Genomic DNA, 144,179 nt, shown 5'->3' with positions numbered 1-144,179 from the left:
AAAGCCAGGGTAAAGCGAAGGTGTGGTCTGTCTCAGAAGGCGATAATGCTGGATTATCTCCCTGGACGTGACAAGCGGGTGACTGTTCTCGTGCAGCTCCATACCACGGGAGGTAAAAGCGCAGGCTTGTTGGGTGGGCGTATTTGTTGCCCTCCATTGAAGCGTGAGGCGGTGTCCAGATGAGCTGAATGGGACCGTTTGGGGAGTGGTTTTTTATCACGCACAGTGCAGGTCAGGACACCTAACCCGACTGGTAATTCCAGTAGGCTTGCTGGGAATCGGTGACTACCCTCCGAACCCCCGGTTGAGTGAGAGCCAAGGTGATGGCTGCCTCTTCTGCTGCCGTCATTTGTTGGGTCCTAAGCGAGGTACACGCAAGGAGGTTGGTTCTGGAGGTAGCCACGATGATGGCGTGTTGCTGCCCTCGATGTTTGGAGAAGTCTGTGTAGATAACTGCATGAGCCCCACCGAGGTTGGTGTTTAGCGCTTGAGCCCGTGCTTTTCGTTGACCCTCGTCATGTGAGGGGTTCATATTTCTAGCAAAGGGAGCATCTTTAGTTTTAGTCGCCAAGAGTCTGGGAGTACGTCAAGCGGAGTGACATTCTGGGCTGCCCAGCCAATTTGGTGAAGCATGCGGTTACCCACCGCAGTTCTGAGTCGGACCTTCTGGTTAGAAAGATGGCCTTCTATCAGCTCTTCCACCGTGTTGTGGAGCCCGTGCTAAGCAGCCTCAGTGTGGACGTACTCATGAGAAGACCAATGGCCTGCTCAACCGCCTTTCTAATCATTATATAAAGCATCTCTATGTCTTCCTCGTCGAGAAGAAGATACGGGTTTGTCGTAAGTAACTCTCGAGAGGACAAAAGCTTGAATTAATCGAAAGGTACGGGATTATGTTAGGCCTCGCTTCTTGGTGGCAACTCGCCTGATCATGCGTATGATTAGATTAATGCTGTTTTTGAGGCGCTGCAAGGAGACGTCACTCTTGGTGTTGGCCTGAAAATGTTTGCCCAGGATCTTGATTCTGGGGTTTGGAGTGATGGCCTGGTCATCAAGGAGTATTTGAATGTATTCCTTGATTTGGGGTGAGGGCGGATGACAAGGAGCTGTGATTTTTACGTGAACACTGGAGGCCACAGACTTTAGCACATTGGCGTACTAAAAGTGAAATTTCATGGATTGGTGTGAGCTTCCTTTAATTTTTGTAACGCTTAGCACATGAGCAAGGTGCGCACAGGGCCGCTAGACGGGTGTGAGTGGTCGTGTGACGCTTGCACGTGGCATTCAGCGAGAAGGCAGGGGGTAAACCCGTAGATTTGATTGGCCAGTACACCATTTGTCTTCCCGTGTTCGCGTGGACTCGTAGCTAAATCGGTAAGACAACGGGCTCTCGCTTTGTTAGTCTATTAAATCCAGGTTCGATTCCCGGCGGCGCTAGTAAATTATTTTATTTGTTCGGTGGAGTTTTCTGGTGACACCAACGGTCGCGAAAGAACCCTTGGGGGGTAGAGGTAGAAAGCTTTGCTTTAAAAAGTGCGGTCAAATTCAAGCCACACGGACTCTACTTTAATAACGTTAAATTTTATGTCAGAGCGGCGCCTCTATGAGAGCTGATTAGTGATGAATATGGCTGAACCACCGTGGCGATCACTTGTTCGGTGGGCGTATTCTGCTTCACAATCCTGTATGGCAAACAGCTTATCGTCATCGTATGACAAGCATGTCTCCGAGAGACAGGTAATCAAAAAATTATGATCAAGAAGTGTTAAAAAGTGTATTACGTCATCCTTTTGTTTGGGTAAACTACGTGCGTTAAAATGAAATACAGACTTCTGTGACGAAGGCGAATTTCTGAGAAGTTCTGTTAGTTGATCTACACTGTAGTACATGCTAAGCTGCCTATCTGATAGGTGATTGTTCATGTGCAGACGGAAAGATCTTTGACCACCGAAATGAGGCGCAGACGTCTGTCTTTGCACTTGCGATTTAGAATCCTTCCGTTTGCGGTCAAAAGAAATTCCCACAGTTTCTTCCGCTTCAGTGCAAGTGCTTGCGCAAAGAGCCACTCGTTTTCGGGGGTCAGGTGATCGTTGATGTAGATGGGCTTTAGGTTGTCGTTTACCGATGTGAAAACAATAGTTCCGGCAGCCAGTCGCGCCTTTTTTGCTTTTGCAGCGAACTCCGTTTTCTTCGCGCGTGAACAAAATCGTGCAATAATGTGCGGCCCCTCCTTTGCCGGAACTCGGTGCACAACATCGATGTCAGCATTACTAACAGCACAACCAACTTCCTCTCCTATCTGCTTGAGGATTGCTGTGCAGCACTCTCCCTGTGTCGAAGGAACGACTTTTATTTCCAGGTTGTTGTTGCGGGAATATTGCTCAAGTTGAGTCACGTGCATGGTTAACTCGTGGTTTGCCCAGGTCGACTGCTTGTTATTTTTGTCAAAAGTAGCTTGGTCTTTCATCTTCTCGTACAGCTCATTAAACATGTTGAGGGTTTTCCGCATTTCTTCAACCTCTTTTGTCAATGTGTCAACAGACTTTGCGAGTTCCGCGTTCATTACCATCACAGACTATCTACATACAAGGGAAATAGCAAATGGCAGCGCAGGTGCGGCAAGAAAATACCCAAACAGGAAGGCTTCGGCGAGCAACGCCGATTACCGCCAATAACTGCGTGGATAGGAATTCGGTGAGCTTGCTTAATCACTGCCGCAACCCTGCTGCCGAGTGCTGCGTGCCAAGAGGTGCGGGTCTTTATAGCCAGCAGGTGGGACCGAAGCAGGTGGCCCTTGGTCGTCCTGGATTGGCTGCGCAGATGGTTGTTCCAAGGCCTCGAATGCGCGCTGCGTCAGGCCGGGCTGTCGCACGCCGATTACCGCGAATAACTGAGAAGACCGGGTTGCGGTGAGCTTGCTGGATCACTGCCGGAACCCTGCTGCCGTGTTAGCCATTTTATTTTTCCCCCTCTTTCACTTCTCTCATTCTTAGGCTGCCCAACAACCATATTCCCATTGTACAAACTCTCCCTTTTCTTGCCCTGCCCTCACCCTTGCTACATTTCTTGCATATATATAACCCTGAAACCAACTTATTTTCCACTCTGAAGAAAGGAAGTCCTCTTCCCTGCAACGTCAGGAAACTTTTATTTGTTATTGTTTTTCTCGTGTGTCTCTGTCTCTTACCTTATTTTTTCGCGCTCTGTGTGAGTTTTTACGTTTCCAGAATATATATTGTGGGAACACGACCTTAGCGCGTTCCCTTTGGTTCAGCTTCGGCACGCCGCTTGCTCCTTGCGGGAACTTGCTCGGCGAGACGTCGGCGAGGGGGATCTACCTCCTCACCGAACGATTGTCTTGGGGGCCGGCGAGCACCCGCGGGAAGCAAGCTGCGCGGGGGAGTCGGAGCTCGGGAAGAGAGGCGTCAGGACGCGCCTGGCGACCTCCTTCCTTCGAGGATCGGGCACAAAGGAGGGCGACAATGGCTGCCATCGGTGTCCCAGCGAGGCAAACGCGAGCGCGCTGAGGCGGCGCCCCGGCGATGATTGTTGTCGCGGTGAGTCGAACCTCTCGATTCCCTCAAATCGCCCGGGCGAGGAACTAGATCCTCGCCGTCAACCAGCTAGCCTGCATGATCTTTGTACGTTTATTATTCAGTAATAAATGTCAATGAGCGTTGTCGCTTTCTTTCTTTCGTCGAGAAACGGCCCGCCACGGCTGGCGCGGTACAACGCGCAGCGGCGGGGTGGGGGCTGATAGCTTGCTAGCTGGGCGAAACGAGAAGACGAAGACGGATTAGTCTCTCTCGTCACCGGTTTTGGTATTGCAGGGAACAGTAACTAACCTACTTTTACCCAAATATAACCCCACATTATATATATATATATATATATATATATATATATATATATATATATATATATATATATATATATATATATATATATATATATATATATAAAGACAGAATTAAAGGTTGGCAGTCAAGAATACCTCGGAAATCAAAGCGGAAGATGCGGTAGGTATTGAAAGAGATAAAGAATTTGGAAAGAAAGAAAATAGAGAAAAAAATTGCCCTCCGGTCGTGGGATCGGATGCCACCCGGCGGCCGTTTTTCTCCACTTTCTTTCTTCATTCTTTATCTCTTTCAATGACCTACCACAGCCTCCCGCTTGCTTTCCGAGGTTTTCTTGACTGGAATCCCTTATTCCTCTCCTATTTCAACGAGCCCCTCGTTTCCTATTCGAATTCGCTATATATATATGTATATAAATATTTATATATATATATATACATATATATATATATATATATATATATAAATATATATTTATATATATATATATATATATATATATATATATATATATATATATATATATATATATAACAAGGAAATATTACTTGGTCACAGGCCATAGGTGTGAGTAAACAAGAGACACATAAAAAAATGGCGAAACCTTAAACGTTTTGTTTTTTCGTTGTGATTTTTACTCATACATATACACAAAACCACACACACACACTCACCCACACACACACACACACACCCACACACACACACACACACACACACATATATATATATATATATATGCAGACAAGGCAATAATCTAATATTTGGCTATACTCACACGCAATTCATTTTTTGTATGACCCAAGGCAAACATCAAGTATCAGCCTGCTTAGCCAGGATCATTCCGCTACCATCACTGTCGCAACTCCGAATTAGTATAGTGCGTAAAAAGGTTTTTCTATTGTAACACGCAAAAGGTACCCAAAATGGTTTAGGAAAAGCCGATTGTTAAATTTCGCTTTTCTAGCAGCGCTGCGGTATAAAATGAACATGGAAGTTTTAGTTCAATGTCCTAAAGCAAAGATACAGCATTGCGATCACCTGCGTCTCTAACGTTTGCAAACCTGTTGGTTTTCTGACAAAGGTGAATTTTGCATGCCTTCAACTGAGCCTATCGCGCTTCATTGTTTGGCGCTTCCCCAATAAATTCCTGTGTCGACGCAGTGTCTGACGTATGTACTACTACACAGTAACGCGAGTGCATGGGCGGTTTGTTCTTGTGAAAATCAGCCAGATACGCCATCAGCTTCAACTACCGCATGTTGCGCACCCCAGGTTCCACACCAGGCGGCAGTACAGGTTCTAGCGGAGATTTGACTGGTACACAGGTTGTCAAGACGTCGAACACCGCATCGCCACCATCGCCTACTTGGGGGGGTGAGTGCAAATGAACTTCTGCTGTGCTTTCAGCCTTCCTCCTTTAGCCTTGGTGCTGTATCTGCAAAAGCGCTTTGTTCACTTTGTCATACTTGCAACAACCATGAATGCGCGAATGTAAGTAGTGTACTCTTTCGACAAGCGATAGACCTCAAACCGTGCCACAAACTCATGTACTCATTGCAAAAACTGATTGCTGCACAGGATTTACAATAAGACCCGCAAACGGAGCCCAACAAGAAATTATTATAGCACGTTCAAGTACCCAGTGACCTCTTCCACCCGTTATGTCGTTTGGACACGTTTACTGTATGTTGATTAAGCAAAATATACATCATTTTGTTTAAGTGACACAGTTTACGGTAAGTCTTTATAATTACTTGTTAAAAGTACCAGTAATTTTCCTTAATAATCTCCATGTCGCATCTTTCGTTCATAAACAGGCGTGAGTGATAGAAGTAAGACGTTACGGTTGGAAAGCCGTGTTGGTACCCTGAACATGAAAAAACGCGAAAGTACTGAAACGCTGCAACATGGGCAACCTGTTTTCTAGCCTGTGTATGTCTGAAGTGGTGATAACGTACTTGACCCCAAATGTTTCTGATATGTCTTACGCAAGAATATTTGGTGGTTACAAATTTCCGTCATTTATAACAACAAATTTAATTTGAAATACCCATATTTTTTGTGCCTTTTGTACCCCTGAGGGGAGGAGTGCATCGTATTTTGGTGAACATATTCCTTCAACTTGACGTCTTCATTGTTGTAAATCTAGGCTCCAAATTTAACTACCTGGCTGGCTGAACTAGTATATGTAATTCAATGATTTTAGTCACCGTATGTAACTGCCAGAGCATTTTGGGCTGTGGCGAATACGCCGACCAATACTTTCAGGATTAACTAATGAACATCCTAGAAAATAAGACGAGAACGCCAAAATATAGCAGATGAGACAGCTCCGTCCGGTGAGCATTCGTACTGTGTCTTGTGTTTTTTCACTAGGAATTATATCATCCCTGTAGCAAATGTCCCAGCTTTATGATTTAATGCGCATCCTTAAGAAAGGATGTTGAATACAAGGTGTCACTACCGAGCTGTAAATAAAATAAAATCAACACATGGACGGACCTATGGTTAGCGCCGCATGATATCCTGGACGGTTTGTCCCTCGTGCCAAGTTAAAATTCCAAGGTAACCACCAACAGTAAGAATCTCAGCTCTTTGCTCTCCAACTACTTGAAAAGGGCAGGGTGGCGAGGAGGACGCCGCACTGCTAAAGTTGTTTAACGCGCGTACAGAGTGCTTCTTACCACGTTAGGTGTGCAGACGCTTTACTGTGGCATGCTTTACCAACGAAACAACGCACCCGGCATCATTTTCGGTAACATGTGCACCCGGAAGGAGGTTTTGCATTTTAAGGCAAAGCTTTATTACATTTGTCCCGAGCAATCGTGGAGGATCCGGAAGGTAACCTTTTCACCGGAAACACACCCCTGGTACACTCCCCTGTAAGCGTATCTCGTAATTCGCGGGCCTGCTATCGCCGCTGCGCCTAAGGCAGCGTTTTCGGTGGTTCTGCTAACGTAGCGGGGGGGGGGGGGGGCAGCGACCGAAGCGGCCGCTCAGCTCTCACGCATGCGTCGCTGGGTCGGCTGGGGCTATGTGACTCATCTTGCGTCACCTTCGCCGAGAATGAAAGCGAAGAAGCGCCTCCTTCTGTGAGCGTTGCACGAGACCGAACGGCTTTTAGCCGTGGTAGGCAATACAGCTACACAAAAGGTCAACCAAGCGAAGCCGAGACTCAACCATACTTCGACAAGCTTTCGTCGTGGGAAGCATAGTCAAGCATAGATCTTTAACGTGTTCAGGTACATTTTTCAGTCTCGTACAGGTTAGTTTTGCCGGGGAAGTTACGAAAACATGAAAAGCCCATAACAACTTTTTTTAACATATCGCTTCTATACGGTGGTACCTCAGCGCCACAAATACATCATAAAGTGCTTTCAATGTAGTCAAGAACAAAGCCTGTGCAGCGGTACTGCTAGTATCAGCGCCAGCAGAAGGTGGAAGCACCGCATCCATCATCCTAGAAAGGCGCATCCTAACATCAGCAGTCACGTGATGCACGCCAACAGTCGTCATTACTCCCAATGACCATGCCCCACCGAAGGGCACTTTTTCAGCGATGGCATGCCGTTGTGCTGTCGCGTTGAAGGCGCGCTGAGCTGAAGGAAAACCCGTGTTTCTGCCGCATCGTCTGGGCTAAGCATGCCCGACCCAACTTTCAGCGTCGTTCACCTCTGACCCTTCGCAGATTTTTTCCTGCGTGGAGGCAGATCTCGGTTTTCCAGACTGAGAATTATATCAGCCTCTTTGATCAGCCCTACTCCGCACATTACATGGAGTACGTATATGCAACTTACACTAACACATCATCCACCTGTTGCGTGAGTGGCTTCTTCTCAGCCGACATATTCCACAACGTCTACTTCATTGTGCCGTTGCTTAACTGGTTTGCAATATTCCCGCACGCACTCTCTGTGAGGTCGTCCACCGACCAGAAGTGCCAGAAGTACCAGAAGGACAATAGGCTGAGGAAGCATAGGTATAGGCTGCATGGGCTTGTGAGGCGCTGCTCACAAGTTGCAGCTTACATATTTACGCAAGTGTCTCTACAGTGATGGTGCTTAGACACCGAGGACGCACTTGTGTTCGTCGTCCAGATTGATTTAGTTCTTGCAAAAACAGGGAGTATGTGTATTATAACGGGGGTTGTTCGAGATTAAAAAAGTGCGACCGCTGACAAGGCGATTGCTCAGAACTGCCGTCGCTCACGAGGCCCTCGTGTTCTACCTGGTCTTCTATATTATATCACGTGCAACGTGGCACCTTGTTAATATGCCAGGGTTGGGCGTGGGTGATTTTGGGATCAGTATGGTACATTGTACTGGCATTCAGAAAGTGTCGTGACTTTTTCTTTAAAAGTCCCCACCCTACTTAAACAAAACTCCACTGTAGCGTCTCACGGCGCACACGAGACAAGGCATCACGGGGCACACGGAGCTAAGTGACCATTGTACAGTCCTTAAGCTGCATGTGAACAGCGTCCCGGCTTCAGCAGAGGAGATACGGCAAGAGTTACAGGCTTGATGAAACAGCTTGCCGGTGACATGCACCCAGGAACTCGATAAGGGCCACAATACCTGAAGAGGAGGTGCGTAGACAATACAGACGTAGTGGAGGTAATCCAAACCACACCAAACACTTTTACTGTTAACTATGCGTTGCAGCTTCGTAATCATGGGTAAACAGTAACTCTCTCTCGTTTGCAACTGTGAAGTCCCTTGTGAGTTCGCGACATTCTTCTGAGTGTTAGCAGCATCCGATGGTTGCATAGATGCCCGTGATTCCAGCAGATAACAAACCAGTGCCCAGAGCACTAGATGGCTCGTTGAGTACAGTGGAAAAAAAGGAAGACCGTTGTGGCTTGAATGGCGTATTAAACCCATTAGTTACGTAGGCTAGAAAAATACCCGGAGCATCATGATCCGCAGGAACCTGCATCGACGCCATATTTCCAATGATGCAGGTAAAGCACCCAGCTGTCCTGTTGTTCTGTGGGTGGCGCTGAGTATTTTTTGCTGTAGAAGTTAGAGAACAGTGAGGAGCTTAGTTACAAGTTGAGACAAAATGCGGGTCGCGCTGAGTGTTTTTTTGCTGTAGAAGATAGAGAGCAGTGAGGAGCTTAGTTACAAGTTGAGACAAAATGCGGGCCCTTGTCATTGTCTCCGGCGTTGTCTGTCTGTATCCGGCGTGTGTGTCTATGAACTACCCGTAAATGGGATTCCGCACCTGGTCGAAACGTTTAGCGTGGTTAAGAATGTGCTCCAGCGGACAGGCTTACAATGACTGCAGCATCTTGCAGCGTATACAGGTGGCACACTAGCGAATGAACTCTCAAAGAAAGGTTGCTTCCCTCGCCAAATATTCCTGAGGAAAATATTATAGTATAATTTCTGCACTGCAGCGTCGTATCGGCCTTACACAATGTCACACGTCGGTACGCAGATGATGTGGAATGACAAGCAACTATTTTAACAATTCGGTTGCCGTAGTTTTGTCGGTACCAAAACTCGCAACGAAGCCTGAAATGTGAAGCGTGCCTCCGCGAATTTCAATCAATATAAATGTTTTTATTTTCACTAGTTATTATTTATTCACCACTTTCTATTTTCGCCACCAAGTTCCGACGTACGAGTACTGGATCTCCCAACCACAGCACACGGACGCAGCCCGAGTCCTGCGTTCTCTCTGATACTTCGCACGCGAGGCTGACATTCTGAGCCGTACTTAATTTTACCCCTTCATTTCCGCCCTACCATTCCTAAAGACCTCTGAGCCAGGCCTTTCCTAAAATAAAGTTACAACTATCTATCTATTTTCACCAGTTCAGCATTCAGTGAAAAAATGGCGGCGGCGTAGCTCAGCTCAGGTTATGAAAAGCAAAAGCTTGGTTTGTGTGGTGGAGTCTTGGATTCGCTTGGTTAACCGTTGATGTCGCCGTATTCCCAAGCACGGCTCAAAGCCGTTCAGTCCCGTGCAAGGCCCCAACAGAGAGGGCCGGCGAACGCGCGTTCCTCTTCGCTAGGCGGGACACTAGTCACATAGCCTGGGACGACCGAGCGCCGCATGCGTGGGAGGTGGCGGGGTTGGTCCGCTGCCAATCAGTTGACCACCCGTAACCGTGCAGCGCTCAGTAGATCAGTAGAGCAGAACGACTGAACGGGGCCTTGTGTGCAGTGCCGAAAGCGGACCCGTACAATCAAGCAATGCACTTTGAGGGGTGTCACCGGGGTGTGTCCCCGGTCAAATGGTTAACTTGCGGATCTGCTGCAAGACCATTATATCTAAGTAGTGAAGCTTTGCTTTAAAATGGGTGTACCCAGTGAAAAAGTCTCTTGTTTATGGCTTGACAAAGTTCCTGTCTCCCACACCGTCGTGACAGATCGACGCTCAAAGCAAGTAAATTAACAATAAATTAAACAATGACAAACGCATGATTATCATAACGGGTTGACGAAATGAAAACATTATGGAAAACATTGCATGAGAACAAGCAAAAAGAATCTAAAATGACACTGCCACGCATTACCTCAATAAAAGAATAGAGTCCGTACACAAAAGGATGAAGTTGAGATGCAGGTTTTAGGTAGGTAAAAGTATTGCGAGGGTAAGAAAAAAATACAAGTCTTGTAAATACACTACAGAGAGAAAACCCCAAATGGTTTTTAGTTCTTAAACTACAACATTGTTCTCATGCTATAGCTATTGGTCCTTATAGTTTCTCAAAGGCCTACCGCGCTTTTTGTTGCTGCGTTGGACCAGACCGTTGCTGCAGTCGAGTGTCAGTTGTCGCTAAGGTGGCTCCCTGAGCGCAGCACCGTGAAAATGGTGACGGGGCCAGTGAAACGAAGGCTCTGGTGCGTGTGTACCCGTGCAAGCGGGGGCTGAAACCAGGCGAGTGGAGCCGCTGTTGCCCAAGAGCACCCACGTCGACTGCTTGAGGAGGCCAACGCGGCAGTGCAGCTGGGCGCTTGCGGGTTCTCAGACCTCGGGTCCCACCTCCTTTGGTAGCCTCGAACCGCGATCAGCTCTTCCACCTCCTCTTCGTCTTCCTTCCCTTTTTTCCTCTTCTTTGTTCCAGAAATTTCCCGCTGTTGTTGTTGTTGTTGTTGTTGAACCTGATAATTAATGATGCATACCCAATCAGGGAATCGGCCAATCAACAGAATATGGTAAAAATGAATGGAATTCTTATCAAATCACGAGACGCCTAGGAAAGATAATTTAGATCATTTGGTTTAAAAAAAAAGACTGCAAAGTCAAAGCGAGGATGACCAATCTCAATCATAAAGAGAATCGTTTGGAATTTTCAATGTAGCGCAGGAGAGCAGAGCATACATCTCTGCGGCAGAACCCCGTTTCGGATGCCCCGAACGATAGTATAGCCGGCCCTGTTAGGAATATCCCCAAACTGTGAAGCGGCACCTCCAGGGACTGACGTCTCAGTCGGGAAAAACGTCGGCATGGCAACAGGTAGCGTTCGACAGACTCGTCTTCGTTGCAATAGCTGCACAGAGCTGTTGGCGCCAGACGAGACCTGTGCAAGTACCTATTTAACTGCGGTACTCGACAACGTGAGGCTGTAATAACCACCTCTAAGTTGCGTGAAGGGCCCCATTCAGGTTTCCATGAGAATTTAAGATGATTAAAATCACTTAATGACAGTAAAACCGATTCTTGCTGTTCTTGGAGTTTCAGCATCCTACGGTACCTAGCTGCTGTTATTAAAGGTGTCGGCTCTACGATGTCTATTACAGGACCAGAAAGTGCTATCCTTGCTTGAGAGTCGGCTGTCTCGTTGAATGTGATCCCCGCATGACCAGGAACCCCAAAAAGGTTAATTTCTGTGAAGTGAGGTAGCAGGAGTGACCGAAACATCCGCAGAAGAGGAGTGTCTTTAGGGGAAGAAAGGGCTAAGCATACAGAAAAAGAATCAGAAATTAGGAAGCAAAATGGAGAGACGAGCTAGTTGGTTCGCAATTTCCATGAGTGAAACTTAAGCGCAAAACTTTTCACAGGGACGAGAAAGGCAACGACACAGGCGCTTACTATCAACTGCAAGTTTTAATGAAAACGACTACACATTGATAGCACCCCGAGCCCGAACAACTCAGCACGTGTGCCCTTCACACATGCGTACGGCCGTACGCATCCCTCTCTTTTCCTTTCCCTCCTTTCCCTCATCCGTACGGATGAGGGAAAGGAGAAGAGAAACGACAAGGAAATGGGGCGGTTCTCTTGTACGCCCGTACGCATGTGTGAAGGGCTCACGTGCTGAGGTGTTCGGTCTGGGGGTGGTATAAATGTGTAGTCCTTTTCATTAAAACTTGCAGTTGATAGTAAGCGCCTGTGTCGTTCCCTTTCTCGTCCCTGTGAAAAGTTTTGCGCTTAAGTTTTACTCACAGAAATTATGATTGGAGATGTAATTGATACATCCAGCTTTCGTAGCGCCAGGACAATTGCCTGGCGACAGGACAGGACAATTGCCCAGGACAATTGCGAAGAATATCGGGATAAAATCAACCAGACGAACCGAAAAGGTCCAGTTTAGGTAAAGGGAAAATATTCCTATACCGGATTTTTCTTCTCGTTGAGAGGCATCTGTATATGTTATAGCACCTGGCGGCATGGAGGCAAAATAACCTTCGAGAAGACGATTGAGCAGTCGGGCTGGTAAAAGATGAGCATTTTTGCGGAAAATGTTCTGGAAATTGATAGAAAGAGGAGAACTCCTGTCAGTATATGGAATAACCTGATTTATTGCTACAGCCAATGGAGAAAGGAGGCTCTGTAGCAAAGTACTTTGTGGACATAAGAACCTGGGCCATTGGTGCACCATAAACGCACCTGGTTCTGCAATAAAGATTAACTGCTTCCTGTTTACCTCAGAGCTATAAGCTATCAGAAAAGTTTCCACAGACAGTATCCGGAACCTATTAAGCAGAGGAGGAACGCGCGCTTGCAAGTAAACTACTGCATTTGCTGCATTCTGCAGCAAATGCTGCAGCATGCTGCAGCAAATGCAGCATGACCACTGTGCGGGACACGCACTCGATTATGCTGGAATTTAACTGGGTGATTACTGAGGAGACACCCTTCTCAACGGCTGCTGCAACCACGGAAGCCAAAGCTGAATCAGCGAGGGAAGGCTGTTGGATCTTGGCAACCGCTTTTTCCACCGCCGCAACACTGGTACTGACTACGGCTGCGTCAGTGAGTGACGGAGTTTGTGTAGCAGTAACTCCAGCGTAACCATATGTCCTTTCTTTGACAATGGCAACAGCATCCTCGCGCGAGCAGCGACGCTTACCCATGACCTCAACAACGTGGACTTTCTTGAGCTCTAGCAGGGCAATTAGAATAGTCAGCTGGGTGTGCCGCTCCACACAAACAACATTTGGCATCTTGGGCAGTGCATAGCTCGACAGAATGGCTCTCACCGCATTTTGCACGCCCTGGATGTGTGGCACTGAAGAGGCCGAGGAGAGAGAGGTTCCACATGGTAAATGAGTGGCCGTACTTTAATTTCCGATGGACATGCAGTCCCTACAAATGTAGCGATGACAGATTCTGTTGGCACCCTGTTTTTCTCTACACCGCGGTTGCAACGGTAAACTGATGTGACTCCCGCCACCGAAAACTGCTCTAGCACCTCCTGAGGTGTCATCTGAACATCAACACCTCGAACGATGCCCTTCACCCAAGCAAGGTGAGGGGGGATAAATGCACTCACCTGAACAGAGGCAAACATTGTGCATTTCAAGAGGTTAGCGACACAGGTCTCGTCTGATGATCGGCACAAGACACCACCTTTGCCAAACAGGCGAACCTCCGTAATGCGCTCGAACTTCTCAGTAGACGCTCGAAGTGCCGCCTGTACAGCGCGCGGGTTTTTCAGCCGGATGAATCCGCCACTTACTGGCACCAGAACCACGGGGATGCTGCCCTCTCCACTGCGCTTTAGCGCTTCCAATTGCACGTCCTGCGGACGAATAGAGGCCGCCCAGGGCGAACTCCCCCGGCCAGGTGACTCAAAAGACATCCCGGCGCGGAAACCAGCAACCTGGAAGAAAACAAAAGACCAAAAGAATGACGGGAAACAACCACTAATCTGCCTGAAGGTTGGCCGATCCCTTGAACCAGGAAAGCGAAAAACCAAGCGGCTTAGAAGCAAGCGACCACACGGAATTTCCCGCTTCTTAGTCTCTTCTTTGTCGTCTCAGCCGTCTTCGCACCTTGACTGCTGACATTCGTCCCAGTCTTCAAGAGTTTTTTATAAAAAAACTGCTTCCCGTTTGAGGGTGATCACCCGCACTCATACTACAAACCACATTTAGTCACTTTCTCACAGCACAGTTCAGTTCAGTGCTAAACCACACTAAGTCAGTCCTCTCACCCTAAAGTATAGTCACTGAAAATCTCGCCAAAGTTTCACTTTCTGTGCACGTTAGTGTAAGTTCACAAAAATATTCTTTCTCTAACGTATTACGCCAGCAATTCTAAGCCTATAGACTGCACATTGGGTAATCACGGCAATCTACTCACAAAATCTGCTGGAGCAATATATTGTGGTTTATCTAGTGTACTGCTCGCGTGCTAATTACCTGATCTTCCTCATTTTGAACGTTGCACAAAATAGGCTGCTACTTAACTAATCTACCATGTCACCTTACTCTGTTCACCTAACAGTTCCTTCTGCTATTCTGACATTCTTGGCAAACTTCATCTCTACGATCTAGACCACCCTGTTTCGAATTGCCACAGCCTTTGTGTCCATAAGCATGTCCGGCATAATGTTTTTCGTCAATGTAAATCTTCGAGTTGCACCAACCTGTTCCTCGAACCTTTTTCTGTCCTAGCAGTTCTTTAATCCGTTGACCAGCGTCTACACTTCCCCAGCAAGCTCGGTAACGCTCTGTAGTTGCGCAAAGAATGTTGAGTCGACCGTCTTCTCGCCTGTGTTCAACCATTCTCCGCCATCTCTTTCGTTGTTCTTCTAGGCTTTACGACTTTTGTGGTCCACTGTAGATTTTGCCCACTTTCTGGTCACGATGACTTTCAGTTACGACTTCATTCTGACGAAAGCTTGTGACTCGGTTATAGGTTTCGCCACCGGCACTGTTTCTGCCGCATGTTCAGCAACCACTTTGTCGTCTGGTGTTTTGAAAATGTCGCCGGGGATCTTCGAAATAAGCTTGTCGCCACCAATTTTTCCACGGCGGACCCTTCTTTTGTTGTCCGCGGATTCTCTCGGATGACCTACTCAACGCTAGTGCACTGGATCACCCAGTTCATGTAGCGATTTTGTTTTCTTATTGCAGGCGCTGTCATAGACATTATCGGTGTTGAAATGATTGCTTTTGTTGTTTCTTTATCGTTTTTCGTTTCTTTCTTCGGGCGTCTTCGGGCGTCTTCATTCACTTCCTTTACTTGGCGTTTCCATTTGGTATCAGGGTCGTTCACTTCTCTAATGCCTGGCACATTACCCAGAATCAAGTCATACGGTGGTTCATCGACACATTTGGCTATTAACTCTGCCGTGTAGTAAGTGGTCGAAACTTGAATGGTAGCTTCCGGCCAGCACATTAACGTTCCATCTGCAAGAACCACTTGCGCCTCCTGCACAGTAAACTCGTTCTCCCTGACCAGACTCCTCCTCAGCAATGCCGTGTTCGTTCCGATATCCCGGAGAACTTGGATTCACTCTCCCCGCAGCTACCATCTACAACAGGCATTTGCCATTTTTGTGTCGCCCGATCCTCTTCTTCTCTCAGTGTTGTATCTTTTTCTTTGATGCTTGAGTTTGGCTTTGGTGGGGCTTGTCTGAACTTGTTCGCGTTTATTGCAGAGGCTGATTTCTCCCGGTTTTAAAAAAGACATCCTTCTGTCGTTTTTCCCCTTCCCTTACACACCTGGCAAGTCGTAGGTGCTTGATTCGAGTTAGCAACAGCTCGGCAATCATCGGCACGGTGCCCTACGTGAGTGCAAAGAAAACAACAAAATGGTACCCTCGAAGCGAACTGTTGTGTCATATTTTTCTGAGCTCCTATACTCGTCACCATGCCCTATTCCCTCACTTTGCCCAAGTCCTTAAGGCTCTGAGCTTCGGAGTATAGATCTGTGGCAGTAATCATGTCTTCAAGAGTCTTTAGGCTGCGCTCCTTCAGAAATACTGCCGACTTTGGAAGGGCAACACGCGAGAAACTGTTTCGTAACATTTCGAAATCTAAGTTTTTCGTACGTCTTTTTCGTGTTGTACATCTCCAACCACCGGTCAAAGTAGCTCATGATACCTGAAGCAAACTGTTTTTCGGTCTCCGCATCGTCTGGCTTTGCGTTGCAAAATTTCTCGCGGAAACCGTCAGCTGTAAGTTTATATCTTTGAAGCAATTCTGTCTTTACCGTGTCATAGTTCATAGACTTCAATGCCGGCATTCTTCCGAAGACACTAAGTGCTTCCCCGACCAGACAGCGACTCAATGCTGTTGCCCACTGACTCTTCTGCCAACCTTGTCCTAGTGCTATTCGTTCGAAGCGATGGGGATAAGCATCGATGTCATCTCTTTTGTCATCGAAAGGAGCCATGAGTTTTCTTTCGCAAACTTCCGGACTTCTAGACGTCTGTGGTACTGGATATGCAGGGGATTGTTCACCACTTTGGTTCGATGGGCTTGCAATTGATAAACGTAGCTTTAACTCCACCGACTCTTTCCCTTGGCCTAGTTTTTGTTTTTCTACATCCGCCATGCACTTGGCTCCCTATTCCTCTTCTCGATTCGCCTCTCTCACTGCTGCTCTTTTCTCCGTCTGTCTCTCATTTTCCCTCTCATAGAGGTCCGAAATCTCTTCCTTAGTCAACCCCAAGCTACTCGACAATATCACTGCCTTTGAAGATCCATCTCTCCTACCGCGGTAAACAGGTGACAATGGGAAAAAAGACCCTGGAATCGTCTGATCCTGGCAGTTACTGCACCAGAATCCTGGCAGGCTCGCCTATGTTTTTGTCATGCGTCACCTCCGTAAAAGAATGGAGTTCGTACACAAAATGGTGAAGTTGAGAAAAGACTTTTAGGTAGGCAAAGGTATTGCGATGGTAAGAAAAAACAATACAATTCTTGGAAATACACTACATACAGAAAACCCCAAATGGCTTTCAGTTCTTAAACTGCAACATTTATCTCATACAATAGCTATTGGTCCCTATAGCTTCTGAAAACCCTACCGCACTTTTTGTTGCTGCGTTAGACCAGAATGTTGCGGCAGTCGAGTGTGAGTTCTTGCTGAGGTGGCTCCCTGAGCGCAGCGCCGTAAAGATGATGACGGGGCCAGTGGAACGAAGCCACTGGTGCACGTGTACCCGTGCAAGCCGGTGCTAAAGCCAGAGGAGCGGAGCCGCTGTTGCCGAGGAGCACCCACGTCGACTGCTTAAGCCGGCCAACGGGGCAGTGCCGCTCGTCCCTTGCGGATTCCCAGACCTCGGTTCTCGCATCTTCGGTTTGCTCGAACCACGATTTTCTCTTCCCCTCCTCTTCGTGATCCTCTTTTTTTTCTTCTTTGCATAAGCTTCCGGACATTTTTTGCTTCTTAGTCTCTTCTTCTTCATCATCTCTGCCGTCTTCGTACCTTGATTCCTGACAGAGACCATTAGAGGCTCCTTTCTGACACACCCATGTTATTTAAAACAACACGTATATTTGCAGGTATCTTATTTTCCCTTTCCTGAATTTACACATATCTGTCACAAAATGCTCCGCATAGAAGCTCAGAATGATTAATTATGAGGTTTAACGCGCCCCCGCTACACAGGCCATGATGCGCAGCCGTACTGTAATGCTCCGGACTACTTTTGACCAACTGGGGATCTTTCACGCGCCCTGAAATCTTAAAAACACGGGCGTTTTCGCTTTTTGCCTCCATCACAGCTCTGCTTAAGGCTATCAGTTTTCTGTAGTGACGGTGTAAAGGATTTAGTATGGGAGGTAATATTGCCTTGGTCGTCGTTGATCGTAGTTTCTTCGTGAAAATGTTTTTGCCATAATTGTTGGTATCTGTAAGAATACACAGATGTAGTCTCGTTTAGGTTTATAAAGATAGAAATAAGTCCGTATTTCCTTGCACTGCCTTTTTGTAGCTTTCGGTTGCCGTATATTTGTATCTATAGAGAGTTTTTTTTTTCATTTTATTTTTAATGAACTCTCGCGTGTGTTCAAGGCAGGAAACGTATTCTCACTGCTCCAACTGCTCTCCTCTGTAATATTGTTATTGTTTGCAGATTCTGGGCAGCGGTAGGTGCCAGCAGTAACGAGCAATTATTTAGTTGCGAAGTAAACAATGAGTGGTAAACAGCAACAGACATGTAACAATACCTGCTAACGATACCGGCAATATTTTATATCTTTTTATCTTCGAGATCGAACGTGTGATACTGCAACGTTTACTTTTTTATGTAGTCCTTTGTTTTCGTTGAGTGTCTGTTCAAGCATTAGGTTGGCGTCATCGAATCTCTGGTCAATGAAACCCAAGTTTCTTTTTATGTCATCTGCATCGGTGCAGGCGCCTCCTTCTTCCCAGCAAATATTACTTTCAATAATTTGTTTTTTGCTTTTTCATTCCTGTCTACTTTCTTCTTTTGCCTTGAAGGAGCTTCACAACGCCCTTCCTCATTATACAAAAATGATGGTACAGTATGGTGTAGCACCGCTAGATAGCAACACAAAAGTCACCCAGCGGCAGGAGTGGCAGCGGTGCTACGAGGCAACGGAAATGGCGGTAAATTGCAATAACTAACCTGTAAGTCCCGACGAAATTTCAGTTTGCACGCTGAGCGCTGTCACGGCTGCCATGTCCAGTGCGCGCAGAAGGTGGAGGCGCTAGAATACTTTGACAATTCACTTTACCTGGCACACAGTCAAGCGTTAACGTCTGCGGTGTCCTTGGCCTCTTCTCACTTGCTCCGTCCGCGTAAGCCGACGGCGAAGGCAGGCGGGTGAGGCCTTACTCCTTCTCCAGTGATGCAATAAGTACCGAGGAAATGTTAGCCTGCGTGCACAGCGCTCTCACTGCTGGCGTGGTGGTTTTGCCAGTGAGAGAAAGCAAGTGGATGGTTTCTTGTGCTGTTGCGTGTGGCTGTCAGAAAGCGAGGGTGGCAAAATAATAGCATTGTCAGTAAGGACTCACATGGTTTGAGTCAGTCCCTGAATTCAATTGCCATGTAGCTCACTTTACTTGAAAAAAGAGAATGTCACAAAATCGTATGGTCACTTAGGAGGAGTAGTGTTCGGAGTACTATTTGCGAAAGCATATGCTTCGCTAGATATTTTCTTGATGTGCAGTGCGTGGGCATGTTAAGTAGCCGTTAGCGGCGAGGCATCTTACATCGCCAGTCCCCGATATGCATAAATTGTTACGGGCGACTTTGTGGAGGCTACGTACGCACACCAGCAAAGAGCGAATTGGGGAATCAGGCTTCAGCTCCTCGACGCAGCTGTCACTTTCAATAGTCAATCATCTGCGCGTACGTAAAAATGGGGTGTATATACCGCCATAACGGTGATAAGCTGTCACATGGACATGTCAAACAATTTCAATCTCAGTGTAAGTCAAGCAGCGAAGGTCGGTTGAACCCGTGCGGCCCCAATTCCAACAACTTTGCGAAAAAAATTACGCCCACCTCCCCTCGCAGGAACCCTGGTGTGATGCGACGCTGAAGGGGGTTCCATTGTGCGTTTCCGTTGGGTCGATTACTCGACTTGCGTGAGCAATCGTCGGGTAGTGCGAGAGAGAGAGAGAGAGAGAGAGAGAGAGAGAGAGAGAGAGAGAGAGAGAGAGAGAGAGAGAGAGAGAGAGAGAGAGAGAGAGAGGAAGCATAGCGCGGACGACCGTCGACTGAGAGACCTGCCGAAGCGCGGCACTCCGGCAGCCCACACGGGCGCGCAGCGGAGTGCAGCGCGCCCGAAGGAGAGGAGACCGCGCAGAGAGAGGGAGCTGCATATGTGCACAGCGCGCTTGCGGCGCGCGCACCGCCGCGCGCAGTTGTTGGGAGAGAGTGTTCGCTATCGGCGCTATCGGAGAGAGCAGAGGAGGCCAGCGGAGGAGAGACGCAGCTCTGCGGACGCGGACGACAACGACGCAAGAAGGACAGGGCCGCCGGCAAGAGATGCTCCTCTCAGCGTCGCATGTAATAACATTCTATGGACAGCACAGCCCTGTGATCGCGAGCAAAAATACGACGTGTTCGCCTAAAATGGGGAAGCCGTAAGCACAAACAACTGCGTCCTCCCCAATAAAATTTTGCATACAACAGGGGCGTTATACAGCTTTGTATCTCCGTCCGCCGCCGGTGTCGGATTGTGGTTCCATGAGCTTAGGGTGTCATGTCATAGTCACACTACCGATTCTAGTCATGTCGTAGCCACGCTACCTATTATGTCCTAGTCACAGTTTTTCAAAATTGGAGAGATAATGCGTTCAAAAAGGTTTTCTTTGTCCGCACTTATCTCGGCTAATCTATTTCGCACGCCTTCGGGAATTGTGGCTTGCAGCTGCCTGTCTTATAATAGCTGCAATGAGTCCCAAATCATATACGCTTAAACATCAGTTAAAGATGAATGAAAACATGTGAGGCGAGCAAAAGCACCGAAATCTTCCCTCAAGGTGTGCTGATGTTATCGTCTTTGCTTGGCATGGTGTCTTGTTGAGATCTGCTGCTGGAGAGATTTATGGTAACGCAGTGCTAGCAAACGGGACGATGTCCGTTTCGATGGTGATCATGAAGACGCTGTAGCAGCCTGAAATCGGTGTTTGTGGTTGTTGAAAGATACACCAAGAGTGAATGAGTATTTCTATCATTCTCTTTGTGTAATGCTGCGCACGGCGCCCGTTCTCCCGCCTCTCCCGGCAGACATGTCTTTCAATTCACGTGAGACACAGGAGTGTTGGTCTACCACACCGAAGGTTTGGACAAATACATCGGCAGCAATTTAAGGAAATGTGGCTGCCTCATTGCCATATTTCATCCTGAAACATTCATCACCGTTATGGTTTAGCGCTATAAACCTTACGATTGAAATTATATTAGGGCAACGGTGAATGCATTTCTGTCGAAGCCAACATTGAGATGCATAGATAACCATCCTGTTGTAAAAGAATGCAATATTTGAATAAACCCGTCGGATTATGGTTTTAACAGAAACTGTAACTTTTGATGTCTGAACTGTGTTTGTCGCAACTCTAAGAAAAAATAACAAGTAAAACCTCCTGAAACAGAAGATTGGGCGAGTTAGTACGTCAATGAAAGACTAAACAATGCAAAACCATGACGCACAAAAGGCGCGTAGGCACAGCCACGGCGCTCTTTTGAGACCCTTCCGGGTTTACCTGCCAGACCTACAAAGAATACAATATTAGTGCTCCGGGAGAGAATATTTCCTTCCAAAATGTCTTTTCAAGGGATGAAATGACTTGCGTGTAGTGAGGGTGATGTTGCAAGCAAAAATTACATTTCCGCGGAGCTTTTTTATGGGGTCCTTTTCCTTTAGGTCAGTCATAGCATGAATAATGTGGGCAAGTATACCTATAGCAGAACGCGGAACCATAAAGGTTGGTTGCTCAGAGAGCCATGCGGAAATAGAAGGTTGTTGATATTACATTTTTGGAAAATCAAGGAGTCCGGCCGACGACAAGGGGATGAAAGCACAAAGCGATTTCCACTCTGCCTTTAATTTTACACAGCCGGGTTAGGTAGCAACTGATTTTCCAAAAAAATTGTCATAGCTTGAGGAAGACTTGTGACATTTTACTCGTTATTTAAATCAGCGGTAAATGTATTACTTCTTATCTGAAATGAAGTCTTTTATATGGTGGTTGTATCAGAATAGTTTTTCTTCTCTCTTTACAAATACGGCGGTGCTCAACAAGCCTCATGCCAAGTGCTAGCAAGAGCAGTGGCTCATGGCCGCATTACTTATGGGTTGCGTATTTACGACCTCAGTCCTCGACATCTGCAGGACCTAGAAATCCTCAACAGATCCTTGATTCGCACTATTGCAGGTCTCCCACGCCACACTCGGATTGACCTTCTTGAACAGGCCGTACCTCTTCCTCCGCTTGAAACATTATATGACGAAATGGTCTCACGTTTTCAGAAACATCTAGAATGCTCTCCGCAATGGAGAGAAGTTGCAAAATGGTACGGGCTAAATAGCGTCTTCGATCCAGAGCCCGTCTCCGGAGGCATTTCTACATGGGAACGTCCTCCTCTAGGAGTAATGAGACAACGCCCCCGTCTACGTGTAAATCGTAACGGCAGGGAACTTCTGGTTAAAAAGATATGCCAAGACAAGGCAGAAGACGAATTAGACATCTACACTGACGCAGCCGTCTATGAAAGCGCAGCGGCCATCGCCTGGAGATGCCCCGATGTGCCTCTGCTTAGCGGATCACGACAGAATACCAATGTCTACGGTCTTGTTGAAGAAGCTGAACTCTTCGGCATCCTCGGAGCTTTACAACACCTACAAAATTGTGTTTCTAATCTTCGGTCTCGAAAATACCGCATTATCACCGACTCACATGTTCCGCTTCGGGAACTAAACCATCCCTTTTCATTAAATTCAACGGCCACTACAATATTTCGAACTATTCAAGAGTTACGCTGTGAAAATGTTCAAATCCGCATGGTCTGGACCCCGGCTCACACCTTAGAAACCACCGGTAACCATATGGCACACAATGCTGCCCGGGAGTGTATCTTCAACCCTCCCATGGCTCCCTCTTCGGTGTCACCACATAACGAGCCTGCTTCTCCACAACCGGATGCATCCCTTCCTATTTGGCCCCAGCAATACCGACAGTACAGGGTGATGAGTAGGAAACGGCTGTTTGACGCATCGCCACCAGGATTCGTTTCTACTCTCGATTGCCCGAATAGGCAAGGAGAAATCTTTGCTAATAAGGTCTACGCGAACTCTGCCTATACTCCGGATATCATCCGTACATGGACTCATCCACATAGGGACTCTCCCTCAAAATGTCCATTTTGTGAATCACACACTGACTAACCCTTTTCATTTAATATGGATATGCCCTCACTTTGTTCCGGGTCGAGAACAACTCCTCGCCCCCCACGCCCCCCCCCCCCCTCCCTCAAAGGATGTGCAAGAACATTTACTAAGAGTTCGGAGTGACACCACCCTACTTGAAGGAATTGTGCGGTTTTCACTACACAGTGGTCTCTATAAGGTTGTCTGATACGTGAACGACGATCCCTTCTTCAATGTGCCCTTTGGAAGAATTTTTGTCCAGTTGGTGCACATTCACAGTAGTGCCCTTCAGTGTGTTTTTTTTATCTTACAAACTCAATAGTCTGCGTGAACGCCGGTCCCTTCTTCAGTGCACCCTCTGGAAAATCTGCAACTTGTTGCCCAGTTTTTGCCGATTCACTGTACTGCCCTTCAATGTGTTTTTTTACTCAAGAGCACTACACAAGAACTGAATACTATCACCTTTCGATAATATGTAAGCCCTCTCCCAACCCCCATCCCTTATTCCGTTTTCCCCCTAGGGCTTCTTACCTCTTTTTCATTAAAGCCTATCAATCAATCAATCTCTCTTTTTTCCTTTTTGGTACCAGCACTGCTGTTTTCTGCTATCGCTTCATATAAATGCGCACCTCAAGGTATTTAAGTAATATTAGTCTAGAAATGCAAATAGTTGGCGCGCCTGCGACAGTTTCGAATGCTGTTTATTGCATTTCGCGAAATTCGCGAAAATAAGTGGTTAAAGTTTCTGTGCCTGAAATTGCTTACTGCAGCATCAAAATAGTACGTACTTGACTACACTAGAAACGTCGCAACACATAATTTACGCGGATATTTTTTTCGTTCGCGCAACATAATTTAACAATATCTTTTTCGCTGATGGTGTTTAAAGTCACTTGCACTTCCCAATCATGTAACTTGCATTCGTTTGTTGTTACGTTGTGTCCCCAACATAAGCGTTGTACCTTCTGTTAAGCATCATTCTCCTCGGGGCTACTGTATAATAAAATATATTAGGTGACCTATGAGACTAGTTAGTCCGTAGCACGTCCGCGTGCTGCAATTAGTAAATAACAACACTGAAGACAACGATAACGAAGCACAAATTTCCAACACCCCATAAAATATTGTGTAGTGTCTATTTCCTCGCATGCTCTAGTCACACCACTGAGCCGTACATCCGCGTAACATACGCACTAATGTGATATAATTATTCAATAGGCCAGGCAAACGTTTTTGTCTGCACGCTATTGTGGTGCAGATAAACATCATTGTAGTGTTTGTTGGCATGCGGATGTGCAGAAAAGCCTACACCCGTCTACGACCCTGTTCAATACGGCGTTATTAAGCGTAGCGAGTGCATGTTAGCGAGTAGATAATCAAATTACGCTTGCTTCGCATAAATGTCGGTTTTCAGGTGTTGATAACGAGTCACATTGAAAAATAAACTGCATCCTTAGCCTATATGCGTGTCATGGCTTAGATTTTCAATAAAGTATTCTGGTTCAACTTCACCTGCAACGGAAATTCAGTAACTCAAAAATTTCAACTGCGTTTCGTTTAGAACTGTCACTTGGAAAAAGTGTTTTTTTTTTCATTCCAATTGTTGAAATCATCTCGCTCCAAGAGGAGGTCGATATAAACTAAACGCGCTTGCAATTCGCAAGATCGAATTAAGGATATTGGGCACGTTTCAGTGCAAAATGTTTTGCTCCTTATTACCGTTTCTCACAGAAACAGAAAGCTCGAAGTGTTAATATTTATTTTCTCTTCGACATCAATTAGCTGCTGCTGTGAATATATGTTCAACATACATACCTGCGTGTACCGGATTCATTTATGGACAAAGGTGTAAGGCGTGTGAATGTGCTGTATTTTCCTCAACCCCGTAACCAGCAATTACGACAAGCTCGACCATGACAACGACTACGACAACAACTACGACAACGACTGCTAGGCCAGTATACTGCGTAATTGGAGAAGGGCTTGTCCAAGACGTGATTATCTCTTCTGGTTCTTGCGACTACGTCATCTATCCTGACCTCGCATTCGTCAAAGACAAATTCCAAGCGATTTACGGACAATTGTCTTGGGACGTGTTTGATAAGGTGAGTACCCACCATGAAACCCCGAGAAATGGCGTGGAAAACTTCTTTTAAGTGGAGAACATTTCAGATGACCTGCAATCGTTTGTTGTGTCCCCATCCAGCGTATTTGACCATCACTTAGGTCGTGGGAAAGCACATCCTTGAACAAAGCAATAATGCAGAAAAGGACGCACGAAGTGGTTAAACAAAACCCTGCAGGTCCTTACACAAGAAATCATATATTTCGATAGCTTTTAACTCAGATTGGTTGATTGAATGCGGTGTTTAACGCGCCGACGCAACGCAGGCGGTGAGGCAGGCCGTAGTGGAGGGCTCCGGATTGATTTTGACCACCTGGGGATATTTAACGTGGGCCGACATCTTGTGCACACGAGCATTTTTGCTTTTCGCCTCCATCAGAAAAGCGGCCCCCACGGCTAGGAATCGAACCCGCGACATCGTGCTCAGCAGCGCAACGCCTTAGCCACTGAGCCACAGCTTTTAAATCAGATTAGTTTTTACTACATTGCTGCTAATTCTAGTTTGCGCTAGCGCATGGGGCCGCACGTCACTCTGTCAATCTTTGCGCTTACCTGTACGCTTCACTGAAGACCACTGTCATAGATCTATGAGAAAGGAACCATGCAAGCCTGGCGACTTCAGTCCGAAATCTTACCCGGGGGTCATAAGGAATCAGGCTGGAAATTTTATGGTCAATCTATTATCCTAGAAATAGCTTCCTTGCGCTTGCCGTCGACAGAAATAAAACAATCTGGGAATGACCCCCAAGCACGATCTACTGAAACTGAAAAGCTCTGTAGGTGAGCAGTCTAAAGCCTAGGAAGGATTCGCACTTGCAGCCGAGTCGTTCATTCAGTGTCGGTGCCTGTCAAGAGGCAGTTGGTTCGTGAAAACACAAAACCACTCCCATTTGTTTAGAAACGCTGATTATAAGAAAAGCGGTGGGCGTATAAAATAATTGGTGATGTCTCCTAAAACATATGCGCAGAACATTCCATTCTGCCCTGGAATTGCCTTGTTGCCGTGGTGTCAACCCTGTTTTAAAACATCTGCGTGATACTCAAAAATGCAAGGTAGCTGGTGGAGAGGAGGGATAGCTCGGCCACCGAGATCATGTGCTGTAAACCTGTATTATGTTGTGCAGTTTTCGACAAGCAGCCAAAAGGGCGATCGTCCAAACAAAAAATGTCTCTGTACGACGAAAGCACTCGATGTAACTCGCGAGCTTGTGATGAAGAAAGGCCCGACGCTATCATTTTTGCGATGTTACTAGGGTGGGCCAACTATCCTTGGAAATTCTTGAGCGGTTTAAAACATCCGCTCGGGGAGAACTTTGGGCAAACAACCAAAATTAGCGAAAAGCAGGCTGAGTTTGCTGTTGGCGAAGGGCGAGCCATGTGGTGTCGGAGGAGGACGTCGGTTATAGGGGAAACGACGTAGTTGCCGTCCGGAACTGGTGGCAGTGGTGACAAAGGGACGTAGGACATTGTGTTAGGAAGCAAACGCACATATCCTGTGTAGCAGAGGCACTTGGGGTGCTTGGTATCGGCCACACGACCGGTAGGCAGGGCATGTTCAAGAATACCAGTGGCGCCGTCAATAAGCTTGGCGTTGTCAATTAGAAAGTCAAGCCCGAGAATGATGTCACTGGGGCATTCTTCAAAGGCGGTGAACACGACAGGAAATTGATGGTTACCTACAGCAACCGGACTGGTGCAGAGTCCTTCCACCGTGGGCGTGCGGCTGTCGGCCACTCTGACGACAGGAGATGGGGCAGGCGCCAGGCCCTTACGAAGGCGGCGGAGAAGGTTGGAGCTCATGACGGAGACACTTGCACCGGTATCTATTAGTAAACTAATATGAACACCGTCAACATCAGCGTCAAGCAAATTTTTTTTTTTTTTTTTTTTTTTTGCGAGAGTTTGCTTTACGGCATAACAATTAAATATACAACATCACATTTGTGTCACGCAGAAACGTAAGCAGAGACCGGTACTGCGGGCCCCAGATCCACCGCTGTAGATCAGGGGGTCTCCCAGGATGGAGCCCTGTGCCTCGGAGGTGTTGCAGGCGAGAGGTTTGCAGGGCAGGGCAGGTCCACAGAAGGTGGCTCGTGTCGGCCTCGGACGCAGGGACCGTACAAAAGGGACAGGTGTCCGCAAACGGTGAATGATAGCGGGCAGGCCAAGCGTGGGTCACTGCTGGGGATAAGGCCACCCCAACTCGAAGCCTCCGCAGCAGCACCTCCTCCCAGCGAGCGAGCCCACTGGGGAGGTCAGTTCCACGCGGTGGAAGTAAAGCACGCGTGGCGCGGCGGAGGCTCTCTTTCTCCACCAGCAGTTCTTCTAGGGTGGACACTGAAAGAAGTGGTAGCGGCCGTGAAAGGTCTATACGGCGACAGGCGCGATCCGCTGCTATATGGGCAGGAAGCATGTCCCGGCGAACCCACAAAACACGCACAGGGCATGGGTATGTGTCCAGGATCGCGTGAATACGTGCCGACATGCTGGTGCTACGCGCAACGCGACGTAAATCACGTATCGCTGTCGTTGAGTCCGTGTAAATTTGCAGTTTCATGCCGGTAGTTACCGTCGATGCAAGGGCTTGGAGACAATCCCGAATAGCAGTAAGTTCTGCCAACAGGCTTGGTAGAGGTCGGAGGGTCTCGTAGGCGCAGCTCTGGTTTAAGATTGGGTGAGAAGGACAAGCCAAGGCTGTGGTTACGAGGGAGTCGTGTGCCCCGGCGTCCACAAAAGCCTGCATGACTCGTGGCCGCGTAGCAGGCGCCCGGTGACTGACATGAAGTAGGGCTGCATCCGGAGGTTGATGAAGGCCAGAGGTTCGGACATGTAGCCTTGCTAGAGGCTTGTTGTCCGTCACCTGATGGTAGAGCCAGGGCGGTCTTGCGACGGAAAAGGCTGGCATCGTAATCGGCGGCTGGCCCATGTACGCGGCCAGAGCTGCCGCCTCTGGAACCAGCCCACGTTTCTGCAGGCGTGCGGAACGACGCTGATGAATCAGTTCATCAAGCGTGTTTAGCTGGGCTTCGGCTTGTAGCGGTGGAATTGGTGTTATGCGAGGGAGGCCAGTAATGGTGCGCATGGCGGCCCTGTTGATGGCCTCAAGCCGAGCCCAGTCCGCTTGCGTCATGTGCTGGAACTGTGCCTGATACACAAGCCGTGGCTGTAGTACGGCGCGCACTAGGAGACGGGCAATCGTCCAGCAGGCCCCGCCAGACTTCTGCGAGATGCGGCGAACGAGGTGGAGCATCTGTCCGGCTTTCTGTCGAGCAGATCGTAGCCACTGAGCTGCTGACCCTGATGACGATATTTCTAGTCCTAGGACCCGAAGACGGTCAACCGTGCGGATGTCGTTCCCATTCAGTTGCAGTGAATGGGAGACACAGCAAGGAGGCGGCGGCCCCAAGCGTTGGCCACGGGAAGTAAAGCAGTCTTCTCTGGCGAGAGAGTGAGGCCCGCATACTCGCACCACCTCTGGCAGTCTGTTAGTGCTTGCTGGAGGCACTCGGCTTGTCGTGACAGGTCTGGATGCACTGACCACACCGTAATGTCATCCGCGTACATGAGTAAATATAGATCTCGGATTGAAGCAAGGTGCCAAGCTAGCGGCAACATGATGATGTTGAAAAGAAGCGGAGACAGAACAGACCCTTGTGGTACGCCTCGGACTGGTGTAAAGTGACCGAAACTTGCTCCGTTGATGCGGATGGAAAAAGAACGGTGTTGAAGGAAGGATCGGACGAAATCGCAGACTTTGTCTGGAAGGTGTAGGCCATTGAGAACTTGTAGGATGGCAGCGTGACTAACGTTGTCATAGGCCTTGCATATGTCCATGGCGAGCACAGATCTCACACGGCGGCATCGGCCTCCAACTAAAACCATAGATGAGAGGTATTCCAACCCATCCTCAGTACCGAGATAGGGCCTGAATCCAATTTGCGCCGGGTGATACCATTGGAAGGTATCAAGCCACCACTGAAGCCGTGTTGCAAGCATTCGCTCTAACAACTTGCACAGCGTCGATGTCAGGGCGATGGGGCGCAAGTTCTGAAGTACATGTGGTGGCTTCCCGGGCTTTGGAATGGGAACAATATCCGCCTGAAGCCAAGAGTCAGGTAGTTGACCGGAGAGCCACACCTGATTAACCGAGTCCAAAAGCGGCACGAGGGCTGGGTCGTCGATGTTCTTGTACACCTCGTAAGTTATGCCGTCGGGACCCGGAGCAGTCCGCTGTTTAGCGTGATCGATCGCTGCCAGGAATTCAGCCACTGTGAACGGTGCCTGAATTCCCAAAACGGCTTCATGAGTAGGCCGTAATCCAACATCGTTCGGCAGGGGGAACGGAGACGGCATGGCCACTGGGGCAACATCAAATGCAGGAAACAAGGCCCGAGCAACGTCGGGGGCAAATTGTGCCGGATCCTTGTTTGACGCAATACAAGCGCTGGCAGCTGCATCCGGAGGGCGACTGCCCGATTCCATGGCGCGAAACGTGCGCCAGACAGACGCCGTTGAGGAAGATGGGCCTAGAGAGGCGCACCAGTCAAGCCAGCGCTGCCTCGACAGTCTTTTTTCGTGCCGTCTGGCAGCAGCGGTAAGGCGCTGATACTGAAGCCTGGCCGGTATGGACGAAGGATCCCGGGCGGAAATTACTTCAGCTTGCTTGCGCTGAGCCCAAAGCTGCAGGAGCCGAAGATCGGGCTTCGGGCGGGATTCCTCCACCCACGTATGTTGAGAGGCGTCCATGAGGACACGCCGAAAAATAGCGGTGGGGTCCGGGATGGGCGCCGAGAAGGATGCATTCAGTGTGGAACGGAAAGTGTCCCAGTTCACCACTGTGCAACGGCGACGAAGGCGACCCGTCGAGTCTGGCATGAGGCCCAGGCGAATGGGGTGATGGTCGCTGCCCCAGCAGTCAGCTTCACGTTGCCAGGATACGGGTTGTGCACCCAGCCACCACGACAAGTCAGGCGAGTACGGTGGCATCCGTGCGTGCGTACACCGGCGTGTCGGGCAAGAGATGTCGTTCAGAAGCGTGAAGTGGGCATCACTGAAGTGCTCCAGTACCACACGGCCACGCTCACTCGTGGACGGATATCCCCAATCACAGTGCGGAGCATTGAAGTCTCCTGCCACAAGTATGGGGCACCCAGGGTTGTTTCGCCGAAGTGCGGTAAGCCAACCCAATCGGAGGCGGGGCGCACGACCACTGTAAGGGCGCACATAACAAGAAACCAGGATTACCGCACAACGAGGAAGTTGCACCTTTACCGCTACCACCTCCTGCCAGGCTGTGCACCATGTGTTCAGAGGGATGGGGTTCTGAGGAAGCCGAGATTGGACATAAATGGCCGCCTTGCCCGGAGTAGTAGAACTGGAGCTGCACCGGCGATCAGGAATTGATGGCTCCGCGTACGCCGTAAATTGCGGCAGGCGTGGGAGAGAGTTCGTCTCCTGAAGTAAGAAGGCCCAAGCATGGAGCTTGCCCAGACGGAGCCTTTCACGGAGCTCTCCAATTTTCGTAGAGAGGCCCCGACAGTTCCACTGTACAATGTACTGTTGCGAGTCGGGCATATTGACGGAGTGTTTAGCGAAGTTGTGCAGCAAGTACAGATACCAATGACTGTAGCTGGTGCACCACAAACTGGAGAAGTTCTTGGTGGGTTAATGCAGAGGAGGCTGGCGGTGAGGGAATGGAGTTCGTGGGCGGGGCGCTGTGATGATGCTTGGAGAAAAGACGAGGCGGACTTGTAGAGTCTTCGGAAGATTGAGGTAAGCGTTGCTGGCGGCGAGTTAATTGAGACTTTCGCTTGGTGAGTTTGGTAATTTCGCCGTGTAGCATAGCCAGCTTTTGGTCCAGGGCAACAAGCTCGTCTTCCATAGGGGACGAAGGAACCTCAGACACAGGTTTCCGACGATGGCGCGAACGGCGAACAACATCTCGATATGTTGGCTGCGAGGGAGGCTCTGCGGCTTCCTCCTCCATTGCATCCTCATCCTCCTCCACCAAGCAATCGAATCGGTTGAATGTCGAGGTTGGGTTTGGTTGAGAACGAGCACGCCATGCACGACGCTTAGCACGTGTTGCCTTACTCTTGGTGGGACAGCCTTTATCGGTGATCTCGTGATCATCAGAGCGGCAGAGACCGCACTTGAATTTTGGCTCTTGAGGCGATGCCGTTGCGTCCTCACGGGCATCCGGGGCTGGGAACGGGCAAGACTTGCTCATGTGACCTTGTTTAAAACAACGGTAGCAGTGCACTACCCCTGCTTTATATGGACGAGGTCGAAGTACACAGCCATTGTAGAAAAGGCGGTTGGGGGGATCAAGCGGGCCCCGTAGCGTAACGAGGCAAGTGCGTCCGGATCCCATATACCGTACAAGAAGCACTTGATGTGTGTCACATTTGATGTTGTCACGAATGTAGTCCGGATTCTCGCCGGGGTCTACACCCGCGACGACATAGCGGCGGATGTCGGTGCCTGAAACCAGGTACGCTTGCACTTGTAGAATCGTGTCGGCAGTGAGAGCTATGTGCTGCAGTGAGCAAAGCTTTGCCACGGCGTCCAGAGTCGGCACCCACACGGATACCGTGTTTGTTGGCCGATGATAAGCATATCCGGTGAATCCACTGGTGCCGAGACAGCTATCTAGCAACGTCTGCAAGGTCTTGGTGGAAAGATTCAGAATATTGAAATGCTGTCGTGGCTTGATGGCAACTTTGTATCTGGATGAGGGCTGTGCTTGGGGCAAAGAGTTCCGTGGGGTAGAAGTCGTCGCACATGTTTTTGCGGGAGGTGGTGACGAACCAATCTCCACTAAGGATGCAGGCTGCTGAGTGTTGCCCGGTGCACAAGCCCGCTTCGCAGCAGGCGGTAGGGTAGCTGCCTCTGGCACACCAGTAGTCTTGTCTGCCGTTCGCTTCGGTGACGTGTCGGTGGATGGTAACGGGAGTGAAGACGTCACCTCCATCAGTGGCGGAAAGTCGTCACTTGCACCAGCAGTAGCGTCAGCGGCAGCAGATGCACCTGGCAGCTGCATGTTTTGTGTCAGTCGTTCCTGTTCCAGGGCGTCAGACATGGCAGGGCCTTGTCTTGCTCGCAGGCAGCTCAGTGGCAGCTGTGCTATGCCTAGCGGCCGAGGGTAGGGCTCCGAGCTTGAAGACAACCCCGTGGGGTCATCCTTGAACTTGCCGCCGTGTCGTATCGGTGCCAGGAGGATGGTAGAGTCGTTAGAACAAGCAGGGATGACGCAGTAAGAGGATTGAGCCCAATAAGACGAAAACAACGAGTAGCCGGAGAATACAGGCTTGCTGCTCGTCGTCTTAGTAAACAGAGGATTTTCAGGCCTGTTCAGACACGCAGCATCAACTCCGCGAGCTGCATTGGCTAGTGTTGCGGAGGGGTGCGTGCGTCAGACGTCGGCGGGGAAGGGCGGCGAGGCTGCGGCGAACGATATTGGCGACGTTGTGGGGACTAGGAGCAGCGAGGGCGGTTGCTGTGGGAGCTGTCGGGAACAATATGGTATTGAGTACCAGGGGGAAATCGAATAGGCCCATTGTCAGAAGAGCAGGTGGTAGCCGAAAACAGGGAGTGTGGAGGGGATGTCCAGCGTTATCGGCAATAACGGGCAACGTGACCAACGCGAGAACTTTCGAAGCAGATAGGCCGGTCGTCAGGGGTTCTCCATTCCGCATGGTTCTCGCGGGGGTAAGAAGGTGGTGCATCATAACACCGTGGGAAGCTATTCCTGGCAAATGAAAGCGGAAGGCTCTGGCGGACGTCCAAAGAAGCCATAGCACACACGGGGTGGATGCCTAGGTGTGCGACTTCCTCACGGACCACGGCCTGTATTAGTGCTATAGTCGGCAGGGTATGGTGGTACCCGTGGTGGTGCACAAGAGCCGGGGCCGTGGCTTCGATTTCACGGGGCGCAATCTTGGTGAAATTGTCAGAATGTGGCATCGGGCATGGTGCCATCGGTAAACTGGGATCCACACACGATGAGGTTGTTGCGGGGCTCGGCATCCGGGTGAACTGCTGCGCTATGCGGCGGCATTTCGCCTGCTCAAATCGGCGACATTCCTTCAGCACCGAGTCACTTGTGGCACAGTCTTTACACATGAGCAGATTGAAGGCATCATCCGCTATGCCCTGAAGTACATGACCATTCTTTGCGGACTCCGGCATGTTGGGATCCACTTAAGCGCAAAGAGCCAACGCGTAGGTAATATAGGACTCAGTACTATAGTAATATAGGACTCAGTATATAGGACTCAGTAATATAGGACTCAGTAATATAGGACTCAGTAATACTCAGTAATATAGGACTCAGCCTGTGCGTTCACTTATCCCACAGGGCGCATACCCGCAGAGAGGGTTGGCCACTGATTTAGTTTATTGTAAGGAGCCAAGGGACCGAGGCCGTGACAATACTGTTGAGAATAATTGCTCTCGTAACTGGGAAAATAAAGCTATATTCGCAAAGATTGTAATTGCGGTCAAAAGGTGTTTTGTCGTATCTAGCAAATAGGGTTTCATACATTTCCCCACCATTATGGCACGTGGGTAAGCTTCTGCCTATATATTGCATATGAGGGATCAACTCTCAATAGCGTCATTGCAAGGGAAATAAGATGTAATTTGTGGAACCAGTGTTCTTGTTTTCATTGTTCAAGCTATTGCCCTCTCAGTTGATTTGTCAGTAAAGAAGCTTGCGTCAAAATGGGAGACCAAAAAAATAGGCTCTAAAATCAATGTTTTAGGCGGCAGCGAAAGGTACTAAAAGTGCCATTTACGAATATATAAGCAACCAATACTAGCGTTTATCCGATCTAGGCGCAATTTAGAGGCACTTCTGCAGGGTGTTTAAGGACAGATATTTGAGTTGGAATAAGAAAACTAGCGGGAAAAACGTGTTTTTGAGGAAGTAATTTCCTTTTTCTCTGGTAAATGATCAGATAAGTATCGCCATGTTAGCTGACTAACATGAAATGTAGGGGAGTTCGACCTAAGGAAAAAGGATTCATATAAAAGGCTTGAAAAAGCAGCACAAGGTGAGTGTTTAACGGTTTATAGTTTTTCCTTCTTTCAGTCAATATTTGTGTGCGAACAAAGAACGCCCACCGTACACTGCAGTAGGCGAAGTTCGCCTGTACTGCGCAACCCTCGATGATCCTATTCCATTGGAAAAAGAATAAGGATATTTTTTTATGATGGCATTTGTCATTTACTTTTCACTGCAAACCGCGTATTTGCTCAAGGTGGATTCACGCTTTTTGAACGGAAACTTTCTATGCCTTACTGATTGCGTTGACCTCCCAGCAAAACACAGTACAGTAAAGCCCACTTTAACGACCCAGCATAAAAGCCATAATGCTCCACATACCATGAAATGAACCGTTTGCATAATTACGGACCTTTACTAAAACGCAAACTACACTATTGCAGTACGCATCGTTGGCGATGATGATGATTGTGATGATTTTGTTGGTGTTGGTTTCGGTAACCTGGATGACTACAACGACGATGATGATGATGCTGTACATTCTCTCAGCACAATTTATTTCGCTTTGGACTTGACTTGTTTAGGGTTTAACGTTGGCTTTGGACTTCGGTTGAGTTGAAGCGTACATTGGCTTGGAACTATGGTAGTGTGGATTTTTGTGTTTTGGAGGAAGGTTTTCGGACTTTGTTTTTTACACAGGCAGCACGAACGAAATCTTCGCGTTTTAACCGATTCCATTCTGTTGGGCGGTGCCAAGTTGTTTAAACGATTTTGATGTATGAGGAGACCCGCCCGTGCTGGCAAGTTTTCGCTGGATATCAGCACGCATGAATATCATCGTATGATCAACAAGGCCAGCGTCATTGGGAAGAGTACATATGCCTCCCAAATGTAAACAGACCATGGGTTGGATATATTGAGGGGATGTCTCCGCCTTATGCCCAGTCAGCAACGTCTAAGTGACATTTCAATAAAGCCATTCTAAAATAGCCTCGGGCCTCACAAATTCTATTTATGCCAGCAGCCGCAAAAAAACAAATTTATCTTCACAAACCAATGCTACGTTTTCTTTTGGGGGCACGCTATATTGACAGGTTATATGAACAGGTATGGAATTCTACATCGTAGCTTATTATCATATTTGAAACTGCTGAACTATCCGAGATGTTCGAAGTAAACTTTGGGGCTTGGAGATTTACATAGGCTCTCTACCACCCCCCCTTACATGTTTTGGCAAGGTTTTTTCTTAGTTATCAATCTGTAAGCCATGTTTTATTCGTTACAAGAGAAACGCAATGTCGAATATGGCATCCAAACAGTTAAATAAAACCAAATACTTGAGCTTTATAGACGAGGAAAAGGCATTTCATTCAGTGAGAACCCCAGCTCTGCAGTAAGCTTTGAAAGCCCAGGGCATAAATTATACGTACATAAGACTACTAGACGAGATATAGAAAACGTGTACGTGATGGATAATATTTCACAACCCAAGTGACGACTGGCCAATCTGTAAAGGTCTGCGACAGGTGGGTACAATATCGAAAAAACTGTTTACGCTTTCTCTGGAGGGGTGTTCAAAAAGCTCCATTTGGAAAACACGGCATTTCAGGAAAATGCAGACTACATGAGCCAATTGTAGACTGCTGAATGTAGAATCTTACTAAGAGAGTTTGCAGAACACCTATAGAAGTGGCTGAGGAAACAACATACGGAAAGCAATGCTGTTGGACTTAAATAGGTACACGGCTCAAGAAATGATGGTCAAACATCTGAAAAGCGCCCTGCGCCAGCATATGCAACCAACCAGAAGTATTACAAATAAGCCGAGGGCCATGCAGGCATGCGGACGAATGCTCGTCGACATGGTCATTACTACATTTGACGTTAACTGCATAACACGACACGCACAAGGCGGGAAAATGGCAATGATAGAAGGGATGTATGTGCTTGTTTGCGCGGAGGACAGTGTTCGTCAACTAACAGTTTCATGAAAAGGCCAGGGATTTCAAACGCGCGAGAACGGCTGGCCCAAGAGGCCGACAAGAAAACGGTCCAATGAACCACGGGGACGGAGATGGCAACTCCAACAGGGATTCAGCTTTGATCCCAGCTGCGTCGTGAACACGGTGAATACAGACCAGGAGCGCCGCCACTATGGGATTAGAGCCGTTGCCGCAGGAGTCGGTGCACCAACGGCAAGATTACGGCGCCCGAACGTACTCCCGTGTCTTGGCGGAGGGTGGGGCGGGTCTTGCCTCAAGGTTACATATGGACCAAGCATCCCGCAGGGTAGTGTCAACGGCACCCTGTCCAATTCTACCGCTTGGTTTATGCCCTTCCTCATTCGCAGCCGTCTCTTGCTCTACGCGCTGCACCTATTGTTGTTTTTCGGGCCTCACTAGGTTGGCTAAATTGAGCGTCCATTCCTTTGCGTGGCCTGTTAGAACAAGCAGAACAAGCAGTTAGAATCACAGCTAGAACAAGCAGAATATGATAAATATGTTGGTGATGTCACGTGTGCTGATATTAACGATGGGAAAGAAATCTCGCACTAAATTTTATTGGGCTGGGGTGCTTTCGGCAAACACTGCAAAAAATTAAGACTGAACTACCTCTATCACAGGAAAGTAGAATATACAACCATTGCGGATTGCGGGTAATGATATGAGAAGCAGAAACTTGGGGGCTTACTAAACAACAATGAATGATTTTGATTTGTTGGATTGTAGGGTTTAACGCGCCGACGCAGCGCAGGCGATGAGCCGCGCCGTAGTGGAGGGCTCCGGATTCACTTTGACCACCTGGGGTTCTTTAACGTGCGCCGAAATCTCATACACACAGGCGTTTTTGCTTTTCGCCTCCATCAGACAAAAATGAATGCAAACTTAGATTGGCTCAAGGGGCCACGCAACGAATAATGGTTGGAGTAAAACTCAGAGGCGGGAAATGCGCTATTTAGATCAGAGAAGAAACTACAGTGGAAGATATTATGGGTGAAATAAAAAAAAATGAACTTAGGCTGGGCACGTAGTTTGGTAAAATGGCAGTGAGCGCACTTCTAACCTATGGATACCGAAAGACGGTTTCATAAATAATTTCAATTGCTCGATCGAACGAACAAATAAAGAATTTCGGAGGCACAGAGCGGAATAAAGGGGCACTGGACAGGAGCACTTGGAGGTCGATGGGGGATAACTTCGTCCTGCATCCTGGACTGGACCTGGTTGGAAGTGGTTGATGATGACAAATGTTTGAAGTGTGATATAAAAAGGTTATCATTGTTATTACGACCAAAATTTTCCCTTCATGAAACAAACAAGTATTGTTCTTCATAAACCCTTTGATTTACTGGATGAGTTATTCCCGAATTTTTTTCCTTAAAACACGGTGCTCTTCCTATCATTAATTATTACTGGAATCTTCTGTGTTCATGGCAGTTTTATTTGGCCTCAGTGCTATTTCGCATTACATACACGGGCATATATTTACTGCAGTGATCGGAAAATAACAACAAGTGAAAGGCGGTGAATGCAAGAAAGAAAAACTATGCAAGATTTTGGAAAGGCATTTTTAGCGAGCAAGCGTCCTTTCTAAGGTCTTATTACGATGCCCATACTTCTATGCAGGTTTCAAAACCTACACTGGTTTGCTGAAATTGTGATTTTATTTAGCTTAAAAGCAAAAGCTCAGTAAAAAATGCGCTGCATGCTGGAAGAGCACACAAGGAACGGTACTGTGAAATCTAGCAGGTGTTCTTCTGTTCCCTTTGTGCGTGAAGAGTTTTTTCTGTTTTTTTTATTCTAGCCTCCATAAACCAACAACCCCAAATGTGCAATTAGTGGTATTTTATGTCTTAGCGTAAACTTTCTCATACTGAGATTGTGTACTTCACCGCCAAAATAAGAACTCTAAGCCGCCTCATAAATGAAGCACTTCTTGACAGCTCACCTCAAAGTAGCTTTTGTGTTATAGTTGGTAGCTGGACAATCAGTCGCGCTAATAAATACCTTTTGCGGTATTTCAGGCCCGGAAACACAACCCCCCAAAATTTATTGCTGGGGCAAGTTTTCTTCACGCCCAGCCTACTGCCCCAAACAGCACAGTCTCACGGATCTCAGAACACAAAGACAAAATCAAAGATTTGGTTCAAGCCGGATTTTACGCTCTAGGGTTCCTGGACGTCCCAATCCACAAAAACTACACGGTGGATGTATTGAAAGATGCTTTCAAGGTAAGGAACGCAGCCTGTAGAAATTCAAGCTTGATATTCGCTTTTTTTTGCCAAGATATCCTTTTTGTACCGAAAAGTTGAATAGCCATTCGTGTGTACTTTCCTGTATAATGCACTGAAACAAAAAAGCATAAACCAGGGAAAGCAGAAAATTTCAAAGTATTGAAAAAGACCAGTCATACATAAGGTGTAGAGCTGTGCAGGAAGTGATAGGCCTCGTATGTGGCACTACCCAGAACTTGAGAGAAAATTTCATATGAAATGAACGAACAAAAGCTAATGGATAAAAATGGTTCGACAGGGAGCACATTCGACGGGGAGGAACCAGATACCTAAGCTGCAGATGTACTTTTGCCAAATTTTTTGCGTACATTATTTTGAGAAAAAAAAATACCTACGTTGTAGAGATATATTTCTACTATAAGATACTGTGAATGATGATTTTTGTGCAATAATTACACTAGACAAAGTCATCTTAGGAATCGACTCTTACCAATCGACTATAGTGCGTGTGTGTGCATTGAACGGCACGCTGTCCCAACAGCACACAACGGGAACCGCAGTCATGCTTTCCTGCAGACCTTAAAGGTCTGTTTACGTCCAGTACGGTATGGCACAATTCACTACGGCTGAACCGCTCATGCGACATCGAGAACTCTGTGCTGCCAGAACCTTCGTCCGAATGTAGAGGCTTACCGCAGAGGCTGTTCGGGGTGTCTGAGGGTTGGCGTTTTCAAAACTGGCGAAGTGTCGTAGCTTGTGTGTGTTTGAGACTGCTTCGAGCATATCGGTGCACGTTTTGACCGTTGTCTGAGAGTCTATAAATAGGCTCTCTTCATGACTATCCGCGCTTCGTCTATGGCCTCGGCGGAGACCGTTTCTTGATTGATTGATTGTATGGTTTAACGCGCCGACGCGACGCAGACGATGAGGCGCGCCGTAGTGGAGGGCTCCGGATTAATTTTGACCACCTGGGGATCTTTATCGTGCGCCGAAATCTCGTACACACGGGCGTTTTTGCTTTTCGCCTCCATCAGAAAAGCGGCCGCCGCGGCCGGGAATCGAACCCGCGACCTTGGAGACCGTTTCTCTCTCCGTTCCAGTCGTCAGGTTTAATGCACGGAAGGATGCTTCTACCTATACCAACGCTTTTCTCTACTCCCCTCGGGGGACTGCCGCACCCGCAGAAGCCTTGTCGTAAAAGCCCGTCGCCGTCACCCCCGTGTATCAAATGCCCTGCACCAATCCCCCATTCCTGTCTACTTAATTCGTTGTCCGGTGGCGAGAGCAGGAAAAGTCATTTATTTTTTCCTAAGGGAACTATTAAATGTTACTAATGCTCAGATACCATGTCAGAAAAGACGTAGAGGGAGCAAACATAACTTGTGAGCGTGGTGGAAGAGAGAGTGCTCCCTTTTCAATTGTTTTAATCGCGTAGTAAGCGAACGTCACGTCTCTCTGCCCCCCTCTCATACTATAGAACTCGAATGGCATGCGTTCCACCCTTAGCCGCGGTAATTTGGATGCGTGTTCTAAGTAGGCTAGATTTGAAGCCTACTACAGCGGATGTGATAAATACGCAGTGAACGTGATCTCGCCCGCGTCCCTGGCGAAGCCTAGTGACACTGTGATATCGGGGGGTTCCACCTCGGGCGGGCAGAGCCTTGTCGAGGAAGTCAGACATTCAGCACCAAAGGAACCAAGTTGACACGCAGGCTATTGGGACCCCAAAGCGGCATGCGCGTTTTATACATGGATGCACGTATGTCATGCCGATACGTTCGACATTATCAATTAAACTGATATTGCAGGACACTAACTCCAGGAGGCGAAAACATTTACCACTGGATGAGCCAGGAATGCCGGCCAACGTTCTCATTTGTATAGTTTTATTCTCTTCTTTCCACGTCTGGCTTCAAATTACGCTCAGAAAAGTTACAGAACAACGAAGGGAAACAAACGTCGAACATCACTGGTTTATACTACCCGTGCGGGGCTCAAAATGCGAATGTATCGGCGCGGGAAATTCACCCCAGGGCAAATGTATCAGAAGTGTATCGTTTTCAATTTTTTCAATTTCAATTTCAATTTATTTGTGACACAAACATATAGATGTGCTTCTCGACATAGATCTAGTTGTTCAATATATAAATGTCCACAAAGCCTTGGAAACGCGAAACCCGCACGTCTCCTAACGAGGCCTCCGCTGAGGGAGTACAGATCGGAAAGGCTTGGATGCAACCAAAGAAAACAGAACCATTTAAAAACTCCTGTGGGCTTTCAAAATCAGTGAGTGCTTTCTGAAATCAGGCAGCAGGAGCGGGGCTCCTTGCGAGGGGAAACGGAGAAAGGGCGTTTGCAATTCTGTAATTTCCTTCCCCACCATCGCCATGCCTACACATGCCAAGATTGGCATTGCCTATTTAGTGTATTAGTGTATTCTGGAGATTTTTCTATCACGTGATCGGCAACACGAATATGGCGCATTGTTGGGGATTCATTCCTATACCCAGCAAGCATTCCGGGTTATTTGGAATACAGGGTGTCACATATGCTGCTCAATATAACTGGCAAACAGCTTGTAAAAAATTGATAGTACGCGGATGGGCCTGTTTTTCTTGTGGCCTTTGCTATCTTCCTTGTTATGAATCAAAATAATGTTGTCGTTTTTTCAGACTATGGGTACTTTGTGAGACCTTAAGCATTCAGAAAATAGTACATCAAGCTTTTCAGCACTATATATTCGCACTCCTTCGAAACATTCAGCGTTATGCCGCCGCCACGTGCAGCGTTTCCACTTTTCATGCCCTTGAGCTACACCTTCTTTAGTTATTAAGGGGACATCTCAAGTCAAGTTTGTACTCTCAGTAATTTCGCTTGGCCTAACGTCACAGGCTTACAGTCTGGGGTACAATCATTTTGCTACCTTTTTATCTTGTTCATGATGTGCGTAATTTTACCCTGATCATCCCTGAGTGCGTACATCGGATCTTTTCAATGGCTACCTTCCTCTCCATTGCTTTCAAGCTTCCTACTATTTCATCATTTTCAGTGATTACTGTCATGTTATGAAATGCTTATCTGAAATAACCCTTAGCGATGCATAGCCAAGTAACTCAGAAGATGTAAATACACTTCATACTTTCCGCGTTCTGCAAATACTTCTCTCTTGTGAACTGGCTACAGATTTTATTTGCGCTTTGTTGCCGTCGACGTAGCGTTGAAGGTAAAGCGGCGCCCTAATTGCATATTGGTGGGCAGGCTCGGAAGCCAGAATCGTTGCGATGTCGGCCAACCACAGCCCAGGCATGTGTCGCGTGGTTCAATATCTGACCATACACCCCTCACTTCTAGTTAGGGGTGTCGTGCCACTTCTTCTTCCTGGGGTTTGGCTTTGCCCCGGCCAGCTTAGCCCGTGAACAAAAAGTTTCTTCCGGCGGTGGCGGAGTTAATTTCCGCTTAATTATTTTCTCTTTCCTCGGGAGCAAACACCACCATTCCCCGCCTTTTTTTCCATTCCTCTTCACCTACAGCCACCGAGGCGTGCGCTGTACATGCACACTGAGGCGTCGCTGCCATGTACCTGGAGCAGCGACGCCTTATCGACACTATATCACTTTAACATGTTTCACGCACTAGTCCAGCGGTCTTGATGTGAAAGTTACTGGTTTTCGTCAATTTCTTCAGGATGTGCCCATATCATCACGACGCGTATGGTAAGGCATTTAGGCGAGAGTTTTGCCTTTGGGAGAGCAGATATTTTCCACATACATCGCTCAATAAAAGTTCTAGGTTATCAAACACATGCACAATTGTTCAAAGGGACATGGCTAGTGCCCTCAACATCGCGGACCCTTTGCGATGCAGGCGGCCGTCTGAATTTGTTCGTAACTATGCCGCATTCTGCCATTACTGACGATATTTGTATAGGTTTCGGAATACCTGCCCTATTTTTGAAACTACCGTCTTTGCGCGGCACCGGCGTAGATAGATGCGACAATCTACTCACTGTTCCGAGTTACGTTTTTCTGAAATTACTATAACAGGCCAATGCAAAATAAATATCCCCAACTTCGCTTTTAAAGAGCTTGAAAACTTCTTTGGGCTTTATCTCTTCAAAGCATGCATCAAGCACAAACTTTACACAGTTAAAATGCTAATGACTACATTTTGACTGCTACAGGTTTTCTCCGATTGTTTGAGCATCGCAACAAAACTTTCGAGAACATTTCTAGGTGTGCGCTTTTACACTGATGAACAGGCCAAGACTTTCGCTGAAGACGTCATGAAGATTACGTAAGTTTGCTCCGATAAATTATTGTACTCATCTTGATGCTGAATTGAACAGAAGGGTTGAGGCTATGTGGAAGGTATCATGAAATATTAAAACCAACGTTAAATCAGGAAGTATTCTTTGCAACCGCCACATCAACAAAAAAATGCGAGAAGCTAAATAAAAGGAGGTGGTGGGTTGGGCTTGGCGGTGATCACTATAATTCAAAACCACGCTTCTAAGCGGTACCGGGATATTCCGAAGAGATGTCTTCTCTTGTACTGTGTAGTACAGCTGTGTGCATTATCGAACTCGATTACGATAATCTCTATTTATTCAAAGTTTAATATTAAACCTTTTGCTTCCCCCTCCTCAGTCTTCCATCGGTAGCTTTACTTCCCAAGACAACATCTGAATTATTCTTACTACTAATTTATGGCGTAGAGCGATACGTTACGTATTATGAATTGATAGGAAAGCTTCAGTACAGTCATTGCGTACACCTGACCGTACTTTTACTTGGGCGGGCCACTTTCCAATGGTTACCGACAAAAGTGCTGCAGGTAAAGTAATTGGCGGCAGCACATCTTGACAGTTGTTCATTACATTTTCAACAGACTACTCTACCATATCGCCAATAAATTGAGGCTTCCCTTCCCAATTGTTACTTTTACTGAGAAATGCCCACTGCTTTTCAGACCGACCTCAATCATCTGGCTAAGGTAGCCTGGGCGTATCTTTACGCTCACTGTAAAGCGTATCTTAGGTTCCCTGTAATCCTAGTGGCGGGTGATCATTCCTTAGAGCAAGTGTTACGTTGAAGCACATGCAGAAAACCGGGCAGCACCTTCGCCTGAGACTCGCAACTGAAGACGCCTATAGGCCTCCTGCGCTGCCCAGGGGGCGCTGCGCAATCGGCTTCCGGGCAGTACTTCCGGGTAGTACAAAGCTGCCCGGGTCCCATAGGATCACGTGTTGCCAGAAGCAAAATGAGCTCGACGCTCCCGATTATTTGGCGACGTGGTCACCAGCTCATCCCCGACGCGTCCGATCTAGTTCAGCGATCAACTTGGCATTAGGAGGAAAAGCTTTGCAGCGCTAAACACGTTTACAGCACCGACGAAAGTGCCGGGGCCGTGACGGCGTATGCTACTTACAGGTTCACCGATCGATGGTCACACGAAGTGAAATTTTAAGTGACATTTCTAGTTTAAACTTATAGTCTAGTTGACAAAGACTTCTCAAAAACAGCCGATCAAAAAAAAAACAGTGACGCAATGGGTGATGATCGCACTTTAACAAGCCAGCGAGTCCGGCGGACTGCAGGCTCGCCTGCTGCGGTGCGCCGCTCTATGCGTGCACTTTCATTAAACAGTGCTCGTTTGCGTCGCCGTTACGAATACATGGTGCAGCGATAGCTTGCCGTTTTGTTGCGTGCCTCAGTGACAAAATGCCGCGACCGTCAGAAGCGTGAAATCTGTTTGGTGATTCAGAAATTAGTTGCTGTAAAACAAAGTGGTCGGGCGAACTAAGAGGCCGCTCGCTTTCCTTGTTTGCTCTCACTTGACTTAATTACGCTCTTGCTGCATACGTTCCCTGTTCGCACTTGATAGCCTAGAATGAGGGTCAGCAACGGCCGAGTTCCATGCAGCCGACACGGCGGAGGGCTGGAAGGCAAATCGGGTGGGATGAGAAGGGGCTTTTGAATGCAACGAGAAAAAAATTCTGCTAATTTCTAATATTATTTGACAATAATCTGGCGATGTGTGAAGATGGGGGGGGGGGGCGCAATTCAACTGGAGGACGCCAGTTCTCTGTTCTTGTCTCGCTGTCTAACTCCATTTGAAGTCAAAAATGGCGTGTCGGCGTTCAGATTCGGCGACCCCTGCACTAGAAAACCAACACAATCAGTGATTATCGTATGTAAATATTCGGGGCCCCGCGCCGTGTATGCGGCTGTGTTATGTTATGCTGTGTGATGTGATGTTATAGAAGTACACACTTCTGCAGGCAGTGGGCGTGTTATTTGGTGCATGTTTTGCGTCCTTTAATAGAGCCTAATTTCTTTATTTGGCGCTATTGCCCCACCTACTCGCTAGTATACATGTACCCTGGCCTTCGTAAATCATGCGGTGTAAAACGTTACGCAAGAATCATTTAGTTAGCGAAAATACGAAACAAAATTTCCACTCGTTTCAAAGGCGGTGCCAGGCCAGCAGTGTCAGCTGAGTCGGCTTCGCCATTCTTGCGTTCGCTTGCATGCTCCCGCTGAAGCAACCTTTTGCAGTTACCTCAGGATATAGGATGAGCAGCCTTCCGTGTTTATGGTACTCGTAAACTTACCTTTGTCGACCGCACGCAAGAAGAAAAAAACTAACTGTCGTCAAACAGTTAAACCACCCGACCTGGCGATACTGTCGCACGCCGCGACAACCGCGACAGCTCGCTTAAAGAAAGCCGATAAATCGGTTTCTTTTAGCGGATATTATTTTGTTAACCCTCTGCAACTACTTTAAGGGCTATTTCATGCACTATGCCGTCATTTAAACACGCGGAGAAGCGCCACAACCAACTTTCACTCTGGCTTGTAATTGAAACCCATGGAGGGTGGCGAGAGTCATCTGTTTTTGTACTACCCAGAGGCATCGGCCTCTAGGGGCGCTGCATGTCGCCAAAACTCCAACGCAGGAGGCGTAGGGTAGCGCTGGAGATAGTATGCGGTCCTTCGAGGTAGGCTTGGGAAACGATATCTTCGAAAAAACCACCCGTCCCTATTGAGGAAAAGGTGAACGAGAACCTTGTCCGACCCTTGTGAAATCGTAAACCAATCCCTTGTTATACCCCTCCCAAACCAAATGCCCAACCTCTGGCCAACCACAACCCAACCCTCGGCTGATCCGAACCAAACCTTGTTTCTGCCAGTGGTGTGCACGGAAGAGTTTTTTGGCATCTGGTTGTCAATATGAGGTGCGAGTGGCTCCATCTCCTGTGTTCGTAACGAGGCACGTGGGCACGGCCCGGTGGCGGGTGTTTCAAGTTTCAAATTGCGTTTTAATCTTTCCGTTTTATGCCGGCTGTTTTATTTTCTATCAATGAGTCCGGGCTCTGTTCTCGAGGGACGCTTCCAGAAGGTTTTTGTTTACTTCATTCTAATTATTCGCATTTTTTTGTTTTCTGCAAGAAACATTTGCTGAAGATTACGCAAGCTCCTCATATACAAATTAGGCGCATCTGTTTGCCTCTTCGTTCCTATCAAAATCGACTGGGGCCAAGAATTTCACGCAGACATATGTGTATGGGCGGAAACCAAAAGCCTCTCGGTCTCGGCGACGGCTAGTATCTCCTACTTTCGCGGCGTGCGTCTCTGGAGTCGGTGGCGCTTGCCCATGCCGGGGCATCTTATGTAGCTGCAGCTTCAGATGGCTTACTTCCTTCGCCTGAGAAAGTGATCAGCACGTCGGTGAACACAAGAGAGCGCATGCTACTCGGCGTTATCTCGCAGCAGTCGCCGGGGCCGAGCACGTCTCACGTGGCACCGAGTGGGAAGCCGTCCTCGTTAACCCTTCCACAATGTATTTTTCGCCGCTATGCTCCTCGCTATATCTCCGGTGTCCATTTTGTTCGCTAAAATACAGCGACGGCTATGTACGCTGCAAAACAAAAAACGGGTGCTTAAAGCAGCACTGATGAGAATTTGTGAAACTCCTGTTGTTGTATGCAGTGCATCCTGTTTTCATGCTGTTTTGTATGTACTGGCTCAAATAAACACACTATTCATTGCTTACGTGCTAGATAAAGCGCATTTAATTTATATAGGGGTGAAAAGAAATGCTCTGCGTCATACGCAGCGACCGCAACAACTATAATCAGTGGCGAGTGTTACAGATGTGATGTGATTGGACGATGTCCAAGATTGGAATAGAAACCAGTTTCAGTTTCGGTTCGTGAATGAATATGTTTGGCATCATAAATACGCCAGCACGCATCGCGTAGAATCGTAACGTTACCTTTACCGGGCATACGGAATGGTCCAACAGCCACGGCGACATCAGAGGCGACGAAGTAGGAGGTCCTTCGCCCCCTCCTATTGATCTTGAACGGCTCGTCGCTGTGTTGCAAGAAACCTGTTCGGCTGATTCTGCACTATGCGTAAAGCAGTCTGCGTTTATATCAACACGCCAAAGAGAAGTCGCTAGCACGTTATAGTGTGTCTGCATGCTACCTGCTAACTCTGTTGTGGGATATTTGTAGCGAGAAATGGTGAATGAAGTGTAGAAAACATTAGCAAACTAAAAAAAATACTTCCACAACAAAAACGTCGGATAGGAGCTTGGAACGGGCCGTGTGTAACGAACTACATCCAGTGGCACGGATAATACGACCGTCAATCCACGGAAATTGATCAGGAAACATAAGGTCTGTACGGTATACGCTGTTTATTTTTTTGTTTCAGCAATCTCAGTAGCTTAGACGAGAATATTTTGAATCTCTTGTGCAGTTCGCATGCCAGAAAGTTTTAATATTCTATAACTAGCGGCTGTCCCACGTTAGGCGTAAAAGCGATCGCATTGCGTGGTTAGGCTAGTGACCGTTATGTTAATTCAAGGTGGGTAGAACATGCTTCCAGTACCTTGGTGTACACGTTAAAATAAAAAGTACGGTGGATTTTATTCTCTAAATCCCTGTAATCACTTCTACTCCCACTTATTTGGGTTTAGGTTTCGGCTAGAGTAACAGTCAATCAGGCATATTCAGCTTAAAGTTCGGGCAAATTTCGATGTGAACTAGTTCAATTTCATGAATTTATTGGTTTTTACACAGCTGCAAGGTAACTAACTAAAGCTCCATTCTTACACACAAATGTCGTCCTGACTTGATTTAAACTGAGCAGACGAATAGCAACGATCCGCCGGCGGCCGCCCGACTAGTCGAATCTCGGAGCACCAATGGTTTATGGAAAGGAGGACGTCTTCCTCAACCGACCGTGGGCGGGTGGTCGGTTAGCGGCGCAGTAGTGGAGCCATGCCAAGCCTTCTCGGATAAGTATCGTACGACAGCTCGTAGATCATTGGCCACGAGGACGGACAGAGGAGGAGAGCAACGCTGCAGTATGGGCTGCAGCCACTGTGTGAGGGCGGTCGTCTTCCCGTAATGGAGCATATGTGCGAAGACTTCCTGTTGGGTTGCCGCAGACCCCTTAGAGAACAGAAGGTCCTCCACGCCGCCGCTGGGAAGGGCTTGACGCTGCAGGCATTGATTCTGGAGGCCTTCCCAGCGCCGGTATGGAGCACCTTCTGTTCGCGAAGGGGTATGCGGCAACCCAACTGGAAGTCTACCCACATCTGCTTTATTACCTGCAGACATGTCTCACGCAGCGGCTGTAGCCCGTCCTGAAGTGTTAATGACTGATTTACCCAGACTGGCAGTCCTATCCCTTATTGTTCCTCCTGTCTTGATATCCGTATCAGTCTCTATTTCTACAGTATCCTCTCATTGGCCCTCTGCCTCCGGACCTCCACGTGGGGTTACATCGAGGTGAAGTTCATGCCTAGCTCAAAAATAACGCACGTCTTCTACTTGTCATTCTCCACAAACCCCAACCACCACTTTGAAATTTATTATCCTACTAATTAACGTGCCGACAACGCACTGGGGGTCGAAACACTAGTTAATGAAGGCAGACATCAGCTTTCTCAAGTAATTGCAGAATTTTTACCAATCTCTTCTACGGCACTTTACGATCTCAGCTCTGATAGCCGGACTAAGTGCACTGTCGGGGTTGGTAAGTGGGACCGATAGCTGAGGGGTAGGAGGAGCTTCCGTCTGCAGGTGTCGGGTAAGGAGGTTTTGGCGAACGACTTCAACAGAAAGACGCCGATATACATTCTCTCCATCGCTTGATGTCTGGCGGAGTTAAAATTACCGATCTGAGAACAGGCATTCGGGGCGTCATATTCAGGACTCTAAACTCGGAAAATAAATTAAAACTCGCTTCTTTCATTTGTTATTGCAAAGCTAGGAGGACACGTGGTTAAAACAGAGATTTATTCTGAAACTGTATTTGTTGTTTGATTCTCACAACTAATCGAGTGGATGTTACTTGCGACAGGGCCCTAGATGTAATAATAATACAGGTTCACAACGCCGGGACCATTGATGACGAAAACGAGTGCAACATCCACCTAGTAACATACACTGGGACCGAAAGGATCCCGGGTGCAGAAGAAAGGCTTACCTACGTAAGTAAAACGTACCCCGCAAACTGCTTTATTGCATTTTTGTTCTTTTACAGCGTCAGCCATTGCTATGTTTGTTCTGCTGCCTGGTACACTATATACTCTACTTTAAAAATTTATAGCTGCTAACCTCATGGATAAGAGAATAAACTGTAAAACACGCAGAAGAAACCTCATGAAAACGACGTGATGATGCTGCGCTCCCGCCACTGCAGTGTGCGTGTTTTTTCTTCTTCGCGCACACTTTGGATCCGAGGGGCTCCCTTTCTCTTTACCCTTGCCAATGAGAACTTTCCGGGAGAGTGAAACAGCGGGAAACTGGCACTAACATGTCGTAGCTATACTACAGAAGGTGTGGAAAAGGAAGAACGAAGAAAGGGAGAGAGGAAAGTTGTAACTGGGAAGGAGCCACAGTTGCGGCCTTGATAGACCGAAAACAGACGGATAAAGTTCTACCAATGTGCGTCGGTTGATCTGTATGCGTCATTGGCCACATTGACCACATTGGACGCACATTGGTTGAACTTTATGCGTCTGTTTCCGGTCTATCAATGCCGCAACTGTGCCTCCTTCCCAGTTACAACTTTCCTCTCTCCCTTCCTCGTTTCTTCGTTTTTCCCACCTTTTGTAGCACAGCTACGACATGTTATTGTCACTCTCCCGCTCTTTTACTTTCCCCGAGAGTTCTCATTGGCTAGGGGAAGGAGAACGGGAAACCTTCAGATCCAAAGTGTGTATAAGCGTTTTTCTGTTTATTCTAAGACAACCACCGAAGAATAGAGGCCCTTCTTTCGAAATTCTAGGGTATTAAATAATCTAAGAAACAGAACAAACGCTACCGTCTCCCACACTATATATATATATATAATGGGAAATGAGGGGCTCCGTTAAATAAGACAGAAAATAAGGGTTGGCAGTCAAGAAAACCTCGGAAAGCAAAGGGGAGGTTGTGGTGGGTCATAGAAACAGATGAAGAATTTTTTGAGCCAGAAAGAAAGTGGTGAAAAATGCCCGCAGGGTGGCATCCGAAACCACGACCTCCAGAATACCGGTCAGGGGCGGTAACCACTACGGTACCGGTGTGGCTGTTTCCCCAGCACTTTCTCGGGTATTTATGTTAAGGTATTTTTGTTTCCTGCACTAGGGGGTGGTAGCTAGCGCCACTCGGACTACTCGGGGTGAAGGGGACCTTCTTTTTAACCCCCGTGCCGTGACTCGGGGGTCTACGACATGTCGCGAGTGGTCGACCAGCGTTGAATCCTCTTAAGCTACCCTTGGCACCAAGACTGCCAGAACAGAGGCCCTCACTAAGCATGTAGCGAATCAGAAAATGGAAAATGAGGGGCTCAGTGAAATAAGACAGAAAATAAGGGTTGGCAGTCAAGAAAATCTTGGAAAGCAAAGGGGAGGTTGTGGTGGGTATTCTGGTATTCTGGAGGTCGTGGGTTCGGATCCCTCCCGGCGGGCATTTTTTCACCACTTTCTTTCTGACTCAAAAATATTTTCATGTGTTTCTATGACACACCATATATATATATATATATATATACATACATACATACACACACACATTGTAGCGGCAAGCCACAGTGCCAGTGAGAGCAGCGTGACGCAGGACAACCAGCTCCCTCTCCCGCCAGAGGGCTAGCGTGCCCCTGGCATCAATAGAGACCCCACGGCGTTCCGAATAAACCGGCCTTGCTACGTGGTCTGCTCGTCTCTCTTTCAACGCCTCCGTGACATGCGCTCTACAGTTGGTGACCCCGCCATGATCTCCCTCCCAGTGACGTTGTAGAGCCAGCAACACCTGGACATGTCCAGCAACGACCTGGACCAGCGAGCACAGCAAGCAGCCGGCAACAACCTCGCCACCCTGGCTATCCACTTGCCGTCGTATGGGAAACACAACCAAGTCATCTGGTTCCTCCAGGCCGAGTCACAGTTCGCGCTGTCTGGGATCACCTCCCAAGAACGCAAGTTTCACTACGTCATTGGAGCTCTACCCGCGACTGCTGCGGAAGAGGTTCCATACATTGTTGCCTTCTTCATACGCAACCCACCTGCAGCGGCGTACGATACACCTCAAAGCCACGCTTTTCTAACGTACAGCAGCATCTATGCGCACGTGCCTACAGCAGCTACTATTTACCGAAGAGCTTGGCGACCGCAGACCGAGCCAAATCCTGCGATTCATGACCAAACTCCCGAGATCACGTGCCCAAGCCATGAACGGCGCATTGCTGTGCGAGCTCTCTCTGCAGTACCGGCCTGCGAACGTACAAATGTTCCTCGCAACCGTGTCATCTATAGATCTCCCTTCGCTGGCGTCCCTGGCTGACAAGGTAATGGAAGTAGCGAGCACAGCTTCACCTATTGCTGCTGTGACCGCGGCGCCAACAATACCCGTCCCTCGCACGACGCAAGCTCCTGCTGATGAAGGAGCCTCTGCGGTGCCTGCCAATGTCGATCTCCTAAACAAACGAATGGAGCTTCGCGTTGTCGCGGCGACGAGGCGAAGCAGATCAACACATTCTGCTCGCTTGTCACGCTGACGCGACCGCTCGTCTTCCCGACGCCGTGATGCCGTTCGTGGACGCAGCCCGTCGTCATCCCCCAGTGTATGCTTCTACCACCGCCGTTTCGACGCAGACGCTCGCCACAGCCTCTTGCCATGCTCATGGTCGGGAAATGGTCCCGCAGACCGCTAGTGGCGACGGGTGGTTCTGGCCCCATTGAAGAATGTCGCCTGTTTTACATCGTCGATCGCACCACCGGACAAAAGTTTCTCGTCGACACGGGAGTGGAAGTCAGTGTCTTTCCAGCTTCACGCCATGACCGCACCTGCAACGCAGTCTTCTACCTCCCGGCAGTGAACGGCACGCGCATTCCAGCTGTCGTGCAGCGACCCCTGACTTTGAGCCTGGGTCTCCGCAGAACTTTTCGGTGGATTTTTGCGGTCGCGTACGTTCGCTCTGCCATCATTGGTGCTGATTTTCTTACGAAACATGGCCTCCTAGTGGACGTCAAATGACAGCGACTTCTCGATACCACAACCCTTGATGCCACAATGGCCGAGACAAATTATTCCGTGACCGAGAGAGAATGCCTGGCCGTTATTTGAACTCTTGCGAAGTTCCGCCCTACCTTCACGGGCACCCTGTTCATGTTGTCACGGACCACCACCCGGTTTGTTGTTTGCTGTCGCTCAAATATCATTCTGATCGGTTAGCGCGCTGGGCTTTGCGGCTACAGGAATATGAAATTCGCGTCACGTATCGCTCAGGCCAGCAGCATAATGATGCTGATGCCCTTTCGCGCTCTCCGCTGCCTCATGACAGCGACCGGGTCTCGAGCTCCGGCTTTTACGTGTCGCCATAGGAGATCCACTATATGTCGTCCGTGCAACCGGAAGACCCTTGGATTTCCTTCATGTTGGACTTTCTGTGTGGCTAAACAATGAACGCTGCATCTCGGACACTACGCCGGCAAGCGTCGCACTTTGCCCTTCGCGACGGACTGCTTTTCCGTCGCAACTACCAACCCGAAGGTCGCAAGTGGCTCTTAGTAATTCCGCGCCACCTACGCTCTGAAATGTGTGCCTATTTTCACGAAGAGCCACATTGCGCCCATGCTGGTGTCCCCAAAACATATCAGCGTTTGCGCTTGCGGTACTACTGGCGAGGCATGTACCGCTTCGTTCGTCAATACGTCCGTTCGTGTGTCCAATGCCAACGCCGAAAAAATGCTCCCCGTCAATGAACTGGGCCTTTGCCGCCCTTACCATGTCCAGCAAGACTATCCGGCCATGTAGCCATCGACCTTTATGGACCTCTTCCTTGCACTGCAGATGGCAACTGATGGGTCGTTATTGCTGTCGACTACTTAACCCGGTACGCCGAGACTGCCGACCTGCCCGCTGCTACCGCACACGAAGTAGCCTCCTTCCTACTTCGGCACTTCATTTTACGGCATGGGGTGCCCCGTGAACGCCTCAGTGATCGAGGAAGGGTTTTTTGTCTGAAGTTATAGAGGCCCTCTTAAAGCTTGCCGCACGGTTCATCGCACCACCACGGCGTATCACCCTCAGACCAATGCACTCACAGAACGTTTCAACCGGACTCTGAGTTACACCCTTGCTATGTACGTCGCGGTGGACTATTCCGACTGGAACCCAGTACTACAATTCATGGCTCACGCATACAAATCCGCTATGCAGGCCACGACCGGCTTCTCTCCGCTATTTCTTTTTTATGGCCGTGAGCGTTCATGCCCACTGGACACCATACTCCTCTATCGGCCCGAGGAGTCAGAGTGCACGCACATCTCCGACGTTGCCAAGCACGCCGAAGAGTGTCGTCAGTTGGCTCCATCGGTAACGACGGAAGATCAGCAGCGTCAGAAGTCGCACCACGACGAAACGACTCCCGGTCGCACCTACTCACCAGGGTCGCTTGTCTGGCTGTGGATTCCAGTGTCTTCGAACTGCTTTTGCGCTACAAGGGTCCCTACCGCATCGTCAAGCATACGTCTTAAGTAAATTGTGTGTTTGAGCCCCTCACTTCTTCACCCGATCAGCGTCGCCGCGGCCAAGACATAGTCCATGTTCAGGGCCTCAAGCTGAACCCCGTCGTAGTTTCATCTCCCTGAGTCGCCAGGATGGCTCTTTCGTTCCCGGGGACAACCGTCGCCAACACCATACTCACTTAAATAATGTATGAGCGTGGACAGCAGTGGTCATTTGCAATGAGTGGGTATGTGAGACAGAAGCTACGCAGGGAAGAGGCACCAACTCGTGGATGTCGCATCGCCATCGCTGGGACGAAGAATTCTCGTCCCGTTGGCTCTCCATCTCGATTGATTGGACAGCGCGACTTCGAGCTTCGGTGCTACTCCTGCTGCTGGTGCTGCTGAAGAATAAACAATAGACTGAAAACCCTTTTATAGTATATATATATATATATATATATAAATAAATAGATAGATAGATATACTCTCCACCGCAACAAAAAGAAAGGAAAGAGATGTGGTACCGCGGACGACAGTGGAGTGTTTGTGAGGAGCACAATGGTACGAAAGCTTGTACACACATGTATAGTGCCCTCGCTTTCCCTGTTCCCTCGTCCCAACCCGCCAATTTTTTTAACAAGGGTACCCCGTAGCGTACGTTCTGCGCCTATATAAGCGTGCGTTCTTCTAGGTTGTATGTTACTCAGATGAAGACTGGTCCTACAGTGGAAACGTCAGTAAACCACTGTTTTTGTTTTTAATCGTGAGTCAGCCGCTTGAACCGGTTCGCAAACCGGTTCGATGAGTTGAATTATCACTGAAATTAGAAAAAAACATTTAGTAATTTAAAATGACAGTCAAATGGAATACAAACAAAAATTCGAAATACTGCTGTTCCCAATGGGCAGTGGCACTATTGTAAAGCAAACAAGTAAAAAAAGATATTAGAAAAACAGATGAAGTGGCGGCGATATACCCCCTACTTTCTCGCTCTGACGTTATGTCCTCATTCATAAAGCCACCGCCAAGACATATCACGGTGGCGTATATTTTCTGCCCTGTCTTTTTTTGTTGAAATTGCGATCGTCGTTATGGAATCACCCATCAAGCTAACCTTGAAGCCTTAAGTTTAGGCCTTCGTACTGGCGCGTTCAACTACCAGACCTTTATACCAATACGCACATTTTTTTATATATGTAACAAAACAGAAAAATCTTACAAAAGGCCCGTGATTGCTACCAATGAATTAGTTATTTGGTCAACCTGAATAATTTGTTAGCTGTCACCTTATCGAATGTGTTAACCACAGAGTAAGCTTTAGCTAACTCTCAGTCAGTGCATTATTGCTCTGACCACTGCAATTCATTTTGCGATAGCTATACCAGATGTGTTCATTACAATCATTATGTCCTCGTACCACTTGACCGATGGCCATCGTTCCGTGTGTTACATTGCGGAATCTTACCGCAGATTATGCTGTTACAAAATGAAAGGTAAATGTGACTTTTCTGGGTAGACGAACTTTAATTCGTCGACAGCAGTATTCCCCTCCGGGCTGAGTAGCACTAGAAGCAATGTAGTGAGTTTGGCAGTAAGTACGAGTGCACCTTCGAAAAAAAAAACATCTGAAAGAGACAAAACTGCAGAACAAGCAGAAAATATGATCGCTGGGCGAATGGGACAGTGTGAGGTACCGGCCTGGGTTTCTGCACGTGTCCCCGGCTTTATTACTGTTTCTGCTTCGAAGCAAGGTCGAGGGCCACAATTTCTCTCCAAGGGATTAGGTGCGCACCATAGCAGTTTTTCCTGACATATCTGTTGTTATTTGTATCTTGTATCTGTTGTTATTTGTATTTGTATTTGCAACTTGTCCACTGTACTGTCCCCAAAAACTGACCACGGAACTTAATTTCTTCCCATTGATGACACGTTTGGTTGTAAAAGGCAAAGAAAAAAAGAGTATAGAATAATATCCACGTCTTGGTGCTTTATTATACTTATTCGGTTTACTTTTTGTGTAATATTTTAAAACAACGTGATCCGCCTTTTCTTTTTTGTTGTTGTTTTGTGTGTAGACACATTTAAAAAAACTGGCGCATTTGATGCCCCGTGCTATATATCTGCTCTGAGGACCAGCTTATGTTGCAGACCGGCAGAGTTATTTTACCCACCTGCTGGTGATATTAAACGCGGATCAAAATCTTGATACACGGAAGTTCTCGATGTCCATCTACTACAGAAAAACGGCCGTGGGGATGGGAGATCGAGCCAACTTGTGGTCACCAGCAAATGGATTAGCCACTGATCAGCTCCTGCGGTCACAATTGTCAAATATTAACAATTTGCATGTGTCGGACCTTTTAAACAAATTATTAAATGCAAACATTTTGCACACATCAGCTGTGGCCTTTCGCTGTTGCGCAGTGCAGCAAGCCCGCACCCTTACTGTTATGATAAAGTCGCAGGTAGGCAAGGGAAAAATCATTTTATATCCCCTGCAAGCTCCCGAAAATGACATAGCTTTGATCAGCTTGCACTACGTTCACGCTTCCAGCACAGACAGACCATTGCTACATTGGTGCTCATTCATTTCCCCTGTTGTTACATAGAGCTTGATAGTATTCGATTGTATGGAGGCGAAAATGCGCGAGCGGGTGCGAAGTTGATGTTACGTCAAAGAAACAAAGGCCTGAATTGCATTGACAGTGCAAAATCAACAACGGAGGGCCGAACCGTTTCGGCATGAACCGGTAACCGTTATTTTTTTCGGTTAAGTCTGGTTCGGATTCAGTGTGCTAAAAAAATAACGGTTCGGTTTCGGGTTTAGTTCCGGTCTTCGGTTCGGTTCGCCATATAAATATATATATATATATATATATATATATATATATATATATATATATATATATATATATATATATATATATATAGTATACGTAACGAGTCGAATACACAGCAAGAGCAATAACAAACAAGGTTTACTTACGAAGCGGCAACAGGACTTGCCTTCATCCGAGGAAAGTTACATGATTTTGGTGTCGGAAACATTTTGAACACATTTCTTATATAGGTTTGCAGAAAACTGTGAGAAGGACCGGAAAATGTTTCGGAAATGGAGAGTGTGCATACAGTCGGGCTACGCCTATATTACAACAACAAACAAAAAAAAACAAAAAAAGGGGGGGGGGTTGGAGCGAGAGAGACAAAAAGGGGTCGTGTTAACAAAGCAGCATTCAAGTTTGCACCACGACGGGTCAACGTATGCCGCGTGGGCTGCAAGTTCACACAATGCGGGAAACTGGACAACCGCGGTTTCAAAAGAAAGGGAAGAGTATACAGTAAGGTATTCAGTGGCTGGGAAGACTGGTTGGGGCGGAAGCGAAGATGGGTGTGCACCCGCGGATGAAGAGAATAGATACGGGGCAAAAAAGAGCATTTCACTGAAGCTAGCAACTGAACAGGAAATAGGTAGGATCACAAAAGGTGTTAAACATGAATAGATCACAAAGAGTTAAACATTCTTAAGTGGTGGTGGGAACGAGGCCTCCTTCCCCAGGACAAATGGCATTGTTGAGCCACATTAGGCTAATAAAGCTGCTGTATTAGGAGAGTTTCTGCGAATTCTGATGGGAAACTCGAGGTTAGGAATAATGAACATAGTTATAAAAATTATAAGGCCGCCAATTTTAATCGAGGGTTAAGCAGGTTAGTTTTCCGTAACTTTCATTAATTCCAAGTGTGGCTGACCCAAACTTATAAATGAGATAAGATTCCCGAACCTCACGGTCGTGGTGTGTTTTGAAGGCGGATTCTAAAATCGTTGCTTTAAGATGTTCAAATGCATGCCCGGGACTGTTCACATGTCTTGACAGGGGCAAATAAGGGCAGCTTTTTGCATGAGAGCGGTGATTATTGAGCCGTATTCGAAGGGCGTTTTAGTTTGGCCGATATATTGTTGCCTACAAACAGTGCACTCTAAAAGATATATGACATTTGCGGAGTCGCAGTTAAAGTTACCTTTTATATTTACGTAGTAGTCTGAAGCCGTGCGGGTGGCGCGCTGTGTAGTTGTCATGTGTGGTTATACTTTATATCGGGGTTTATTGCAGGGCATGCAGCCAGTAGTTGCCGGTCGGTTGATACGAGAGTTAGAAAGAAAGTCACCTAAATTCTTATTACGCCGGTAGACAACGCGTGCTGGTTCGGGGAATATGCTTTTTAAGCGGTCACTTTGCATTAGGACATTGTGATGTTTTTTTAGCACGGTTGACACTCTTGGAGCGGAGGATGAGTGGGTTAAAACTAAGTTAGTTTGCGGGTTCCCGTTCGGGGCTTTTTTCTTACAGATTGCGTTACGGTCTAATTGGTTGGCTCGCACAATAGCGTCGTCGATAACTTTTTCCGGGTATTTTTTATTCAGGAGGGCGGTCTTGAGTTCTCGACAGTTTGAGTCAAAGTCGGCTTGGTTTGAGCAAATTCTCCTAAATCGGTGGGCTTGGCTGCAAGGTCTTGCTGTCTTGCAGTGTCTGACATGGCTACTTCGGAAGTGCAAATACTGCCGCGTGTCTGTCGGTTTTCTATACAGTTTAGTTTGAAGCCGGCTTTGGAAGGTAGTAACGGTGACGTCCAGAAAGTTTACACTGTGTTCCGAATAGGAATGAGCAAGGGAAATACTAGGATGGGCTAGGTTAAATGCCTCAATGAAGGTGAGGAGCTCCGCCTCACCGTGTTGCCAGATCATGAATATTCATGAATATGTCATCAATATACCTTTTATAGTACATCGGCTGTAAATTTCAAAACTTTAAAAAGTATATATATATATATATATATATATATATATATATATATATATATATATATATATATATATATATATATATATATATATATAGCATGTCGCTAGGCACATAAACAGGTGTAGACATTTGTCCGCGTGAAGAAACCGATGCCGCTGAGGCGGACGCAAAAGAGGCACCAGCCAACATAGGTAATGTTGGACGTAGCACACAAATACGGTAAAATGAAAATAGAGAGACAAATAGATTTGACACACTCACGAAAGCATAAAAAACAGATCTAAGAAATCAAGGGATTGTCAAAGAGCATTCGGGGAAGATCATATGCGTTTGAATCTACGAAAAAATACCAATGGAAAGAGCGGAAGCAGGCAAAGGACAAGGACAGAAAGCAAGGGGTGCTACGTTTCGCGACTGCAATAGTTAAGTCAATCAAGATAAAAAGGGGTTAAACGTACCCCCTTGTTGCACTGCATAAAAAAACCTATTGATTGCCCTCCTGCGGAATGTTTTTAGCAATATTTTGTGTTTCTTTTTCCAGCAAAAAGCCACCAAAGCAATTGAAACCATCACAAGCAAAGGATTTACGGGAGGTGTGGCACTGTCCTGCTCTATGGGGGCCATGATTTACGACCCTGGACCAAAAGAGAACTACAAAGTTAGGATATACACCCAAAACTGCCACTTCGCTGTTCTGAAACACGTTGGCGTCGTTTGTGATATCCCTCACACATTTATCGCAAACGCCTCAACGAAGACGACACACTCTCGCTTCAAAGGTGCCGGTAATCGCGAATACTTCTACACAGCAGACGACAACATCGATAAGGTAGGTTATGCCGGCATATATTAAGATTAAGTACTATTGGAATGAAGTCGACTGTCTCTTGCATACTTGCCTGGCTTGCATACATGCATACGTGCGTTCTGGCTTGCATACATGCATTTACATTGAAAAAAGGGCGACCAGATAGGAAGCAGCCCAACTGCAATGATTGGAGAGAGAAAATGGAGCAACGAAAGCGATGCGTTACAAGTGGGTTATATTCACACAGCATGCTCAGACGAACCCTATTTTAGCGCGTGATACTGTTGGCATTCGACCAAGAAAGAAAATTCAGTGACTTGGAAAAGACTCAACGTTTTATACGGGCCGGCGCGCCTCATGTGACAATGTACAAAGCGCAATTGTTGCGGTGGGGAGAGCGGGGGGGGGGGAAGTACTCCAGTATTTCTGATTAAAAATTCAGAAACTTCAGCGCAATTCATCGACTCTATGCGCAATGGTATTCTGAAAGCGTAAAGTTTTTTTTTTGTTAGAATTATCCTGGAGCTTAAGGCATATTACCTGTAGATTAGTATTTCATTCCTAATAGATTTTTTCAAAAAAAGTAGGAAATATGCTGTCAGCTTTAGTGTTCGCTTTTTTTCATTGACTTCATACACATTCTCTTTATCTGGTTTGCAAGTGCCAAATAACCTACGGAAATTCAGATATTTGTACGCTCATGCTTATTATTCTTATCACGCTTGTCTAGAATGTGAATTTTTTTACACCGAAATGTTTTGGATTTTCCAAATTTTGTTCGACGAATTCTGTATATTTAAACTATTATAAAGACGAATGGTGGAACTTTTTCTAAACATGCATCTTATGTTTGTTAAAATGCAGAACATTTCAGTGTTCCCAGTTCGCGATATCTTTCTGTATTTTTCTTATTTTCTGGTTCTTTAACATTCTGTTGAATAAAATCGTGCCATTTATTCAATCATTACAATTACAAGTGTTGTTTCAAAATCTTCCTTTTTGGGGAGATGCGAGGGGTTACATGGTTCGCCACTTTTGCCTATTTTTTTATAGTTTTTCTTTTTTTTTCAACCAATTACCCGATTTCTGCTGTTTTGAAGACTACATTTATAACTGGCGCAAAATCTGCATTTTTATAGAAATGCAGGGCGGTACACAGATCGCCAAGTACTGTTTTCTTTATTTTTATTTTTTTCGTGTAAAAATTTTGTTCGACCACTTTTCTCTATTTACACTATTATAACTTACAGGAGGAACGTTTTCCAAATCCCTGTTTTTGTGAAAATGCAGGACGTCACGAAGTTCACCACTCCTCGATATTTTTTCTAGTTGTCTTATTTTAAGCTTTTTCAAAAATTTGTTCGGCCGATTATCTATATTTGCGGTATTATAACGGTTACAGTTTGAAATTCCTCAAAATCAACGGGTATATGGAAATGCTGGGCATTACACGGTTCCTCACGTTTCGCTGTTTTTATTGTATTTTTATTAGTTTTTGGTTTTTCAACATTCTGCGGAGCAACTATTTCCATTTATGCTGTAATAACAATTACACGCGTAACTTCCGCTAAACGTACATTTTGTGGAAATGAAGGGCGTGACACGGTCGTGGGGGTGGGAGTATTTCGAAGAGTGCTACCCGTGATATCCCGTGGTTCCTCAGGTCAAATATACAGGCACAAGTAAAACACTGGGGCGGAAGATTACCTTGCAGATAAGCTGGCCATGAAGTTGACTGTGAAAACGACCAAGTTTGCCATGAAAAAGACCAATATTTAAGAAAAACTGGCGTAGCAGGCACTAGTGCCAGGCGGTAGAAACAGCATAGGTGGCGGCTGCCTCCGAGAACTGGCGCTTGCACCTCGCATTTATTTCCGGACATTCTGCTGAAATTTACCCATGACTGGGAGGCCCGGATTGGTTTGCTCGCAGGGTTTCACATCTCTCTCCCCTAAGGGACTGCGTTAGCACGCCCAAAAACCCGCGATCAAGTCCAAAGCCAACCACCGCGCCACGACTCCCAAGGAAATCCTGTGTTCTCAGAATGTTAAGATAGCGCAATCCAGCAGACGCCGATTTCCAAACGTGAGTGACGCAGGTTCACGTCTGACCACGGGAAGAGCTCTTCTTTCACGTGCCTGAACATGCTATTGTTCCCTACCGCTGCTAATCCCATTCCCCAAGGTCTTCAGGTGGCCCATTGGTGAGGTTGCCCCTATCACGGCGTGCAGGTACCGAGTATGATTCCCGGTGCGTCTCTAACCGCGTTTCTTCCTTGAGGCGTCAGGGTTTTTTCGTGCGATGGACGGCCAAAGCTCGCCCTAAACAGCTTTCCTGTCAAAAGGTCACCCTTTATTACGTATTTGTAATTTAGCGCCAATATGGGCAGGAGGGTAGAGGCGCCGAGAAGGAAGTGGCGCATTTGCACGGACGGGGGCGGCGGGAGGCAAGCGCAGGAGATCGAAACGCTGCGCTTGCACCGCCTTGCCCAGCTTAGCATCGGTCTGTCAACGGTGGCAATAAACGCGGAAAAACGGCTTTCCCTTCTGAAACCGCGCCGTGGGTAAGCTGGTTGTGATACGCATTAAGCCGTTGTTGTCGACGAAAGGATGGAGGTCGCGGATGGAGGATGTCCTGTCGATAGGCTTCCCCATGAAAGATGTAGCCAACACGTTGCCAAACACTGTACGTTGAGCAATACTAATCCAGGCATTTTAGCTCTCTTCGCGCTCGTCAACGGTGAGAGCGTACGGTTTGACGGTTTGCCCCATCGCGGCAGTTGTGTAGAAATATTTAAATTCAGCCTGTTATTCCTAGCGCTTGTCCCCAATGGCTCTGCCTGTTTAGATCGAAAAGACCCTTGGTCTGTCGCACAGTCTGACATCCCGTAACCGCTAACCCATCTCGGTTTTTCTCTTCAGAAAGAACGCCTGTAAATTCCCTTTGGTCTTCTTAGACCTCCTTTTCTTTTAACCATGCTTCTTGCGCACCCACCAGCCACTCTGGTTCTTGTCACCAAAGACGAGTGGCTGCAGGTCGAGCAGAAATTCCTCTCGTGACTAGCCCAGCCAGGTTCGTTTTCCCCGAACAATGCCTTCAGTGTGCTGGATCCGTAAGACCTTGAATTTCAATCGCACGTTTGCAAACGACTGGTTTCCCCTTAGTTGCTGCAGAGCGAAGTCAACTCAAACAAGGTTGGGGATAAGTTCAGCAGAAATAGAGCATATTACGGAAGGGTGCTGTTTTCAAGAGCAGTTTAGTAAGCCGAACACCAGGGACAGTGGCCACGAGTTCAAGACGAGCCAACGTCACACCCTTGATTGCAGCGATGCGGGCCACACGAACGTTGCGCGAGCTGTCTTCGGCTATCAATTATGCTCCACCCCATAAGCACATGAGCTCGTGTCGGTGAACACGTGAATGGTTAAACGATCATACAGGCTTAATTCGTCAAGCTGGTGTCGTGGTGTGCACAACGCCTTGACATCTGTTAGCTTCTCACACCATTTCTTTCAGTCGTTCGAAAATTGAGCTCAAGACAATAGCTCCGGAAGTTACCCAGATACTGCCCATTGTTCTGCCTGCATGGTTTAATGAGATTACTTTGGTTATTCATTGACGACCTTGTACCATACGCCTAGTTCTAAACTGGCGAATGACCACCTGGAGGCAATGCAATATGCATTGTAGGCTAACTACCCGACGCTCTTTAGAAACGTTTAGGAAGCAGTTCGACCAGGCCTTTTGATATTTTTGTGGCCTAAAGATACGCCAGCACACAAGCTTACTGAGGATAAAATCAGCTTTAGTGTATGCTATTTACAACGATGGTGTGTCAGTATAACTACCGCTCTGACAAACGGCGGTGGAAGGCGAACCTTTTCCGAAAGAGCTAAAGACCCTAACGGACCATCCAAGAAGCGACCGTCTGTGTCTTGTCGGGACGGTTTACTGCACTGGGACTTGCTCTCTGTTGCTTCAATCTAAGGGGCATTCCTCGGCTTTTCCTAGCAGTGAGTCATGGCCGTCAAATGGAGATTTGACCTCCCTGCATAGTTTTGTACGTCCGCTCAGCTTCTCCAAAGCCAAACTGCTTCAGCTATGCCAGAATGACACAATCCGATAGACGTGGCTTTATAATACGAATGAGCCATGTCACCAGAACCGTTTATTTTTGCTCCCCTTACCCATGATCATTATATTCGCCAGAGAAGGTTGGTTGTCCTACAGTGCGGGTTAAGTTGACTGCAGATGACATGAATGAGAGGCCGAAAGCTACGCTTCAAAACAATCAAACCTAAGGCATTTTCTTGATTTTTTGTGTTTTTTTTGTTTTCTAACAAAGTTAAAACAGCCGTAGTCGGGACGACTGTTTGGCCATTCTGATGGGAAAAAAGGTGGGATTAAAATTTCAAACCGCAGCCCTTTTAGCATACAACCCAACATACTTAATGCGTACCAATTCACCGCAGCCTAGCATGCGTAGCCCTATAGGATTTGAGCCCTTTCACGGGCTTCAACATCACATTCAGGGAAGCCTCGTGGATAGCAATATTGCCCAATTACACATTCGAGAATGTGTGAGGCGCCAAGAGGCTTCACAACAGCCTCGATTTAGCAGGGTCGTATAATATCTGGAATGGTAAACGTTAACTATAAATGCATAAGCAGTATATACTGTATCAGGTTTGTCAAAATAGTAAAATCTACTTATAACTAGGCTTGCTGCGGTGGCAAGTTTTTCTTTTGCTGCGATATAATAGTCATCGTGCCTCCATTGGTATCGTGAGTTGAAAAAACAAACCGAACAAAGTTTTGTCACCCAATATGCGCAACTGTCAGAATTTGGTATGGGTACCAATTGAATTTCCCTCATCCTTACACCAACACATATGTCTGGATTAGGACACGAACAATACCCATTTTGGCTTTTCAGGGGCCATTAATAAATGTTTTATTGCACAACTATATATGTATGAGGACTTCCTTGTACTTGAACATTTCACGGCTGTTGCAAAGTCTGGCGGGCGGTAAAAATCGTAATGTTGTTGGACTCCGAAAAACAAAACCCGCAATAAATATTACTTGAATACATAGTTATCGAGTATCGATGGACGTAATAAAGCGAAGAAAATCCATGCAGAAGTTTGGAGATGGTGTGACGAGGCAGAAGATGCTTTAGGATCAATTTAGAGCACTTGAAGCGGAATATGCCTCGGCAGACCACGTATAGGTTGAAGTGAGACCACAGGTCTTCTGATCCCTTGTGTTTTTTGTTCACAAAAGCAATGGTTGTGGCGTACCGTCGGAAATGCGACATGCAACCCTCTTATGAAGTCTCGGCAAGAGTCGTAGTGGAGGAAACTTTTTTGCTTTACATTCCTAACTAGCGTGAGGTTCCCGATGCCAGTGCGTGCAGCACTATTTGATATTGTTGGTGAGCAGAACAATTTTCTTGGCACATCTGTCACTTCACGCTATACAATGGGGCCTAGAGTGAGAGTGTACATGAAAGGGAGACTCTTGAGAAAAGCTCCGTGCAGGCTACCCTACAGAGGAGTCTTGCCGAATACTGCAGGGATGACGGGTACCTAGACGCGCACGTGAGATAGGGAAAAGCTGCACTAGCACTGCACAAGTCCTGCACTGCACAAGAATGCACAAGCACTGTTCATGTGCTATTAGCCAAGGTGCGCAAATCTTTCAAGGTGACAGAAGGAAAGAGCCGAAAGCTGCGGCGTTTCGTTAACGCTCAAGGGCACAGATTTTGAAGGCTGTTAATGGTTTGCTATTGAGTATACCTTTGTTGCCATGCTAGAGCACTGTTATCAAGGCCTCACTGAGTTTCTCGGTTAAAGAACGTGATTTCGCGGGAAACATTTGCTCCGTTGTTTCGGTATTGCGTTTTCGTGGCAACTGTGCTGACAGACGACATAGCAGATCACCGCCCGATGCATGCGGGGAAGCAATTTTGTGCCGCAGACGATCAATCCTGTCCACGTTTGTCGACGTAAGGGAGAAAAATGATGTTCTTTTTTTCTCCCTCAGTCTCGCCCTTCGTGTTGTTTGGTTGGCCGGTGATAATCGTCCACAGAAATTGTGTGTGCGTACGTTTTCGTCCAAATAAATACTCAAACTTGCATGCGCTAGCTCAAGGCGTGATTTGAAGTATAGTTTGTCATACAGCTGCAGATAACACGTTCGCCTCCATCTCCCGATTGCTTGGGAAGCAGGTCCTGTCCAGCCAGGGAGGAGTCGGAGCTAGGCGGAAGATGCTGTAGCCAGGAATTTTTCGAACAATAACACGCCGCACCGAAAACGCAAGGCGAAAACCAATTCTAAGCCTCCTGGGTTGTCGGCTTAGGCAGAAGGCATACCAGTTTCCGGTGAATGTATGTAAGAAATTGTCAAAACAGTTTTTGCACCCTGCCGAACGATCGCAAGTATTCTGCCTTAGTACGGTTCGTTTTCAAGGCATGAGAGTACGCCCACAAGCCTAATTGGGCAAAAAAATTGTAGGTTCAGTTCCAAATTACATACTGCGTGTATAGGTGCCAGCTGGCTTTATACCAAGTTTTTAACTAGTATAAAATTTTCATGAGAAGAATAATAGCAATTGTGCATGGCACGAGCCACATGGCCAGTTCAAGCTCGGAAGCAGTACTTGTACACAGGGCTCAGTGCCATAGCCACTACATTCACAAATCGACAGAGGTTTCTTCCTTGTCTCATATTTGTAGCTGTGAAGCAAATCATAGAGCCTTAGGAATAAAACACCCATTTTTATTACTGCTTTTTTGTCCTTCTAAAAAGTCAGTACAAAGTGCATAAAGGCAGTAATGAGAGGACCTATTAGCTACATTTTTCCTGTCATTTTTGTATCAGCGTTGCAGTAACATGCTTCCGCAGTTATACACATAGTCTCAGGCGCACGAACAGACACGCAGGCGCGCACACACGCAAAACCACACGCCCACACACGCAGGCACCGCCCCCCTCCCACGCACACAAAAGCAGGCACGATTATCACGTATACGGTAAGAATTCAGTCACACTATGTTTGCTGTTACCCGGAATGACATTTACGGTACATTTCCCACCGGCGTATCTTCCAAGATTGAGATATGTTTTATTATGTATCTGCATTTGATAGAGCGCAACTAATTTTCTTCAATTGATGGAACATCATCTCCTGTAGGCCAGGATTTGTTCTTTACGCCTGAAAGGATTTTAAAACAATAAAAAGACTTTTGGATATATTCGTCGGTTTCAACTCTTGATGTACTGGAATCAAGCACGTGCACTATATACTGGCTTTTTTAGCGAGTACACCAAGCGTTCCAAAGGGTAATTATATGTCAGCCGTTCAAGTTAAGGGTAGTTCAATGGGATAACTGTCACGTTTCGTGGCACGTCTCGGCCAGCTCAAAAGAATGGACACGGGAGAATCGTTGACACATTTATCACAGCACACATTTATTATCCAAAGAACTCAACCAAAGAAATTCCTAAATACTAATCCCTAACAAAAACCCAGAGAAGCCAACAACTCAGGCAGCACAAACCAAGCCAAAAGTCGCTGCACTGAAGTCCCTAATAAAGCAAACCGTCCTAGTTCCAGTCTATACAACGTCCATGTTAACAATCCTAGCAACATTAGTCATATGATACCAAGTCCCTAGCGGACGGTCCTGCCGCTGCCTCCGGCGCTGACGTGTCGTACCCGTAGCGTGGCCGTGACACGCTGGTAGTTGGAGTTGTCCGCTGCCGCGGTACCGGTGGTGGTGGTACCGACGCAGTTGGGCGTCGTAGTCACACGGCGGACCGCTTTTCAGCTACTCCTCGTGGTAGCCCTTGCAGCAGGAAGCAACCCCTGGCCTCGGGGCCGTCGCCGTCAAAGCAGGTAGCACCGGGGAGCTCCGGGAACGTCGCCGCGTGGGGACCGCCATGGCGTTAGTTGGCGGTGCGTGCTCGCTGTACGCAGGCGCCCGACCGTCCCCGCTGGGGCCACCAAAGCACAGGTTGGTGGTACGACGCGGAAGTGGGAGCCGATGCCACGTCGGCCCAGTCCGGCCCAGGCTGACGTGGCTCTGGTCGATGGCGTGGCCTCGTACCCCCGGCTTGTTCCTCAGACTCGTGCCACCTGACCTTCCTGCTGTGGCGTTCTTCTGATCTCCCCCTCTCCCGGCCAGTGCCCCGGGAATAAATAGCCTCTGCCCGGCCGTCGCGCCACTCTTGCAATCGCTGTGCCCGTGTCCAGCGCACGGGTCACCTCCACATTGGTTATTTCTCCACGTGCCTCCATCGCGTCACCTCGTCATTCGTCCGCCCTCTTCGCGGGAAATTTGAATTCTTTCTTCGTCTTCATCTTCGTCGGCCTCTGGCTGCGCTCTGCCTCGTCATCTTTATTCCCGCGGGGGGATTGCCCCTTTAATCATGACAATAACGATAGTTAATATTGTTCTTGGGGGCCCAAATCCGCCTTTGGGTGCTCTGAGCAACGTAGTGCGCACCATTTCATGGTGGCGGAGCACAAACTTCATTATCATATTGGCACGTGAATAAACCACGCTCGCTGCGCATATGCCCCTTCCTGGTGCAGCCATAACGAAAGCGAATTTTTGAAGAAGCGAACGTATACCTCTCATCCAGAAGAAAATATCCGCAAGAACTTTGCGAGCCTCCAAAATATTCCCAATGCTCCTAATAAAACTTTTGCGGCGGTGCAGAAAAGTCACCGCATTGAACACAGAAAAGGAAGTCATCTGACACAAATCAACGAGAGCGAGAGCAATAGACGACAGCCGTTTTATTTCCTGCTGAGTGATGTGCCTGCAAGGGCGCGCTGCGTGGTGAGAAGCATGACAGACTGTTGAGTCTTCATAAGAGCATCGGAAAACACTCCACGGCAGACTGCGACTTTTCAAAACCTATTGAGGAGCTCTGAGCACGAAACCTCAATAATAAGCTAGAAAGGACGAGTTCCACACGATCTCCTGTTAGATGCTCTTAAGAAAGCTGTTCTCTCTCCTCATGAGTTGGAAACCTTTGGCGGATGCAGCTTGAAGTTATTGAGGGGTTTCAAAAGCTGGCAAAATACCTTAATTACTTGAAATTGCTCTTTAATGCCCAAGACCAGGGGTTTGCCACCTGCGGCATGCAGGTCACATGCGGGCGGAGGGGAAATATTAGGCTGCCGACAGCACGCCATCAGAACCCCCACCCCTACCCAAATCGCGTCATATCTTAGGGCCGACACGCCGATTTTTAAGCCGTGGGGTTAGACAGGACACAAGAACAGAGAATTTATCGCTTCCAGTTGTCATTTTTTTCATGTTCACACTTAGCCAAATTACTTCTCAATTATTGTGAAATCTATTGTCATTTCGCGAATTTTTGTTGTTTGCCTGAAAAGTTCTCCACTATTTGCCGCCTGCCCTCCTCAGGGTCATCTCCATGCAACTTGGTTCTCCAACTCAAAAGGTTTCCAACCCCTGCACTAAAGCCTCAAAACAGGAGGATTCTATCACAGGCACTGCTACCTCCAACCAGCGGACTGTAGCAGACGAGTGCTGCGGAGACCTAAAGCTGACGTGGGGAGGCTGGGTAGAGCTAGCTTCTTCCGGTGGTGACGTTATACGACTCTGGATGGCTCCACCCGCCGGACTTCCCAGTGGCGTAGATGTCCGCTGAACAGGCCAGGTCATTGGACAGATGTCCGCTGAACAGCCACCAGGCCACCGCCAGGTGGCTGCCACTAGCCTTCCTTCGCCACTTGTATGGCTTCGCTGGTTTTTCACAGCATGGACGTTGTCCTTGATGATCAAGGGGCCCAGCTGCCAGCATAATTCTATGAATTACACTGCTCAGGGAAAGCTATTTTGCAGTCTTATTCCATTCCAAATGACAGTCTCTTTCACTTACATAATTTTCCGGAAAGCGTCTGATAGTCTATGGAGGATTAGCCGCCTAAATGATTACACTGCCAACCTGTCTGTCATGCAGTGCTTCACTCCAGGGTATTGGTGAGTTGTCCCCCTTAGCAATGCGAACACAATAAAGCTCTTAGTCCGATTCGAGGCCCGTTTTGGGCACTTTCAAAACCTTCTGCGGTTCGTAACCCTCCTCGCACCCCACCTCCGGCGCTGGTGTTCCTCTTTTCCGGGGAACGTTGCTTTACCCCTTATCCGAACTTTTTTTTTGGCGCTTGTTTTGCTTTTCCTGCGAGCGCTAGGGTTTTCTGTGCGATTTCATGTGCCTCAAACGAATTGTAACTGGTGTTTCCAATATCGTATTGGAACACAAGTATTGAACGAATTCGCTTTATGAAGATTATATTCTGCTCTCACCTGGCGATAAGATTCGGAAGCGAAGGTTACATGTACCGGAAAAATATGCCAGTCGCAACCATCCGTCTACAAGCGCGGGAGCTTAGTAGTCTAAGTGCGACAAACACACTCGGAGAGTCCATCGGTTTCGAAGATGATACACCAATCTGTACACATCGCGTGTAAAACGAAAGGTAAAACTGTAGTCGGCGACTTTGGGAATACTCTTCAATGGTTGCTTGTATCTCGCGAGAGGCCCTTTAAGAAATAATAAAGCAATTAAGAAAAAAATTTGGAGTGGCTGAGCTCGGGTAAAACGGTATATACGTAGCGTGAGCCAAGGTTCAGGTGGTTATTCGTAGGTTTCCTGGTTGTCTACGAGTAGCTGATCATCATTCTCAATGTTGTTAAAACATTTTATAATCCAAATCAATCCAATGCAATCTAATATTAGCCAATTTCATCCAGTTCAGTCCAGTCTAGTCCAATACAATCCAGTGCAGTACGGTCCAGTCCACTCCAGTCACTGCTCCTCGCGCATGCGCAGCGCGGCTCTCCAGGAGTCCCGCGAAACGGCTATCAGGCGAATCCGGCGCAGCGTCAGACTTGGCTACTGCGCAACGGAGGCGCACAGCTGCGCACGCGCCGACGTGAGTGAATCTGCCGCGTTAATGACATCACTCCTCTGGAATGCGCGGACCGGTGAATGGGCAGACCCAAACCTCTGCTTGCACGCACTGTTGCACGCACAGGGGCAGGGATGGTTAAAAACATAAAACCTTTGCTCTTTATATGTAGTTCTTGAACCGCGGCTTTCGTGGTCGTGTCGATGATTGGGGAATAAATGCAGGCTAATCTGTTCCTGGTCAATACACCAACTTACACAGATACGATATTACCATCCCCCTAGTATGCTTACGTGCCATTACTTGTAACGTCTTCTTTCAAAACAATAACAACTATTAGAAGAGAAATATATGTTCGGGTCATGGGATGTATGACGCAAAGCGCTGGTTTGGCGATCACGCCGCTTTTTGCAGCGGAGATGCCACATTTGCGACTCATGCTTCAAGAGCACTAAATTTAGTCATGAGATAAAGACTAATAACAAGAATTTTTATTCGACCAGCCCCAGCAGATACAGAGGCCCTGTGCGTTTCTGTGGCATAAGATATGATCAGTAAAATTACGGTTTAGAAGTGTTGGGCCTTAGAGCGGTATGGATTCAGCGTCGGTGTTTCAAAGTGTTTATTCCTTAATGTATTTTCCCAGCAGAACGGGCCAACTTTTTGCGAAGATGGACAGAGAGAGGGATTCGACAACATTGTTTAAAAAGATAATTTGGGCTTATGAAAGGGCTCGAAACTGATGGTAAGGCCCTCAAGGCTGGAACTTGAAGTCCGTGACCCCAAATGCTGCAGCGTTCCTTGCCCTCTCAATTACCTGACCCTGATGTTATCCAAACCAGATGGTCATGTCTTCGTAAGATGTCGGCGCAGAAGTGGATTTTCTGTGTGCGAATAGTTCTATTTTGGACACCCTTGGACACCACTAGGTTGCGTGGCTGGAGGTGAACGTTTCCTCACATTTATGACAGGGTAAAGTAAAATCTGATAATTTAAAGTAATACCTTCGCCGACATAACGTTCAAATCTTATGTGTTCTTTTATCCTCTACAGAATTTGGGACTCTTTGGCATTGAGATTCCTTGTGGGTCGGGAAGGATGGTGTTCCTTGGCGTAGGTTGAGCAAACGTCCGTAGTTTTTTCCGAGGAAAAGAGCGCGGGAGTTCTGGATACAAGACGCACAGCATTTGAGTTTCTGTGCGTCTAAGTCGGAGCCTCGTTTTCATTCAGACTTTTGTGTCCGGGCGTACCTGTGCCGTTGCTCACTTCCTTCTTCGGGACATGGGGCATCTTGTAAAACCATTTAGGAGATTTGCCTGCAGCCAACCACCAAACGCTCTTCAAAAATCGTTACTCATGGATACTTCCGCTAGTCGTATTGCCAAGAGGATGGCTTCAACTTGCGCTGCTTCTTTTCTGATGCATGTGGGCCATGTAATGAATGAGATGGGCACAGTATTTTTCTACAATTCTTGCATCACACTTTTATTTATCCTGGAGGGGGTGTACACTTGCTCTTATGATTTTAGAATTTTGTTCAAATAAACTTGATCCTCTATACCACCTGTTCTTAGGCAGGTCTCGTTTCACAATCTTGCCAAGGGAGGCATTTTATGCGAAGTGGCTGGGTCGATGACATGTCCGTCAAGACGTCTAGCCTTGTTTTTCTGTCTTGCACCTCTCTTCCAGGCGCTCTTTAGTGCTGGGAGAGTGTTTTCTCTGATTTTGTCAGAGGTCTCATAAAGACGCAATTGCAATACCTTATTATCGTAGTAATCATCATTTTCTTCAATAGGCTCTTTAAGTCGACACGGGGGTTAAGGCCTCTAGCACTGACCATCACCTGTAGTTCTCCTGTTCTCCTGCGGTGCACCGGTTCATTATTTGGCAAGTAATTTTGTTTTTTTGTGTACATCCACCAATTTAACGGCCTCCACCTTCCTCTAGACGCGTCTCTGAGAATCTATTTGTACACTATGGTTGTCATTGAATTGTCAGTTCATCTCACGAAAAAATGACAAGTTGAGCCACACTTCATATGCTGACCTTACGATGACGTTTTTTTTCTTCTGTGCGGGGAAGCTTCTGGTTATGTAGGCTCCAAAATGTGCGGTTTATGATGCGTAGCTACATAATTATTATCGTCGTTTTCTGTCTAATTCTGCTATTATCTTGGTTTGGGGTTTTATACTGTAGGTGATAGGTTGAAGATGTTTTCTATTTTGCCGATTGTTGTACCGGCTTGGCCTCGTTACTCGGGAGCCTCGCTCAGAATTTTTACGTAGCTGTTCGATGAGACGACATACTTGCGTATTTCAGGGTGATTTTTCAGTGGCCACGAGGCGTATCAGCCTTTTTCTAAACTGACCGAAAGGAGTGAATATTTAAAGACGTTTACGAAAAAAGGAAGTCAGCTCACACTAACCCTAATGATGGAACGTAGCAAAGCTGTACATAGCCTTCACAACAATCACAGCTTTTGAACTCCAGGATTGCAGCCTCTTTGCTTCTTGTTCGCTGCCACAACGATCTTTACTCCATCTTTGTTGATATAAAGGTGAAGAAGCAAATCAAGGAAGCAGAAAGACCATACGGAACGCTAGCGCTTGGACCAGGTGCCCTCGGGGGAAACGTTTATCCTGTGACGTCTTATGTGTGGAGTAGGTGGCGTGATTTCGCTCCCCACAGTCATAGCCGAGGGAGTAAGCTGTGTGACTCCCGGCAATGAACTGACGGTTAAAGCCGAGTGGGTAAGACGACTCACACTAACTACCAGACAGGTTCGAATCCAGCCAGTGGTGGGGCCGGGGATTGAATTTGCTTGTGCTAATATAGTAAGTTTGTGAAACTCTGCAATCAACGAATTGAAAAAAAAAACAGCTTCACTGTTAAAATATTCCCGCAGCTTGCAGTAGTTGACAAAGGCCGGAGAAACATCAGTGATGGTTGCCCCTCAGCCTTTGCCAATGACCCGGCGGTTACACCTCCCATTTATTTATAAACTTGCCGTTGAAAGTTCTCAATGACTTGCAGGCAGGGATAGTTTTTTTTCTGCTTGACATCACATCTCTCCTAAAGTGGAATGCGTCCGCACCAGCTAGAACCCGCGGCCAAGTCCAGAGCCAAGGCTGCGCTACTAACCCATAGAAATTCTGCGCGCTCTTAATTTCATGGTAGGTGATTTGGATAGACGCCGTATTTATAACGTCGGGACCCCTTTTTCGGTTCCGACCACATAAGCGTTTTCGTTCTTTTTATTTGTCTGCATATGTTATTGCTCCCCGCCGCTACTAACCCCCAAGCCTTCGGGCTTTTGATGTAGCGCGATGGTTAGTTTGCCGGTTTCGCGGAGTAAAGGTCCGGGGTTAGATTTTCGATATCTTCTGAACCACGTTTTATCCTTGAATGTTAGAGGTTTTTTGCAGCGTTGGACAACCAGAACACGGCCGAAAGAGCTGTGCTGTCAAAATGTGTGTAATTAGAATTAGAGTCTATAACCTGCGTTTTGTTGCAGTTTGTTACTGTTCATAATTTACACCTTTCGTCAGCTTTGCGAAAGTGGCATTAAACTTTGGTACCCTTCCTAAAGAGACACGTAAGTGATTTCTATCCTTTGCGGGGTTACTACCGCAAATTGTAGTCCCGAGTCTATAGGCCATGTTTCGACAATTGTGCGGGTGTTTACGAGAACTTATTTAGTCAAAAAATCAATTCGAAAACGGTGTCCTCCTCTCTGTATTCTCGCCCATTTTCTGTGATGTTTTCCTGTGACGTCAGGAGGAGCTGCCCGGATGTCAGTCGCCCCAGCGTTTAGTCCGCCGGCAGCCGACGGGTCGTCGCAATTCGTTCGCTCAGTTAAACAAAGCCACGGCAGGTTTGTGAATGGAAGAATGCTCCTTTCATTGCTTTGTTAGTTTGTACTCTGTATCTAGCTCTAAGTCAAGGTCGCTCCACACAAGCGGCGCACAAGCACACGAGCGACGTTTCACTGACTGGCACGCTAGTAGGAAAACCTGAGGCCACTTGATGGCAGGATAACAGTCAGCCAAGTCAATATAGGCGCCAAGGAATAAAATCAATGGATACTTTTACCGTAAAGGTTAATGCTAGAGCACACGAAGCACTTTTTTGGGCCTGGAGAACAAGCAGAGCGGTCAGCATCACGACCACACACCTGCGAACGCTTTCCCGTATAAGAAATGCAATCGCTACACGTGACATATTGTGGAAATTAGGGAGTGATTGCTGCACGATCGCTATTTACACATAGTCACCAAAGCTGCTTGAAATGCTAAAACTAAATAGAAGTGTAAACTGGTTATACATTATATATATTATTTATTTCTAACGCTGGCATTGCTGGCACGTGGCCGAGTGGTCTGGAGCGCTGAGTATGTTGTTTTGCAAGTCATGTGTTCGAATCCCCGAGTGTACGGTGTTTTTTTTTTCTAAGTTGACTTTTTCGTTTTCGTCTGAGTTTTTCTGTACTGAGTTCACCATTTTAGGGCCGTAACGTTCACTGCTTCGCGAACTAGTCCACAGAAGGCGACCAGGCTGACAATCGAGTTCTCGTTGGCGTGCTATTGAAATGAGCTGCGTCTGCTTGCGGGCAGTGGGCACAGGCCAGAATCAACAGACTCTTGGCCTGGTGCGAACACGCGTGTTACGATACAGGCACGAGTGAGGCAAGCTCGAAATACGGGGGAAAAGAGCATGGCATTTGAGCATCTACGGTGACGTGGGGCGCGTTCATCCACTGCGTAGGCCTTGTCTTGAGATTGCTATGCTTCCAAGCCGTCCTGGGAGGCTTATCTTAGGCACTTTACAGCCGAAAACATGGAAGAAGCACGGTACGGCGATTACTGAGATACCGAGAATGTCCATCCAGCGATGCCGTCGGATGACAAGCATGTTGTTTTACAGAACCAAAACCGAAACATGTTTGGATGGTAACCTTGGACAACGTCGAATCCCCATGCATCTCCTGCCTTCGTCACAGCCTTTAGTTGGTTCGGTGCCAAAGAACGCGCATGGGAGTTGTTCATCTTTCGTACTTTATAAAATAATTACCGACTTATCAAGCGGTTAAACAATGAACAGTGTGTTAATTTGAGCCAGTCTACGCAGTGCAAGCAAAACCGGGAGCTTGACAACTTCAGTTCAGCGTCCTTTTAAGCTAGGTGACCCAATTTTGGTGCCGGCTATACTTCTGTTTCAAAAAACGCCGCCTTAGCCAGTAAGGGGTTGTATAGATTACACCAAAGACACCTGTTTGTTGCCCAGACGAGGCGACCACTTTTCTGGGGTAAGCAGAGAGAATAACGGCCGGTGCGTTAACACACGTTAAAGATACCCAAGGGAGTGATGTCGGTACAAAGCCCTCGACAAGGCTGTGCTTCATGCCTGAGTGTGTTAAGGACCGTACACAAAAACAATGTCTTGCATTACGGGGGACAGGCCCTTTGAAATGATGCAGTCACGGCTGGTGACGAAGTCTGCGAGCATGGTACCACCCACAAATCGTACAGCGAACTCCACTGCGCAGGATTGGCACCTGCTGAAAGGCGCATCCTTCCTTTCGTCTACGCTGTGATATCATTATCCTCCGTATCAGTCCTCAGCGGCCGCTCTGCCACATCCCATATTCATAGAGCCATGGCGTCCGGCTACCTCAGTCATAGCCTCTGGGTGACAGAGATTATATATTCCCGCTAATGCTTGATGACTACTTCTCACGGCGGACGGCTAGCCGCCACGGGGAAATGTAAACATGTGCCAACCAACGCTATCGTGTTAAGAGCTAGCCGGTATATCTCAAGAACGCGGTATCGCCGCTCACGTCTGACTTACATGTCTTTACGCTTACATGACATTGAGCCTGATGCATTACGCTCCTGATGAGGCGTGCATGGATAATTTTGGGGGACGAATTTGATCCGACGTTGTTACAGGGCCATAGGCGGTGCGTTTCAACGCGCACACGACCATTATCACTTGTGCCATAAAATAAAAGGCATGAGGAAAGGAAATTTTATACACGCATTTCTCTCTATTTTTGTTCACAGTGTACATGGTAGACACACAAAGACCTAATGACAACCCTTGCATGTAGCTAAATTTATAACTGGGGAATAAAAAGATCTGGCAAGCGGCACATCAGCTTCGCTGCTTAGCAATATTGAAAGAGTGGAATGCGGCGTGATTTTGAACTCAATATGATTTTACTCCTCCTCTTCCAGCATAAAAATAGTTTTTCCTTTCCCTCCCACTCCAGTTCCTACCATGCTGGCGTTATTCTGCTGCTGCAAGTTTTAGAACTTAAGATCCCTTCTTGTGTCTTCTTCGGGCTCATCCCTAGTTTCGTCGGGGCTTATCGCGAGTGGCAAAATATTTTTATCCATTCATAATACGCTCCCTCTCTCACCGTGTCAGGTAAACTGTAGCTCTTTTGTTTTTTCCTATTTGTTGCTCACAACTGGGAATTTCTGTCCAATTCGCTCCTAACAATCGCCTAACGAAACAAGGTAACCGGGTGGCTCTGTTTGGCGTCCTTGTAACAGTGTTTACCTGAGAATTTTCACATGACAGCCGGAAGGTTAATTAAAACAAAGTGTGTCGAGTGTCGCACTTTTCTATTGAAGGTTTGGGCTGTAAGATAATCCCACAGTTTTGTAGAGGCTAAGGTTTATTGCGTTTAAAATAAAGCTGGTAGGTAAGTTTTTGCCCAGAGTCATCTTGCTTTTCGCCTGAGCAAAAACAGTTGCCTGTGTGTGATGCCAAGATAAAATACTACAGGCAGACAATAGTAGCCCTTCACCATCCACAGCTTTCAGGACTGGGTTTTGAGCTATGATCCGGTATTTTAAAAACGCGTTAATTTTTTTATTTGATATCATAGTGGCCCTAAGTAGTAAACACCACCACCAATTCGAACCAGCTAGTTTACACATGGGAAGTGATTTGAAGACGTAGTTGGCTGACACAGTTTCTGCATATTTAATGTGGCACTAAGACGCTCTATGTTTTACACGTTTGACAGAATGGTATAGCTCCAGCGTGGACTGTCGAGTGAATAAAGAGAACGAAACATCCGCAGGTATAGTTGGCAACACTATAACCACTTAGAATAGGCAGAATCTGAGCTAGTTGGATCATACTTGAATTAATAATAACTGGTCAGCCTAAATTTAACTGGGTACGCAGACAATCAGAAGAAACGAAGCACAAGCGCTGACTTGTGCATGATCAGCGCTTGTGCTTCGTTTCTTGCCATTGTCTGCGTACCCAGTTAAATTTAGGCTAACCAGTAATAATTCAACTATAACCACTTCCCTCTTATTTACCTTGAAACTGTTCTGTTCACACAAAATTTCAGTTTCTGTTTTAAATTTTTGGGTGCATTTGAAAGAAGTTACACACGTTCTTGGTTCACAACGTTAAAATGGTTTTTTAGAAGACGGTAGCGTGGCGTAAGCGCAAACGGCTGGTAATGAACCACAATCTTCACATTTTTGGCCAATGCTAACCTTGTTCTGCAATATTTATAAAGGGAGCTTCAAAATAGTTTTTTATACTAAGCGATACGGAACTGCTGATGTTTGGGTAAAAGGGGCAGTGTATTTTATTAGACATGAAACGTTTTACACCAGTCAACTGTACTTTGGATGTGTAGTTTCTGTATTACCTTAAGTATAAACAGGCTCAAATTACTAAGGAGGAGGTGTTACTCAACGATACAGACCTAAGGAGGCACCTATGGCTACCGATCAGAACACCAATACCGCGCAACTGGTAACGTTTGCTGGCTGCAAAACACCTCAGGAAATATTGTTCGTAACAACCATTGGGGTGAATGGAGAGCAATGAATCTAACGCTATGGCAGGAGTCAGGTGTTGGGGAATGCACTAATGTCGCAGTGGCGTGCACAAGCATGTGGAAGGGTTGCAAGCAGTAAAGTGTTTATTAAGAATTTTCTTTAAGGTGAACATCCCTAATAATTCATCTTATAATAGCCATACAGTAGCGCATCTTTGTCACATCAAAATAAAGAATGTTTTGGCGAAGAAAAATATCTTTTGCGCCGCTTTTATCTCTGCAAATCTCAAGCAGCCGGGTCTTTATTGCCTTTCAGTGGAAAGGAACGCCGTACCTCAATGCGTCCAAGGGATGGGCCATTTTCAACGTGGAGCAGGACGTGTACGGGCGCTGTCAACCCGGTAAAAATCCGGGTGAACTGGTTGCCCTCCTAGCCAACGCGACCAGAAGTCTACCCTGACATTTCCGAAACCTCGGCAGCCCTTTTAATGTCAGGAGATACCACCGCTTCAAGGAAGGGAAGAGTTCGTTTTAAGGGGAGGCGGAAACTCCGTCGTTTGTGTTTCTTTATGCTTGACTCTATGAGTTTAGCTACTGGCTTCGGAATAAATATTTGCGAATTTGTCGTCCGTCTACGTTCGTTTCGTTTGCGTCATGTTGTGTGCGGTGCAATTTGTGTCTGTGGTAAGCCGGAAAAGATGTCGAGCATCAGGTTAGGAAAGACTGTCAGCTGCCGCTACAGTTTTTCATCCCAGCTGCTTGTGCTTCAGGGAAGTTCGTGAGGACCGGCGAATGGACGAGAAAAGCATGTAGCTGCTGATGAGCGTGTTGTGGTAGAATTGTGAAGCAAATGCAAAACTAATATAGTCCAAACTACTGTATCTGTGTCGTAAAAGGCCACTAGGCTTTTCCCAGGCGGAGTTTTTTGGGGTGGCACACCCCCTTATGTGTGCCACAAACGTCTCTTGCTTAGCGTGGCAACAATGAAAGCATCTATGGCGGCGAAAGTAAGCTTGCCAGAGCAGCTTATTCACATCCAATCCACGGTATTTGTAAGATCGAAAGCATGCGCATTGCTGTTAATGATAAGAAGATTACTGATGTGCTGTCTTTGGAGCTAGAGCTCCGAAAGCCTACGTTGAGTCCAACGCCGTTTGACATACACTGTTGACTGTTATCTATATGTCCCTGGAAAGAACCTATGGCGGCCGATGGAGGGTGCGCAGCAGACTGAGCCCCGAAGCTCTAGTAATGTAAGGTAGCAGCACGCGCTTTTAAATTCCAGTTGAAGTTATTTTCTTTTGTGTTAAAAAAGTGTGCTTACAGTGTACTAATTCAGGCGGAGCTCCTACAGTCAGATACTTAAGCCCCGAGACCTTGCGTATTCCGTAAAAAAACTGCAAGCGCAGGTTTTAGCATGCAATTCATCACATTCGCAAGCAATTCAACCAAATACATTTTTACGTGAAGGCACAGTAAACGAAAACATCGCGTTTTACAAAACGTGGTTTAGTTTCAATAGTATCTGGAAGCGTCAATTTTCATATACGTCCATGATTGCTGTTCTTCGCTTGCCAGCTCCTGATATTTCACGGTTACTCTTAGCACTACGGAGGTGTTGACTTGTTACTTGTAGGGTTGGCAACCCTTCTCAAGCGGCCATTTAAACCGTTTTTTTTCTTTGTTACAAAGGGGTGATTTGGACGGATTGGTATGGTGCGATCTGAACAACAGCACGAAGAATACGGGGATAAGGACGCCTTCAAGGCCGCGCAGTTGTGCTCAGCTGTGTTCATACCGACTTTTTTGACCTCTTAATGCACCCTTTTCTTGCCTCCCGCTGTGCCTGAGAACCCTCAACCAAAAAACTGCTATAAAGTCTGTTTGATTGATTAAATAAGTAGTGATTGATTTGATTTGATACCAGTGCTACTCAGCACGCTATTTTAGTGCGCAGAAGGTAAGCGTCTGCTAATTTGGTTTGATTACATCGCCGGCCTCGTAACCGAGCGAGCGAAGGTGGCACCCACGGGAAAAAAAAGTGGAGGAGGAAAGCGCGTTGAAAGTGTGAGGAAGACGGCGGTAGGCCACGGCGGTGCTTGAGACGCCCCGACGGCGACGCGCTACCATATACCTAAGAGAACGAAATGTCCACCCAATATAAACCCACACGAAAGGTGAGGATGAAACAATGGGCAAGTGAGGCGGAGATCATTTATTAATTCATTTGTTTATTTATTTATTCATTTATTTATTAAATTCTCTCAAATCCCGAATGCATTACAGAGAGGAGTCGTTAACATTTCATACAATATTAGTTAAAGCCGTTTCGAATGATGTAGGATCCGGAATGCTGGCGATGGAGGCGGGGAGGTGGTTCCAGTCGTCGCAGGTCTTGGGAATGAACGAGTGAAAGTTGTGGTTTGCGCGACAGTTAGGAATCCCTACCTTCAACCTCTGATCGTTACGTGCGGAATTGTAGGATGGAGCAGAAATGAGAGCCTGTTTTAGAATGCGGTTAGTAAAGTATATCTTATGAAAAAGGCACAAGCGTGCAATTTTTCTTGTAGCAGCAGGGTCACTTAGGTCAAGAGAAGATTTAATTGACGTGATGCTAGTGAATTATGCCGAGATGCTAGCGGATTATGCGGATTATGACGTGATTATGCCTAAGGCGCGCCATAGAGGCGCAGCACGCACTCCGTGCTGCACTTGCATCGGTCCTTCGGTGTCCTCCTTATTGCGTAGCTCACCCGAACCACGAGATATTTGCGAGAGAGAGAGAAAGGGAGAGAGAGAGAGAGATCAACTTTTATACAAAGCGGCCCATGTCTAGTCGGCCAAAAATGGGGTTCTTGCGGGCCTGGAACTTGTTTTCAGGCGGGAATTCAACAGGTGTCAGGGCCCCGCACGTGGGAAAACTGCCGGCAGAGGCGAGGTCAAAGGATGGGGCGAAGATCAGGCATAGGAGCGGCCCATCTTTCCCCTGAGTATGCAATGTGGGATGGTAATAGGTGTAGATGAAGAAAGGGAGGTGGTCGCCTGGCGCGACGACAAGTCGAGTAAGTGTGTTTAAAGGAGCCATGAAGAGAAAATACAACTTGGTGTAATTTGAAAGAACTAGGATTCAGTATCTCACTCAGCTCCATAACAGCCCCAAAAGATGTTTTTTAACAAAAAAAAACAAGTATTTAAAAGCTTTCAAATTTTGCGCCACAGTGACGTGTTATGAGCAAGAATGACGTCATACGGACCAACAATAAAACATAATTTTCAGTGCGTTAAATGCACGTTAGCATTCAAGTGATGCGGTCAAATGGAACTAGAGGCACCATTACAGACGTCTAGTCATGTGTCGTCACGACAGGTCAGTTAGGCGGCCGCCAATCGCACAAACAAGGTTCCGTGACGTCATAGAAAAGTTGCGGGAAATTGGCTAGGGGGTCGCTACTGCTTCACACGTTTTCTTTAATATCTCCGTCATTTGTTCGAAGATTGCGATGATATTGGTATCATTGTTATCGGGACTAAGCAGTCTTTCTAATAAACCCAACTTGTATTTTGTCTTCATGGCTCCTTTAAGGTTCCCGCCCGATTTACAATATAGGGGAACACGCTGCGAGATAACGACAGAGCAGCGCGCGCCGCTCTACGTTGGCTGATGACGCGATCACTTCCTGAGGCGGGCAGCTATGCCCCGTGAACCAGGAGGCTGCAGTTTGGGCTGTGCACAAATTTCGCATTGGGGAATATTGAAATCTTCCGGTAGTTTTTTTTAAATTGCAACTAAATGTATCTTTTTTAGGTTTACTTGCTGGAAAATGTAGGCAATTTTCTGAAACAAAATTGTATCCCAGAAGTAAACTGTGATGTTAGAGAAAGCGAAGGCAAGGACGAGGATCATTACTGTAAATGAGCAACAACGACGAGTCAAACAGTTGTAACATTTTTTTAGAGTGAAGCGCCTGCCTGCCTGCCTGCCTGATAAGCTGGCAAGATTTTTTCAACGGCACAATTGTTTAAATTAGCAGTCATCACTCGATAAATGAAGATGGTACTTTTTTTAAGTATCAGAACTATCAAAAGTGGAGGGTTTTCCTGGGGCTGTCTCATCGAGTTTAAAGTTGATTTTACGCCGTCCCGCATTTTTCGCGTGACCTATATGTTAATAAATTAAATAAAACCAATAATCTTGTATGTACACAAATATTACCTACTATAAACGGCAGTCTTCTTTTGTTGCGGCGGAAAAACGGACGGTTTTGAGTGCTTCCACAAAACGTTTTTTTTTTCTCTTGGGCTACAGGACTCACTAAGCATTGAGGTAATACTAATAATGTTTATTTAAGCTCTTTTACATTTGAATATCCAGCCCGCATAAGCCAGAGTGGCTTGTGTGCGGGGATCGGCAGTCTCGGCTAATTCAAAGAGCCGAAAGAGAAGCAACTCGGTGAATAAAAGCAATTCTAAAAAAAGGCACGCACAAAAGGACACAACAGCAAGAAAAAATACATGCAAGAAGAAAACTCACTGAGTTGCATGATATCAAACCACTATAAAAGCATAAAGAATAAAAATTTTTGTTTCGGTTCACAAACTGCAATACAAATAAAAAGAGTGCAATCCCATTCAAGCACGGTCTAAAACCATGGTCCTATTCCATAGCAGCTTCGCGGACGCACGCCTTCAAGTATTTTTTGGCTTGGCAGGGACAGTTAATGCTTGGGGGGCGTCAATTTAAAATAAAGTAAAAAGGAATGTGGAACGACCTTGTTTTGTTTTCATAGCCGGTTAGTACTCGAGGCAGCACAAAACGTGAAGTTTGACGGAGGCACCTTTGTTTGTCACCACTTTGTCACGACGTTTTGTTTGTCACAATTATCAACTTTGAAAGGACTGTGCATGAAAGTGTAGCTTATAGATTGCTACTCCACACACATAACAGTAGTTTTGTGAAACTTACAATCATTTATAGTTTGTTGGTAAAATACACCGGAAAAATACGCAAAAACGTACATCCGTTATAGGCGATTGTACTGAGCCTAAAAGTTATTTGACGAATTTAAGGCACCTTACGATCTTCGTTACAGACAACCCGATCCGCTCTACCAGTCAAGATACCAGAGAGGTCACATACGGCTGTTTGACGTCCATGTTTAGGCCTCTCACCATGAAACCTATACAGTCAAACCCGACTATAACGAACCCGGATAGAGCGAATTATGCTATATATCGAACAAAAATAAATCAGTTGCGGAAATACACGGGAAACATATTCCTTATAACGAACTTCACATCTGATATATCGAACTCGGCGTGCCTAGAATGACCGCCAAAATGCATGGCCTCGGAGCGGCGATTAATATGTTGATTGACCGCGACCACTGAGCAAAGGCCGCGACTGAGACATTTCGCCTCGTATGGAGTGACATGACCCCGACACTTTCCGTAAGTGTTTCCGGCGCGCCGAATTCGCGACGTAACCCCCCCAGTCAGTGAGTCCGGACCAAGACGGTAGCTCGCCAACCTTCCCGATGTTGTGCCGAAAGGAGTGGCTTTAGGAGATTTTGCTGAGTGTGAACGACGATGCTGCCGTCACTGTAAGCCCCTCGGACGCGGGCACTGTTAGCAGCACCGTTGTAATTCTGATGAAAAGCTCGGGGGAGGCAGAGGATGTCGCGAGTGAAAGCCGTCCGACGCTTAACCTTCGGCATTCGATGGTCATCCCCAAATATTTCTGGGATATTGAAGAACATGGACTCGAACTGGTGCAAACAATGCTCGTGTAAAGAATACCGTGCTTGTTACCGCTGCCAAAACGACAGGGAAAACAAAAAACACCGCTTTTTTTGGAAGTGGGCGGTTACGGCGTTAAGGCAGAAAGTAGCTTTATTATTTACAATAAATTCATTGTTTTGTGTACGGTAATGACATACTTTATTTTGTTCGTGTGTTCATGCAGGGATGGCAAGGGGATTCCCACGTATTGCAAACTCGTAAAAATAAACTCGTTATAGGCGGGTTCGACTATATCGAACTATTGGATATATCGAACTAATCGTGGCGCATATTACAGTTCGCTCTAACCGGGTTTGACTGTAGCTTCACGTGCACGCCCTCCCCGCCCCCCCTTCCGTCGTCCCTCTACTTCCCGCACCTGCATGCATAAACCCGCAACCGCTCAAGTGCGCATGCTTAAACGTGCAAGACACCGGCAAAAAGGAAAACGGAGTGGCGCCGAGTGAAGCGTCTTAACCGGAATAAAAACTGGGGTGTGTTTGTGTGTGTGTGTGTGGGGGGGGGGGGGGGGGTAGCGAGATTGTAGACACGTGCTTCTCAGTAAAAAGCTGCTATCTAGAGGTCGCTACCCAGGGATGGCAGAGCACGGACGTAAGCCCGCGTAGGCTGCCCATCCCCTTTAGGCTACTGCAAAGCCGCGGTTAAGCTTCCGTCCAAGGAAAACATCTTCGGGGAACTTACGTATGTTTATGCGCTTTGAAGGCGAAAGCTCCGCTATACTTAATTACGACTCCTTAACTGCATCACCGCTATTCGGTCATTTCTGCTCTTTCACTTCTTCTCTTTGGCGCAAATTACTTCTTATAGCCTAATTTCGTTTACGCACTTTCCTCCTGTTCAAGTGTCGCGTTGCAGGCACTATTCCACTGCTATTACATTTCCCATTTCAATTTTTTTAAATGTTTAAGGGTGGGCGCAGTGACAATGGTTTCAGAAGACAGGAATAGCCACAACGGCAACCACTATTCTTATACCGCTGATGATGTGATGAGATATTAGGACCACAAAAGTGTCAACAGAATTACTTGTCGAAAAAAGTGCCCCGAATAGCATACCCACTTTGTCTTCTGTCGGACAGGGACATCCAGCGTTCCATCTGTTCGGTATTGTTTAAACCCTTTTTTATGAGAATAAGTCATCACATTGGGAAGTGCAGTTTTTGTTTCCGCTTGTGTTTGGTAGAACAGCTTCTATGTTGCCACGTACACAATGAAAAGAAACAGTGATTTAAGAGTGCAATGCCGCACAGTGCGGAGACAAAGGTGGAATCCAAAATGGCCGAACGCCAACCTCGATTGTCTACCGTCTGGCCCGTATTTATTTTTTTATTTATTTATTACATACTGCAGACCACAAAACGTGGTCCAAGCAGGACTGGAAATCAGGAATCTACAAATCACAATGAGCAAAACAGTGAACTACGCTTCATCACGAACGCAATAATTAACACAGTTATTCCAATGAGGAACTATATAGTGCTACATAGAGAAATATATACAATGCGATGAATATACATGCTATGCAATGCGATCACGCTCTGACAGGGAGTTTTACACAGACACTGCTTGCGGAAAAAAAAGGAGATTTATATGTATCTGTTTTTGCAAAATATGGTAATAAAAGTTTGGTTGGTGATGTGTAATTCTGGTTGACAAAGAGGGTAAGTACAATGAAGGGTCAATTGAAAATTTCCGATTAGCCATGGAACTCAGGAAGTCCATGCGGGGTTGCATTCTTCTAGATCGAATTAGTGGAATGTCATCTGACATTAGTTCTTATGAAGAGTCCGTGCGACTAAATTTAGACTATATAATTCGAACTGCTTTCCTCTGAATTCTTTCCAATTTATCAATGTTAGGGGTCCCACACTAGGCATGCGTATTCTAATTTTGGTCGCATGGATGATTGATAACACAGATGTTTTGCATTTGGTGGTGAATTGCAAAGCTTGTGTCTCAAGGAGCATAACTTTCTGAAAGCAGGTGCGCAAATTTTGTCAATGGTTGAATTCCAAGAGAGTTTAGCAGTGAACTTTACACCTAAATATTTATATATATTGACCTGTTTAACTGTAGATGAACGAAGAGAATAAGCATAGTGAAAGGGATATTTTTTAGTTATACACGTGGAAACGTTTTTGTGTATGTTGCACCGTTTGTATATATAGTCTAGATTTTTGTTAACCTCTATTTGGTCATGTGTGATATTAACTACACGAAATAAAACGCAGTCGTCTGCGAACAACCGAACCTCTACGGCAGGCTCAATGAATATAGAATATCATTTATGTAATACCAAAAGAGCAAGGGACCCAATACACTGCTTGGGGTACACGCGACGTGACTGTAAAAAGACTAGAATTTTGACCATCGATGGCGATGTACTGATAACTCAAGTATTCTGCTGCCCAATTGACAAATACCTTCGGAAGACCTATTTTATTAATTAGTAGATTAGTTTCTCATGAGAAACTTCATCTCATCGAAGGCTTTTCAAAAATCTTCAAAATGGTGTCTATCTGAACAGTATTATCGAGAGAGCCGGCAAACTCATTCGTAACGGAAACAAGCTGCGTCACGGTCGAATACTTTCTTCTAAAGCCGTGCTGCAAATGTGTTGGTATAGAATGTGCTTTAAGACATTTTGTTATCTGGTTCACTAGATTGTGTTCCATTAGTTGACAGCATGATGAAGGTAAGGATATTGTCCTGTAATTAGGTACTGATAATCTGTAGCCGTTTTTGAAGATAGGCGCCACTAGGGCCATTTTCCAGTCACGCGGCATGGTTGGTGTTGACAAGGAAGTATGAAAGATTACAAACACGAATTTTCCAAAGCATTCGGCAAAACGTCGGACAAAGACATTTGGGAGGTCGTCAGGACCACAAGTTTTTTTTGGTATTGAGGTTTACAAGCATAAAAACCAAACCAGCGTATGAAAGGAAATTGACTTCGCATGGCTGAGCTGACACTGCAGAAGACGTAGACGCTCCGGAAGCATTAAACACGTTATGAAAGAAAGTATGCGTTGAAATTATTTGCGATGTCGCCAGAATTTTTAACTACGCGGCCGTCAAGTGAAATCTTTGAAGCGGGTTTTTTCCTATTTTTGAGAAAATTCCAGAACTTGGGAGAATTATTGTTTATACAATTGAGCACCAAAAGGGTCCTGAAATACCTTCCGCCGATGCATGGATGTAGACTCAACCAAATAAAGCAATGTATTAGCAATCGTCTCCTGAGAGAAGTTTGTTAAAGCGACGAGTATTAGCTGAGAAATCGTAAATCAAAACCGCACATTATCGTCACGCCGCATTTCCTCCTCTTTCCAACTTTTTCTCCGCTGTTGACGTCGTGCGAGCCTTCCCACCCATGATTCTGTGCTCCTCAGCGGTGACATACGTCCGCTATTGCGCTCCTCAGACTGCCGTCTGCACGGACAAGCTCTTTTGGCTTTTTCATCTTTGTTCACACCATGGATCCCGCACTCCGCTCAAGGCCGGAAAAGCCAATGAAAGACCTGGCCGCATGTGTGCGGCCTGGCCTTCTCTTTTGCGGTGTATGTTGCTGCAGTTGATATCGGCGGCACGTGACTTTTTATCGGCGGGGTACTCCCAGCCGCAAGGGGATGATCATGCGCTCGTTACCTTTGATGCAGTGCGCACTGTTTATCCAAAAAGCGCCGCCACAGATGTGGCCCCAATGGTGCCTGGTATTACTTTGCGGTGGTGGTAATTCCTACCGGGGGCAAATGAAAGAGACATTTTAAACCAATACAGAACCCGTGCACAAAACGTCCCGGATCGGATCGCGTTATCAGTGGCGATGAACGGGAATGTGCAGAGCAAACCAGCGCCGCACTCGACCAGCGTGCACCCGTGTTCTGACAAGCTGCACCCATATCTTGTGAACGGTAGTAATAGTGTTTTAGAATACGCTGCCGTACGCAAACAGTTATCGAGTGATATTTTTTGCATATTTCGCACTGCGCATGCGCCGTACGTAAATATCCTTCTGCGTATAGCGGACGGAAGAAAAGCGGACGCTATTTCAGCAAAGTAGCGTGAGTACGTGAAGCCGCTTGCGTTTTCAACGCGGCGTCAAGTAGCACGAGAATCATCCACTGTTGTGCTCTTCTGTAGACAGTAATTTGCTTCCGATGAACAAAGTTCTTTGCCCCTGTGTTATTAAATACAGTAATCTCTCGTTATAACGACATCGCTTTATTCTAAATATCGCTGTATTCGAAATTTCTTCTGGTCCCAACCAAAACACGTGCATTTTAGGCCGCATTACCTGGACGCGCACGAACAGCTGGAACCGCTTAGAGCTAAGTTGCGAAAGGACGCCCAGTCGAGCGTCGGTGACCCAGCGGCGAATCAGGCGGTAAATATGGAGAGTTGACAATCATGCTCGCCGATCGTGCTCGCTGTGCCGATCCGATTGAAGACAAACGGTCGAAATGCGTTATAGGGTGATTACTTTTGTACCTAGGCATTGGTCAATGGCGTGGACGCGACGGTGCGCGAACAGTGGCACTCGAAGTTTAGCAATATATGTGTCGTCGAGAGCGGGGTGCACACAAACTCGTTTTGCAAACTTCACGGCTGCACACCTCGGGGTACAATTGGCTAGTTATCATGCAAAGGCTCAAGTACAAAACTGATCAGTTTTCATAATTGTGCTGTGTACCCACAATGATCGGGTAATCGTTTTTTCTGCTGAACAAACACCACATGAGATTCCAGCCGTGGAATTTGCGGTGCTTTCCAGCGTGAAACTCTCGTAGCGTTCCGTGACGCCCCCCTCCCCCTACAAAAATTGGCGCTGCCTTCTCCTCCTCAATCGTTCTGCAGTCTGTTCGGATGCCAATCACTGATTGGTCAAATTGTAGAGAGGTTGCTCTCGCATGGCAAGGACATGAAAGAGCCACATTCACTGCCGGTTTTGCACCTGAATAAAGCTCGGCTTCACTGAATACATTGTGCTTTGATTCCTTGAAGTTGTTGCGTAAATAAAGCTCAACTACTTCAGTTTTCTCGACGGGTCGCGTATATCAAAATACCGCTTATAACAAAATTTTTCGTCGTTCCGCTGACTTCGTTATAACGACAGATTTGCGTCGAGTGGTTAGCACGTCAGCCTCACGCAGCTCTGTACCGTCGTAACATCGCTGACTGTCCGAACTAAGATTGCAGCTAAGCCAAGCCAGCTACCGACGCTGTGTAGGTGTGTGTACAGTCATGGATAGTTCAAATAATGATGGTTGCAGATTTTTGGCGCACGGCCACCTGGGGCAAAGAGCGCCAAACAAAAGTATCTAAAAGAAAATATGGGCTACTAAAGCCAGAATAACAATAAAATCAATTAACGGCAATGGTGATGGCTGGTGTATAGGGCCAGATTTGATTATGTGTGATAGGAAATGAGGTTTAAAAACTTAACGTTTGACAAGTACTCAAACACACGTTTCACGGAAAACATGGCATCGTCAACCAGAAACAGCGATGGATGTAGGGGAATATGTTGTCTGTAGAGTTCTCTGTCGTGCTGTGTGAAGTGCCTTGCATGTGATTAGTATGTGCACTACGGATAGGGCCTCACCGCACCTGCTGCACTGGGGCCTAGAAGATCCCGTCAGCAGATAAGAGTGCGTTGCATGGGTGTGCCCTATCCGCAGCCTACCCAGGGCGACTTCTGTGTTGTCTGTTGCGTGTGTCAGTGGTGTATGGTCCCAAGCGTGGTTTTACAACGTGTAACGTGTTATCAGTCAGTTCACTCCAGTGTGTTTGCCATGTTCTATGCAAGTGTTGTCTTTTGTGTGGCTTGAGGTCTGTATATGGTACGGTTGTTATGTCTACAGTGTTCCTGAGTGAAGCAGCAGCGGCCCTCTGGTCTGCCAACTCGTTCCCAGCGATCCCAACGTGTCCTGGGACCCAGCAGAGTAGCAGCTGATGCCTCTGCGCATACACAGACATGATAGTGTTAAATACAAGATTAACTATGTGGTTTTTGGGGGGTGTATGCGATGACAGTGCGCGAACAACACTCAAGGAATCTGTGTAGATGATAGACTTCGGAATTTGATTTTCAAGTATGTGTCGTACAATCAGTAAAATTCCATATGCTTCTGCTAAAAAAATTGTTGTGTGGACGCTCATGGTTCTGGCTGCACTGAAATTCGGACCATGAGCAGCGCAGGAGACCATAGTGGAGGTTTTAGACGCGTCACTGTAAAATTCTGCAAGTGGGTATTTAAACTGCAGAGACAGAAAGTGCTGCAGTATTGCAGCTCGCGGTACCCGATTTTTGTCAAGTTTTATAAAAGAAAGGTTGGAGGACACAGGACGAACTTTCCAAGAAGGTAAAATGTCTGAAAAGGATGATCTGTACACATCTAAAAACGAAGCGCTCAGATCCGAGGCTCGCTCTCTCACTCGAAGTGAAAAGGGCACAGGAACAGATGGGCGATTTACAAAAAGCACAGATGTGGATGTGTCGTTAAAGACAGGATAAAAAGGATGGTTATTCAGCGATGAAATTTTAAAAGCATAAAGTAAGCCCATGTACGTCCGTTGGTTCTCAAGGCTCTACTTATTACACTCGGCATACAGACTCTCGACAGGGCCAGTGCGAAAAGCACCCTACGCAAGCCATAGCCCAAAGTGTAGTACTGGGTCTAGCATTCGCAACGCTGTTTTAGACGCCGACCCATATACCACACTGCCATAGTCTAAACGAGACTAAACCAAAGCAGTATAGAGCCGTAGTAGGAGTTCTTTGTCGGAACAATACGATTAATGGGAGATAACCTTAAGTATATTCATTGTTTCCAGACATTTATGTTTAAGTTCCTTGATGTGTGGAATGAATGTGAGTTTCTGGTCAAACACAACACCTAAGAACTTGTGCTCCTTGTTCACAGAAGGGACACGCCATTAACCGCAGCGGAGGTAGTACTTGCAGTGCTTGCAGCGCTCTCGCGGCATGGCGACAAGGCAAGCGTGCGAGCGAGGAAAGGGCAACATATCGCAGTGGGACACGGAGCCTCGCTCCCGTCATCTCAACTGCGCATGCCCGTGCGTTTTGCACAGCCGCTGCCAGGTGACGGCACCGGTATCTACGGCCAAGCTCTCTGCGGTTCGTATTTGAATTGTCCATGTATGTATATCGCCTCCTCTATTTTTACAATGCCAAACGCATCAGACCGGACCGGCAAACCAAGCCCTCTCCTTCTACTACGGCCACTCTCCCCAAATCGGTAACCTTCCCAGCACTTCAATCTTGTGACCAGTTCTTCTTAGGGCGACACGTGGTGAAAAGCGTCAACGTTGGCAAAACATGCTCCGCCGCGGCTCTGAGCTTTTTAGCGCTGGCGCGAGCGCCATTTCTTCGACAATCTGAATCATCAGTTGCCTTGCAACAAGGCACAAACCGCTCTCGAAATTAGTTACGGTTGCGTGATCCCGGTTCTGATCGGGGCCGCACCTCACGACAGGTGGGCACTGCAGGCGTACCGCTCACTCCCACTGGGAAGGGCGCGATGCGTTTGGCATTGTAAAAATACAGGCTGCAATGGTGTGTGTGTTGCGGACGCGTTCGTTCCGCGATGAAATGCGACGTTGTGTTTCTGTGGGTGGATAGTGCTTCCCATGATCTGGATTACGACGGTCACGAGGAGGCTACAGATCGTCTGTCAATCGCGGTTCAGACTTGCAACGCATGCTGTGACGTGTTCGTTCGAAACACATCTCTGGATTGTTTTGAAGTTGTATAAATTGCATGCGTCAAACCCGAGCATTCGGTTCAGGGCAATCTCTGAGATTGCACGAAAGAAGTGCCACGGAACTTCAAGGCTTTCTTTATGAAACGTACTCAGGTAAGAGAATATTCATGTCGTGTTATGCCCGTGGTGCATTCAATGCAAACGGTTAAGCGTTTTCTTACACTTTTTTGGATAGTCATAAAATGTCCAAGCACTCCGGCACTGCGCTGGCACATCAGCCAGCGAGCCGACGCTGAGAAGACGACACATCTATTTACCGGAAGTGCTTGAAACATCCCCCTAATAGCAAGATGTGTACTTCATGGCGCACATCTGGGTTTCGATGACGTAGACATGTGGAGATGGCGGCGTCAAAAAACATGCAGGAAAGGGTGAGAAAAGAGCGACAATCTTTACCACAAAAGTGTGAGCTTTCCGTTAGAAATAAAAGGTTAATACTTGGCACAGCTGACGTTGACGACCCAATCTAACAATTGCGGTAGTTCATTTAGTGTGCTAGAAACGCCTTTAAGGGTCCCTTTAGGTTTTTAAAGTAACCCGCCGCCGCGGCTCAGTGGCTAAGGCGTTGCGCTGCTGAGCCCGAGGTCGCGGGTTCGATTCCCGGCCGCGGCGGCCGCTTTTCTGATGGAGGCGAAAAGCAAAAACGCCCGTGTGTACGAGATTTCGGCGCACGTCAAAATTAATCCGGAGCCCTCCACTACGGCGCGTCTCATCGGCTGCGTTGCGTCGGCGCGTTAAAACCCTACAATCAATCAATCAATCAAGGTTTTTAAAGAATATTTTTTTGAGCGATGCTTTTTTCAGCAAGGATTCTTTGGTGCTCCCTAATAACTGTGCGCTGCGCATGTTGCTTTCTTAGCCGTTTAACTTTCCTTTTTAGTTTCGCAATTTCATGAGTCATCAATGGCGTGCGTTTGTGCGTTTATTTGGGTTTGTTAGGAATACGGTTGTTCATACAGTATTGGCACGTGTCAACGAATTTTGCACAAAGAGCGCATGTGCATAGAGCGTCATGTATAAATTCTGGAAGTATAGATTCCATGTATTCCATTACACGGTCATTATCAGCTCTCGAATAATCTTTCAAATGCCGGTTTGGTGATTTTTGGTGGATAATGCACAGAAAAAGGGGAATTTACACGCTTACAAGTTCATGATCTGAAAGCCCTTGTTCGAGGACTACAGTATGTTCTGAAAAACCACGTTATACGAATAGCAAATCTAGAATAGTACTTGCATGTCCTTGCACGCGTCGTGGTTGCCTGACTATTGGAGTTAGATCGTGATATTCCAAAAATAGTGTTAGAATTTTTACTGAACTGGGAACAGGTCAGCCCGTGCCAGTCTACACATGGCAAATTTAGGTGTCCAACAACAAAGATTTTTCTATTAAAAATCCTTGACATACGTTCTTTCAGCACAGTTAGGTACTCCGGGTTCGCATCTGGAGGCCTATAACATGCGCACTGGATGAACCTATGTCCCCAGCAAGACAACTGTACGCACAAGCGTTCAAGAATGCCAGCATCAGCTGCAATCGTAGCTTCTGTTATTCGTTTGACAAGGATGGCCACTTCCCCACCTCTGGCAGATCGGTCTTTTCGATACACTTTGTAACAGGGGGGAAAGACATAATCATCACTAATTTCCTCTCGCAACCACCTCTCCGTTATCACCGCAATATGCGGATAATACTGCCTGAGCACGCTTTCCAAGTAATCAATTTTATCGGTGACACTGTGCATGTTTATGTTAACTAGCCCATGTTCTTTTCGGTTTTTTGTGTTCCCGCTATTTTTACCCAGCGTAGCTGTGTTTTTATAGGGAGGGGTGACAGAAGACATCTGGTCTATATTAAATTCCTCAGTTATGTTTGTTGCGGTGCTTGGCATCGCGTATTTGGCCACCGGCTATCGATTTGTAGCGTATTTCGCTTTCTGGCATCGTTTTAATGGACACTTCATTTATGTCTTCTTCCCGAACATATTCCTTTTTGTTAATATTCAGCTTGTCGTACACCAGCGAGGCTTTATCACTGTTATCTCAATTCGTTTTACAGCTCTCCACATAGTTATCTTCTCATTTCCCGTACTCGTACAGAGAAATCCTCCCCAATAGAAAACCTAGTCCATTTTACTTTGCTACCCTGTTTCAAAATTTTAACCGAGCTGTTTCAAGCGAGCGTTGTCATGACGCAGTATTTGTTTGCGCAGGCTCGTCTGCTATATTCAGTCACCTCGGCTGCATTTCTTATATACCCCTGCCCCGATTCAATGCTAGCTGAAAATTATGTGGACCATTCGTACCTGCCCGCCGTTGACCCAGAAAATGAAAACGAATCACCCTCAAGCCCGCCCCTTCTAGCCCTTTCCCTGCTTTCCGCCAGGCCACGGAGACCTACTTCCTGCGCGAGACACTCTCTATCGCCATTTAAGCAGCCTCCTCCCTGGACCCGCTTGGGGCACGCCACCGAACCGAGCGTTGTCATGACGCCGCCTTTACTTGGGCAGGCTCTTCTGCTGTCGTCAGACGCCTCGGCTGCGTTTCTCAGAGGCGCCTCCACTTACCCCTGTCCCGCTTCAGCGCTGGCGGAAAATTATGTGGACAACTCTTACCGGCTCGCCCTTGATCCACACAATGAAAACGACTCACCCTAAAGCCCGCCACTTCTAGCCCCCTCCCTGCTCTCCGCCTGGCCAAGGAGAGCTACTTCCTGTGCGGGACACTCTCTACCACATATTAAGTAGCCTCCCTCCGCGACCCACTTAGGTCATGTCACCGGACCAAGCGTGGTCATGACGATTTCTTTGTTTGTCCAGGCTCTTCTGCTATCGTCAGTCACTTTGCTTGTTTTTTCTTGGAGGCGTCTTCCTTAACCCCTGCCCCGGTTCATGACTAGCCGAAAATAATGTGGACAACTCCTGTCGGCTCTTCGTTGATCCAGACAATGAAAACGATTCACCCTCAAGCCTGCCACTTCTAGCCCAATCTCTGCTTTCCGCCTGTCGCGGAAAGGAACGGGCCGGTACACTAACGGGAGCCGCCGTTTTAATGGGACAGGATGGAACACTATGTACAATGATTATGATTTGAGAGGTATGTTGCTGGGGCCACTTCGTCCTCCTTGCTACTATTTCTAACATCCTCCCGACCTCAAAGAGAGGAGGTAAACTATAATATCAAGCACAGGCTTATTGTTCTAATGTTCGAGGTTAACAAATAGCCGAGTTGGGGCAGTCCTATGTCAGTCCGGGGCAGCGTCGAGCGCACTTCCTCCGCCACCGGTGCTTGTATCGTCTGCCCAAACGACGGAGTGTAGAGGTGAGCGACGTGATCTAGTGCACATAGCTCGCTCTGTCAGCGCAACAGTGCATAGGAAGCTCTCCACTCGTAGAGTTTGCCTGGAGTCGTTGACACGCCTTGAGGCGGTGTAGGATCTGGCCTGCATATCGTTGCTTTGGCTGCTTCCCCGTTTTTTGTCTGGGCACCTTCGCTGCCATTGTGAGAGCGGTTCTTTTTTGCCAGAAAATCTAGAAGATGCCCCTCTGCTGCCTTTCGTCTTGGTGTATGGTGCTTCTCCCCTTTTTTTCTCCCTGTTTGCGATTTCGTTGCGTGCTGTATTTATGTTGGGTACTAGTTTTCGCAGGCCCATCCCTATATTTCACAGACTTCATACGTTGAACTCAACAGCATCAACAGGCGGAGGTAAAAGGCTTCGCCTTTAACAGGCGCTCAATTCAGAAGGCGATTGCCGTAACTGAAATAACCTGATTATCCTAAGCTAGTGTCTTCCTCGGGCGTGACTCGTACACAACTTTTAAAGCTGTACCTGCCTACTTCATGCTGAAATATAAATAAAAAATGTGTTTGACTACCATGCTCATTGTTTGGTTGTCGAGCGAGATCTGGAATTATGTGAGGACTTTGTCTACAAAGCAGGTTGCGTGTTGCCATACCAACGGCGAAGCGTACTATCCCAAATGTCTGAAAAATATTCCCCTAAAGGAGCATTATGTTTTCTTCTGCAGCAGAAAGTATTCGCCTAATGCAAGCAGAAAATGCTATAGAGAAACTACATCTGCAGTACGCACGTAAACACATTTGACCCCGGTTTTCGTAGCGATATTCTCGCCGTTTGGTATAAGGCCCCGGATAATATTTATCGAGAGAATATACGAAAGGTAGCAGGCTGCAGCTCGCGCCTTGCCTTCTATTAATTGCCACAGAAATGCATGTTTTGAATTTAAACAGCAATGCAGGGTATGGAAGAACGGTTAGTAAAAGCTGCAGTATTTTGTAAAGGCAAGTATTTGTCGCACGCATGACGAACATTTCCATTTATCTACCTTGACTTCTACTAATTTTCTCCTGTCATGAGCCGGCCTATCACCAAACGGCTTGTGAAGAAACACCATGTGACGTAGAGGCCGTATAGCCCGATAAACACCTCCGCTGAATCACTCCCAAGGGGATATGATCAGTCAGAAAATAAAATGAAAATTTTCTCTATAACGCAAAATTGTACCTGTATGGAATCGTCGCAGAGAAATTCTTGCATAATTGTTTGCTAAAAGGCTTTCAACCTGCAGTGGTCGCATAAATAAACTCACACAATAAACAGGAATCACTGCTGACCGAATTAGAGGAATAGTTTCTGCAAAATATTTGTTTTGTGGCACAAAAGTGAAAAATGTTTCCCAGCAACCTAATAAGTAAGCTTCACACCTTTTCAAGCGGCTTCTTTTTTTCCATATCTCTATGCTGTTGAGGATTACTAAGAACTTCAGGATAGCTTAGTTTGGAATATTTTCAGGGTTCGTTACTCAAAAGCGATGTTTATCGCCATTGCCTCGTACATAAATTATCTCCCCGCTGGTACAGTTGTATATTGCCTAAAGAATATTGATAATTCTTTCCAATAATTTTTCAACAGTATTGAACGCAACTAGTTTTAAACAATTCTATAACTATATTTATTTTCTTGTTTTTCAGTATAAAGAGAAACAAGCCATTTGATTTTAAAGCGTGGTACTACCTTTGGGCGGGTATGATAATTTTTCAGGTGGAGCATTGCGCGATTGTTCAATATAGACGCAGGAGTGTAATACTTCATAAACTCTACTAGAAAACTAGCATGTATGCTAATCGTATACTTTGAATTGTAAATCTATATATCACTTAAATGCAAGAACAATCAGGGAATTTTGGGAATGTGTACAATTTGGGGGACAAATAATTTTCGGTGGAATATGATGGCCTGCAGTGGGCGTAGATTGGCTGGTCATGATGATGCAGGCATACATTATTTGTCGGAGTGAAAACGTTATGATTTTGCTTGTAAGTTGTTGAGAGGGGGAACCGCGGAACCACGAGAGCGGCCGGTGAGGGGGTGCCGCCACCTCCCTTCAAAAGCCAGGTACGCATTGCGTCATGGGTCTCGCGGAACCCAGGCCGTCCAATTGATTTACCATTTCAACAAAGGCGCTTAAACGAAACAGAAGATCAACAGGACAGAGCACTGTCCTGTAAATCTTATGTCCCATTTAAGCGTTGTTATTCAAATGTTAAGTGTGCAGCAACAAGGCCGCCCTACAATGCCACCAGTGACATGACGTCATTCAAAGAGGTGACAACTGACCCGGGAAGTGGACGCCGCCGGACTCGGGGAATCGACGACGAGAGGAACAGAAATGAAGGAACCGGGCTCGTCTTAACTAGCCTCGAGTAACATTGTTCTCTAGTAGGGCCGGATTCGAACGACTCTGGCCACTCTAGCAACGCGTGACCCGTCGACGATGCAGAAGATGGGAGGGCTAGGGTGGTCTTGGTAGTAAACCACCCGTGTGGATTACCGCCCGTAGTCCTTGCCTCTTGCCTGCTGTTCATTCCGGTGGCGTTGCCACGGCTGCCCTGTGTGGAGGATTTTTCAAGTGTTCCGCGCGCTACAACGTGTACCATTTGGTTTAATCCTTGTGTAGTCTTTTCTCCACTACAGCAATTAGAAATTCATTCGGCTTTTTTGCCTTGTGCCGGACTCAATCCAAAGGAGCACGATAGTTTTAGTGTGAGGTATCAACGAACACCACCCAGAGTGGCGATACAAGCAAGATATGATCAAGCGCAGAAACCCCTGGTTAAATGCCGAGCTCCAGGGCATCTCCCTGGTTTTTAGACTCGGTACAGAGCAACCGAATGCAAAATAGGCTTTGACAGATTAAGGCTTCAGATCTTTGATTCGCAAAAAGGAAACGCCAGAAAGTTAAGTGAGTAATTAAATCATCACAATCACAGCGAAGTCTAGGATCGCAAACTAAAACATATAAAAGAACCTATGCCTGCTGATAGAAATAGCTTTCGCATGAGCAGAACCGCCGAGTGCCTGTTTATTAAAAATGATGTCCCCCGTACAAGTTGCATATTTATTTTTTATTTATTCAAAATACCTCACAGGCCCATGAGTGCATTGGGTAAGGGAGGAAAAATAGCAGATAATCAAAAAATAACAAGAGAAGTTATACAAAAACTAGATATATAGTAGAGCAAGAAGTCAGTGAAGCAAGAGAAAAAAGAACATGATAACAGCGAGTAAGAGTGGCAAGAAATAAGTACAAGCAATAACAAGTTCTTTAGTTGTAGGATATCACGTGGGAGAGCAGATTAATTGAAAGAGTTTGTGGTGCCGTAGATTCCGGTGAAGCTCCCTTGATTAAATATTCTTCGTGATGTGGAAAGAGGGCTTACAGTGGGCAATGGGGAGGGTCTGGCACGAATAATGTATTTGTGAAACATGCACGGAAGTGCGATTTGACGTCGGGTATGCAATGGTTCTAGTGAAAGATTATGTTTTATTTCTCCAATGCTTGAACTGAACTCATATGATTTGGATATAAACCGAGCTGTGTGATTTTGTACGGCTTCTAGTTTGACAAATAAATAGTCCAAAGTGAGACGATAGACGATATTCAAGGTGAGCACAGCAACTGAGAAGTGATACTGAGCAAAAGACCAAACAAGTCCGACAAGAAGCGGATATTTCGATTGGTGACGCCAAATTCCAACTCATGCTGAAGGCTAAGCAACGCGTTGTCAGGCTTTGCTTAGCTTCAGCCTTTACTTCAGAAACAAAAATTCAAAATTTCTTGAAGTGCATTGTAGTCTAAATCGGGACATTCAAAGCTACGAGAATCAAGGCAGGGGGCAAAACTAGTATAGTGCTTGCGATAGCAAGGATTAAAATGTTGGTATTGTGGAAAGGAAATATTTTCCACTTCCTCCTTTACCCAGAAGGCAGCAAGACCACTTAAGGCAGAACATGTGTGTTCTGCTTCACGGTTTTCGATGTTCCGACAAAGGGCGCTTTGCTGAAACAATAAGTGTCAAATGCATATAGAATCACTCGGCAGAAGTGCTGATGCCATGCTCGAGACAAAAAAAAAACCATAGACCGCCCCCTCAGGTAGCAGAAAACAAAATATATCATCAGTACAGACTCTCCGAAAAATATGTGTCCAAGGTTCAGATGTTTTTTTATGGCCAACCACAAGGGTCGTGCGGCATCCCCTGCAACTTCGCGGGAAATTCGCGTAAACTGACAGTGCTCAAGCTGGCACGTTTTAAAGGTAGTCCTTGATGCAGCCATTCCAAACAAAGTGCTACGAAAGGGGAATGAGAACGCTGATGAGTCCCTAACACGGCACATGAATGTTCACTGCGAAGATGGCCAAACGCCGTTCGCAGTGCACATTGCGCCGTTCGCAGTGCAAAGGTTGCGCCGAAGAATAGGCGAGACGGTTGTATGGATATCTTGCCGCGTCTGTTGAGATATTGCACAAGTAACATCTTATAGAGACGAAAAATTTTGTATAGCTTTGCTTAGCAGACTGGATGGTGTAATCACTGCTTAGGCACAGAGTTGTGTTAAGGGGTTTCTGGTTTTCGGCGGTTGCAATGTAAGAGTTCATTCATATGAAGCACCCGCTAAAGAACGCATTTTGCGTTGCCATTTTATATCGACGTGTAATTCAGGGGTGCCCCAAGAAGACTATTTCCTGTTTATCGTTAGCCAGAAGGCTTTTCTTGACTTCTTGGTGCAGATGGGATTGAGACACCGCACTGTTGCAGATTCGCCGACCATGAAAATTGCTTTATTGCATTAGACGTAGCTATTCCTGAGCTCAACCTATTGACATCCACGCGGAGGACACAGGCCTGGAAGTAGAATCCATTTTTTTTTTCAGATCTACTTCTTGCTGGCATGTTTTGTGAGCGGCAGGGGAAGGCAGTGTAATTTTCGATTCAATCCGATCTTAATAAACTTTATATGGTTGCCGCCGATGTCTTCGCCTCTCTTTTGAAATGCTCATAATAACCTTTACTGAGGGCGTTTTTTATATTGGCAAACTTCCATTGGCGTCGCTTAGCACAAAAAAATTCCCCCGCACCTCCCCGAAGGGAATCGTGCAGAAATGCGAACGCATTGGGTGCACCAATGAGTGTGTTGCGAGTAATGGCGTATTTAATGACGAGAGTGTGAACGTAATCATTTATTCATCAGCACCTGTTTGTGTTATCGTTGTACCTGACGGCCACAATCACTGCCTTGTGATAACTAAAGTGCACGGTCAAAGGGTCTAGAGAAGCATACGCGCGTCACAGTTTCGCGTAAAGACGAGATCAATGCAACTCCCGTGAATGGTAGTGGGGCACGTGTCGAAGCCGGCAGAGAGACCGTGCATAGAGTGCCTGGTCTGCATGTACTCGACGAGCCACTCGCCACTCTTCTTGCGCACGTCAACGTTGAAGTCGCCAACCAAGACTATGGGGTCAGAGGGTTTGGAGCACACGTGCACTTTCCATAGCCGCGTCCAGCTGCGCGGCAACGGCGTCTCGAGCGAGGTTCGGCGCGAGGTACACGGTCACCACAAAGACTCCGTCTCCAGTGTAGGCAAGGGTGTACAAGTCCTTGTACGGAGACGTGTCTCGAACGGGAGACGTGGCAACGGCGTGCGATATCAAGTTCCCATACACGTTAGACACGAGACTAACACCGCAGTACTCGCCGTCCTTGCCGCTTCGAGCAAACTAGTACAGCTCGCTTCAAGCGCATGCGTTCGGCATTGAGCGCGGAGAAATAACACCTGCGGGCGCAAGCCGACGGAGCACGACAACCCCCGACTAAGAAATGCATTCGCATTTACCACGACTACGACGACGAAGGCAGAACTACGAGGCGCGCGCTCACGTGTGCTCGCGCTGGAGGAATGCAGGCGCACGCCGCTCGATGGACGCAATACAACCCCCGACTAATAAATGCATTCGCATTTAAAACGACGGCTTCCAAAAGGCAGAAGTCAACTTTATTAATCCCAGCATGCTCCTGGTGTGCGACGTTCACCACCAAGCATGGCACTACGGCCCAGTATAACCGCCAAACACACTCACATACCACCACCTCTCCAAGCTTCAATATTAGATGCAAACCATCTCTTGCTCGGGGCTATGTCCGGCATCCGTCCGACGTCCGCATCTCTACCCCTACACTATAAAGAAAGAAATAGTTAGCGGCGCCCGGTTTCGATCCCACGACTCTCTGGCCGCAACGGGAGGTACGCGGCGCTTTCCCACTGCGCTACAAAACCGAGGCAGGAGCAGGTGCTACGAACGCGCCTGATGTCCTTGACTCATTCAAAGTACGTCAAGCAGCTACTGATACAACGAAGGCACGCGAAGCTGAACGTCAACGGAAACGACGAACTGAAAACTTTAGAGGAGTTTGTTAGCGTCTCTTGCTGGGGGGAATGTCCCGTGTCCGTGCCCCATCCGCAGCGCCTGTGATGATGATTGTGGCAGGATGCCCCTAGAGACTGGCCAAACAAAAAATCCATCACGAGATAGCTTCGCGTTCAACAACCGTCGTCAGCTTCCCGTAAGGGAACCGTTGAAGAAGAAGAAGGAGAAAAAGACAAAGCTGCGAAGGCGAGGGCGTCTACGTTGCTCTCAGCTGGTGCACTAAAACATGCCAGTGCACTTGTAACCCTAGATATAGCGAAAGCTTACGACAGCGTGGAGTACAGCACGTTGAGGTCACGCCTTGCATCTAGCGAGATTCCGGGGTAAATTCGCTTCTGGATTGGTGAGTTTTAAAGGGAAGGAAATTCTTTTGTTTCCGATGGTGGTTTATCGACATCCCAGTATCACCAATTTTTTGGAGTTCCTCAGGGATCAGTTCTTTCTCCGGTTATTTTTAACTTATTTCTAAGTTCTATCCCAATGCAGAACGGCTTATCTACTTATGTGTATGCCGATGATATTGCTTTTTTCTCGGCTGATAGGGACATCCAAGCGTTGTATCAGCGCCTGCAAGACTATTTGGTTGTCCTGGAGAATCGGCTCAGCACGTTAGACCTCTCACTAAATGCAGTAAATGTGCAGTTATAGTATTTCCCTGCAATAATCCTATGTCATTATGTCTAACATACCGGTTGCAATCCATCCCTCAAATCACGGAAATAAAATATTTGGGTATAATTTATGACGATCAGCTTACATGGCGTACTCATATTTCGCACATTGCTGCCAAAGGTGAAAAAGCTGCTGGAGTGCTGCGTAGGCTTTCCAATCATAAATTCGGTATGCGTAGAGATGCCCTGCTAACGATTTATCGTTGCTAAGTTCACCCTGTATTGTAATTTGTTTGCGTGTTATTTTCTCGCTGCGCTACATACAAACTGCATTCCCTATTTCTGATGGAGAGATTGGCTTTGCGTTTATGTTTAGGGTGGCCAAGTTATGTAGCTAACTCTATTGAGGCATGGTTGCCTTCATTTCTGTATCGATTTAAATTGCTAACTGTTGTAACATTTCTAAAAATGTTGGAATCTCCGTTGTACGAGGCTAAACCCATTTTTTTCTTGAGGCCTGACCTTTTTCGAGGATTTACGTGGCCCTGATTTCAGCGTCCTCAATTCGATTGCGTACAGGCATGGCGGCAGCCTCTTCATACAAATTTTTTTCTACTCCAGCCCTATTCTGATAGTTTGTCGCCTGTCGACATAAGCTTGAACAACATTTTCCCCCGAACGCGAAAATATTACTGGCCCGATTACTCAATAATTTACTTGAAGATCATTTGGCTACTCTTCATACTCATGTCGTCATTGCCACAGATGCCTCGCAAGGTGATGAGAAGTCTGGGGTAGGAATATATTCTCAGACTCCAGATTGGTCCTTCTCAATTAGGCTGCCAGAATTTACCCCGATTTTTCAGGCAGGATTATTGGCGATAATCTTAGCCCTTAATAAACTCCAGCATAGATTTGCGGGCGTGGTTACCCTTTCGGATTCTCTCTCCGTGTGCACCGCTCTAACAAATGATAAAGATTCTTCCCTTCTCCGGTCATTCCGTTCATTGGTTCCTTACCAGCTTGGTGAGATCCGGTTAGTGTGGGTCCCTGGTCACGCAGGGATAATCAATAATGAACTGGCAGACCAATTAGCCAATTTGTCTCTTGGGGGTCCTGCCGTCGTGAATTGCCCAACTGACAGTATTCTTTTAGGGGAGAGATTCAGGCGCCTTCAAGTTGTGCAAATTACTCGGCAAGATGCCCTTCGTTTATGCTCAGAGTATATTCACCGCTCTCACTTATGGAAGCCTAATTTCGGCGAATCTCGTAAATGTGAGGTAGCAATAACAAATTTTCGCTGCAGAATCTCCCCTCTAAACTTTTATCTACACAAAGCTGCACAAGCTTTATCTCCCTAATGCCCTTCCTGCAAGGCCCCCGAAACTAGTGAATACTTTCTTTTAACTTGCCGCAGCTTTTCCTTGATGCGACGCACGCACCTTGAATACATGTTTATTCGGCTGAACCTCCCTTTATCTTTAGCCGTTATTGTTTCCCTGGGTGCTTCCGTCCTAGGATATTGCCACAGAGATCTTGTGATCGCCTTTCACTCCTTTGTTGCGGCGACAGGTCGTATGCTCTGCTAGACAACTATATCTTCATTCGCAATTTTTTCCTGACTATCGTGTTCTATCCAAAGATTTGCTTTTCCTTCTCTCAATATTTTTCTCGTACTTCACTTTCTCTCTCTCTCTCTCTCTCTCTCTCTCTCTAAAATAAACCTGGTCACAGCCTAATCATTACAGGCAGCTTCTTGGCCAATCCAACGCGTGGGTACGCGCCATGACTTAAGGATCCAGTCAGCCAATCAACCAACCAACGTCAACAACCTTTACCTCACCAAGGCTGACGGAGACTACCAATTCTACCACAGAGACGAAAACATCGACAAGAACATGATGGGCGAGTTTCGGCGCCTCGAGCACCACCACCGACTCACCGTAACACAACAGTACTTGCGTGCCTTTGCCTCCGGTGTGGAAACGGACGTGGAATGCCTTCTGGCGCTACTAAACACCAGATCACTCAACATAACTTCAACACGCCAGCTGCGCGATAAGCGCGCATGCACGTCTCCTCTCTCATCTCCTCATATCCACTCCATCTGCTCTATATAATAAACCCGGTCCGCGCACCGCTTCCTCAGTTGCTGCTTCGGTTCAGACACGCTGCACTGTCCGATGAGCTGAATGGACGCCAACAATGCTGCTTTGCACCACCACAGAGTTTCCTTCGGGGAGATGCTGTACTTTTTCCCCTGGAATTTTTTCAGTATTGACCGCCATTACCACTTAACTTTTTGGGGTGCCAACCTAACTGTTCATCAAGATTCGCGCTGCGATTCGCGATCGGGAACTTTGAAATTCATTCCGATTGTGGAGCAGCATTGTTTTATGCGCCCACCTTACTACTAATGGAGAAACAGTGCGCTATTCACTCACCGAAAGGTTTGGAGACCAGAAGACTAGTTTAATTCTGCTCAACTGGTTTAAACTGGAACGCAGACAAGTCAGAAAGGACACCCCGTTAACTTTAACACGGATGACGTTTTTTGCCACTCACATACTATGGAAGCAAAAGACACAGGCCAACTCCTACACAGGTGTATAATAAATAATTTATTCACTATTTTGTACATCACAATTGCCCATAAACACTATATATTCACATTTGAGTACAACAAACCTATAGATGGTTCAAATTCAGCCACTAGAGGTGACATTTTTTTTGGAAGGCGCACAAAAGCAAAGAACTTCTTTACATTGAGTCTCTGAGCAAGAGTATATTGGCATACAGCCGCGATTACACAGTATTATCTCGAGTGATAGCTCAAGCCTAGTATTACAAAATCAGACATGCAGTTAGAGTCGTCATACGTGATTTACGTGCATACGCCACCTCCAAGGCCATAAACAATATTGCCTCCGTTTTAAACTATAATTCACACGTGCCAAAGCAAAGATACGCACGCTCCTTGGTTTTGCCTGTTGCCCAAGCACTCTAAACAACAGCAGACAACAAAAAGAAAGCAGCTGGATGTATGCAGTTGCCTTTCAATTTTTGCTGTGACTTGTACACACGCACAAAATTCTCTTCTCGGATCAAAATATGCGCTCCTTCGTGTCCAACTTGTGTGCAGCCAGGGGCCCTGATACAATTCTCCCTAGACCTTACAAGCAAGACTACCTTGTGAAGCAAGACGCTTTTCAAGCAATCATGATATAGGTGTGATTGCTTCACAGATATTCTTACCCTTTCAAACCCAAATCAGAACGTTATGACCGCAAATTAGGTCCATAAAGGGACATTAAAAAGTAGTCTTTGTAAATTGTGGCTTTGTTCCAACAATTAGCGCAATTCCGAACTGTGTGCGCCCCCGAAGTACCACACATGGTAGACTTGTCGCACAATTGAGTTTCTTATATCACAGTGTGGCCGTCCCTGGAACCCGCAATTTCAGAGAAGGCGACGCTTTTGGACGTTTTCCTACTGCTCAAAGTAAGTCATTTTAAAGGGCTAACGACACGAGAAGGGAGACAAATGCTGTGAAAAGGGAGGCTGCTGGCATCACTCCGCTTCCGTTATTGTCCGGTGGGGATCGATTGAGGAAAATGTCGATGACCTTCTTAACTGGCCCGAAGTCAGCAGCATTGCACAGCTCGGTGTCTTGACGGGTTCCCTCGATGCATTTGGAAAGCTCGGTGTTGACGTGACTGCGGAAGCCATAATGCACATTGAACTTAACGCTTGTTAGGTGTCTCAAACAACGTAAACCAACGCAGAGAGGGCCTGTTGAAGGTTTTCGGCACATTAATGAGAATCCTGTCGTGCCTGTTCACATCTGCCTGAAAGCCCTCCCTTTCTGGTTACCTATCACAGCTGGGCTGAAATTCTGATAATGATGATGATCATGATCATAATCATGATCATGGTGATGATGATGTGTGTGCGTGTGTGTGTGTTTTCCCGCACTGCGAGGAAAACTTAACGTATGTTTGCCGCACAACCACTTAATTACGTCGGGTGCGTGTTACCCTGGAGGTGCTGTCGAACAACTTAATCAAGCCGTCTGAAGACACTGCGCAATAAACGCGAAGCTGCCCCAAAACAGCCCCCAAAAAACCGTCACTAAAAGATACGACAAAGGCGTTCCGCCAACACCGCTGCCGCCGCCTGCGTGCAGGCGCTTCCGCGCGAGAACGCTGCAAATTCGCGGCGCCATCACTGCTCCGCGAATGACACCCTCCGCCCCTCCTCTCTCCCTCCGCCCTGCCTCCGACGCGTTGAGAGTTTGTGGTCGGCACTCCACGAACAAGCCCTTGGCAAATAGAGTTGTAAAGCTTTGCTTTAAAAAGTACGACTGGTATCGTAGAATCTGTCGTGGGTATAGGTGCGCGAAGTGTTTGCGTCGTGTTGTGTCAAGTGCCTTGCATTGACTAAGTATGTGGACTACGGATAGGCCCTCTACCCAACCGCTGCACGTGGGTTTTGGTGATCCAGGGAGCAGGTGGGACGGTGTTACATGTGTGTGACCTATTCATAACCTTAAAACGGCCACTTCAATGTGTCTGTTGTGTCAGTCAATTGTGTATTGTTCCACGCGTGGTTTTATACCATCTAGTGTGTTGTTTGTCTGTTCTCTAGGGTGTGTTTGCAATTTGCTCCAATTCTACGTCCTCACAGACCCTTTTCGTTGTTTTTGTGGTGCTGAAAGCGACACACACACGGGCTGTCATTCTGACCTATACCTGTGAATAATGCCGGTATCAAAGCCTTGTTGGAAGGCTGGCTTATCTTAGGTAATGTGAACGAAGTGAAGACAAATAATGTAAAGTAGTTCCAAGCGTATGTGGGTATTTACACCAGACTCTGAGACCAATCACTCCTTTCCAATCAATAGCTCGCATTAAAGGACCATAATCGCAGACAAAATCTGCCTGCAATTACGTTGTACCTACAAATGCCCGTGGTATACAACTCTTTTTTGGAGCGCGTGCACGACATTCCCTTCAGTTTTCCCTTAATCGTTTACACACATGGGGACCTTTAGGGACATTCTCACATCAGGATCTCGCGAAAGGTGATGAGGCTGTACTGTAATTGTTGGGGGGTACCTTTCCAACAAGTACTGGTAGTGGGCAACGTCTTCGTTGAGCGGAACGTATCGCCAGTTACAAACCTTGCATTCCAGTATTTCAATAATTTATTAGGTTGAAAAAGATTGCATTCCCGGCTATCGCAGTTTCTAATTTATAGCTTCTTTTACACATAGTTTATCACTTTTGGTGCTCACATTTCTGGTTCAGTACATACACCAAACACGTGTTCAAGAGCACCTCTGGAGACGTTCCACTTCGTTATAGAGTAAGTCCACTGTTGAACTTTGAAGACATTTTTCTCCTTGAGTGAAGGCCACCTAAACTATTGCGACCATATTTTTTAAATATATTTATACGTGGTTTTATTCGTTATAAAAAGTGAACGAAATGTTGCATGCAGGTGCTTTCCTTTCAGAGCCATTGATGAAGTAATCACATTGTGTGGGAAAGCCCCATTTACACCATGTTTTGCCACATCTGGTAAACACAGGGTGCTAAACTCACCGTTAGGACGTGGTGTTTGCACATGAACCTTTGTAATGAAGCTTGCCTTACAGGTTGAAAGCATGAACTTCTTGTCATCATAGACCGGATGTATCCCCACGGCCTACAGGATAAATTTTACTATGCTGCACTATAGGATAAATTGGTTTCCTTCACCACGGTGCAAGGTGCTTTTAAATGTTAACGCTTACTGTTTCGTACACACCTTGAGCGCGTGTTTTTCCGGGGTGAACCTGACCAATAAAATGCGCAAAACGCGAAAGACCGATAAACGTTCCAGCGCCTTGCATTCCCCATCCACCTTTCTGCCGCTATTATTACGTCTCCATCTCGGCTCAGCGTGTAAAATGCTTGATATGACGTGCCGCTGCCAACGATCACCGCACTCACACCCGAAGCTGGACTCTCTGATTTCCACGTAGTTTGGTGGTGACCCGTGCGGTGCTAGCAGTGCAATCTCTTCTCATTGTTTTTTTTTTTGGCGAACATCGAACCGTGCGCCTCTTCGCAGCCGCGTCGGTACATTTTCTTCGTTTGCAACGCCTCATGCAGCATCAACACGCACGTTGGCTTTTGCCGAAAAGGCCGTTCACCCCGTTCATATAAAAAGACCACACTATTTCGCTGCCATGAAGTTACTCATTCTCAAATGGCGTTCATTGGTGCTGCCTCACCGGCTATTCAAGAAATGACCCCTCTACACAATGTGCGTAGTCTAAATCTGACAGAAGAATCACGGTGCTGTGCACGGCGTAGGGTGCTGCCTCACTGATGATTACGAGGAATGCGCCAGCTGCTCTCTGTACTGCGTTTTAACTACCTTATTGGCAGCAACATTACTTTCGTAAACGTCAAGCAGCCGCAGTAAACTTAGTAACCCTATGCAAGAGCGCCCAATTGACCAGTGTAACTGAGAGACACCTTAAGCCACAAATAATGGGGGGGCATGCATGCCTCAAGGATTTTTTCGCTGTCCGGGCAGAATGTCGCGTTTCAGTTTGAAAACGTTTTCGTTATGATCGATTTGGTTCACATTGTCTGAGATGTCCTGTCCTGGCTGAAAATCCGGCACCGGAATAAACATGATGCCACATGTGTGCCCTTCGAGGTTGTGTCTTGGCTCCATTTTACTTCAGTTAACGGTACTCCTGATATTTAAGCAACATTGATTTATGCATGCTGCTGTTTGAGACAAAGATTTTAATTATATTGACATGTCAGTTTTAGGGCCAACATACTAAATGCGAGCAAAGCTACTAAATGTCAGTGGGATCCCAGCCATTGCTATAAATGAAGCTCTTGCATCACCAGATTCATTTCTAACGGAACTTTTCCAACAAGCCAGGTTCTGCCAATCCGGTAAAGAAGCGGTAGTGGATACCGCTGCGCTTAAGGAAGGTAGTAGAGCTCACATTGCATGTGACGGCAAGCTCCACGCACTACAATATTAGTGTTTATATTAAACACATTCAGACAGGCAAGTTATTGCAGCACAAGAAGGGCGAACCTCCTGCCACATTGATTCCGAACGGTGCTGACATTGTGGACAAGAATGGTCGGTTATCGTCTGTTGTGGCTTCGCCTGGAAGTATATTTCTGCATCCTGTCCTCGTACATCTGTATGTATCATTAGCTAAGTGTGCCCAGAGGAGAATGTTAAAGCCCCTCGGAATGTTTTTTTTTTACTTTTGACACAAAATAAAACTCCAGTGTCCTAGCTTGCTTAATCAATTACAGAACTGGTACTGCTAAAAACTTGTGGTACTTCTTCGTTTGCATCATTTTATGAAACAGCATGCTACCCGCCAGGACGCACTGCATTCCATTGTATTGTATGACTGCTACACAAACTATGAAGGGTAATTGGTTAGGAAAAAAGAGAAATATTTGGTTTCGCAAAGTCGTAGTGTTCCAAAGTCGTTGTGGTGAAAAGCCAGTTAATATAATTTGCCGAGCTAAAAAGGTTTCTCTCTTAAACGAAATGAAAAAGAAGGGGGCGAAGATCAACGTACAGTGTTAGATTGACTGTACAGTCTATTTTTATAATAGCAAATCGCCGTTACAGAAACGATGTCCCCATCGTAAATAGTCACTAAAAGAAAGTCCTTAAAATAACCATTTCGTCCCAACCAGTCGCAAGAAAAAATTCATGTGACAAGAGGATACCAAAGAAAAAAAAGGTATTCTTACTCCCAGTCCTGTTGTCTCCACTTGTGTGTGAGGAGGTCGAGTTCCGGAGTAGTTGTGTTTATTGCCTGGACGCAGCTTACGAGGCCTTGAATTCTCCAGCAGGACAGTGTAGGCATCACATCTGCGCCAAGGAGTTAAGATACAAGTTCCGGTTGAAGAAAAAGCGGAAACAATGTTCCTGGGCGCCCCCCTGAAATCACCGTAGACATAAAAGGACAACACAATGTGCGCTCTTTAGTGTCTACTTCTTACTTTGAGGCTCCTGCATTGCTAGCGCCCAAAATCAGAAGCGAATGAACATTATTCGCTGCCTATGAAGTGATGAAACTCTTGAGTCTGCTAAGGAAGGACATCATAATACATATTTTTTCATCTAGATGAGATGGTTCTGAACAATATACCATAAAACACAACATGGTATCGCTCTAAGGGTGATCCTTGTACTGACCTGCCACCGAACACTTTTTACAAAACTGAAATGCTGGACACGTTGAACTTAAAATGAACTGATGAACTACAATGTCTTAGTGGCATAAGTATGTCTTTGATTCAATGGGTCAAAATACGTACCTTTACACTACCCATACCCGAGTACAGGTATTCTGCCTTTCTCAAAACCTTAAAATATATACAGCCTTTTTTGCGTTGCCCGTTAGTAGTATTGCAGATAATCACGTTAATCTCCACCCCTACAAAAGAATGTGCTGCAGGCACCTCGGCTTCCAGCACGGACGCCTGCCTCGTGATATAGGTGCATTCCCGTCACTTCGGCTTCGTTGGAGGGCACCAGGCGCAATGAATCGTCGCGTTGTGCAATGTACTCCACGCTTTACACTTCAATAGACATTTTCTACAAATCCCCTGCCTGGCCGTGTGTCCTTGTGGTAACGTTATGGGTGCCTCGGTTACTGTTGTGGAAGTCGGTGGTTTAATCCCGGCTGGAGCTATTTGTAATTCTTTCGGCGACTGCCTTTCAGCAGTTCGCCCTTGGGCGGCATCGGAACGGACCAAACGGATGGCGGACTAACCGTTCGGCCGCTCACATATATTTCCGAAGGAGGTAGTTAATGTGACAAAAACAGTCTCCAGAAGACAAACTTTTGGTCCTTTTTGCCTTAGAGTACACCTGCTGTTTCGCGTGGAGTGGGCAATTTTTCGAGTGGGTAGTGGTTCAAAGTGTTGAACACTTAAATGTGAGGTTAGTACTAAGGTCCTAAACGTCAGAATGTCATGTTCAACCTAACGTCTTGCGGCTGACAAACTTATGGCGTGGCGAGCAAGGTCCTTCTCGTCGTACGTCGAGATATAAGTTACGAGTGTCGATGTTCACCTAAGAGCCTGACGTTACAGCTATATACGTCGCATGGTCGCCCCTTATCCCTGTGCTACAAATCAACCATTAGAGTAGCAGAGCCTAACGGAGCTGTCGCCAAGCTTCGCAGGGAAGTGCCTAAATCTTTCAACACTCCGCCCCCCCCCCCCCCCCACATTCATCGTCAATCGTCAGAGAAAGTTGCCTTTTCTGCAGGGCATTTTCCCGCACATGCGTCAATAATGGGAGGCTGAATGTTCCGCTTAGACACACATTTTACCATTGGTCTGTTTGATAAAGCAGCACTTAATTTAAAAAGCCTTAAAGGAGCCATCAAGACAAAATGCAAGTTGGTCTTATTCGAAAGATTTCGTGTTTTATAGTGGCGCCAGCGCTTGTTCGGATACAAACGATGCTTTATTCACTGAGAAATTAAACATTTCAGGTTAAAATTTTGATTTTCCCGCTAAATCGTTTGTGTTCGGGGTCTGCAATGACATCACAGTAATCGACCGCTCTGCAGCCTAGAGTACCTTCATTCACGCATCCGCCGTACAGGGTAGAGACACGTATACGCTGGCGCCGCCATTTTGGGTCTCTCGCTCGCCACCGAAGCAAGTCATTGTGTTAAAACCGCGCTGAAATTATCGCCGCAACGCGGTGTACTGAAGAAGTTTGAATCATATTGTCTGTTTCACGTTGCTAGGTCTCGTGGGAAACGAAAAGAACAACGCGTTGAGCACGTTGGCCCAATTGCGGCGGCACGGGACCGTCTTGGAATACACACATTAATTTTCTCGCAGGGAAACTTTCGCGCATAGTTGGAATGGTATATTCTGTACGTGACCTTCCGTAGAAAGTCAAGTTACTGTTGTACAATTCACTATTTTAAAGTAATTTTAACTATTGTTGTCTCGTGTGGAGCACAACTTCTACAACTAATATAAATAGGTTACTTTTGCTAAAGAAAAAAAAATATTCGGCTTCTATGTAATGCACGTTACGATGCTCCTACTGCCCCTTTGTTTAGTAAACTTTGTCTACCTAAGATTCAGGACCTGCTTAAGTACCGCTTAGCCTACACACATACTCTAGAACGCAAAAACAATACTAAGAACATTTCGTTGATAGCTAATCTTCAAATTAATCATACGCCCTATCCGACTAGACTGTCTGAACGTTGGAAAGTTCCTCGCCCACGAACAAACTACACTTTGCAGATGATTGGGTATACCCTTCCGAAGTTGTTGAATGGACTTGCATTTATTGACTTTGATATTGACTCATGTACAAAATCTATGCTGTTTAACTTGTTTGTTCGGAAAGACTATGATGTTTGGGAATAGTTCCTTGCTGTGTTTGTGCGGTTTGTTGCGTATATTTTTTTATCACTACTGCCTTCACGTCCTTATATCCGCTTATTGATGTGCTATCTATTGTAGTTTTGAACATATTGTATTTTCCGTGCTAGTTTTGTTTGTCACCCACAAGTGGTCTCTATGTACTGCTTTTTTTGTTTGTTTGTTTGTTTTCCCCGCCGCTGTTGTTTTTTATGTTGTTTCTGTAGTTTCTGTTGACCATGAAGGAAGTAGAGCTTCGTCAAGTTGCTGAGTGCAGCTTTTTACCCTATTTTCCGCCATAACGGTGTACGTTTATTGAAATAAACTTCAACTTCAACAACTTCAACTTCAAAGCGGTGTTGGTTTGTTCCCGCGTTTCTTTACGTTACCCGAATATAGATGGCGCCACCTTACCATGGCAAGCGTTTGGTTTGTTTTTGCCCGTATTTTAACCTGGCTTGTTTTTGTTCTGGGAGAAAATATTCGTTCCCTGAAACAGTGCTCGTTCGATAAATGTGGTCACGTAAGACACCGTTGCTTGCGTCAATCGGCCAGTGTCGTCTAAGACAACCCCAAGCCACGTAGTGCTGTGCAGCTAAACTAAGCATTCTGTGCGCAGTACGAACAGCGGTACGCATCAGTACTTCTATGTTTACATGTGCTTTTGTAACTTCCACTGTTTGTCCCATCATTCTTATTGCTTTGTAAAGAATTTGCCCTAAATTTAAGCGCAAATCGCTCGTTCGGCTAGTTTGTAAGCTCTACCTAATTAACGTCTGCTTCTGCCGGCCTCCGCCGATCGCAGAGCTGGCTCAAATGACATCATAGGGTCTGTTGCGGGAAATGAGCTGGTGGGTCGCATGGCCATTCCCTTTTTTCCTAATTATGTAGCTTATTTGAGCGAAGTTTACGTTAAAAGCGGTGTCAGTATGATTCCAACGAGACAATCGTTTGAATGAACCAAACTTCTGTTTTCTCTTCATGGCTCCTTTAAAGCAGAAAAATACCATGCGGCATTTCTGGAAGCCAAACCAACTACAGCAGTTCCGCGAATTCGTCGCGCGATGTGAATAGCGGCGCTATAACATCAACCACAGAAACTGATGAACTACCCCGCCTTCCCTCTCAAGAACTCTAATTCGTATGTTCGTACATCACCCTTATTGGTTGGCGGAATTGCAGCGTTGACATCGAAAGGCCGACGAAAATGGCTACAAATTTTTCAGCGGTTCATGGAATCTAAAAAAAATGGAAAGCTGGGTTTTGAGAGCTCGCGTTCTACAGATCTCTCTAATTGGATTCACCAGAGAAAAATACGACACGTTATTAAGCAAGAACGGGGTTAATAAATATCCCCTCCGCGCAAAGGCATTGTGGAATGACCCTCACCTTTTAAAAGGGCTCCACCTTTCTGGCACAGCGCGTCAGCCGCCTTCTGAAGGGAGTTTTCCAAGGCGAGTATACGTGTTCTATATTCTTCCGGGCATACATTAAGAGGCTGGATCTGGGTGCAAGTCTTCACATTCCCGCTGCAAAAAGTAAACATTTTGAATATAGCCTCACGCAGTGTTTGCACAATGACGCGAAACGTCTTCAGTTTATTCAAGAGTAGTGATGTCGGTGCCCACTTCTTGTTTTTATTTTACTCATAATATCCCTAAGTAACTCGTTTTAAAAACGTCATTAGTAACAAGCTAAGGTGTAAACTGAAAGAACATTTTAATACTACACGCTCTTCAAGGTTATAACACGGGCACGCTGTTGACAAAATGTTCAGGACGGTTGCAGACTATTTGTCCACTTTCTTTCAAAAAAGTATGTCTGGCCTACCAGATTTTCCCCCTGACTTTCCTTGGCTTTGTTGACTGCCTAATCTTATTTGAGTCTTCACTCTACGAGCCCCTCGTTGCCAATACTAAATCACCATATATATGCCAGTACCATACTTCACGCTCGAATAAGCAAACGCTTACCAACAAAATTACTTACCGGCATACTTTCTCAATATAGGCAGGGATGTCATTCTCCTCGGTACCGTTGATGAAGGTCTCAGCGTTGTGAACCAGACAGTTCTGAACATCAAGCTCATCACATGAGTGTTCACTCTGTGTAACAGCGCCATCTGGAGATATTGGAGTAATGATTGCTATTAAAATTTCTGTGAGTTGCTGAAGTCTGCCGAAGCTTCTGTTTTACGTACAATGCAAGCTACACTAACACGGCATGAAAAATAAAGTTTATCTAGCACCTAAAGCTCGCTAAGAGTGCTATACGACTTACGAGATGCTTGAAGTGCCGACAGTTTTCAGGTAAGCAAATCAGAGCCACACTTAATAATTGAGGCTTGTGAAATGAATGTACACCAAATTGCTTCCACTACCTAAATTGCCTCAAACCACTCAAGTATAACGGGCTTAAATCAAGTTAACCATAAATGAACTGGAAAGAAGACAAAGGGGAATTGTACACCCAAATTTCGAGATCAAATAAATGGTCAAAGCTGCTCAATGGACAAGAAGACCAGGAGAGCAAGCCCTGAATTTCGCTGAGAAGTAGCGGAAGGGGTTGGGTTGTGACAGAAGGGGTGGAAGAAAACGGAGGTGTTTCTGGCAGCTTGGAAGAGGAATGGGCACAGCGAGTTTTTGCGCTGGTCCTTATAAGTCTTACTTCTTTTCATGCTTAATGTGCCACCTCAGTAGGGCATCAGGCTGTGCCAATAATACATCATGGGCCCCTCCAATAGGTTTACCGCTTAGCCGGCGGAGCTGATTGCCCGGCTGCGGCTGACGGAGACATAGAAAAAGAGAGGCTGGCGACTTTGGCCCCTTCCCGAGCACTCGGCACCACAGCCCATTCTCACAGTGGGCCCGGACCACGGTGCGTACTCCGTGATTGGCCAAGAGAGTTTTCCACAAATCTGTTACTGAGCTACCTCCATGTCTTTCGCGGTCTCCGAGTACCGGAAGTTCGCTTGACAACTCGTTTGAAAGACCCCCTCGACCCGTGCGATGTTTATTGATGTACTCCTTTCGCCAAATCCACCCCGCTCGTTGGGGCGGAAGTCTACAGGCTGCCGGTGGAGTCCCAGGAAAGCATATCGGCCATGCTCTACTCGCCGATACTCAGCAAGGAGAGTTTGCCCATTCGGTGTACCCATTCTTTCTTTCCTCGGTTTCCCCAAGGGATATAGGCCACGCATCTGGAACCGGCCGCTTCCCGGAAGGTCAGTTCCAAACATGGCCACCATCACCCCCCTCCAAAAAAGTTCTGGTTCTCCGTGACCGGAAAACTCTGTGTAGGCAGCCAGGCGCACAGTAATCGCAGGGACCTCGAAACAGAGCTTTCTTCAGCACAAACCCGTCTACGTGGAAATGACCTCACATTGAACTATATCAAAGGCGCCGCTAACTCGAAACGGTCCTACTGCTCATTAAAGAAGCAGCGTTGCAGATACTTTCTTTGAAATCTGCCGAAAAAACAAAGGTGTAGAGGCTTTTACCTGCAGTAATAAAAAGTAACGAGTCCGAAGTCAATTTTACAATATGTTGCCTATAACCGCGACAGATAAAAGCATTAGCCAAAATAGAAAACCCGTTCTTATGAAATGCTGCGTGCAACCACAGCTGCGTGTAACCCCCCCACCCCTTCTGAATATATCTGGGATTAAAACTCATTCTACGTCCCACTGTCTTCCCTACTTTTCTTCCACCACCACTCCAGCCGCCTCTTCGTCACCTCTATGGCCCTGAAGTTCAGGCTTCCCTCGCACCAAACCCCAAAGCCTCTGTCAACGCCGCTTCCCCATCGCCCCGTCGTGTCATATCTCTGTGTAGTCTACGACAATACGACCTACGCTTCCCCAATCCTGCCGCAGCAAATACAAGTTTCCTCGTGTTTCGTGGAGTTAGCCGTGTATGCCCGTGTTATCAGCCACTGCGCCCGCGGTTCAAAAAGCAATGCACCACTTCGCGTGGTGCCATAGAGACCATCCTTCGAGATTTATAATTTCTCTGCTTTATAAGTTTCCGTGGTTTTTTCTCTTCCATTCTCTGCACCCAATTCGTCGTCTCTGCTGCTTTTACCTGCTTGTGAACTGTTTTGTATACCCCACCTTCCCCTAGCAAATTTCGGTACCGTTTGGTCGGTTGTCTGGTCCTCCGCCTCCACCGCGTGTCGATGCTGCTCATATACAGGTACCTAAACACCCTCGCGGCCGATTTTTCTTCGTCCGTGTCACGCAGTCACTCCTCAAATATTATAGTGCTCTACGCCTCCCTTACCTCAGAGGACAACCAGCCCATATCCCCCTGTACCGCTGCATTAGTAGTTTTGCTATGGGCCCCTATAGCCAGCCTACCTACCGCCCTCTGAAGTACCTCCAGGCCGGCTTGGGGCTCTGGTTTCATGAAAAGACCTGAATTTCCGAAAGTCAATCCTGGTACCACAACCGCCTTCCAGACTTCCCTTACCACGTCGTATTTGTTGTAGCCCCACAGTGCTCTATGTTTCCTTATAGCCGCGTTCCGTTTTCCTTTTGTTTTCAGGTGCGCCTCATGAACATGCATGTAATCTGTACCATCGTTATGACATATTCCTAAGCATTTATACTTCTTTACCCGTGATAATTATACTTGTTGAACTAATACCGATATGTCCTCCATGTCGTCGATGAAAACCATGTTCCCTGAATTTTCTCTACAAAAAGATAGTCTAAGGTGCGTCGCTTCCTACCCATATATCCATCAGACCCTGCATACCTATCCGATCATCCGCCATCAACACTATGTCGTCTGCATACATTAATCCCGAAATTCGTTCTTCCTCCACAAGTTCGTTTTTAATGTATGATAAATCGTATCCCTGCCAACTGCCATCTTACTTCCTTTTTAAAACCGCCGTGTAGATCATGAACTGCAGTGAAGAAAGAGGATATCCTTGTTTCAAAACCTTCTAGGTGTGTACAAACCTATGGAATGTTATCCCCTCCTACACTGTTTGCACTTGGTTCTCCCGGTATAGCTCCCTGAGTAAGGTAATGAATTCTGCCCCCACTCCCCTGTCCTCGAGAATACTCCATAGCCTCTCCCTGCTAACAATACCACAAGCCGCTTTTATGCCCGTAAGGGCTAACCACAAAAGCCTGTTTTTCATCTTCGCCACCTCTATGCATTGGCTTCCTACAAATGAATTTTGATCTAGTTTTCTGCCGTTTTGAAACCAATTTTGAAGTTCCCATAGCACTCTATTCTCTTCTGCCAATCGCTATAGTTAACATTTCACGACCAGCATTCCCAAACGGTATAGGACGGACGTGACGGTGACTGGCCTATAAGAGCTTGGTTTATTCTTGTCTCTTTTCCCTTATAGATTAATCTCATCTTCTAGTGCGCCACGTGTCCGGTATTGCTTTCTTTTCTATCCCCGTGCTAATGGCTTGGAGAAGCCTTGCCTTGCTGTTTGGTCCTAATTGGTTGACCAACTCCATTGGTATCCCATCCGTGCCCACAGCGATATTTTTGGGAACCTTTTTTCCCTCTGCGTTTTCCCACTTGACCTTGTCCCCTCCTGTCTCCAGACCTTTCGCCCTCTCCGTCGTGACATAGTTGTGGCGCTACGGTGCCGCTCTATCAACCTTACAGAATATCTCAGTGATAATTTCATGAAGGTATGCCAATGCCTACTCTCCCTTGAGCATCCGGCCAGCACCATTTTCTATTGTAGCACATTCTGTATGTCCTGTGCGTTTTCATAATTCCCGCCTAGGGTGCCAAAACTTTTTTTGGGGACCTCCAGAGGAGGTCTGCAAATCCCTTCGGATTCCGCATAGCTTTCTTATGCCTGCGGAAATGTTTCGCGTAAAGCCATTTGTGATTTGTTTCTAAAATATGTACGATGCGTTGGGATTTTGGGACGCATTAGTGTCATTAGTAAGCAGTAATTGTAGACCCTATCCTTTAGATACAGCTCGCCTCATAACCAAGGTTTAGTTTGGCCGCATAAGATTGTATACTGAACACTAAACTGCACCCAAATTGCAGGGACCATTGTCCCACACAGCCGCTCAAACTTGCACGGAGCAACACACTGCCACAGCCACCGAGCCAAAGTTCCGCCCGCTCATTCAAGTAATCGGCCACGTTTCTTCCAAATAACGCTCTCCAAGATTCGCTCGAAATTTTCTAACACAATTGCTTAATGAACTTTTTAAAGAGTATTTTTCTGTCTCAGTGATGGCATTCACGTCTGAGTTAAGCACACTACAGGAAAGCCAACATTAAGCACGCCGCAGAAAAGTCAACTTCACGAAATGTATTTCACAAAGCGCGAATCAATCATGCACCACCTTACATAACAATGACGTGGTTTTTAACCCTTAATCGGCCTCTAGTAATAGAAGAAATATAGTTAGGCAGTGGACACAGTTAGCAGCGATGATACTGAAATGATGTGTCGGAGCAGAGTTTGAATTTTGCTTTGCACTTCGGCAGTTGGGATTTTGGACATGGGGTTGGTGAATTTTCGACTTCCGCTTTTAATAAGGCGGTTTCAAAGAAGGCTTAGCGTTTTAACGATCTTTCTATTGAGAGAGGGACGGTGGATTTTATACTTCAATATAAAATGGTGTTCTTGCGACTACATTCATTTTGCCACATTTGGTATTGCAAATAAACACAATCTTTAAATCTACGATATATTCCCAACAAATACAGCTGTTGTACGCAGGAATAGTAATCTAGATTTCATAAGGCCTACCTGTTATTCCCCAGAAGACGATAAAAACGGCAACCGCTGTGGCGGGAACGCTGCGACTCGCCATTCCGATTGCTTGTAACGACGGCAGCACCGACCCACAACCGCACGAATATAAGCTGCCTGACAGAGTTCGCGACCTTTAGCGCGTTATCTTCGATAGACGTAAGGCCACTCGTGAGCTGATAAGATTGCAACATTCACGTATAAACAAAATCAGGAACTAGCCGCAGAGAAACTGCGGTACGCTGTGTCAACGACTTCCTTTCTCGGTATACCTGGGTGACTGCGTACGGAGTAATTCTCCATTCTTCATGGTGCAACACGGCGGTAATATCAGTCACTGATTACGAAAAGGACCCGGCAATTGCTATAGCGACTACACAACGGACGTGCATGACGGTCTTGCTGATAACTGTTTTCGCAATAATGGTTCGAACGCATTACACCGCCACGGCAAGCCCATCGCAGTGACTCAATGAGGCGTCCTGGCAATCTGACGCTGAGGCTTCGCTGCGTCTTCCAAGGCCGACTTACCGTTTGTGTGACGGTGGCGCGACGTAAGTGGTTTTCGCTGCCCTCTTGGAGCTGGGCAAACATTTATTTCTAGTGAGAAGTTCGCCCTCCAGAAAGATGATAATGATGATGGTTGGTTTTTTTTGGCGCACGGCCAGTTGGGCAAAGAGCGCCAAACAAAATTATACAAGAGAAAACAGTGGCTACTAAAATGTGTAAGCCAGAATAACAGAAAAGTCAAATAAAACAAATGGAGATGACTGGTGTATAGGGCCAGTATTGATTACGCATGATAGGATATGAGGTTTAGAAAGTTAAAATCAGACAAATATTTAAAAACGTGTTGCACAGAGATGATGGCATTGTCACCCAAAAACAAGGAAGGGTCTTGCGGAATGTGTTGTCTGTATAGTTCCTTGAAGTGTCTGTGTCTTGTTGTGTGGAGTGCCTTGCATATAATTAAGATGTGGACTACCGATAGGCCCTCCCCACACCTTCTACACATGGGTCTTGCACAGCCAGTGAGCAGGTGTGAGTGTGTTGCATGTGTATGGCCTATCCGCAACCTAGCTAAGGTAACCTCAATGTGTCTGTTGTGTGAGTCAGTAGTGTATGCTACCAAGTGTGGTTTTATTACGTGTAACTTGTTATCTGTCTGTTCACTCCAGTGTGTTTGCCATGCGTTGCGAAGTTGGTGTCTAATGCGTGGCTTCATGTCTGTGTACGGCACTGTTGCTATGTCCACTGTATTTAAGAGTGTACCAGCAGTGGCCATTTGATCTGCGGTTTCATTCCCGGCTATTCCACAGTGGCCAGGAACCGAACATATTGTTTTTCCCAGACTTGAGCCGTATGCCGACATAAGGGCATTAAAAACAAGATTACATAATTTTTTAGCGTTTTCTTGACAAAAGTGCACGTACAACACTAAAAGAATCTGTAAACACTATGGAATTTGAAATTTGATGTTGAACGATGTGATGTAAAACAAGTAAAATGCCCTGTGCTTTAGCCGTAAAACTGCTGTTGTGGGAGTTCATTCTTTTACACACGTTGAGGTTCAGCCCATGCGCAGCACCAGACACAGCCGTAGCTGTCTTTGATGCGTCGCAGTAATACTCTGCGAATTGATACTTCTCCTTCAGGAAGAGGAAATGTTGAATAATGGCTACCCTTGGTGTCCTGTTTTTGTCAACTTGCAGAAAAGACAAGTCACAACAAACTGCGCGGAGTTGCCACGGCGCAATGAAATCAGTAATTGGTGTGTTGTGGATGTGTGAAAATGACACAGCCAGCTCAGAAGCTTCTGCTCTCAATCTGAGAGGGAACGGCATGGAAATAGAGGGACGATTTGCAAAGAGCTGCTCTGAGGACGCATCATGAATGGTTGAATTAAAAGGATGATTTGTCATAGACATGATTTTAGAGGCATACAACAAGTTAGTGTATGTCCTCTGGTAATACAGGGACCATTTGTGACACTCTGCATGGAGGCTTTGAACGGGGCTAATGCGAAAGGCACCACAGGCAAGACGAAGCCCCAAATGAAGCACCGGGTCAAGCATTTTTAGCGCCGTCTTCGTCGCGCACCCATAAACAACACTGCCATAATCCAAGCGAGATCCTACAACTGCAGTATAAAGCCGCAGGAGGAGCTACTTGTCAGCACCATATGATTGGTGTGACAGGACTTCAAGAATGTTCATTGTTTTTAGGCATTTGTGTTTAAGGTGTTTCAAGTGCGGGATAAATGTGAGTTTACTGTCGAATATTATTCCCAAAAACTTCTGTTCCCCTCTGACAGTGATTACTACACTAATAATAGAGATATCAGGGTCCGCATGAATTCCGCGCTTCCGGGAGAACACAACACAAGCACTTTTTACAGGGTTCAGTTTAAAACCGTTTGTGTCCGCTCAGCCAGCAAGTTTGTTCACCCCAAGCTGGACTTGGCGTTCACAAATTGAGAGGTTACACGACTTAAAAATATTTGGACGTCATCAACATATACAGAACAGGAAATGGTTGGTGGCAATGCCTTCCGGAGCGAGTTCATCTTAACAATGAATAGTGTGCAGCTCAGCACACCGCCTTGAGGAACGCCATTTTCCTGCACATATACATTGGAGAGTGCAGTGCCAACCCTCACTCGAAAGGTCCTTTCCGACATGTAGCTAGCGAGGGTGTTCAGCATGTTGCCGGAGACACCAAACGACTTGAGGGCACTCAAGATGCCATACCACCAGGCAGTGTCATAGGCCTTTTCCATATCAAAGAAGACTGTTATGCAAAACTGATTATGGATAAAGGCATCTTTTACATACGATTCCAACGCAACCAGTTGATCGTTGGTGGATCTCCCAGCCCTGAAGCCAGCCTGGCAGCTGTCGAGAAGACCATTGTGCTCTAAGAAGTACATGAGTCTCCTATTGTTCATCTTCTCGAACAGTTTACACAGGCAGCTTGTGAGGGCGATGGGACGATAACTTGCGGAGAGGAAATGTCCTTCCCCCTCTTTCAGAAAGGCCACTACGATGGCCTACCTCCATGACCCTGGGAGGTGCCCCGAAAGAAATATTTTGTTGTAGAGGTGAAGGAGGGTTTCAAGTGTGTCTGTGTGCGAGTGTTGAATCATGGTGTATGTAATGTTGTCTGCGCCTGGAGCTGAAGGTTTACAAGTACTAAGTGCGATCTTCAGCTCATGCAGTGAGACGGGGGTGTTATAAGATGAGGTCGACTTATTACTGTCTCGCAAGGACTTCTCACAGGATGTTTTGTGTTTTATGAAAGTGTTGGTGTAGTGCGCTGAACTGGACACATGTTGGAAGTGTTGTGCGAGTACGTTATCCTGGTTTTCCAGTGTGTTCCCTGTTGTACTAACCAGGGGCAGGGTGTGTGTCTGTTGTCTTTTTAGTATATGTATTCGTGTCCATACTTTTCGCGTGTCAGTGTACGAGTTGATAGCAGTGAGGAAGGTGCGCCAACTCTCCCTTTTCGCCTCACGACGCACTCGCTTCCAAAAAGCCTTTGCCCTTTTAAAAGAAATGACGTTATCTGACGTGGGGTACCGGCGAAGGACACCCCACGCCTTGTTCTGAGCCTCCCGTGCCCGCCTACCGTCCTCATTCCACCACGGCCTCCTTTCGTGTCGCGGAGCGCTGGAGGCGTGGGGATTGGACTTTTCGGCAGCGTCGAGAATATGCGCCGTGATGAGTTGGGATGCTTCCTCCACGTGTAAGTGTTCTATGGTTGTGTGGTGTAGTTTAGATGTTTCTGTGAATATACTCCAGTTTGCTTTTGATTCTTTAAACCTGTTTTGAGAAGATGGACTGCATGGGCCTTTACATATATATGTTAGGGAAGTGGGGAAGTGGTCACTACCATATGGGTCAGTGCCCACGCCCCACTCAAGACATGGAAAGAGAATTGCAGAACCAATAGCGAAGTCGAGATGTATGTATTACGTCCTAAGTTATGGTATGTAGGCTGCTTTTTGTTGAAAAGGCATTCTCCTGAAGATGTAAGAAATTTCTCTATCAGGCGACCTCGGGCATCCGTTCTGGAGGAGCCCCAAATAGAGTTGTGTGCATTAAGGTCGCCTGTTAGGATGTACGGTTCGGGCAGCTGGTCGACCAGCGCCTCGAAGTCAGAGCTGAAAAGTGCATAATCAGGATGAATGTAAATTGAGCATACCGTTATCAATTTATGAAATATTATTGTGCGTATTGCTAGAGCCTCAAGGACGGTGTTGAGAGCGATAGGGTGGCATGCTAGGGATTTCTGGGCTATTATGGCTACACCGCCCGAAGAGTGTGTGCTGCCAACCCTATCCTTTCTGAATACCATGTACCTATTTAAGAAATTGGTGTGGTTGGGATTCAAATGCATCTCCTGAAGACACATCACACTTGGCTGGTTCGAATGCAATATCTCATGGACATCATCAAGATTTTTAATGAGGCTTCTACAGTTCCATTGAGTAATATTTTCTCTTCCCATTATGGAGATTTAGAAGCTACTGAAGTCTGTGTGTATTTGTGTTCATGTGTCTTTCGCGGCTGTTACTCTAGGATTTGGCTTTTTGGGCCTATCTGCTGCTAGCTTGGGCGTCTGAGGCCGCTCCTTGCGCTGCGTTGCAGGCAGGAACGGCCCGACATCTATCTCGTCGTCGGATGTCCGAGGGGTGCTCGACGGATCGGGCCCCCCGGACTTGGCTCCCCCTCGGGAGCCCTTCGTTTGAGCCGCCACCGCCGAGGGCGTCCGGGGCACCAGAGGTGGCACGAGCGGTGCGGTGGCGGTGGGAGCCGGTGCGGGGCCCGTGGTGTCCATCACCTTGGTACCCTCCAATGCAATGGAGGACGCGGAGGCGGGAGCGGCACCGCTCCCAACAGAAGTGGTTTGCACCACTACCGCTGCTGCCTCAGCAAGCGGCGTGGTGTCGGGTTGGGCCGCATGAGGCAACCCAGCGGGGGGCGGAGGCGGGACCAGGTCAGACTCGCTGAACTGTGTCCCTGTGGTCACCAGACGCTGCTCCGCCCCCCGGCGAGCTGCGTCGGCGTACCTCCCCAGGGGGAAAGAGGCGAACCTCTTTCGCGCATCTGAAAAGGTAAGGTTCTCAGTGACTTTCACCTTGATGATCTCCTTCTCCTGTTTGAATTTCTCGCATGTTCTAGAGTAGGCCCCGTGGGGTCCCTGGCAGTTAGCACAGATGGGGATCTGTGATGGGCAGTTGTCAGATGGAGGATCTTGTTGTGCGTACTTGGCGCATGTTAGTCGACCACGGAAGGCGGCAGCGCCATGCACAAAGCGCTGGCATTTAAAACACCGGCGGGGGTTGGGGATGTATGGCCTGACGGGGCAATGAATGAAACCTGCATTTACTGATTCAAGTACTGTGGAATGGTCGAACGTCAATATTACATGTTTTGTTAGGATTTCCTTGTTATCTCGACGAATCATGATATGCCTCACTGATGTCACACCTTGGTCCTTAAGGCCTTCCAACAGATCGGTGTCGGTATCATTCATCAGATCTGAGAGATCACACCCTGGGAGCTATTAAGGCTGCGGTGGGGTGTGACCCTGATTTCGAGATCTGCGATGCGAGTTTGAGTCAAGAGATTTGTAGCTTGTTGCTTGTTATTCACTTCCACAAGAACTTCTCCTGTTCTGAGTTTTTTGGCTTTGTAGGACAGACCAACAATGCCCTCAAGAAATTTGGAGATCAAGAAGACAGACTTTGTGGCAAGGGGGTTCGACGCAGCAACAGATTCAATTACCAAAAACCTAGCATAGTTGTCCGGCTTTGGGAAACTCGTCGTTGGCAAAGGAGGAAAGGATACTTCGGTGCGGCCAATTTACGGGGGCCGATCATTGGATTTAGAAAATTTGGAAACCATATATCATAGTATAAAAGCAGGGAGACGGGGGTACTTTCTCCTTTGACCTTACTCTGGTAGTCAAAGAGGTCCCGGAGCTCCGTGCCTGGTAGACAGGCAGGGAGCCCATCGGCCGGGGCTTGACCAAGGCTCCGACGGCCACCGTTTACGGCTTCTACCCTTCACCTTTAAACACCTCGCCACGGTTGGACACAGCCTATGTTTGGAGCTCGGGGTCCGCGGTGTCGCTGCTCACCGTCACCATGAATACTCAAGGTGCCCCGTGCGGGGACCCTCCAAAAAGAGAGAAGCCGTCAGTCCACGGCTGCTGCAGTGGATGAGAGCTTGCTTCTGGGCAAGTAGGTACATGACTTCTTGTAAAGCACTGCGCTAAATTGAAATTAACGAAGAAGAAGGACGGTGCAGCACAAGATGCACACTTACGAAAGCGCAACTATCAACTCACCTTTATTTTCTCGCCCTATCGGAAAACTCTAGAACCATGAACAAAGAAAGACAAGTGTTGAAAACCACCGCAGAAAACACTATCTGTTTGCCCTTTGTGATAGTTGTCCTCTCCTTTTGTTCTCGCGGTCTAACTAAGAACTGGCCACACGTAGAGGCGTTCCCTTCTCTCTCGCTCACTGTCACACGGGGAGCGTCTTTCTGGAAGAATTTAATTTTTTTGTTCTTTAGAAGCGCTGATGGCTGGCTGACGCAAGCGCCATGGCTCCCCGATGCCATACTGAAGGCTTTACCTCCCTGATTGCTCTGCTGGGGGAGCGTGCCAATACAGTTGTTTCTGCGAACTGCGGTTCGCATTTGCATTTTTTGCAGTGATCGGCCAAATTCCCAGGCGCTTGTAGTTTCGCGCATTCGATCTTACAGTCTCGCCGCCACTGTAGCCATGCCGCATCTTTGAAGGGTGTGACAGCGGAACTCAGTAATCCTAGCTAGTGTGTTAGCTCGGGGCTACACCACCGCGCAACACAAGCGCACACCGCGAAAGAATTTGGCATGAGAGCTTAGTGATTCCCATTTGTATCGATTTAAAGAAGTCAGTTTAGTAAGTTTAAGAATTAGGAGAAAGTGGGCGGAACTTTTATAATATCTATAATCAGAACCAGTTGAAACTCTTGTTTTTGTAATACCTTTTGAAACAGAACCGAAGTGGTATTCAGCAATTTAGAAAACGCAGTTTCATTCGTGGCAAGCAGTGCGCTAAAGTAACATTTCTCTAGCAGCCAGATGTCTGTATTGGGCCTCCCCTTTTTGTTTTCCCGCCCGGCAAACCAATTCTTACCGTATGTTTGCCGTATGACCACGTAGTGCCGTCAGGTGCAGCTTACCATGGAGGTGCTGTCGGACAAGTTAATCAAGCCACACCAAGGCAGCACGCAAAGGACGCGAAGCTGCGCCACAACATGCACAAAACAACCATCCCTAAAGCAGACGACAAAGCCGTATCGCTGACGCCGCAGCCGGCGAGCAGGCATAGAGTTTCCTAATATGTATACTAGAGAGGAAACTCCGCCTGGTAATTTTTGTCGTCGGGGGGGGGGGGGGGGGCGGCGGAGGGTTTCAGGGAAGACCCATAGAGTTTCTTAGTAATTATACTAGAGAGGAAACTGCGCCTTCTAAGCCATGTCGTCGTGGAGAGAGAGAGAGAGAAAGGACTTTATTGGATTTCCTGCAGTCGGGGACGGGTCAGGCCTCGCAGGCATAGAGTTAATACTACTGCTCGCAGGGCTTCACCGTCCCGTAGTCTTCGCCGCTCACTGCGGCGTCGGGCCGACCCCGAGGCCTGCGTCTGGTCGGCGCGGGCTACTTGGAGTGCCGCCGCTGTCTCCCCTAGCCCTCGCTCCCGCAGGAGGAGGCCGAGAGGAGTGCAGGTTCTCCTTTCGCCGTTGCTTGCCCAGTGCAGCCTCGAGCCGCTGGATAGCCCTTAGCTGGTGTTCGCGCTCCGAAGAGCCGATCGAGTCCGTAACGTCCGGAGGGCGGGTCGGCCTCCCGTCACTCGCGTCGTGTCTTTCACAACCCCACATCACGTGGGTCAGGTCCGCGGTCACTCGCGCACAAACACTGCACACACAGTCTTCATACAGGTCCGGGCACACGTGGCGCGCGAGCGCCGGCGTCAGCACCGTCCGAGTCTGTAGTTGCCGCAGAAGCACGGCCTCCCTCCTCGCGAGCCCCGCATGGGGCGGAGGGTAGGCCCGCCTCTCTTCCCTGTACCAGCGCAGCGTCGCGCCGTACGTGGTCAGGGGTTCCGAGTCGCAGTCTTCTTCTTCGCTCGATTCCTCGTCGACGTCGCCGTCCGTCGCTGGCGCGGCTCGGCACGTGGCGAGATCACGGGCCGCGGCGTCGGCTACCTCGTTGACGTTTCGGTGGCCGTTGCGGAGCTCCCGGCCCATGTGAGCCGGAAACCACCGGATGGTCGTGCTGGTGTTCCTGCGCGCCCCGCTCCCGAAGAACGTCGCGCCGGGACGGAACTCGGAACGGAGAATGGCGCGGGCGTGCGCGCTCGCCAAGGAGTACAACGAGAGAGGCGATGCGGTGTTCGTGGACGCCTCCAAACATCGGGACCGAGACGACGCCTACGCGGTGGTGGCGGTGCGAGCCGCCACGGGAGAACTACTGAGCGCCGGCAGCGTGCGCGCCAAGTCCGCCAGACAGGCGGAGGAGGCGGCGATCGCGCTGGCCCTGCTCCACCCGGGGACGAAGACGGTGTTCAGCGACTCCAAGTCCGCGATAGCCAACTTCGCCAGGGGCACGGTGTCGTCGTGGAGGTTCATGGGAAGACCCCCCTTTTTGTCTTGGGATTGACATGACAATTGGATTCTTAAGCGGTTTTGGGGATTTGCATTCTTCCCTATGCATTTAAAAATTTACGAGCTGCAAGGAAGCCGAAATCCTCTCTGTTCTGTGGCAGCCGTGTTCGGTGATACAGCAGGCAATGCGTGATTGCACCTGACGTTGCTCATGCCACAGTCGAAGGACGCATGACTGAGTGGGTAATATGCCGCCGCCAAATTAGTAGCTGCCGAAAAGGAGAAACAAAAGGGACTAAGACAAAGACAAGATACCACCACGGGCGCCTGTTTGTATGCTATCTTGTTATCGTGCACGGCTGTTTAACGCCACGTTTTTCTTTTTCTTGTTAAACTAGTTGGCGGTTGGTGCACCGGTTCACCACTAAGGCAACGTTTTAATGGCACGCTCAAAAGGATTTCCAAACTCTTCAAGCAACTTATTATTTGCAATAATGGTAAAAGTAAATAAATCAGAGTCTCCAATGAGTTTCCCCCCCAAATATTAACCTTGTTCGTAACTACAACCTTGGCCTGCAGAATAGCAGGCACAACCGTTCCGGCCAGAATACGCTTTACTACTTCCTTGTTCCTTAGATTTAAAACAGCCTGTTTTCATTTTCCGCTTACATAATTGCACAATTTTTCGCGCTTTTGTGGCACTTCGTTTACATTTGCGGTCACTAACACGTTTCAATGCAAGTAAATGATGAAACTAAGCCGAACGCGATGTATAATGGCGGTCTATTACGACACAGACGGCCTTGAAGTTAGCCGCATAGAAGCTAGCGCCAGATTCCTCTCCAGTGTATACTGTAAGAAACTCTAAGGTAAGATCCCCCATTTTGGCTTGGGCTTGGCATGACATTTGCATTCTTAAGCGGTTTTCGGGTTGTGCTTTCTTTACTTTTTTCGCGCTTTTGTGGCACTTCGTTTACATTTGCGGTCACTAACACGTTTCAATGCAAGTAAATGATGAAACTAAGCCGAACGCGATGTATAATGGCGGTCTATTACGACACAGACGGCCTTGAAGTTAGCCGCATAGAAGCTAGCGCCAGATTCCTCTCCAGTGTATACTGTAAGAAACTCTAAGGTAAGATCCCCCATTTTGGCTTGGGCTTGGCATGACATTTGGATTCTTAAGCGGTTTTCGGGTTTTGCTTTCTTTGCTATGCATTAACACGTCTACGAGCTACAAGGAATGGGAAATCCTTCGTGACAGTTCCTGTTCTGTGGTAGCCGTGTTCGGTGAAACAGCACGCTGTGCGTGATCGCACCTGACGTTGGTCATGCCGCAGTCGAAGGACGTATGACTCAGCGGGTAATAGGCCACCCAGATATTTGTAGCCCACAAAAAAAGTAAACCAAATGTACTTCGACGAAGACAAGATACAACAGATACGGCCGCCTGAATCCGTCCTATCTTGTCATCGTCCACGACTGTTTGACGGCACGTTTTCTATTCCTTGTTAAACTGCAGCTGAGGGTCGGTGCACCGGTTCACCACGAAGCAGACGTTTTCATAGGCACACTACAAAAACTTTCCAGGCCTTTCAAACAACTAATTGTTTGAAATAATAGTAAGGTAATAAAATAAAAGTCTTAAATGAGTTGCCTCCCCAAATAATAACATTGTTCGTAACTACCACCTTGGAAAAACGTTCCGGCAAAAATACGCTTTACCTCCTTTTTTTCGTAGTTTTAAAACAGCCGGTTTAATTTTCCACTTACACAATTGCACACTATTTTCCGCATTTTTGTGGTACTTTGTTTAAATTTTCGGTCACTAAAAAGCTTCAATCCAAGGCAATGATAAAATTAAGGCGACTGTATGACGTAGTGGCGGTCCATGACGACACAGACGACCTTGATGTGAGCCGCATAGACGCTAGCACGAGATTTCTCTCTAGTGTATATTGTAAGCAACTCTAGGCGAGCAGGCACTTGCACGCCGGGAACGCTGGGTAAACTCGCCGCGCCATCTACAATGTGCTCCGTGCGTAAAACCTCCGTTCCTCCCCCTTTCCCCGCCGTCTCTGCCGCGTTCGGAGTTTGTTACCCCGCAAACAACGAAATAACCGGTGGCTGGTACAGGTAGTAGGCTTGCTTTAAAATGTAGAAGAAGAAAGACCGATGCACGACGTATACGTAACAAATTCTAGGATAATCACTGGCCTTTTTTCAAATCACTTAAGCAACGTTGAGTTCCCAAGGAATCATTTAACAGCACAGGTGTTTAAGCTCTTGGTTCAACCATCCACCAAAAGGAATACCGAGCGCACGTGAGCGTGCGTCCCGTGAAGAGCGCCCAGTGTTGCCCAGGCCTGCATGCATGTGGGCTTTCACCACGTGACGGGGTCGCAAAATCTAGAAAAATACCGAGAGCACGAGAGAGTGCGCCCCGTGTAGAGCATCCGGCATCGTCTGACTCCAGCTTCATGAACATTCTGCCGAGCGTTCATGGCGCAATCTCTTGCATGCTCTTCTGTTCGTCGGTTCACGGAAAGTTCACGAAGCCGGGTTCGCGCTGGTTTTAGCGCAAGCCAACGTGGCCCAACCTGTGAGAGACGTCAAAGCCTGCGGACAATACGATGCGGGGCTGCAAGTCAAAGAAACCTTTCAGGGGCAACTTCGGAAGTCTATGTAGGGTGCCTGAAAAAAGGAGACGGGCCGCCAGGCCTGATGTTTCTCACGCAGCAGCGCTATTTTTTGTTGTTGTTCACGATTAGTAGCTTCATCAAATCAGTAAACAGTACTGGACCAAAAAACGTGGGAGAGAGGGGGGTGGAGGTGGGCAAGCAAAAGCCATTATTGGTACGGAGGACTGTTGGGAAAGTGGATTAAAAGGATGAGCGACGGTGAAGTGAGCTCTAGATCATAATTTGGACTTTTAGATGCAGAACGCGCTGTCTGTGGGTATCCGTATAGCAACAGGTGTGCAGACCTGATGTTCGATAGTGCTGGAGCGAAACCGCTTGATAGTCCTAACAGTTAGATTAAAAAGGAGTGGGAGTGGCCCTGGAATGAAGTGCAGCTTAAAAGTACTGAGATTACTTCGGGAATTCCTTGGTATCTTTTCAATGAACTCGAAGCTAATATTCAAGTTCCGTGAAATATTTCCACGCTGGAATTGTCATGTAAATAGTCATGCAAATTTACGGCAAGTTTAAAATGAACATGCTGCACAACTATTGTACAGAACTGTCGTGAATATTTTACGCTAAGAGTTCTTGGCTCGTTCCGGTTTTAGCACAATTAAGTTTAGTTGGTGTATTTGAGGAACACATCCTGTCGGCTCTGACTGCGTAAAAGTATTCGTGTCAACAAGGCCGAAACGCCCTTCGATGGCTCGTTCTGCTTTAATGAGGAACGGATGATTTTAGGGGCGATCCCGTTAGGGGCTCGGGCTGGCGGCGTCTTGTGTCGTCGTAATACCATATAGTCACGGTACTAATACAGCCGGACACTTGTTTTCCATCGCTCCGTGCTAGAACATAACGCGTACTGAAAGGGCGCACTGAGACATTTGTTTTCAAACGCGTCGCGTTAGAATGTTTCATCTCTGTGGGAAAAACGCCTACTAAAAGGACATTCAGGGACACCCGTTTTCCAACGTCTAGCGCTAGAACGCTTCGGCCTTCGAAGACCCAAGACTAACAGCCAAGCTGTATCCCCTTACACCCAAGCGTTTTCATCTCCGGGGACAAAAATGTCAAGGCACCAAGAATACACTTGTACACTGCATGCTTTAATCCCCCATCTTTCACGCTATTGGAGATGGCCCATATTTTTCGATGCGAAGCAACTTATAGTCGAGCCTGTTCCCTCCGCCCTTGTGTGGGCGCCGTTGTGCGGCGTCCACACCCCAACTGCGCCAGCCTGGCCAGGAACCGCTGATGATGACTGGGGCAGGATTCTCCTAGAGATTGGCCAACCAAAGAATCCTTCACGATATAGCTTCGCGTTCAACCACCGTCGTCATCTTCCTGTAGGGGAACCTCCTCCCGCAACGCCGCGATGAGTGCCACGCGCAACGTAGGCGGTAACGCCACCTGCACCGCCAGCGTCAACGCAAGTGTCAGCGCCGCGCACCGCGCCGCGGAGAAGAGGGTAAAACAAGAAGAACAAAAAGAAAAAACAGCAGCACCTCCTCCTGCCGTGATCGTCTACCCGGAACACGAAGACGCCGACCTCATCTCGAGCCAGCACTTGGTGCGCCTGATCAAACACGCGAGTCCATGCGCGGCCGTGCACAAGCGCCAGGACATCATGGACCGGGACGAATACTATAACTTGATGAGGATAACAAACGCTGAACAACATGAGCTACTGCGCGGGATCATCCACCGGCAGACGACGTTGTCAGCACCTCCGTTACGGGTCTTCTTCACCGGACCGGCCGACTGCGGCAAGACGTTCGTCCTGCGGCTTGTCATGGACCTCTACAACCGGTACAGCAACACCGGCAACAACACCGCCTACAGCGCGTTCGTCATCTCTGCGAGCACCGGAAAAACGGCGGTGGTGGTGGGAGGAACCACGGTGAACGCGGCTTTTAAGCAATCTCGGAACAAAACCGGCCCCAACGAGGACGGAGGCCTCAGCGTTAGCGAGTTTAACACCTTACGCGTAGCCTTCCGCAACGTGAAATTGGTGATCACAGACGAGGTGAGCATGATGTCGACGGACAACCCAAACGCAGTCGACTTGAGTCGACCCCATGCCTGCTTCGCATACTACTCAGGGATCCCCTATGGGAAGATGGCGAATTTTTTTCCTCCGTAGTTCCTTGAGAATTCCCTATACTACAGAGTGTAATGTAGGAATCTCGAAATAATTATAGAGAACTTCGCCCCTCAAATAACTCTATCATTACGAGGAGCTGCATTTTTTCTACTACTAGCACACAATTATGCAGAAACCGTGAGAACATTCCTTACGGATATCCATACACGACCGTCTACTAGAAAATACTGTTACAGAAAATGTCTAGAACTGTTGTTTCACCGAAAATATTCCTGAACAAATTATATGAACATTGCCCACTAAGCTATATAGTACGCCACATTTTAAGACAAAAACTTTCAGGGCACATTTATTGAACCTAAAACGGCGCAAGAGTATCCAAGGTATTCTCCACCCCAGCACGCTTGTTTCTCCAATTGTTTTATCCAGTTCTTATATATATAGTGTCACGAAAACTTGCTGTAACATTGGTGCCCCTTTCAGATGCAAAAACTATCCCTCAACCATGATCATGCCCAGCTAGCCGGAACTTATAGTCTACATCGCAGAACTAAAACACATGTATTATGGTGCGTGGCATGAACCCGTGTCCCTACAGGAACACCAAACGGCCTGCAAACTGCGCTGCCTTTCGTTTTTTCTTCCTCGGTACTTCTGCACTTTTTCCGCATTTTGAACTGCCAGGCTCGCATGTTAGGAACAAAACACCGTGCATGGTTCAACACATGCAGGAATCACAACTGTGAAATTGCCAAAAATTCGAGCAGTACTTGTGTTGTCATTTTAAAAGGCTGTTACTGGTGCCAAAAGCTAGACACCTGAAAGCCATTGCGGCACGCAGTCATACAATTCCTGTACTTCTATATACTCGAAATGTATTCGCCGAAGTACACCCGCGTCTGCCGAGCATCTACGTCACTGTAGAAGTAAGCCGAGCGCACACACCAAATACTCGTGATACCCAACAACATGTCCACAGGCATGCCTTCATCATCATTCACTGCCAGGTGACGAATTCCCTGTTGATTTTGAGGGAGATTTTTGCGCACAGTCCTATAAAAAACATCTCAGAAACAAACACGTTATCCATAATGTAGTAAAACATGCTATATTGTTTGGGGTGTTTTACGCAGTTTAGGATGTGTAGCCCTTAGAACAAACAAGCCCCTTTCTTCCATTTATGTTTTTATGGTTAAAGAGTTGGTTCGAAGCATAAAAAAGAATGATTTCCCCCATGGTGATAACGGCATTTTTCTAACACATTTAAGAACGCTTTGCCGCAGGGCTCGAGCGTTTAAGGTTCTGTAAATATGGACAGGGAGGATAGCGCTACATACATATAAAATTTTCTCCCTGAAACACCTCCCAAATATTCAGTTGAAGACCGCACGCTGAAAAGCTTTATGGCGTGGGCCACTTCCTTTGCGGAGCCGCGAACGAAGCTGAACCGAGTGGAACTTGAGATGCAGTCCTAAAAAATGGTTGTGTACATCGCGAAAAAGTAAGAAGCGACTAACAAGTTGTCGCGTGAACACAGGTTAACCCTAGCCGAACCTTCTTTAACCCCTCTGAAAAAAATTGTTCAGCTACTCTTCTACCTAATTGAGGCCTCCAGAAACACCGCAAGCAAGCAGTGAAGTTTCTTAGTTTCTCAACGTCCCCTCACAAACAAGGTAGAACATGCATGACATAAAATGACATGCATCAATGTAATGATCAAAGGAAGTTCTCAAGTACATGACTTATGGGTGACCTGACAGGTGCGGGCGAGAGACTTTGGTGTTGTTAGCCAGGTAAATCTCGGTCGTGAACGCGCCAAAAAAGCAGCGGTGACAATGGGGAGCGCAACAGAGACTCCCGCGGATACTTTCAAAACGGGCCGCTAGGGGAACTTCAGTGGAGCCCGTACAGGCCGCGCTCGAGGCGTATACGGTATCGTTATCTCGTAGCGTGTCACCGCCAGGGAGCATATCTCACGAGGCATCGGATACCGCCCTCCAACTACCACTGTCGTCACGCTTCCATCGCTGTGGAGTAAAGCGTTTGAACTTGGGGCATTAGCAATAGGTACCAGTAAGACAGCGAAACACGACGAAGCGCAACGAAGAACTAGTTTATTTGCTTAAACAAATGATTGGGGGAGTTGATATATATTCATACTAAAAGCGCAAAGAACACGAGACAAAAAGCGCTGTGTTTGTGCCTTCTCTATTTGTCTTAAGTTCTTTGCGCTGTTACTATGAATTGCCTATATAAACATATTGAATATGTATACACGCTGCTTTTTTGAACCAAAAACAGAAAGAACTCAACAAGAAACATTTCTCTAATCACGTTGGATAAGGACGGCGCGGGTTCCGTGGAGCACGTGCTCATTTGTGACAAGAAGTCTAACTCTCTATTTCAAAAGGTTATAGATGCTGCTTTTATTTCCCACCCTCCTTTTCCTAATACTACCGTGCTGTAGGCTTCCCATATCTCGCGCTGTATTTTAATACTTGACGTCAGGGGAACGAATATTTTCTTGTATTCCGGAGGGCACTCAGATCTTCAACAATGCGTTGCTGAATTGCTCGGCGCGTTTGACAACTTGCACGAGACGTTGTGCCCCCTTAGTCTTTTATTAAGCCAATAGCCAGTCTGGCCGATGTATTAATTGACAAAGGGAGGCCATTTTCGTACGCTACCCTTTGTCCACATTTGACAAATTTGCGCATGGTTCGCAAGTGGGGTCATGCCGAGGTCTGTTTTCTGTCTTGCAGAGACTTTTTAATTGGCGGCGCACAGAGAGCACAACCCGAACGTGGTGTTCGACAGCCACTCTTTTTAAGAGGTGGGAAATTCCGTGGACGTAAGGCAACACCACTGGCCGTATTTTCCTTTTTTTCTTTGGCGTTTTCTCCGTGTGGTCAGTCCTCCCAAGACATCTACAGGCTTTTTCTGCGACTGATGCTATCACTTGGTCCGGGAAAACCCGCCTACTCTAGTCGTTTCGCCTGCATGCTAACGCTCTCCTGCTCGTTATCATCACTGTATGATTTCATGATGGCTTGTGCCAGAGTTGGATAGGCGAAGGAGCGCTATTACTTTGTGTTCCGCAAGCACCGGAGCCTGCTCACCCCGACGGGCTCGTTGGCGGGACGCATTCCGACGGCTTTGTCGTCTTCTTTAGGGATGGCAGTTTTGGGCCTGTTTTGGCGCACCTTCCCATCCACTGCGCGCTGCCTTCGCATGATTTGATTAAGTTGTTCCACAGCACCTCCATTGAAACCTGCACCCGACGGACCTAACTGGTCGTACGGCAAACATACGTTAAAGGTTGGTTTGCAGGACGGGAAAACAAAATGTAGAGATCACATACAGACATCTGGCCGCCAGAGGAACGCTACCTATTGCGCACTGCTTGCCAACAATGAGAATCCGTTTTCTAAATTTGTGAATACTAATTCTGTTGTCTTAAACGGCTATTACAACAAGGCGAAAGGAGCAACTGTTTCTGATAAATAGCGATCAAAACGTTCCCTCAGCTTTCTCTAAATTCCCACACTTACTGAAGCAACAGTTGAAATGGGTATAAATGGGAATCACTAATGTTACATGCCAAATTGTTTTGGTGTCTGCGCTTGTGTCGCGCGGTGGTGTTGCCCCGAGCTAGCTCATCAGGATGGCTAGCTAGCCCGGCGGACGCACGGCCGGGCTACGGTGGAGGGCCCGCCGCTCTAGCCCAGCCGTGGACGACGCTCCGGTGTTCGGGACAACGGAGCGTCCCGAATTCCAGCTAATGGTTGGCAGAATCTCTGGTTTCACTTTTTGTATTGTCACGTGTGTGAATTAAGGGGATGTAGCATGAACAATTGTTGTGGGTGTCGTTTACAACTGTGCTTTCCAACCACCTTCACAACGTGGATTAGATACAAATTTTACAGTGTCGCTGCAAATACGTACCATGTCTGTGGAACGTAAACATGCTATGCGGATTATTATTATTGACTCAGTGTAACTTGCTCTCTTGACCATGAACTCATTAGTCTACATTTATTCCTGAATTATCGACACGAACTGGAAATGCGCTCTTCGCGTACTACATAAAGAGCAATTTTATTTTTTATTCAGCCTGTTTTCCTGTGCGTCCAACATTCCATTTGACGGCGTAGGTGTCTGGGGTGAGATCAGATCTCCGCTCTATTCTGCGTTATGTTTTCCCACCTGCAACAACAATTATCCGCTCGCATGTCATAGAACTATATCTACCTTCGCCGAGTTGGCCGCGACACCTATTACCATTGCAGACTGCAATAGAGGATATTGGTTTGCTCGTTTGGACCCTGTGCCTATGATAAAATCCTGAGCACAGGTTTTCTGAAAGAGCATTTTCTCTTACTCACCGTTCAAACGGGGACGCTCACTGAACTCGAAGGGTGGCAGCCTACTCCCGAGCAAGCGGACATGGCTGCGCGAGGCGACAACACTTGTGTATTTTGATTGCAACTCTTTGTTCAAGTATCCGGTATGTACAGCCGATACAGCCGAAAGCAGACTATTCAAGGCAGAAATTTTGCCGCGTTCGTGATTGGACTTCGACATGGTACAAACATTCGCGCCATCCACCGTGTGAATGTGGTTGGAAAGCAAAGCTCTAAACGGCACCCACAACGACTACCCATGCAACATTATTAAAATTCACTCACGTCACTCTACAAATAGTGAAACCAGAAAGAAGTGAAATGCACTTAACCACACCCTCTATTACTTCAAATAGATATTCTTGGTAATGTTAAATTATTGCATGGTGCATAAATGGTGGTTGGTTGAGTTGAATGGGTGTAGCACATGAGTGGAAACTCATTTTTTATAAAATTAAACTGGCTCTACACACCCGAAGCCACAGCCAAGCAGGAGCAGCAGGTGTCTGCCTACTTCTGGGACTTCGCTCTCGCCACTGGCGTCCATCTGAGATCCAAGTTATCCCGAGTCCAAGTTATCCCGAATTAATTGACACCACTCTCCCCACCGGCCTCCACATATGCCGAGTCGCCATCCTTATGTTAATAAAGTTTCATTCATTCATTCATTCATTCATTCATTCATTCATTCATTCATAATATAAAGGAGGCTCAAACCCAGTGTAAGACGATCTCAATTCTCCGTCTGTGCCGTCGCGGACGGAGGCGACAAGATCGGCGGCAGAGACGGAGGCGGTGGAGCAGGAGGAGGAAATACTTCTGGTCAGATTTCTGAACGGCCCAGAGTGCAGCTCAGAGGAGTCGTTCCTTCTTCACTGTAGATCAGATACAGTCCGCGCCGTCTGTTCTCTGTCCTCCAGCTAAAGCTGGGTAGGCCGAGAGGGGCTGGACAGCAGCATCTTCCATTGCTATTGTTCGGTAGTGACGGGTTGAAAGGAGGGTGTTGAGGGCTAAAGTCGCACACCCCGATTATGTGGCGGAGTGTTCCTACTTCAGAGCAAAATTTACATTCAGTGTCGTAGCGATTCGGTGGCTTTAAGAGAAGACGTGTCGGGTTTGGCAAGGAGCCGGATTGTATGAGCCGTAGGGTAGTTTGTTGTCCTATGGAAAGGTCAGGGTAAGGCGAAGGTAGGGTCTGTTTCAGAAGGCGATAACGCTGGGTTATATAGCTGAACGAGACAAGCGGGTGACGCTCCCCGTGCAGCTTCATAGCACGGGGGGTAAAAGTGCAGGCTTGGTATGCGTATTCGTTGCCCTCCATGGAAGTGTGAGCGGGTGTCCAGATGAGCTCAATGGAGCCATTTGGGAAACGGTTTTTAGCACACGCAGTGCAGTTCGCGACACCAAAAGCGACTTATAATTCCGGTACGCTTCTTAGGAATCGGTGACTACCTTCCGAACCCGTGGTTGAGTGAGAGTCAAGGTAATGACTGCCTCTTCTGCGGCTGTCAAGCCTTCGGTCTTGAGTTCGGCACAAGCAAGGAGGTTGGTGCTTGAGGTAGCCACGATGATGCCGTAATGCTGCCCTACATGTTGGGAGGAGCCTGTGGAGACAACTGCATGACCCCACCAAGGGCGGTGTTGAGCACATGATCCCGTGCTTGTCGGCGACCCTCGTCATGTGAGTGGTTCAAATTTGTAAGCAAAGGGAGCATGTTTAGTTCGCTTTGCCAAAAGTCCAGGATTACATCAATCGGAGTGACATTCGTGCTGCCCAGCGAATCTGGGGAAGGATGCGGCGACGCGCCGTAGTTCTGCTCATTCGGAGCTTTTGAATAGAAAGATGGCCCTCTATCAGCTCTTCCCCGTGTTGTACAGCCCCATGCCGAGCAACCTCTCTGTGGACGCACTCAGGGGAAAACCAATGGCTTGCTTAACTGCCTTTCTAATCATTATAAAAACATCTTTATGTACGCCATGCCGACAAGAAGACACGGGGCTGACGTAAGTGGTTCTTGAGAGGACAAAAGCTTGAACTAATCGAACGGTATCGGGTTCCTTGAGGCCTCGCTTCTTGGCAGCAACTCGCCTGATCATGTGTAGTATTTTATTCGTGCTGTGTTTGAGGCCTGCGAGGGTGCGTCTCTCTTGGTGTTGGCCTGGAGGTGTTGGCCCAGGATCTTGATGATAGGGCTTGGAGTGATGGTCTGCCATCAAGGAGCAATTGAATGTGTTCCTTGAGGTGACGTTTGGCGTTAGGGTTGACGACGAGGAGCTGAGGTTTTTTACAAGAACGCTGGAAGCCACAGCCCCATTAGCGTAGTAGAAGTGAGATGCCATGGTTTGGTGTGAGCTTCCTTTTATCGCTATCGCGTGGCATTCAGCGAGAACGCAGGGGTTAAAGCCGTATATATGCTTGGTGAGTGCACCACTGGTCTTCCCAGTCTCGTAGCCACATCGGTAAGACGACGGGCTCTGGCTTTGTTACTCTATTAGTTCTAGGTTCAATTCCTGGTGGTGACAGTAAATAATTATATTTGTTCGCGGGAGTTTTCTGTTAAAACGAAGTCGCTAAAGAACTCTTGGGGGGTAGAGGTAAAAAGCTTTGCTGTAAAAGGCGCAATAGACGGGGACACAAGAACAAAGAGTGACACGTGGCGAGCGTTAGACATCAACTGAGGCTTTAATGACATTAAAGGCAACATACATATAAATGCGCAGAAAAGCGACAAAAAGACACAGCAGGCGCAGCTTTCACAGTGAATGCGATTGCAGCTCCAGATGACTTTTTCCTTTGTGAGCAAAGCCAGGCATGGTGTGCTCACGCATATCTAATTTTCCTTGATATTTTGATTGATAATGCAGAACGCCTCAAAGTTGTTTCTTTGCAGCTGTGTCTTAAAGCTGCGGAGGATGCGTGTTCCCTGAAAGTCAGGCGTGCAAAAACACAGCCGGCAGAGGTCTGCCAAGTGTGCTCTGCCTGCCAATTAATTTATTGCTGTGGATGTCTCAATATTGCAGCGTCCGGTATGTCCGACATGTCATCTTAAGGGATTAAGAAAGCACCACGCAGCCTCAAATTTATTGGCGAGGGGAGGAAATTTGGCAGATGACTGCCGGCGGTGCCCTTGCACGTCTTTCAGGAAACAGGCGTCCTGCGCAACTTTAGGACACAGCTGGAAAGAGAGATCTTTGAGGCGTTCTGCATTATCAAGCAAAATATCGCGGAAAAATGGCAAATGCGTGAGCACACCATTCCTGTTTACTTCAAGCCGAGCTCTAGTGCCATTCCCCCAACACAATATGACTGGATCCCGTATCATTTTCACTACGTTTCACCCGTCCCATCATTATCGGAGGTGACTTCAACGCTCGCAACACTCTTTGAGGCTACTCCTCCACAGACCGTCGAGGCCGGCTTTTAGAGCAAACCCTTGAGTACAGCACCCTTCAACTGAGAAACGAATACGGCGTTCATACCCGCAATGGCCTTTATTACGCTCAAAGAGATACTACACCAGACCTCACCCTAGCTACTCCTGGGGCGGTGAAGAGCTGGCACACGTTAAACGGCACATGGCGCAGTGACCATCACCCAATGGTGCTTCAAATTAATAGCAAGAAATTTCGCCCTACACGTGCTTATCACCAGATAAACTTGACGTCATATCGCTCGCCATATGCAATCTCTACTCAACCTACGCTCCAGGAATTCATCACCTCCATAATGCAAGAACAGTCGCTCGCAGCTGAAGAAGTTACCAGTACGGCAGATGTGGACGGTCCTGATTACCACATGTTCCAACTTCTCCGCAAGGCAGAACGGCTAACCAAACAATATCGTACACAAGGAAGACGCCATCATCACCTGATGCAGCTCACACGTCATTATCGCATTATTTGCGAATATCAGGTCACATTACAGAATGGCAATTGGCAGAATTTCTGTCAAGATCTTGGACATGAATCTGGTCTCTCGCTTCTTTAGGGCGTCTTTCGCTCCATGAACGGCCGTGCAAAGGTGAGTCTGCCGATCCTGGATGAGATGTCCCCGCAAATGGGATACACACAAGTAGAAGATGCCATCATTCACGCGTTGTTCCCTCACGCCGTTACAGATCCTTCAAACCTCATACCTTTACCGATCATCAACATTGATCACCCCCTGCCGGAACTCCACTCCCCTTTTACCTTGGGTGAACTGCAAGAAGCCATTTCTTAAGGTAAGCTCAAACATGCTCCTGGTCACGATAAAGTTAAATTGCAAGACCTCCAAAACCTTCCCCGCATGGCCTGGATGCTCTACTACATCTAGCCAACCACTCGTGTGACTCAGGCGAGATATCTGACTCTCTCAAGATAACTGTCAGTCATCCAATACCCAAACCCGGTAAACATCCTCGTCATCCTCAGAATCTTCGTGCCATCGCTCTTACCCCTGTAATATGTAAGAGTATCGAGCGTATGCTAGACAATCGGCTCGTACACCACTTGGACGGTACAAATTGGTTTCATCCCTTCCTTACGGGTTTCCGCCCCCTGCTTGCTACCCATAACTATCTCTGGCTGCTCCGGAGGGTTATTACTCGACCTCACGCAAGGCCTTGCCGGACTACGTACTCGCTTTAGACATGCACAAGGCATTTGACAATGTCAGACCATCAGGAATCCCTCAAGAACTTTTCCTCGCCTACCCTAGCCAAAAAGGTCAATCCTGGATACGCAGCTTTCTTCAGCATCGACCGATCCGTCCTAACTCTGGAACCCACCAGCCCACTACGTTCTACCTGGATAGAGGAGTCCCACAGGGGTCCATTTTGGCTCCTCTCTTCTTTAATCTAGCAATGAGCTGAGTGGCCCGCACTCTTGAACACGACACTGCCGCCCGGTTTGCGCTTTGTGCGTACGATATTGTGGTATGATGAGAAGCCACCGACTATGACACCAAAGAAGCTATGCAAACAGAATTGTAAGCAGCAGTCCTGAGCTTGGAGCATACTCTGTCCCAATTCCAGCTACCGCTATCCCCGACAAAGGCAGAACTGCTCTGCGCCGATGGTAAACGTGGCACAAATAAGGAACAGATTATCTCACTTCGAGTGGGAGATACACTTATTGACCCTCGCAACGGTACAATTCGACTGCTGGGCGTTCCAGTCAGCAGCTGCAATTGTCCTAAACAGTGGATAACCTCACTTCAGAAATCCTGGCGTTCCACCTTACACCTAGTTACGGAGTGCACCAAGCAGCCTGTACTACGCTCGTCCGTGCCGTGGCACATGGACGTTTCGCTTACGGCTTCCCGATCCATGAACTGCGACAGTCACATATTAATCCTGTTCACAAGATGAATCGGCACCTTCTCCGTGCCATTAGCGGCCTCCCCTCCTTCATCCGGGTAGATACTCTCCACGAAGCAGTTCCCCTTCCGCCTCTCACTAACCTCATCGAAGAGACCAAACTACGTTTTCAATATAATTTGGACCATTCGCCCCAAGGAAAAAGACTGCAGAAATGGGACCACCTAAATAGCGAATCTGACTGCACCGATTCGCCGCCAGCAATCCCACCGTGGCAGCGCCCCTTCATCGGTATTCCACGCCGACGCCCAATTAGGCACAGTAACCGAAGAGTACGCGAACACTACGTTTGCACGCTCCTAGACGACAAGGCAGGTGACGAAATTGACATTTACACCGGCGCGTCTTTGAATGGAATGACGGCGGCTATTACCTGGACATCTACAGACTTGCCCGAATTGAACGGATCCCGGCAAATTTTATACACGTAAGGCCTCGTAGAAGAAGTAGAACTTCTGGGCATTCTGGCAGCCACTCGGCAAATTTATGACCATTCCGCCCACCTCGCCCCGAAGAAATATCGATATATCATGGATTCTTACGTGGCTGTCCGTGAATTGAATCGTCCGTTTTCACCGAACACTGCGGCGACAAATATCCTGACTACAGTACGAGACCAACAAATGGAAGGATTCAAAATCCGCATTGTTTGGACTCCAGGACATAATTCCGGCGCACAAGGCAACCGCATGGCTCACGACGCTGCCAGGGAGATGCTTCAATTACCTCCCACGGTGCCCGCCACGTCCGTACCTCCCCAAAAGCAGATTGGCAACTTGAGCTACGGCTCCTCAAGAAAAAAGCACTAAGCGTTTGCAAGATAAAACACCGGTTGGCATCCTTGCACCGCTCAAGCCCTTCTGGCGTCCGGGCGAGGTATTCGCGAATAAAGTGTATGCAAATGCAGCGTATACACCACACATTATACATAAGTGGGCAGACCCAGGAAGCTCTCAATTGCACCGATGCCCCCACTGTTATAGCGATGCCATACCAAATCTCTTCTACTTAATTTGGCTCTGTCCTATATTCGCCTGTAACCGCCATCAGCTGCTAACAGTAGGTCCTGCATATGTAACTGAACTGGAGCACATTAGTCGTGTCCGTGACGACCCTGCTACTTTAAAAATTATAACGCAGTACACCCTTGAAAACGGCCTTGACAAATTGAGGTAGCGGTCTCACAGACTCTCTCGGACTCACCTTACTCATCCACGTCCGATGTCCACAGCGACATTGCCACTCATGACTTAGTGAACTGTGCCTTCTGTGAATTGCACTCCACGAGTAGAACTGCGTGCATTGTGTAAATTGTGACCTTTCGCTTTCTCCTCGCCCTTCCCATCCTCACTTCCCTGCAGGGCCTTATGGCCTCTCGTCTTTAATAAAAAGTTTCACTCACTCACTCACCATCTATGCCTTTGCACACAAAAGAAAAAGCCTATCTGGAGCTGCAATCACATTCTCTGCGAAAGCTGCACCTTCTGCTTTTTTTTGTAGCATTACTGCGCATTCATAATTATGTTGCCTTTCATGTCAGTAAAGCCTCAGCGTCTAGCGCTCGTCCCGTGTCACTCTTTGTTCTTCTGTCCCCATCTATTGCGCTTTTTTACCATGTCGAAGGACAGCCCAAAGGACATAAAAAAGCACACATGTTAGTTTGGAACAACGTGATTCCCACAACCCGTTCTGGGGAACGTGTAGTGTGAAAGTTGTGCATTATATCTTTCCGGCTTCGTCAAAGTCTCAAGAACGCACAAAACGGCCGAAAAAATGAAAAGGGGGGCGCAAGTTCTCTTCGGAGCCCCTCTTCCACCACGTTTCCTTTATTGCGCTATCTGCCTGTCACGCTTCAACCATTGCAGCCGTTAGCCGTCTTATCTCCCTCGCCGAGGCCCATATGTCGTTAAACAACACGTGGGAACCTATTTTGTCGCACGCAAGAACTTTTTCAGTGATCTGAGCGTTGTACAATTAATTTTCCCCGTTTACGAACGGGCTTGCTACCAAGTGGCGTATAAACAAATACCATGTGGCGTAGATGTCGTACCACGGGCTACACACCTGGGAACAATCGATCGCTATGCCGTATGCTCAGTCTGGCGCAAAAATGAGAATTTTCTTCGCA

The 144,179-nt window shown here is 47.1% G+C and overlaps 1 protein-coding gene across 2 annotated transcripts; it reads right to left on the bottom strand.

The window, feature by feature from the left end:
- Positions 1 to 55,319: 55,319 nt before the first annotated feature.
- On the bottom strand, positions 55,320 to 118,991 carry LOC144169014 (uncharacterized). 2 transcript variants are annotated; one of them, XM_077698010.1, is made up of 5 exons: positions 118,839 to 118,991; positions 114,075 to 114,207; positions 113,475 to 113,614; positions 109,434 to 109,554; positions 55,320 to 55,587 (listed from the first exon to the last, which is right to left on the bottom strand). In XM_077698010.1, the coding sequence occupies exons 1-5, from the start codon at positions 118,900 to 118,902 to the stop codon at positions 55,581 to 55,583; spliced, it is 465 nt and encodes a 154-aa protein (XP_077554136.1). In that variant the 5' UTR covers positions 118,903 to 118,991; the 3' UTR covers positions 55,320 to 55,580. The 2 variants fall into 2 exon arrangements, with proteins under 2 accessions (XP_077554136.1, XP_077554135.1); XM_077698009.1 differs by lacking the exon at positions 55,320 to 55,587 and adding an exon at positions 104,238 to 105,353.
- Between the last annotated feature and the right edge of the window lie 25,188 nt (positions 118,992 to 144,179).

Source organism: Haemaphysalis longicornis, unplaced genomic scaffold (genome assembly GCF_048455015.1).
Source record: "Haemaphysalis longicornis isolate Haplotype H1 unplaced genomic scaffold, Haemaphysalis longicornis Haplotype H1 scaffold_2, whole genome shotgun sequence".
Taxonomy (NCBI): domain Eukaryota; kingdom Metazoa; phylum Arthropoda; class Arachnida; order Ixodida; family Ixodidae; genus Haemaphysalis; species Haemaphysalis longicornis.
The sequence above is the reverse complement of the archived record's forward strand: the minus strand, read 5'-3'. Positions and strand labels throughout refer to the sequence as shown.

Bases quoted from the DNA above. Each gene is read 5' to 3' on its own strand.
- LOC144169014 (XM_077698009.1), bottom strand. From the start codon at position 118,902: ATGGCGAGTCGCAGCGTTCCCGCCACAGCGGTTGCCGTTTTTATCGTC. The intron at 114,208-118,838 runs GTAGGCCTTATG...CAATATCTCCAG, and splicing joins CGTCTTCTGGGGAATAACAG to ATGGCGCTGTTACACAGAGT. The intron at 105,354-109,433 runs GTAAGAATACCT...TGGCTTCCGCAG, and splicing joins TGGAGACAACAGGACTGGGA to TCACGTCAACACCGAGCTTT.